Source organism: Muscardinus avellanarius (assembly GCF_963383645.1).
Source record: "Muscardinus avellanarius genome assembly, chromosome: 1".
Classification (NCBI taxonomy): Eukaryota; Metazoa; Chordata; class Mammalia; order Rodentia; family Gliridae; genus Muscardinus; species Muscardinus avellanarius.
In genome coordinates this window covers 58,673,320-58,817,498 of record NC_137786.1, presented here as the reverse complement: position 1 = coordinate 58,817,498, position 144,179 = coordinate 58,673,320, and the positions used below count along the sequence as shown (strand labels likewise).

The following is a 144,179-nucleotide window of genomic DNA, read 5'->3' as shown; positions in this document are numbered from 1 at the left end:
AAGAGAGCCATGGAGATTGGTAGAATCTCTGGTTTTTCAAAGGAGACAGAAAATTGGATCATTATGGAAAACTTCCCAATTTTAAAATGTTGTGAACAGGCCAGGGATGGTGTGGTACATGCCTATATTCCCAGTACTTTGGAGGCTGAGAGGAGGATTGCAGGTTCAAGGGTAGCCTCAGCAACTTAGCAAGACTCTCAGAAACCTAGAGAGACCCTGTTTCAAATTAAAAAAAAAAAATTAAAGGACTAGGGCATATAGCTCAGAGGTAGACTGCCTCTGGATTTTACCCCCAGTACCAGAAAATGTGGAAAATAAGTTTAAAATGAAACGCTGAAGATACACAAGGCAACAGTCTTGGTTCCTTAGCATTTTCTATGCTGCGTGCCCAAGTGACCCATGTATCTCTTTCTCTCCAAAATAAATCAACAAGATTAAGGAAAGTTGAAACACATCTGCATGACCTGGCTAACACTGGCCCCCACCAGCCACAGGGTCCGAGGGGCAGGAGCCAGTCCTTTTTTACACATGTCTTTAACTGACGTTCAACAACACTCTGGTTACAGGGAGGGCTGAGGAGTGTCCCCATGACCAAGACAGGAGACCTCGATTCTAAGAAGCTTCATGGGGCTTCTTATGGCTATGCCACAGGAAACCCAGGAAAAATAAGAAGTAGAATATCTGAACCCCTACAAGATCATTGTTGAACTTTTCTTTTGGTACTGGAGATGGAACCCAGGGACATCCTACTTTGGAGCTACTCCCCCAGCCCTATTTTTTATTCTTTATTTTGAAACAGGATTTCACTAAGTTGAGGAAGGCTTCACTAAGCAGCTGAGGCTGGCCACAAACCTGCAATCCTCCTGTCTCAGCCTCACAAGTACTAAGATTACAAGCATGTGTCACCACACCTGACTTGTTGGGCCTTTTGGATAAAATCATCAATAAGAGAGTGTAGGACACAGAAAAGAAGCCACTAAAGCCAGACCCACTTCCTCTATATGGCACTGGGCAAACTATCTCAAGCCCCAGGCTCCGCATCCATAAAGTGGGCATTCAAATACTTGCCCAGTGTGCTGACATACAGATAAAATGAACACAGAGCCTGGCACGTGGAGTAAACTCCATAAAAGGCAGCCATTTTACTTTCTTGGTAATCTCCAAGCCCTTACTGTTTAAGAGTTCATCCAAATATCTAACATAATTCTAAATTCTTTGTGTTTGTCTCCAGCAGCAGACACATGTCAACTATATATTTGTGACAAAGGTAACCAGTGCCATCTTCAGTCATAACTCGTTCTTCCTTCGGTCCTTTTACCAAGGATCTTGCGATTCCTGCTGCCCTCTGAAGTCTGCCCACCCGTCCACAGACCTTGAAGATGTCACAGTCTCCACACTTGCCCCTCAGCCCACCAGGAGGTGGAAAGGCCACAGTCTTTTCACATGGTTACCTGACATAGTTGCTCTTTGGGAGGAGATTGTGTTGTTCATCTTTTCATCCTCTGATGATTTGGAAATGTCTCACAAGAGGCCAAAATGGCCCAAGGCACTTTCTCCCAGGCTCTTTGTGCAGAGCCCCCTCTTGCCTCCAGCACCCGCTGTCCACTTGAAGATCACACAGTCCCTCCTGAGAAGATCACATTCCACAAAAGCAGCCTCAGCCATGGCGCACCATCTTCACGACATCTGTCTACATTCAACTCAAGCCACACACACAGGCGACTTCTGTCTCCGACCACTACTAAGGCCATGGAGAGGAGAAGCTGAGCAATGTATGGACTTCGCTTAAGCTCCCCGTATTGAGACAGTGACCAAGGGCTGCTTAGCAAATGACATTCCATCAGGGATTGACTGGTTTTTAATATTAGATTCTTTGAACCAGGAGTAGATTGGGCAGCAAGGATTATTTTTAAACAAAAAAAGATTTTATGCCAAAATGCAAAACAGGTGTTCTGGAGGACAGTAGACTTACCCTCAAAACTTTGGGACCTGCGCCCCTTTCCTTGAAAGGTTCGTGTAGTTTACCAGCTGCTCATCATTGCCTGTTTTTATTCCTTATCACCAAATTCCATTTCCTTCAGAGTAGTATTAGTATCATTATATATAATTGACTCATTTGCTTGGTTATTAATCTTTCATTGATCATCCCCAGTCAGTATGGAGGTTCCTCAAAATACTAAGAATGGCACTGCCATATGGCCCAGGTGCACCACTCCTCGATATTTGCCCAAAAGAACTAAAGTCACCATACTCTGAGACCTGCGTACCCATGTTTATAGTAACACAATTCACAGTAGCCAAATTATAGAACCAGCCTGGTATCTGTAAAGAGATGAATGGATAAAGAAAACATGGTCTATATACCCAATCTAGTTTTATTTGGTCATCAGGAAGAACAGTTATGTCACTTGCAGGAAAGTGGATGGAACTTGAGAGCATCATGTTAAGCAAAAGAAGCCAGACTCAGAAATCAAGGGTCACATTTCCTATCATGTGCGTAAGCCAGAGGGACAGAAGGAAAAAAAGGGAGGAAATAGAAGGGAGGCCTTTAGGGTGTCAGAAGGGGGTTAGGAGAGGGAGGAGGGTAGAGGAAGAAGAGGTACTAGGGAATGGAATTGATCAAAGTAATTATATGAATGTATATAAATATGCCACAATGAAGTCCACTGTTCTGTATAATTACTATTGACCATTTTTTTTTTTTAATGTTGATCTTCCTCCTGGAACTGTAAAGTCAATGAGGGCAAGGATTTGGTCTGACTAGGCCAGGGCCAGGTGCAAGCCCAGAACCTGCACGGGTTGAACAGTTCTGAACAAGATAGGCAGCAGGTCAGCCTTCTGGGCAGGCATGCCCCCATCCCCCTCCTCCCCTGACGTGCCAGGGCTGTGCTCTCCTCAACCAGCACCCCTCACCTGGTCACAGCATGGCAAGTGACAGATGCCCCATAGGCCTGTGGTCCATTCCGCAACTCCTCAGAGTCCCTTTGCACCTTCATTCCTGGTTTCCCTTCCACCCCAGGGAACAGGGAAGGCCTCCCTCCCTCTCCAACTCACTATATTCCCTGGAGGCGCACACCTGGGGTTCCACTGAGGGCAACACAAACCTGCCAAGAGCATCTTCTGGGAGGTTCCGTTTGGGTATTTTCTAAGATCTTAAACTTTTGGTCCCTCACTCCCAAGTTGTTGCTGGAGGGACTTGGTGTTGGGCTCTGCCCTTGGGCTCCTGTGTAAGCCCCCAGCAAGTCAGCTCCTGGGATGGCCTTACAGCTGTCACGAGGACTGGGTGTGACCAGAGCTACTGACGGTGGCAGTGAGTGACTCTGGACTGCTGGATGGTACCACACATGACGTAAGCCCTGGACTCTGCATGCAGCACAGCATCGGCTTGGTCGTAAGATCCAGGAAATGCCAATGTGGTGCCCCAGAATGAAATGGCCGCAATCTCCTTTCCTGGGGATCAGGCAGACTGAGCTGAAATGCGTGTTGCTAATACCCACTGATTGCATCTCAAGGACCATTTCCCTGAACTAAGCCCAGGCCTTGCTGTCAGAGACCTTATTCCTTTATAGCTACATCCACTGGGGAAATTTAGTTCTAAAATACATGGAATTAGAGAAATGAAAAAAAAAAACCTTTTACAATTGTAGAGAGAAGAGGTAGGGGATAATAACTTGATTTTTAGGATAGCATGGAGCTTCTCACTGAGCAGCAATCCTGAAGGAACGATGGTTTAGGGCTGCAAGGGGGTACACTCAATAGATTTTGACATCAGAACCCTACTTGTGTGCAGATGCCAGTGAGCGGCTACCAGAGGTGCCCTGACTCTGTGCTGGCACTAAACCTTACAGACATTGCTCATTTAGGCCAAGGAGAAGAAATTACTCTCCTATTTCCAGATGAAGAAACTAAGGCTTGTGAGTGGTTGAGCCTGAGCCCTATTCTTTAGTTCTATCAATTCTTCCTGCAACCATCTCTGTGCTTTTGAAAGAGTGTTGATGAGAAAGCCAGGGATGGCAACAGCTTGAAATCCTCCATCACTGCCACCCTGCCTTCCCCATCCCACCAGGTGGCCTTCTTCCTAGCCACCCTGGAAGGATGGTTCTCAAGGATACTGCTCTGCTCTGAAATAGAGCCAGTGGGAGCAGCAAGGAGAGAAAGGGACAGGTGGACAAAATCCTCAGGCTTCCCCTGCACCTATGCATGCTAACCCGGCACCCACATGCTGGCCTGGATTCAAAAAGTAACAGTACCCAGGGTTAGTCATCATGTGTTTACCACACCGAAAACACTGCACTTTTAAAAGTGCTCCTACAGAGAAAGCTCCATAGATAGGTCTGAATCTAATAGGTGCCTTTTAAATATAATCTGACATGAAGCTGGTCATGGTGGCACACACTGGTAATAAATGAACTCAGCATTTGGGAGGCTAAGACAGGAGGATCACTGTTTGCAGACAGCCTCAGCTACTTAGGGAGGCCCTTTGCAACTCAATGAGACCTTGTTTCAAATTAAAGAATAAAATATAGGGCTGGGGTGTAGCTCAGAGATGGAATTCCCCTGGGTTCCATCCTAAGTAACACACACACACACACACACACACACACACACACACACACCACATAAATGTAATCTAACATAGATTTTTTTTTCTGTTAGAGGCATACTAATATATACCTTTTCTTGCCAGGCATGGCGACGCACACTTGTAATCCCAGTACTTGGGAGGCTGAGAAAGGAGGATCGCAGGTTCACAGCCAGCCTCAGCTACTTAGTGAGGCTCTCCACAACTTAGTGAGACCCTGTTTCAAAATAAAGAATAAAAATTAGGGCTGGGGGTGTACCTCAGAGGTAGATGCCCCTGGGTTCAATCCCCAGTATCGCAAAAGTAAATAAATACCTTCTCTTTACTGAGGATATATTATGTGTCAGATACTTTACATAGATATTTCTCTTAACTAGTTATATCACGAATTATGTAGATTATGATCATATTTAATAGCTACTAATTTAATAGTTATACTTAGTGTCGTGTGTGTGTGTGTGTGTGTGTGTGTGTGTGTGTGTGTGTGTGTGTTACTGGAGATTGTGGTGTTCTACCACTGAGCTACATCCCCAGCCCCTTTTTAATTTTTTTATTTTGAAACAGGGTATTGCTAAATTATGTGTGCTAACCTCAAACCTGCAAACCTGCAATCCTGCTATTTCAGCATTTGGGAGCCTAACACAGGAGGATCGCTGTTTGCAGACAGCCTCAGCTACTTAGGGAGGCCCTTGGCAACCCAATGAGACCTTGTTTCAAGTACCTCCGAGGTACATGGATTATAGGGTTGCACCACCACACCAGGCTTTATTAGGGTCTTAATAGCTATGCAAACAGCCGGGCCTGATGGCACACACCTGCAATCCCAGTCAGGAGGCTGAGACAGGAGGCTAAAAGTTTGAGAGGAGGCTCAAAAGTTTGAGATGCCTCAGCAATTTAGTGGGGTACTCAACAACTTAATAAGACTCTGATCCGAACTAAAAAATAAAATAGGGCTGGGGATGTGGCTCAGAGGTAGAATGTTCCTGGATTCAATCCCCAGTATCACAAAAAATAGTTATGCATACTATAATAAAATATTTTATCTATTTTAATCACTGGCGAAGTTAATAATTTTATTCTTTTATAGCAATTAAAGTTTAGAGCAGGACCAGGCTCTATATAGATTAATATAGTCCTCCTAACAGTGCATGCTATTGTACCATTTTTGCAGATGAGAAAACTGAAGCCCAGAAATGATTCGTAACTTGCTCAGAGCCGCACAGTTTGTATATGGCAGTTCATTTTCAGAGTCCGGATTTGTGAATTTGACGCTGCTTCACATGCTTAACAATCCTGATGGTCGAACTCGTGAGAAAGCAAACAGTAAGAACACAACAATTACACAACTGTAAAAAGAAAAAGAGCAGCCGGGCGTGGTGGCGCACGCTTGGAATCCCCGCGCTTGGGAGGCAGAGACAGGAGGATCACGCAGGTTAGAAGCCAGCAGTGCTGGCTTAAGAGACCCTGGTTCCAAATAAAAATATAAAACAGGTCTGGGAATGTAACCCGAAGGTAGAAGGGTTTCCAGGAACCCCAGCACCACCAGAAAGAAAGAAAGAGAGAAAGAGAGAAAGAAAGAAAGAAAGAAAGAAAGGAAGGAAGGAAGGAAGGAAGGAAGGAAGGAAGGAAGGAAGGAAGGAAAAGGAAAAGAACAAAGGATTGGCAGATTTAGGCAAGAGTTGGCTCTGCAGTGTCAGAATCACATATAACTCACACGCTGTTGAGATCAAAATAAATCAATGTTTAATGTTACACATTATGAGGATTATGATTTTTTAAGATTAAGATAGAAATGCTTGAAACACTTTAAGCATTCCTAACTGTAATTTGTTGCGTCATCATTTATAAATCAACAAGAATAGTTTGTATTTGCTGGATATTTGTGCAGTTAATGGATGATCATCTAAAACTCACATGCAGATGAATCTTGGGAAAGAGGCCTAAATACTGTGTGTGTGTGTGTGTGTGTGTGTGTGTGTGTGTGTGTGTGTGTTACCATACAACAGCCTTCAAAGTTTGTTGATGGGAAATAGAACATTTGGGTGAAATACATAGATGTCCACTGTCACACAGTTTTAAGATTTGAGTAGACATAAGCAAAGCCCACATACTTTCTATTTACTACCTGCCTCTTTGAAAGAGTAGGATAAGAAGGGATTTCAGTTGTTTTCATAGAAAACCCTGAATTTATGTTAAAAAGCTATTTGTGAAAACTAGATAAATAGACTTAAGACTCATAAAGTATAATTAGTCTGCTATTCTTTGATCTATTCATTTTCTGTCCTCCATGAATCTTATATCCCCAGGATGTTCATAAATTATAGTGATTATCATTAAAAGGATTATCTATTTAACTGATTGCTCTCGGTGTGAAGTTCTATGAAGTCCTCTTTGAGCCTGAAATTCACATTCTGCACTATCTCTTGTAGTCTCTCATATACTTGTTTCTTTCTCCTTTTTTCTAAGTGGGTTATACTAAACTAAAACATAGAGCAAAAGAAGCCAAGTAGTTTTGTGGGAAGCATATCTTGAAATTGGCTGTTAACTTATTGTCTATTATTAGTGATAGAAATCATGATCCTTATCACAACGGTGACCAACAGGATATTTCTGGATACAGAGCAGGCAAGAAAGAAATGGGGCCAAATCGTAATTGGATCACACAGACAAGATGAAATGCCTATAAGCTGTGTTCCTTCCTTAAAATGCTTTATTAAAATTAAAAGACTCAAGCCCAGCATCGTGTCACATGCCTGTAACCCCCATACTTAGGATGCTGAAACAGGAGGATTACAGGTTCAAGGCCAGCCTCAGCAACCTAGCAAGACCCCGTTTCAAAATAATAAGGTCTAAGGGTGCAGTTCAGAGGTAGAACACCCCTGGGTTCAATCCCCGCTACCAAGAAAATTTTGAAAAGCACAATTGGGGACTTGGGAATATAGCTCAGTGGTAGAGTGCAAGAAACCTTGGGTTTTATTCCTGGCACCGCAAAAAGGGTAATTTGCTTTTCTTTTCCTTTAACTGTGCCTTGGAGGCAAGTTTCCACACTCTCAACCTTTTGCTTCAACTAGCTGACTGGCTAATCCTGAGGTCATTCAGGATAACTTCTCAAATGTCACGAGAGAGAGAGAGAAAGAGAGAGAAAGGGGGGGGGAGAATAATGACGTCTGTAAAGTCATTATTGTAAGATTCATTATTGTAAGAATGATCAGAACCAACCTGCCTGGAGCAAGGATCTGGCAGCCTGGCACCTCAACTCAAGGAATTAAAAGACCCACTGTGGGGAAGGCCTGTGTGTCCCTCAAATTGCCTCAGAGAAAAGGGGCTCAGACTATGACTTAAGAAATGCACTAAATTAGCATGGTGCGCACGCTTATAATCGCAGCATTTGGGAGGCTGAAACAGGAGGAACGTGGTTCACAGACAGCCTCAGCTACTTATTGAGGCCCTTTACAACTCAGTGAGACCCTGTTCAAAATAAATAAAAAAAGAGGGCAGGGCATGTAGCTCAGAGGTAGAATGCTCCTGGGTTCCATCCCCAGTACCACACACACACACACACACACACACACACACACACACACAGAAATGCACTAAAGTTGGATGTGCTAAGGTCATTTCCCTCTTCCTTTGCAAATGCTCTTCCTGCTTTCCAAGAAATCATACTAGTGTAGCACTAGCATTGACTGAATACTGCTAAGCCCTTTACCTACTTTACACAGCGACGCTGTGGAAGAACTGCAACCCTTCCTAGCTGAGAAAAAGGAGCTCTGGTTGTATTTTAGTCAGCATTTCTGTTTCTGTGACAAAAATACTTGACGAGAACAACTTAGAGGAGGAAAGGTTTATTTGGCTCATGGTTTTAGAGGTTCAGTCCATAGTTAACTGGCTCCAAGGCAGAAACACTATGGTAGCAGAATGTAGAAGAGGAAATATGCTCAGCACAGGGAGGCCAGAAGCAAAGACAGAGACAGAGAGGAGGGAAGCAGAGACGGGGAGTCTTCAAGGACACACCCCAGTGACTCACCTCCTCCAACCACACCCCACCTGTGAACCTAGCTGCACTGGGGACATGCTTTCTACCCATGTGCTTTATGGGTAACACTCCAGATCCAAACCATAACAGGATGGGACCACAAAGCCAGGAAAGCTGGCTCCAAAGCCCACTACCAAGGATATGGCTTCATCAGCAGGGCACCCAGCATCGTTACAGTGTCAGGTAGGATGGTGGAGGTAGGAAGGGTAAGGACTTGGGATACAAGGCCAAGGAAAAGGCCCCCAAGCTGTACCACATCCTCTGTCCTCTGGGCCTTGGGAAGTAAAGGCTTCCAGATGGGCCTTCAGAGCTGCCATCTGAGTCCTCAGAGACTTACCTGAAAAAGAAATGAGACTAAATTTGACTCTCCAAATTCCCTTTAGGCTACAGAAATCTGAGAAAGATCTACACGAGGTAGATTATAGAGTCTGTTTCTAAAGACAGACTTTAAGAGAAAATTGACAGTCCTCATTCTTGGGTGTTTAAACTGTTTCTATCAAACCAGGACTTCCTGCTATTACCCACTCAGTAAAATCCTCTTCTCTTTTCTCCTGTCCCTTTTCTTTATTTTCCTCTATAATTCTTCACTAACTTGACATTTTTAAATACTCTACCAGTTGTCTAAAACTTAGTCACACCACCCAATAATTCCTTGAGCCCTTTGATAAACAGACAATTAAATAGTTCTTGGCTTAGTAATAAGACTTATTATGTCATATTGAAAAAGAACTATTATTTTGGCACTTCTTGCCCCCACAAATTACATATTTTTCAAGTCTGCATTAAAACTTTTAAATTTTTTTCTAATAAACTAATTTTCAGAGCAATAAAAAACTATTTTGCTGACACTATTCCTGCAATTCTTTCGGTTTGTCCTTGTATGTATAGCATTTAGCTAAATGCTCCACGTGGACTCGTTTATAGAATGAGGAAGCTTTTAATGTGTCCCTTGCCAAAGACTCCTCTGAATCTCTTAGGGACAATGTGAATCTCGGGAAATTTCCCATTAGCCATGGACCATCACCACCCTAAAAATTTATTGTTTGTCTCTACATATGATTCTGTAAGTGAGAGAAGCATAATATAGTGTATTGGCATTAAACAGAATACTCCTGGATTCCGATTCAGGGGCATTCTATCTGTTTAATGGATAGAACACCATGGATTCAGCCCCAAAGCAACAATTCCACACTCCCCCCTGTAAATAAAGAGCCGTGTATATGGATGAGCATCGCAGCATTGTTGTTTGTTGTTTTTTATTGTTTTGTTTTGGTACTGGGAATTGAACCCAGGGGCGTTCTATCTCCCAGCTCTACCCCCATCCCTTTTAATATTTTGTTTTGATATAGGGTCTTGCTAGGTTGTAGAGTATTGCGACATTGCTAAGGCTGTCCTCGAACCTGCAATCCTCCTGTCTCAGGAGTACTACCACACCTGCCTTGCAACATTACTTTTCACAGAAAAACATTTTAGATGGCCAATAAATATGTGAAAAAATGTTCAACATCATTAGCAATCAGGGAAATGCATATCAAAAACAACATTGAAATCCCACCTAACTCCGGTTAGAATGGCCATCATCTAGAATACAGTAAGAGGGACTGGGATGCAGCTCAGTGGCAAAGCACCTGCCTTGCAGGTATAGTGATCTGGGTTCGATCTCCAGTTCCAAAAAAAAAAAAAAAAGACCAAAAAGAAAAAAAAGAATACAATAAGAAATTCTGGCAAGACTGACCTGATGGTGCATACCTGTAATCCCAGTACGTGGGAGACTGAGACAGGAGGATTGCAGGTTCACAGCCAGCCTTAGCTACTTAATGAGGCCCTCCACAACTTAGTGAGACCTTGTTTCAAAATAAAGAATAAAATAAATAAATAATAAAATAAAATAGGGCCAGAGCTAAAATAGCTAAAATAGGTAGCTCAGAGATAGAATGCCCCAGAGTTCAATCTCCAGTAACACACACACACACACACACACACACACACACACACACACACAATACTGGTGAGGATGTGGGAAAATAGGAACCCTTACACTGTTGGTGGATTTTAAATCAGTACAACCACTATGGAGATCGGTATGGAGATTTTTCAAAACACTAGGAATGGAACCACCATATGATCCAGTTATCTTACTCCTCGGTATCTTCCAAAAAGAATTGGAGTGTTGTAGTGATACATGCATATCCCTGTTTGTAGCAGCACAATTCACAATAGCCAAATTATGGAACCAACCTAGGTGTCTATCAACAGATGAATGGATAAAGAGAATGCAGTATATACACACAATGGAATTTTATTCAGCCATAGAAAGAACAAAATTATGGCATATGTAGAAAAATGGCTGTAATTTAAGAACATTTTGCTCAGAGAGATCAGCCAGTCTCCAAAAGTCAAAGGCTGTATGTTTTTTTTCTTTTGTGGCCACTAAAGAGAAACTAGGAAAGAAAAAGGACTTCAGATACAAGAGGAGAGAGTCCAGTAGAATAGTGGAAGGAGATGGGAAGAGGAGGAAGAGGAGGCTGAAGGAAGGAAACAGATCAAATACTGTTATGTTCATATATGAAGGTATCACTACCAACCTCACTAGCACGTATGGGGAGAGGAGGAGAGAGGAGGGTGGGACCTGGAGAGAAACACACCAAACGTATCATTTTGAATCTCACTGTGTTGTATAATTGCAGTGCATCAATTAAAGATTTAAAAATAGAAAACCATAGGCAAAACCTAAATGTCCATCCCTGTGGAAGTGTATGAATGTGAATAGTTCACATAAGAGTTAAGAGTAGTAATATGGTTAATGACAACAACTCACAATTCTGGAGCCGACGATAATGGACAGATTCTTATTTCAAGTCCACCCTCATAAGCAAGGTTGGCCATGCTTGAGGATGAGGAAATCGGTGGAAATGTCCAACGCCAACAGATATCAACAATTCAACCTGTGTCTTAGAGACGGACAACCAAGGACATCTTTACCAACAACAACAAATAACAGTTATCAAATACACCCTGATAACTCAGTTAATCCTTCTAACAATCCAACAAAGTAGACACTGTTAGAATTCACATTTCACAGGTAAACTAAGGCACAAAGAAGACAGGAAATATGCCCAAGGCCACACATCTAGTGATGCTGTGGCCGGAATTCAACCTAGGTGATTTGCCTCCAGATCCTATGATCTTAGCCAATGGAGAGATGCCAAATAAAGTAAGTGGGGGAAAGCAAAATGCAGAATTTTATATAAGACATCATTTGTAGAAACTTTTTAAGAGCACATGAAGATTACAATAATACTATGTATTGACTCTTAGTAGACAAATGCATTATATAAAAGGGTTTTTTTTTTTTTGGTACTGGAGAGTGAACCCAGGGGCATTCTACCTTCAAGCTACGCCCCTGCCCCAGTCATTTTTATTTTTTTATTTTGAAACAAGGTCTCACTAAGTTGCTGAGGCTGGCTTCAAACCTGCAATCTTCCTATCTTAGCCTTTCAAGTACTGAGATTATAGGTGTTCTCCACCACACCTGACATATAGAGAAGTATTTTTAAATAGACTGGAAGAAGCTATGTCTAACACCTGTGAAGTTTATTGAGGAGAGAAGGGAAAGGAGGTAATAAAAGAGAGGTAATTGTCTCTCTAATGTTTTGTCTCTTTGAAAAGGAAAGCTAGCCAGGCGTGGTGACACACCTGTAATCCCAATACTTAAGAGGCTGAGACAGGAGGATCGCCAGTGTGTGGCCAACCTCAGCTACTTAGTGAGGCCTTCTGCAACTTAATGAGGCTCTGTTTCAAAATAAAGAATAAAAGCCGGGCGTGGAGGTGCACGCTTGTAATCCCTGTGCTTCAGAGGCTGAGACAGGAGGATCGCACAGGTTCAAAGCCAGCCTCAGCTACTTAGTGAGGCTCTCAGAAACAGTGAGACCCTGTTTCCAAAGAAAATATTTTTAAAAAGAATAAAAAATAGGGCCAGAGGTATAGCTCAGAAGTAGAATGCCCCTGAGTTCAATTCTCAGTTCTGCAAAAGAGAAAGAGAAGAGAGCGAGAGAGAAGGAGAGAGAGAGAAGGAGAGAGAATATCTAACTGGGCATGGTGGTACATGCCTGTTGTCCTGGGTTTTGAAGAGGCTGAGGTGGGAGGAATCTTGAGCCCAGGAGTTTGATACCAAGATGGGCAACATAGCAAGACTCTATCTTAGAAAAAAAAAAGCTAAAAAATAAATATAAATTTCTAACATAGTTCTTATTGCTAGAAATATAGGTTCTCATTCAATTATTCCTTGGATCTTCTAATTTTTTTAATTTTGAGAAATAAAAATATGAATAAACAGAACACAAAATCTAGCTGCACTGTTTTAATAGCTAGGATCTTGAATGAGCTCTGATCTTAGTTTCAGGGTCCTAGTCTATAAAAGAGAAAAGCTAAGCACATTAATATCTATACCTTCTAGGGTTATTGCAAAAACTAAATCAGGTCATGTATGTAAAGTAGCTTCTTGATGCCATAGAAATCGTGACTATTGTTTTTGTTTGTTTGTTTTGTTTTTTCTGGTCTGGGGATGGAACTCAGGGGCATTCGACCTCTGAGCTATCCCCCCAGCCCTATTTTTTATTTTTTATTTTGAAACAGGGTCTCAGTAAGTTGCTCAGGGCCTCACTAAGTAGCTGAGGCTGGTCACGAACCATGATCCTCCAGTCTCAGCCTTTTGAATGCTGGGATTACAAGCGTGCACCACTACACCTGGCTGTGGTGTTAAGATGGAGCCAGCCTAGATCTACCTATGGAAACGTAATAGAGACAAAAGTGGACTTTGGTATTATGGGATTTATTTCTTGCAGTTTTGAAACATGAGAGGCACATTATAAAAGTGCTCTGGACTTTATCAGAAAAGAAGAAAGTCAACCTAAAAAAAGTGTCTTCTTTTTATAAATCTAAGAAAGAAATTAATATCCAACTGGCCAACCACTGCACAAATATGCAGAGTCATTGTCTTTTTGACCACTCAGCATCCAATGCCCTTCTTGTGCTTGGGAAATTCACCCTTGCAGAAGTCCAAAGGAAGGCAGGGGACCAGCTGCTTTCCTTGGAAGCCGCCAAGGCCAGGCGCTTGTTCTATGTGACAGCTGGCCTCTGGGCCACAGGCAGATGACCTGAGCAGGGCCAATGGGGCCTTCACTTTAGATCTAGAGTTTCAAAGAGGCAGGGCAGCCATAGCATCCAGGAGTAGGCGACTGCACCGACCTTGCCACGCACCCGCCCCAGATGCTCCAGAAGCAAGGCCTACGGCCACTCCAGCCAACCAGTGCCCCTGCCCATCATACAGGCTTGGTTTTCCTGGGTCTTGCCAGTTCTGGGAATGAGCCCATCTACTTGACTTTAATCACTTATAATCAAGAATCCTGATAGTACATTTGGGGGACCAGGGTTAGTAAAATACTGTCTACTTGAAACTTGCCTAGAGAGTTCTGTGTCTCATCACAAAATAGAGAGATAAGAAGGTAAAGTTTAATAAAAATATTAATTTTCTTTCTTTAGACATTTTACAGTGTATACATATATCATGTTGTACACCATAAATGTATATAATTTTTTAATTAAAATGAATGTGTGTGCACAGACACACACACATATATATTCAGTTTTGTGTGTGTGTTTGGTACTGGGGACTGAACCCAGGGACATTCTGCCTTTGAGCCACACCCCTAGTCCTTTTCACTTTTTGTTTTTAAAACAGGGTCTCACACCGGGTGTGGTGGCGCACACTTGTAATCCCTGCACTTGGGAGGCTGAGACAGGAGGATCACACAGGTTCGAAGCCAGCCTCAGCTACTTAGTGAGGCTCTCAGCAACTTAGTGAGACCCTGTTTCCAAATAAAGTATAAAATAGGTCTGGAAGTATAGCCCAGAGGTAGAAAGCCCCTGGGTTACACCCCCAGTACCACCAAAATAACAACAACAAAAAAAACAGGGTCTTGAAAGTTGCTAAGTGTCTCACCACGTTCCTAAGGGTGTCCTCAAACCTATGTTCCTCCTGTATTGTATTAGCCTCTCAAGTACTGGGGATTACAGGTGAGTGCCACCACAATTGGTTTAAATTATTATTTTATTATTATTTTTTAAAGCTGGGCATGTTGATGTACACTTGTAATCCCAGTACTTAGGAGGCTGAAACAGGATGATCTCAGGTTCACAGCTAGCCTTAGCTACATAGTGAGTCCCTCTGAAACTTTAGTGAGACCTTGTTTCAAAATAAAAATAAAATAGGCTGGAAGTGTAGCTCAGTGGTAGAATGGTCCCAGGCTCAAATCTCAGTATTGCAAAATATACATATACTGTTTTATTTATTTATTTATTTATTTGGTGGTACTGGGGTTCCTGGAAGCCCTACTACCCTCGGGCTACACTTCCCAGACCTATTTTTACATTTTTATTTGGAAACAGGGTCTCCTAAGCCTGTTTCGAACCTGCATGATCCTCTTGTCTCTGCCTCCCAAGCACAGGGATTACAAGCGTGCGCCACCACGCCCGGCCTACATATACTGTTTTAAAAGAACCCTGTTGGATATATCTTGGTATATATAATATCCTGTACTTCATGAGTGAGAGCTACTAGGATACCTGTTAAGGCTTTAGAATAAATAAAATCTTAGATTCAATTTTCATTTCTGCTACATATTGAAATAAGACCTTGAGCAAATTATTAAATACATTTGAGCCGTGGGTCCTCTATCTGTAACATGCTAGTCACCTCTGGCCAGGTGTGGTGATGCACGCTTGTAATCCCAGCATTCGAGAGGCTGAGACAAGAGGATCGGTGTTTGCGGACAGCCTCAGCTACTTAGTGAGGCCCTTTGCAACTCAGTGAGACCCTGTTTCAAAATAAAGAATAAAATTAGGGCTGGGAGTATAGCTTGGAGGTAGAATGTCCCTGGGTTCCATTCCTAGAACATAAAACAAAAATGCTAATCACCTCATAGAAATGTCATGAATTAAATGAACTAGTACATACAACAGTGGCAGGCTTGAAGAAAGAGCTCCTCTGTGGTTGCTGCAAAGATGGCAATACAGAAGATGGAGAAGAAAGAGAAGGAGAAGGAGGAGAGGACTGGATCTGTCTTTAAAGAACTGCAGGAGGAAGATTTTTAAAGCATAAAAACGTATACCATGAGGACTTTGCTTTTGGTCATGATACAGGTGCTACTATCAGACTGCACCTCCTGGGAACAACTAGAATGCTGGACAAAGGTGTTTCCAGACAGTGAGCATCAGGCAGCTCAGGCTGCGACTGTCGAGAGAAAATTGGCAAGGTGAGTCTTCTGATGAGACCCAGAACATGGAGGGGAGGCCAGGCCTGGGCTGCAGATGGGAGCTCAGAATACAGGAGGCTGAGGTACCTACAATCTGCGGGATGGAGTTCCTGAGAGGGGGAAGCTAGGAAGAGAAGGAACTCCAGAAATCTCCCTCAGAGGGCCCTCGAGTCTGAGTACTCTGAGTACACGGGGTAAAACTCGGTAAGGCCAGGGAAATACCAAACACTAGTGTAAAAAAAACTGAACAAATACAGAAGAAGAAGGGAAGTATTGTATGCTTTCACTTATGTGAAGCATCTAGAGTCGTCGAATTCAGAGAAATGGAAGAAGCATTTTGGTTACCAGGACCTAGAAGAGGGGGAAATGGGAAGTTGCTACTTAATGGGCACAGAGCTTCAGTTTTTCAAGATGAAAAAGCTTTGGGGATTGGTTACACAACAATGTGAATATACTTACCACTACTGAAATACTCACTTAAAATTATTAAGATGATATCCAGGCATGATGGTGCCCGCCAGTAATCCCCATACTTGGGAGGCTGAGACGGGAGGACTGTAGGTTTGAGACCAGATTGCAGTAACTTAACAAGATCTTGTTTCAAAATAAAAAATAAAAAGGGCTGGGGATGTGGCTCAGAAGTAGAATACCCCTGGGTTCAACCCCCAGTACCACACAGAAACAAAAAAAGAGTAAGATGGTACATTTTAATATTATCTGTATTTTATCACGACTTATTATTGAACAAATAGAAAAATTGGCACAAAATGAGAAATGTTTGTGTCTCAGCTCACTTAGTACAAAGACCTTACTGAAAACCCACTGTTATCAGGAAGATACCAAAAAGGCCACACTTGAGAAATAGGCTAAAACAGTCCCAGAATAACTGCAGACTCATCCCAATAATGCTTTAAAAACAAACCTCAAAATACAATACTGACAAACAACCAAATTAACTGCCTGCTGAACAAAACTCAATATTCTCTATAGAAATTTTTTAAAATCCAGACACCAATAAATCATTCACAATGCCTAGCATCCAATCAAAAATTATTAAACATGTAAAAAAAAAGGCAGAAAAATGTAATCCACAGGGGCAGGAAAACTCATTCAAAAAATAAGCCCAAAACATTTAAGTTCAACAAATATTTTGTGTGGGGGAGACTAGGGATTGAACCCAGAGGCATTCTACCTCTGAGCTATATCCCCAATCCTATTTTATTTTTATTTTCAAGCAGGATCTTGCTAGGTTGATGAGAGTCTCACATAGGCTGTCCTCAAACCTGTGATCCTCCTGCCTCAGCCTCCCAAGTACTGAGATTATAGGTGTGTACCACAACGCCTGGCTTAAACAGGACATTGTGGGGTTGTTGTTGTTTTCAGTACTGAGGATGGAACCCAGGGGCATTCTTCCTCTGAGCCACACCCCCAGCCCTATTTTTTATTCTTTATTTTGAAACAGGGTCTCACTGAGTTGCAAAGGCCCTCAGTAAGTAGCTGAGGCTGTCTCACCCTCCCAAACACAAGCATGCGCCACCACGCCCAGCTTAAACTGTACATTTTAAATAGTGTGAAAATATTAGAAGAAAAAAGCCAATAGGTCAAAAGAAACAAATTAGACTTTCCTATGATAAAAGTGACCCAGGTTCACTTTAGAGCCTTCAGAAACCTCCGATAAGCAACACTTCACGGTATGCCACTGCTCCTGTGCCCATGAACATTGCTCCAGCATCTTCTATGAGTAAATGTACATATATAATTTTTAGAGGAAAACAAGAGCATACTACATATACATATATAGATAGATATAGCTTCATAAACTTCTGTTTTCCACTTAATGTACACCAAATGTCTTTACATACACTTATGAATTATTTCAAACAATTACACATATAGTATTTTATTCTATGGGTGTACATATCTAATTGTGGAGTTTGTTCCCTTTCTCAAAATGGAAGGTGAAATAAAGACATTTTTACAAAAATGAAAGCTGAGAGAACTTGTTGCTAACACATTTACATACCAAAGAAACGTTAAAGAAAAGTCCTCTGGCTCAAAAAAAAATAGTACAGATCTCAGATCTACACAAAGAAATGAAGAACATCAGATGGTAAATAATTGTGTAAATATAAAAAACATTTTGTTATTTTACATTTCTTATAAAATAATTCCTTTTTATACTAAGGATTGAACCCTGGGGTATTCTACCTTGAACTACATCCCCAGCCATTCTTATTTATTTTATTTATTTATTTATTTATTTATTTATTTATTTATTTATTTCAGTACTGGGGTTTGAAGCCAGGAACATTCTACCTCAGAGCTGTCCCCACAACCCTATTTTTATTCTTTATTTTGAAACAGAGTCTCAGTAAGTTGGGGGGGGGGGGCTCACTAGGTAGCTGAGGCTGGCTATGAACCTGGTTCCACCTGTCTCAGCCTCTCAAGTACTGGGATTACAAGCATGCGCCACCACACCCGGCTATTTAATTATTTATTTTGAAATAAGTTCTCACTAGGTTATTGAGAGTCTAAGTTGCTGAGGCTGGCTTCAAACCTGTAATCCTCCTGTCTCAACCTCCCAAGTACCAAGATTACAGGCATGTGCCACCATGCCTGGCTGGTGATTCAGAATTTAAAGCAAATAATAACAATGTATTGTACGGAACTTATAACAAATGTAAAACTCTGATTATAATAATACAACAAATGGCAGAAAAAAATGGGAGCAAATTGTTACAAGGTGCTTGTATTATTCAGGAAGTGGTTTAATATTACTTGAAGAAAACTGTGGTAAGATACACATTGTAACCACAAAGTAAATAAGTCAAAAGCAACCTAGAGCAACTACTAAATAATTAAAACAAAAATATGAAATCAATACAACAATAAATAACACGATTCAATGCAATAACTAGTACTTAAAGGAAGGAAAGATCATTGTGAGATGCAGTGGTGCTTCAGTGTTCTCACCAACTGCTATTCCCAAAACAAAATTATCTACTAATGATCTGACTCTGGTCTGATTCTATGATCTCACTCTTCAACTCAAAATATGAAGGGAACCAAACTCATCTAAGGGAGCGCCTAAAGAAACTAGCACAGACAATCCAGAGGCGTCCAGAGAGAGAATGATGACAGCATCCTCATGTGTTTGTGGGTGGGGAGGGGCGGGTACTGGGATTGAGCCCAAGGATATTCTACCTCTGGATTACACTCCTAGCCCTTTTTATTTTTTGTTTTTAAACAGGATCTTGCTAAGCTCTGAAAGTCTCGCTAAGCTGCTGAGGCCGTCCTCAAACCTCTATGATCCTCCTGTCTCAGCCTCCCGAGTACTGGGATTACAGGCTTGCACCACCACACTTGGGTCCAGAGTATCCTCATTTTAAGCCCATGCCCTAACCAGAGAAGCTTGGGTCCTGAAGCATCAACACACCAATCACCTTCATTTCTATTTTAAAAACTCATAACCTGTGAACAGATATTTTTACATCCACTTTTTACTACAGTTTGACATGTCTACAACCACAGGAAACATGCTAACACTTTCAATATCAAAGGATCAATTTTTCTAAGTCTCAATTCCTCTTTTGCATTCATGTGTCCATAGAGATGAAGGCACGGTGGCTCGGGCTTGGGCGAGCTCTTCAGGGACATGCAGGTGTGGATGCCAAATGCACATCAGAGCCCCAGTGCCGGAACCAAGCCGGCCTTCTGAATCATCCATCCTGTGACGTGGATCCAGGCCCAGCGCTGGAGGGCGAGTCCTCATGCTCAGTGAAGTGCAGCCATGTCACCGCCTGCCTCTGGCAGCTAAGACTTTAAAAATGGTCCTTGAGCCTCAAACCACATGGGTTATTACCTTGCGTGCACAGTAGATTCCCTCGACAGGTTTGGACAAACTGTCTGACCTCCTAAACTTCTTGCATTAATCTATTAACTGTGTGTGGAGGGCATCTTTTGATTGAACCTGAGGCATTCTATTTCTGAGCAACACCCCTAGCCCTTTTTCATTTTCTGTTTGGAAACAGGGTCTCACTAGGTTGCTGACGTTGTCCTCAAACCTGTGATCCTCCTGTCTCAGGCTCCCAGGTACTAGCATTACAGGTATGCATCACCACACCCAGCTACCTAGAAATTATTGTATAATCACAGCTAACATAAAGAGTTTAGTATGTGTCCTGCATGGGTTGAAAGTGATTATATATAATAAGTATTTGAAATATATAATAAAAATATAATAAGATAGTTTCACTTAGTCCTTATAACAGATAAGTAAACTGGGACAAAGAATTTGAGTAACTTTCTCCTCAATTCTGATACTAGCAAATGACAGCTGGGAATTAATCCAAGATACACTCCACCTCTGAGTGTATATGTAGGGGGAAGTGCTGGGGATTAAACCCAAGGCGTTCTACCTCTGAGATACACCCTCAGCCCTACTTTATATTTTACTTTGAAAATTTCTGGGCATGGTGGTACATAACTATAATCCCAGAACTTGGGAGCATCACATGTTTGATGCCAGAGAGCAGCAACAGGGAGACCCTTGCAACTTAGTGAGATCCTGTTTTGAAATAAAAAATAAGAAGGGCTGGGTGGGAGTGTACCTCAGAGGTACAATGCCCCTGGGTTCAACCCCTAGTACCCAAAAGAATTTTTTAATAAAATAAGAGAAAATTCCTCCTCCAGTGCATTGCAAGTATAGAACATTATTGCAAAATTCTTACTAAAGCCTCCCTGGGCACTGTGTATCTCCCCTTATTTTGCTATTTCAACTTACAGACGACAGCCCTTCAGATCTTGCATGCGCCCGTCCCTCTTCCATAGCCCACTCTCTCTAAGATAAAGGACTACTTCCTTTAGGGTCCTCTTTGATCATCCTTTTCATACTTCCAGATCAGTGGTACCTAAACTAAGATGTGCAGATATGCCTTAGGACCATCTGAAAAAATCCAGGATGGAACCCAGGAATCTGCATTTCTGTACCCTCCCTCGGTACAGCTAAAGCCCAGTTATGAGGCCTCAGACCCACTCCCTGCATGCCATCCACTATCTTAATATTCTCCATAGAATTAGATTCAGTGGTTAGCCCAAAGGATAGGGATTATTTTGGCCCATGATTAGGACTTTTAAAAATTAATACAGCCGGGCATGGTGGCGCACGTTTGTAATCCCCGCACTTGGGAGGCTGAGACAGGAGGATTGCACAGGTTTGAAACCAGCCTCAGCTACTGAGTGAGGCTCTCAGCAACTTAGTGAGACCCTGTTTCCAAATAAAATATAAAATTGGTCTGGGAGCATAGCCCAGAGGTAGAAAGCCTCTGGGTTCCACCCCCAATACCACCAAAAAAAAAAAAAATTTTAATGCAGCCTAAAATGTGGATAGTGTGTGTGTGTGTGTGTGTGTGTGTGTGTGTGTGTGTGTGTGTGTGTTGTGCTTATCTGTGTATATGTGTTACTGGGGATTGAAACCAGGGACATTTTACCTCCAAGCAACACACCTACCCTGTTTTTTATTCTAAAAGAGAGTTTCATTTAGTTCCTGAGGCTGGCCTTGAACCTGCAACCCTCCTTTCTTAGCCTCCCAAGTATACTAGGATTACAAGCATACACCACCATGCCTGGCATGGTGTGTGTCTCATCACACCATTAACCCACAGCAATCTTGTTGATAACCAAAAGTCCAGGATCTTTTTATCCCATATTAACTACTATAATAAAGCTGGATTTTTCCTGTTCTATACATAAGCTCTTTAGTTTCCTGAATTTAGATGCAGGAATCTGTATTCATTACTCTTAGTTTCATCTTGTTGTTTTGAACACTTGGTTTAACCTCCCAAGGGTTTGAATTTTATTTCATCTTTTATTGGGAGGGGAACTGGGGCTCTGGAGTCAGACATAACATGGGTAAAATCAGATTTGTTTGAGACAAATAGCTCTAGTGGCTGTGTGGACGCCTCTGTAATTCGAGAGGCCGTCTCAATGCCTGATTCTATAAAATGCTCGTGCTATATATTAGTTGAACGAAGTAGTGAAATAATAGCTGGTGGCAGATTACCAGGAAGACTGATAGGAGGCTCTGCTACTGATCCAAGCAAGCAGAATGGCCTAAGTCGAGCCTCGTTCAGTGATGAAGGAGGAGGATTTAGGGAGCTTTCTGAGAGGCAGAACCAATAAGATGTACTGCGTAATTCAACGTCAGAGTGAGGAAGAGAGAAGAATCACAATGACAACCATGTTTCTGAACTGGACAATTAAGAGAAATGGTTGCCCAAAGCAGGACTAAATGCATACTGCATACCACCGTAGGTCAATTTGGTCAAAAGTAATTCCTGGATGGACCCTGAAAGCATTATGCTAAGATGAAATAAGCCAGACACAAAAAGACGAATCCTGTATGATTGTACTTATAGGAGGTGCCTACAATGGGCAAATCTGCGAAGCTAGAAAGAATAGTTGTTACCAGCAGCTGAGTGGGAGGGGGACTGTTTAATGGAAAGAGTTCCAGTTTGGGGGAATGAGAACGTTCTGGAGATCGAAGGTGATGGCTGCAGAACAATGGCAATCCTTCATGCCACGGAATCGTACACTCAAGAGCGGTTACAGTGGCAAGTTTTGTGTTCTGTTTACTTCAGCACACTAAAAAAAGAAAAAATAATAATCTGGAGTTATCAAGCCTCCATGTGCGTGACAACTGCTTCCTTTTTAAAAGTCAAGTCACGCTTGGTTGGAAATGAGAAGCCGACAGGAGTCCTTGGAGACCTAAGCCTGCGCTCAGCCCACTGAGAAGTTACAGCGGGCACCAGAGCAGAAAGAGATGACTCAGAGCGGTCCTGGGCAGGCACAGCGTCAGCTACTGTTACGGCCCGTTACGTAAAATACTTGTTTTTGCTTGTTTGTTTTTGCTCTGATCTTATTTCTGTCCATCACCATGGATAAATCTCATTAGAATCGTCTAGCTCTTGGTAACCACTTTCATCAGCCTGAAGTAAGGCAAGGAGAGAAATCAAAAGAAGGCAAACTTTTATCTGGGCTGTGAGCTATGCCTAGAAAATGTATATACAATCTAAAATGTAAGACTTCAGCTTCGCAAATGTGTCTGGATGGGAAGGGCTCCCCCCACACACCCCATTCTGAAATCAGCTCGTGGTGGAGCCTTTCCCTGTGAAGCAATTCTCAGCTTTGCACATGAGAGTCACTTCTGAAAGCCTTTTTAAAAAAAATCACTGACACCTGCGGCCCAGCCTGAAAAAGACTGGTTTATTTCACCTCAAGTCCAGCAGAGTCTCAAGAGTTTCCCTACTAAGAGTTCCTCTGGTGATTTTCAAGCACAGCCTGGGTATGAATCTCTGACCTTAGGAACACTTGCTGAGAAGTGAAGACCAATTTACTCCACTCGAATGGGGGAGAGAAATTTATAATAACTTAACAAATATATATATGTATATGTATGTATGTATATTATATATATATATATTATATTACGAAAGCAGAAATTTAACTTAGAATTCCAAAACTGTAGCACTAGGAGGAAATTTAGAGGTCATCTAGGGCAGTGATTCTCAGTGTGTGCTTCCCAAACCAGCAGCAGTAACTATAGCAACAGCTAGAAACATGTTAGAAATGCACATTCTGGGGCCCACTAAAGACCTATGAATCAAAAACTCTGGCCTAACGATTTGAAGAATTCAGGAGATCCTAATGAGATGTATCTATGAAGAAGCCTTCCGGGTCATTCTGGCCAGGCTTAAGTTAAAGATCCCTTGGTGGGTTTTTGTTGTTGTTATTGTTTTAGGGGTTTTTTTTGTTGTTGTTTTTGTGGTACTGGGCAGTGAGCCCAGGGGTATTCTACCTCTGAGATACACCCCCAGCCTGATTTTATTTTATTTTGAAATAAGATCTTGCTAGATTAATGAGAGCCTCACTACTTGCTGAGGCTGTCCTCAAACCTGCTATTCTCTGGTCTTGGTCTCCCAAATACTGGGATTATAAGCGTGCGCCACCATGCTTGGCTTGAGAATCCTTTTTTCAGAGCAGTTAACCCACCACTCTCCAAATAATCAGATTCAAGGTTTTTTCTTTCTTTTTTATAGTACTCAAGATTGAACCAGGGACATTCTACCTCTGAGCTACATCTCCAACCCTATTTTATTTTTTTTAATTTCAAAATGGAATCTCACTAAGTTGCAAAGGTCCTCACTAAGTTGCCAAGGCTGGCCATGAACTTGCAATCCTCCCATCTCAGCCTCTCAAGTACTTGGATTACAGGCATATGCCACCATGCCCAGCTTCAAGAATATTTTTTAACCTCCTTAGCTAAATAAGAGAACTACAGTAACATATGCATACCCATGTTCATCGCAGCACAATTTGTAATAGCCAAAAAATGGAACTAATCTAGGTCCCCATCAACAGATGAATAGATTGCAAAATTATGGGAAATACACACAATGGAATTCTATTCAGCCATAAAGAAGAACAAAATCATGTCATTCGCAAGAAGATGGAAAGACCTGGAGAACATTATGTTAAGTGAGATCAGCCAAGCACAGAAAGGGACATATATTTTCTCTAATATGCCCAAACTAGGGAGCACTGGGGATACCAGAGGTACTCTAGATAATGGAGGGGTAACCTCAGCAAAGCTAGAACAGAAGAATGTGAGAGGAAGAAGGCTGAGGTTGATTAACGGAGGAGCTACATCTGAATATGTGTAAAAGTATGAATATAGTATGGTTAACCTGGACGCTCATTGTTAAGAGGGGGGAAGGGAAACCAGAGGGGGACACAAAGCACAGTTTAAATGTATACCATTTTCAATAAAATAAAATAAAACAAAAGAAAAAATTTCAGACACATTTTTTTAAAAGAATATAATAAATCATTTAAAACTACAAAAAAATTAAACAAACCTTCTTAGCTGATTTTAATTAGGGTTGAAAACACTAATCCCAATAAGGAGGCTAGCCAAAGATGATGTAGCTCATAAATACCACCACCAGGACTGTCGCGTCCCTAAGGCTCCGTCCTGCAGAGCCCTGGGAAAGAACACACAAACGCCAAGTCTGTTGATGATGCTTCCTCTTTAATGCTTCCCCTCTTTAATGCTTCCCCTTCAATGCGCACAGCAGGCAAATATATATCAGTCTCATAACCCCTCCCTCATCACTCCACCAACCCCAAGCTTCCCACAGCTAGGGCATGCACATTTCTAACTCTCTCATAGGCGGGCTGGTGGTAGCACAAGGCGCTGCATCACTGATCATCCGTAAGGCACCCGATAGGGCTCACTGTGCAGGCTCAGGGCACCGCCAGCCTTGTGAGCCTCGTGACTTGGCAACATGCCTAGGCGCCATCTTGAGCCACCGCTCCATCCCGGTCTAGCCGAGTGGGCCCGACATCTCCCCCTTTTTGTTTTATTAAAATTAAGGCTCAGGATCGTGCCTGTCTTAGGTTGTCAACCCTCAAGGATCATTCTTACCTGTCTTTGGGAGAACAATAGCATGATTGTTTCCCTGTCTTAGGTTGATATGATCCCGGGGATGATTGTACCCGTCTTTGACTACTGATCCAGCATATTGAGCCATACGTGAGGAGATGAGCCAGCTTCAAGGGCAGCCAGAGCTTGCACCAGCATGTGCTGTTGTTGCACAGTTTGTTGTCGAATACGCCTGATATATCCAACCAGGACACAGCATACTACCACCAGCAAAAAATGCCCAGAATGCCACGCCACCCCAATCTCTTAAGAAGCCCACTGTCCTCTGTATCAGGTCCATCCATTGTTGTACTGAGGCAATCTCCACGTGGGTAGATTTGATCGCGACAATGGATACTCGAAGTTCTGTCATAGTCTGTTCAAATTTATGGCTCCAATTTCCCAGAAGCATTCTGCCTATCTGTCGGGATAGATTGCCTGCATGGGAAAAATTCTTTTTTTTTTTAATTTTATTTTATTGGTGCACTGTATTCATACATCATAGTGGGATACAAACTTTTGTAGACATACATGCACACATCGCCCAGTCAGCCCCCACCCGATCCCCACCCCATTCTCTCCCCATCCCTCCCTCCCATGCTTGGCTTAGTGGTTGACATCTAGTATTATAGCAATTTATCCAAAATTAAAAATGATAATCTCACATAACAGTTTCATTTGTCTGATACCAAGCTTTTGATGACTTAAAGATAACATTTCAATATTTCTTTTTGCTTTCTTTCTTACCAGAGAATATTTTTTTCTTTTTTTTAGGTGAAACTATCATATATTTATTTTTCAGAAAAAAATCTATCCTGATATGGAATATGGACTCTAGATACCCAAAACAATCTCGAAGCAAAAACAAAGCTAGAAGATGTATATTTTCTGATTTCAAACCATATAAAGCTACAATAATTGAAACAGTGTAGTACTGTTCTAAAGGCAGATATATAGACCATTGGAGTTAAATACAAGCCTAGAGCTAAATTCTTCCCTATATTGTCAAGTTATTTTTGACAAGGTTTCCACGAAGATTTGGTGGTGGAAATAATACTCTTTTAACTAAATATTGTTGAAAAATAATAATTACATGGAAAAGAATAAAATTGGACCCTTACCTAATCCCATATACAAGTATTAACTCAAAATAGATAAAAGACCTAAATATAAATCTTAAGACTATAAACTTTTAGGAGAAAATCTGGGTCATAACACCTCACAACATTGAAATTGGCAGTGATTTCTTGGATATGATTTCAATGTCACAGGCAACAGAAGAATATACAAACTCCCTAAAAAATAAAAGAAAATATTGTATATCCAAAGACAATGTAAACAGAGTTAAAAGTTACTAATAGAATTGGATAAAATATTTCCAAATGCTATATCTGAAGGTATATTAATATTCCAACTAGAAATCCTAAAAATTAACAACAATAAAGGCAAACAATACAATTTAGAGATAGGTAAAAGACTAACATAAATAATGAATCTCCACAGATAACCAATCTTAGTTGTCTGTTGGATGGAAACTCTTGTTTCTCTGGTTCTGGTGAGTGTTACCTATTTCTTCTTTGTAGTTAATCTCTTTGAGTATTTTCTCTAGCGCTGGTTTTGAAGACATAAATTCCTTCAGTTTCTGTTTGTCATGGAAGCTTCTTATTTCTCCATCTAATTTGATAGAAAGTTTTGCTGGATAGGAAATTTTTGGCTGGAAGTTGTTTTCTTTCAGAGTTTGGAATATGTTACTCCAAGCCCTTCTGGCTCTCATGACTTGGTTTGGGAAGTCTGGAGTGATTCTAATTGGTTTGCCTCTGAATGTCACTTGGCCCTTTGTTTTTGTTGCCTTTAAGATTCTCTGCTTGGCTTCCACATTGGTCATTTTGACAATTATATGGCGTGGGGATCCTCTTCTCCGATCCTGTCTAAAGGGAGTTCTATAAGTTTCCTGGATCTGTGTATCAACCTCTTGCTCTATATTTGGAAAATTTTCTGCTATTACTTCCTTGAAGAGATTGTTGATCCCTTTGGTATCACTTTCTTTTCCCTCCTCTATTCCAATTACTCTTAGGTTAGCTCTCTTAAGATGGGCCCATATTTCTTCAATGTCAGATTCCTGCTGTTGGATATCTTTTTCTAGATTAGAAACTATGCATTCATTTTTGGATTGCTCATCTTCTAAGAGCGAGATTCTGTTCTCCATGTGGTCTAATCGGTTGTTTGTGCTTTGAATTGAGGCCTTTACTTCATTAATTGCATCCTTTATCTCTTTTTGGCTCTCTCTGAGTTCTTTTCGAAGCACCTCTATTATTTCTACAGTTATTTTCCTGATTTGATCTTCTAGAAATCTCTGATTTTCTGTTTTATCAGGTTCTGATGTTGTGGGGTTGTGCACATTCATTACTTCAGTGTTATTCCTCTTTCCCATGATTTCGGAGGTTTGTGCCTTCTCTGGGTTCTTCCCTTGGGTCACTATGGCTTCACTTAAGGTGCTCTGGATCTCGAGTCTGTATTATCTCAGACCCTACTACTCCTTTACTGGGTTGTATCACAGAGTCTCCGACCCAGGGAGTCGATAGAGGCTGCTTTAAACTACGGGGGGTGCCAGGTTGCACGCTCTCCTATGGTGTGATATCTCTGCCACCACCACTCCCTCACTGGGTCAAGTCCCAGGAGGCACAATACTGGGATTTCTCCTCTGTGGCCCGCAATTTGACTCACTGTTCTTGAGTACGTAGATGTAGCTGTACTGGACTCGGTGAATTCACTGCTGCTGCCGCCGCCGGTGGCAATATGGCGCCTCTGCCACGCCCTCGGCCATGAGGCTGGCGTATTTTTTCTTCTCTGGTTTTGATTTCTACTCTGAATCCCTGCAGCGTGTGCTGAGCTCAGCCACTGGGAGCTTTAAATGCTGTCTGCGCCGAAAGATCCCGCCTGGCTGTTCCGCATCGGCTCACCTCGGCTTGCTGTAGCCGTCCGCTGAGTTCGCCGCTGCCGCCGGCAGTATGGCGCTGCTGCCGCGTCCTCGGGCGCGTGTGTCTCCTCTGTGGCCCTGAGCTCTGTTCTCAGTCCGCTTTCTCTCTGGAGCCTGGTGGTTTTTTTGTTTTTCTGGTGATGGTGTTTTCTGGCTATGAAAGGCGCTCTTTTTGTGGTAATGGAGATTGGTTGTTAGCGGGACTCTTAAGCCCCGCTTTTCTCCGTCGCCATCTTCCCGGGAGTCCCAGAAAAACTCTTATACTGCACAGAGGTTATGCATAATCCAGACAATTTTTGAATACATGGTACCATGGCCATCTATCCCAAGATGTCGACCTGTTCTTGTAATAGGTCCACTCTTTGATTTACCATCATTATGCCTGCTTTAAGCTGCCCATTTCTTTCACTCCTCCCTTAAAAAGAATCTTACAGAGAGCCTCTTTGACTTTCATAGTAGTAACCTTAGACCCCATGATAAGTCTTGCTTCGTCGCAATCCGCGAGCTTTCTACTTCGTCACTAAATCCTGCGAACCTACACAGCGCTGTCCCTTCGTCGCTTACCTGCGAACTTACCCCACGGCGTTCCCGGGTTTTGGCACCACTTGTCACATCCCTAAGGCTCCGTCCTGCAGAGCCCTGGGAAAGAACACACAAACGCCAAGTCTGTTGATGATGCTTCCTCTTTAATGCTTCCCCTCTTTAATGCTTCCCCTTCAATGCGCACAGCAGGCAAATATATATCAGTCTCATAACCCCTCCCTCATCACTCCACCAACCCCAAGCTTCCCACAGCTAGGGCATGCACATTACAACTCTCTCATAGGCGGGCTGGTGGTAGCACGAGGCGCTGCATCACTGATCATCCGTAGGGCGCCCGATAGGGCTCACTGCGCAGGCTCAGGGCACCGCCAGCCTTGTGAGCCTCGTGACTTGGCAACATGCCTAGGTGCCATCTTGAGCCACCGCCCCATCCCGGTCTAGCCGAGCGGGCCGCGACACAGGACAAGAAGCCTGGTTTTCCAAACTGAGCTCCCTTTCTGGCAAGCATCTCTAATCTCTTACTCGGAGATGCTAACTTCATCCTATATATACTTAAATTTTGATCCCTATGGAAGACCTCATTGTTCTTTCCTTATGGTGCTTAGTTCTAGGGACCTGATCCTATCGTTATCTCTTCTGTATTCTTTATGGTAGAAAGAGAAGGTTAGAAGACAAGCCACATTAAAATCAAGGCAGAGTAAGAAATTAAATTAAAATACCAGTAGATAAAAATAAAAATAGGAGCTTCCCAAATATCTGCAGACATTCATACTATAAATGCAAAGGGTTAACATTTCCAAAGGGATTGTGGGCCGTCTCTCTGCCATGCACACAAGACCTTCGCTGTGGCCTTAAAGCTATTCAGAGGTCACTTAAGGATGACTGAGAAGTCACTTAGTTCTAACTTCTGTCTCATGTCTGTCTTTAAATTATCCTCTGGAAATTTTTCAGGTGTTTTTAGCTAGAATTAAAATTAAAAGAAACCTGAGACCTTGCCCCGTGATATATTTCAGTGATCAAAACATTGCAATAAATCAAGTTTTCCTTGTGAACTTCAGCACTCAGTCCATCTTCACTGCGTGATGGTGGTAGAAGTCACAACCCTCCTCCTCTGGATGCTCCGTGGACTTGAGGACCAATGCCTCAGTTTACTCTTCTGTCTACACCATCTTTTTTCTTTTCCTTGTTTTTTATTTTGAGGTAAGATAGAAGAAATAAAAAGGTAGCTAGAAAGGAGACTAAAGGAAGGAAAAAGAAATACATTTTTTTTTGTCCTAGGGATGAAACCCAGGGGCATTCTACCTCCAAGCCACACCTCAGCCCTAAATTTTATTTTTACTTGGAAACAGAGTCTCACTAGGTTGATGAGTCTCACTACTTGCTGAGGCTGTCCTCACCTGCAAGATCCTCCTAGCTCAGCTCCCAAGTAGTGGGATTACAAACATACGCCACCACACCCAGCTGGAAATACAATTTTAATCTAAAAGCATTATGCTAAAATTCCACATACCTGTCCTCTCAGGCCTGTTCTGCAACCTACTTCTTCTCCCAGGCCTGTCAGTCCCAAATTTCTGGGAAATCTGTGAAGCTTAGAGTTACCATAAATTCACTCACTTAAGGAAATTATTCTGTTAATTAGTTTGTATAATAAATAGATTAAGCAAAGAGACATACAATATTTTAAAAAAGCTCTAACCTAGGGCACTTTCCAACATTATCTACTGATCAGATAATAGAAACCAGGTCAGCTTAAGGATCCTGAGAGGAAACAGATCACCGTAAACCCTCCAGTACCACCAGTCTGAAGTCATCTCTACCCCTCACCAGATTTACCTTAAGAGATGAGCCTGAGAACCCCCAGCACACCTCACTCTCTAGATAACCCACATTCTCTCTTGAATGTGTCTCTGCTTTCCTAAATAAATTGGTGTCCCAGACACATCTTTAAATTCATTTCTGTGGTATCTGTCAAGAACTCCACTAGTCCTGAACTCAAGTCCTTTTTCCAGGAACTCCTTGGATCTCCTCCAGTGACAGTTTCAGTGTCCTAGGGTTTCTTTCTGAGAAGGCTTCTTAAAAGGCAGACAGTAGACAGTAAACCTTTTGAAAATAAATAGAGGTTGATTGTCACCTTTGACTTGCAGAACATGCTATCAGTTAGGATCTGTGGCTACCACCATTGGAACCTGGCAATTAAATAAACAAATCCGAATGCTGGAAGGATATAAGATCTCGCACACAGGCTTGCAGATGCTCAGGGCAGTGTCAGGGCACCTACATCAAGAATGCATGAACAGCCCTTTGGTCCACTGTAACAATCTTCCATCGTTGCCCCTCAGCTCAAGAGTCAAACTGTTGGGGGAGCATCCACCTGGCCAACCCTGCATACGTGTCCAGCTCTCAGCTGAGGCCAAGCAATTTGCTTTGCTATCCCAAAGCCTGGTACACAGTAAGCCCTCCGTAAAGGGCTGTTCATTTGAACAAAATAAACTCTATAAACTCTAATAAAGTGGAGAACAGATGATCCCAGGAAGTTTCCACCCTGAGCCCCACTAATCCCTCTGGTAGGTGAGGCTGTATGGAATAAAAAGCTCTCTTTCCACTTCTAGGAATTTATCCTAAGAAAATAATCATATATATGTAGAGAAACCAGAAAGATATTCACTGCAGCATTATCTCTAATAGTGTAGTGGAAAATCAGGGGAAAAAAAAACAACTTGTGTCCAACAATAGAAGAGCAGTTAAATGACATCCATACAATTTAATATCATGTAACAAAAAATTATGGCAGAAGAAATATTAACTGAGCCAGGTGTGATGGTGCACGCTTGTAATCCCAGCATTTGGGAGGCTGAGACAGGAGGATCATGGTTTGCAAACAGCCTCAGGTACTTAGTGAGGCCCTTTGCAACTCAGTGAGACCTGTTTCAAAATAAAGAATTAAAAATAGGGCTGGGGCTGTTAGTTGGAGGTTCCATCCCCAGTACTGCAAAAAAAAAAAAAAAAGAGTAATATTAAATGACATGAAGACATACCAAAATATTTATAATACATTAAGTGAAAAATGAAGATCACAGAGTAAGAAAGAATATATCATTTTCACAAAGTAAAATTTTAAAGATAGAAAAGGTAGACTATAAGAAAATATTAGCCAGGCGTGGTGGCGCACGCTTTTAATCCCAGTACTTGGGAGGCTGAGACAGGAGGATTGCAGGTTCACAGCTAGCCTCAGCTACTTAGTGAGGCACTTCACAAACTTCTTTATTTTGACCCTATTTCAAAATAAAGAATAAAAAATAGGGGTGTAGCTCAGAGGTTGAATGCTTCTGGGTTCAATCCCTGCTACTGAAAAAAAGAAAAGAAAAGAAAATAGCAGCAACAGTTATCCCTGAGTAGTAGGATCACAAAGGTTTTTTCCACTTTATTTTCTTTACTTTGTCTTCCCAAATCTTCCATAAACAGCAATGTTAGATTTTTTTTTTTTTTTTTTTTTTTGTGGTACTGGAGTTCCTGGAAACCCTTCTACCTCCGGGCTACACTCCCAGACCTATTTTATATTTTTATTTGGAAACAGGGTCTCTTAGGCCAGCGCGGCTGGCTTCGAACCTGCTTGATCCTCCTGTCTCCGCCTCCCAAGCGCGGGGATTACAAGCGTGCGCCACCATGCCCAGCAATGTTAGATATTTAATTATAAATTTTTTTGTGATTGTGGTACTGGGAATGGAACTCTTCTATCTCCGGGCTACACTCCCAGACCTATTTGGAAACAGGGTCTCTTAAGCCAGAGAGGCTGGCTTCGAACCTGCTTGATCCTCCTGTCTCCGCCTCCCAAGCGCAGGGATTACAAGCGTGCGCCACCACGCCCAGCCAAAGCAAGTTATTTTTATTGTCTTATAGGAATGTGAATAATAGAGATGTGGTTGAAAGATGTTGAATCCATTTCCTACAGAAACTCTTATTAGTCTGAGTACTCCAAAACTCTACTTGTTTTTCTTCTAAGTTTACTTTTTACAATTAACACTTACTGAATTGTAAATTTTTTCCCCCTCTAGCTTATTTCTAACAAGTAGTTTGGGGCCTACTTTCTCGTCAGTAACTTCTCTACAAAATCACCACCTTCTAAGACCTTATTTGCCCTCAAAGACACGTCTTTCCTTAACCTCAGTGGTAGCACAAAGCTGCGTCTGGGTCAGCTTTGGGAAAGAGAGAGCTGTCAGACTGAACAGCTAAACTCAGAAATCTAACAGTGGGGCAGATAGCAAATATAATCATCTCTGCCTTACGGTAAACTCTGCCCCATGGGTCAATTAACTATCTCTCTAGAACGCTAACGTCTATTTAAGGATTACCATCATGCTGAAATCTACATTAAAAGTTACAAAGCAGGTATCCAGAATTATCAAAAGCAGACGAGCAGCCCAAGTACCAGGTCCATGATAACAGAGCAGCCTTGCTGTTCCCAGTCCACCCAGGGCAGTGCTGGTTCAAACCTGCTCCAGCAGAGCTCATTAGCGAGGCCCCTTTCAACTCTCAGAAGTGCCCACTATGGATGACAAACTCTATGATTCTCTTCATTACGGCCTGTCATCTACATTTGCCTGGAAAGGGAAAAGGTGGATAGAAATTTCATATGGCTCAAAGAACAACTTCATCCTTAGTATCCTCAGTCTAGATAGAAGGGAATTTGAGGCATGCTAGAGGAAAAACTAACTGATTTGGTGGAAAGGCTTTTGTCAAAATAATGCAAACTCATGTCATCAGTATTCCTTGTATTTGTCTTCTAACTTTTAAAAGAAATGTAATAAATGATACCAGTTCATCTTATTTAGATAAATTCTAATTTGAAAACCTATTTCTCAAAAGCTGAAAAACAGAAGTATTCTTGTCTCTTCATTATTTAAGTATTGAAAGGCATAGTTCTTAAATTTTATATAATTCGTGTAGTCTTGATTAAAATTCATAATAGTCAAGATATCAAAACAACTCTATTTTTGTAAAAAGTTGTTTATTATTGGATAAGCTATAAAAAATGCAATTTAAATGTGGTTTTAGTGACAGCTATACACTGCTAAAAGAGGAAGGCAAAAGCACTCCTAAAGCATCCAGGCCCTTGACTTGTTGATGGTTCTTACCAAAGGAATATGGCCTTTTATTTTTTCTTTATTTGTGGTACTAGAGATTGAACCCAAATACACCCTACCTCCGAGATACACTCCCAGACTCCCAGCCTTTAAAAAATTTTGTTTTGAAATAGGGTCTCTGTGTTGCTGAGAGTCTCCTAAGCTGCTGAGGCTTATGTCGAACCTGAGATTCTCTTCTCTCAGCCTCCTAAATCCTGGGATTACAGGCTTATGTCACTATTCGCAGCTTCACCTATTTTTTTTCTGTGTGTGTGTGTGTGTGTGTGTGTGTGTGTGTGTGTGTGTGTTACTGAGGATTGAACCCAGGGGCATTCTTCCTCTGAGATACACCCCTAGCCCTATTTTATTTTGAAACAGGGGTCTCACTAAGTTGCTGACAGTTTAGCCTAAATTGCTGAGGCTGGTCTTGAACCTGTATTCCTATAGTCTCAGCCTCCCAGATACTGGTGTTATGGGCATGTGCTATAATAGGGATTCAGCTATTCTTGATAAGGAAAACCACATTGTTTTCTGACATGAATGCAAATTTTAATTAAAATTTTAAAGTACTCATGTACTTTAAAATGTAGTTTTGCCGGGCGTGGTGGAGCACGCTTGTAATCCCCGCGCTTGGGAGGCAGAGACAGGAGGATTGCGCAGGTTCGAAGCCAGCCGCGCGCGCTGGCTTAGGAGACCCTGTTTCCAAATAAAAAATATAAAAAATAGGTCTGGGAGTATAGCCCGGAGGTAGAAGGGCTTCCAGGAACCCCAGTACTACAAAAAAAAAAAAAATGTAGTTTTTCTGACATCTTGGAACCTATGAAGGCCTCCTGAGAATAAGACTTCTAGAAGTAGAAATGTCTGGGAAGTTGAGGTGTAAGGCCATCCCTCCTGCCCCCAGCACTAAAGGGAACATACCATTCTTCTACTTCCGAGGTACACTCCTGGCCCTATTTTTTAGTCTTTTTAGTTTTTGAAAAAGGGTCTCACTGAGTTGTGAACAGCCTTACTAAGTAGCTGAGACTGAGAACCACTATCCTCTGGTCTCTACCTCCCGAATGCTGTGATTACAAGCGTGCACCATCACACACGGCTCCATACCACTCTTCTTAATTGAACTCAGGAGCATTCTACCTCTGAGTCTCCTTTTTGTTTTTTTGTGTTTTTTTTTGTCTTTATATTTTATTTTGAAACATGGTCTTTCTAGGTTGCCAAGAGCCTCACTCATTGCTGAGGCTGTCCTTGAAACTGCAATCCTCCTGTCTCAGCCTGCCAAACACTGGGATGAGGGGCATGTGCCATCACACCTGGCTTCTCAAAGTTGAAGATGTTTATGATCAAAATGAAACTAGATTCTATTTGGGCAAAGTATGTGCTTATGTATACAAAAAAAAAAAGAACAATTCAGTGACTCCTTCCTGAAAACAAAGTGAACAAAATCATAGTGATCTGAAAAAAGGTAATTGAAACAGTTAATTGGTTCAGTGCCAAGTTCCAAAGCCACCTCTCACTAAGGCCACTGGACACAGAATCCTTTTGATGCTGTACCCCTCAAAGATTTAAACTAATGAAAATAAGAACCAGGTGTGGTAGCACATGCTTGTGATCCCAGCGTTTGGGAGGCTGAGACAGGAGGATTGTGGTTTGTGGACAGTCTCAGCGAGGTCCTGTTTCAAAATAAAGAATAAAATATAGGGCTGGGGGGTGTAACTCAGAGGTACAATGCATCTGGATTCCACCCCCAGTACCACAAAATAAAAAAAATGAAAGAAAGAAATCAACATGTTCTTCTATAAGCACGAGTCCCACAGAATTATGATCTTCTATTTATATGCCCCCCCAAAACTAAACTGACTTCCTAATATACAAATGCGGCCTGAAATGAACATCATACACACATTTCTGAAATATTAATTTTATTAGGAAAACATTTGATAGCTGTATTAGGTCATATAACCAATCACTTAATTTTTAAAGTATGTGGTCTGAGAATATCAGTTACAATATGGACTTTTTATTATTCAAGAAATACTGAGCACCTACAAGGTGCCAGGCATTGAGGGCACAGGGTCAGCGGGAGGATCCTTACTCTCACAGAGCTTACATTCTAGCAGAAGGGCAGTATCAAAGAAATGCTGTGTCAACAGGATGAATTTGTGATGTAGGCAATAGGTGATGTTTACAAGAGCATACAATAGGGAAGCCAGCCCAGCCCAAGGCAGTCAGAACTCCTAAGGTGGTGGTGTTTAACTGAGAGAATCAAGAGCTTATGCTGAAAGGTAAGTGTTGAAGAAGGGGAGAGGGAGCCTGTGGATCCTGAGGCAAGAGGGACTGAGTAGGTCCAAAGAACTGGTGCTCTAGAATGGTGAGAGCTATTCTCCTCTGAGAGGAAGACTCAGGGATGAAGCTGAAAGATCATGGAGGGCATTGGCGGGTTGGTACGCCTATGAAAATCCACTGAAGGTTTTAAGGGAGAGAGCAGCATGACCAGATGCGTACTTCAGGATGGCCATTCTGGATCTAGAGGTGGACAGACTGGACTAGGTAAGACTGGATGTAGCAGACCACTTCTAAGGCCTGTGGTGGTAAAAGGGAATCATGAGGCCATTGAGGAGGCAAATCACAGGACCTGATGACTGTGACAACCAGTGTGGATATCCAGTGACCTGTTGGACATGTAGGTCTGGAGGTGGGTAGGGGGTGGGGAGAGACTGTGCTGGGAGTTGCCAGTATCAGAGTCATCTGCACTTATTTATTATTTATTTTTTTTATGGTACTGGGGGTGGGACCCAGAGGCTTTCTACCTCCAAGCTATACTCCCAGACCTATTTTATACTTTATTTGGAAACAGGGTCTAGCTAAGTTGCTGAGAGCCTCACTAAGTAGCTGAGGCTGGCTTCGAACCTGTGCAATCCTCCTATCTCAGCCTCCCAAGCGCAGGGATTACAAGCGTGTGCCACCACACCCAGGGAATCACCTGCTTTAGATGGAGCCTGAAGCCACGAGGGGTGGAAATGGCCAAGTAAGAATAAATCAAGCCATGAGAAACACATCCATTTAAGAATAGGAGCTGTACCAAGGACTGAGGGGAGGAGACAGAAGCTATCGTTTAATGGATAAAGTTTCAACTGAGGATGATAGACAAGCCTAGAGATAAAAGGTACTGATCATAATATGAAGGTAGTGCATATTATGAAGCGCTTAACTGTATGTACACTAAAAAATGGTTAAAATGGTAGACTTTATGCTATGTGTATCTTATATGATAAAAAAGAAGAGGCATCTGCGAGCTCTTCGAATCTTTTAAAAATAAGAATGTCTTTATGTATTACTAATGAAAATCAGGACAGATAATGGAAGTAGGGAAGGATCAATAGAGAAAAATAATTTCACAAAAGAAATTAAGGAAAGAATGGCTGCAGACATTAATAGAAAACCTAGAGTATTAAGTCATGGAAGCTAAGGACAGTTCAAAAGGAGTGGTCAACCGATCAGAATGCTACTAAATCACGTAAGATGGAAAAGAACCCACTGGTTTCTCCAACACAGAGAGCAATGGTGACCCTGAGAGAGCTGTTGACAATGGAAGTCAGAAAGGGGCAGAGCAAGAAGAGAATAGGTTAGGAGATAGAGCCCGGAGTGTAGACAACGAGGAGTTTGACTATTACAGGAAGGAGGTGGGACAATGGCTGAAGGAAAAAATACTAGATGTTTCTAAAAAATAAGCATATTAAGATGGGCGTGGTGGCGCACACTTGTAACCTCCACACTTGGGAGGTGGAGATAGGAGGATTGCGTAGGTTCGGGCTGGCTTAAGAGACCCTGTGACCCTGTTTCCAAATAAAAAATATAAAATAGGTCTGGGAGTATAGCCCAGAGGTAGAAGGTTTCCAGGAATTCCAGTACCACCACAAAAAAAAAAAAAGAAAAAAAAAAGAAAAGAAAAAAGAAAAAAAGAAAAGAAAAAAAAGGAAATCAGATCAGGAACTATTATTTGAGGAGGGCATAGGATGAACACTCCAACATATAGGCACAGGCAGTAACTTTCTCAACAACTCAACAAGACCTTCAAAGCGCAGGAAATTAAAGTAAGAATTAACAAGTGGGATGGTATCAAACTAGAAAGTTTCTTGTCATCAAAGGAAACTACCAAGAACCTAAAAAGGAAGCCTACAGAATGGTAGATCTTTACCAGCCACCACTCTGATAGGGGGCTAATATCCAGAATATACAAAAAGCTCAAAAGAATCTACACTAGCAAATCAAATAACCCAATCAAGAAATGGGCAACTGAACTGAATAGATGCTTCACAAAAGAAGAGATACAAATGGCCAAAAGATACATGAAAAGATGTTCAACATCATTAGCCATCAGGGAGATGCAAATTAAAACTACACTGAGATTCCATCTAACCCCAATCTGAGTGGCAAACACAAAGAAGTCAAATAACAACAAATGCTGGCAAGGATGTGGGGACAGAAGAACTCTTTTACACTGTTGGTGGGAGTGCAGAGTATTTCAGCCACTATAGAGATCAGTGTGGAGATTCCTTAGAAAACTAGGAATAGATCCACCATATGATCTGGCTATACCACTCCTGGGCATTTGTTCAAAGGGGTTGAAATCAGATACAGTAATATATGCATACCCATGTTCATAGTGGCACAATTCATAATAGCCAAAATATGGAACCAACCTAGGTCTCCATCAACAGATGAATGGATTGCAAAATTATGGGAAATACACACAATGGAATTCTACTCAGCTATAAAGAAGAAAATCATGTCATTTGCAAGAAGATGGAAATACCTGGAGAACATTATGTTAAGTTAGATCAGCCAAGCACAAAAAGAGAAGGGACATATGTTTTCTCTAATATGCCCAAACTAGGGAGCACTGGGGATACCAGAGGGACTCCAGATAATGGAGGGGAAACCTCAGCAAAGCTAGAATGGAAGGAGAGGAGAGGAAGAAGGCTGAGGTTAATATATGGAGGAGCTACATTCGAATATGTGTAAAAGTATGAATGTAGCATGGTCAACCTGGACACTCATTGTTGGGAGGGGGGAGGAGAAGTGAGGGGAGGAGAAAGCAGGCACCAAGCACAGTCTGAATGATGCCATTTTAATATGTTCCACATAAAAATAAAAAATAAAAAATATCATCAAGCAGAATCAACAAAACAATCATTTCAATGGAAATACAACTTTATATTACTCATCAGGATAATACTGGAATTACAGATTAAACAATTTCTCATACTGTGAAAGGATTGTTGTAATTAGTTTCTTCATTTCATGGGTGATAAAATCAAGCCACAAAAATTTCTCTAAGAAAATTTAAAAGGAATCGATGCTTATCAAATAAATATATTCATTGATTTTTTAAGGTAGAAAAGTACAATGCATTGTGTTCAGAGAACAAATCTCTGTAACAACCAGATGTTAAAAAAAAATCTAAAAATTTAAGGCTGCTACGTGTGCTCATTTTTGGTACATGTCCAATGGAACACATTTTATATTCTGGTTACATCCTCAAGATGCCAAAGTCAGTCTTCTGGATGGGGGCGTTGAGGGCTGCACTAATGCTGAGACCCAGGACCAGTCTGGTGTCCACTGGATCGATAATCCCATCATCCCATAACCTGTCAGAAGAACAAAATATAGGTTATTATGAATTTACCACCAGACTCCATCTATACACACTATGCCCAGAAATGCCATGGAGGATTGTATTAAAATATATGAGTCGATTGATTAGCATCTGTGTATTAGGACCTCAGAACAGAAACCACTTTCAAGGCAGGGGAAAAGGAAAGAAAGATAACATGACTTTGCCTCAGGCCATCATGGAATGTCTGACTGACTTTAGGAGCTATTTACTAAAAGAATCCCAAAGTGATCAATTCCTGCTTTAAAAACATTTTTACTTATTCCAGGAAAAACTTTCTTGCCCCTTTTCTGTCTACACAATTGTGCAAATCAAGTGGGTGTGTTTTTGCCATTAATATGGAGAGCAACATAAACAAGAATGTCAAACCAGTATCTTTACTGAAAAAAGATATACCCCAAACTCCCCCAAACTCTTAAATGACTAGAAACATTACTGAGTAGGTTAATATATTTTAATAATAAAGACTTCTGAGTTAGTTCTTTATTTTTGCTATAATAGGAAAAATAATAACCATAAACTCTGTGTGTGTGTGTGTGTGTGTGTGTGTGTGTGTGTGTGTGTGTGTGTGTGTTACTGGGTATAGAACCCAGGGGCATTCTACCTCCAAGCCATACCCGAGTCCTTTTTATATTTTATTGTGTGTGTGTGTGTGTGTGTGTGTGTGTGTGTGTGTGTGTGTGTTAATAGAGGTTGAACCCAGGGACATTCTAACTTCAAGCTATACCTCCAGTCCTGTTTGGTTGCAAATGGCCTCACTAAATTGCTGAGGCTGGCTGTGAACCCTCAATTCTCCTGTCTCAGCCTCACAAGTACTGGGATTACAAGCATGCATCACCACAACTGGCTTTTATTTTTAATTTTGAAACATGGTTTTGCAAGGTTGCCGAGAGTCTCCCTAAGTTGCTGAGGTTGTTCCTGAGCTGTAATTATTCTGTCTTAGACTCCCAAGTACTGGGATTATATCATGCACTACTCACACCTGGTTTATAAACTACTTTCAGAAGAAATTTAGCCAGGCATGGTAGCACTTGTAATCTCAGCACTTGAGAGGCTGAGACAGGAAGGATGCATATTCAAGGCCAGCCTCAGCAACCTTGTGAGGCTCATACAACTTAGTAAGACCCTGTTTCCAAATTAAAAAAAAAAAAAAAATAGGGCTGGGGGTATAGCATGGAGGTAGAATGCCTCTGGCTTCCATCCCCAGTACCACAAAAACAAAACAAAAAAATGAGTGAAAAATACTCCTTTTCCAAGGTTATTAGTAGGTAGCAATTTTGCTTTCTTTAAACAAACTGCCTTCAGTATCTGGATATCACATCAATTATTAAACCATTCTTAAACTGACAGACAGGAATCAAATTTTTGCTCATAAAACATTTATAATAGGGACCCTGAAGTACCAAAGGCCAGTAAAAAGAAAGCTACCCTTATAATTTGTCATCAGGTGAATTGATTACACTCCCCTCTGAAGTCTGCAGCCATGGAATCCCACAAGCAAGATGATAGAGGAGCTGGTTGAAGAATGTCCAGTAAAGATTGCTCCAGGTAAGAAGTTTAGTCAAATGCTTGATAAAGCTTGACTGCAAAAACAGCTGAGCAGAAGTAAACTGGCAAGCTACATTTGTAACTTAAAAGGATTAAGAAAACTATTGGAGGGGCTGGGGATGTAGCTCAGTGATAGTGTACAAGGCCCTGGGTTCAATCCCCAGCACCACAAAAACAAAAACAAAAACACTTGGAAGTTTCAATTAGGAAGAATAACTGAGCTCTCTGAAAAGATAGATCTAGCCATACTCAGGCCTAAGCAAGCCAGGGAATTATGGTTAAACTAAGACCTACTAAAGCCAAGGATAAACCAGGTATGGTGACACAAGCCTGTAATCCCAGCTCTTGAGAGACTGAGACAGGAGGCTCATAGATTGAGTCCATCCTGAGCAATTTAACAAGAAAGACCTTGTTTCAAAATAAAAAATAAAATGGCCGTGAGATCTAGCTCAGAGATTAAAATGCCCCTGGGTTCAATACCTAGCATCACAAAGAATAAAAATAAAAACCAAGAATGGCATCATAATTCAGGTTGAAAGTCTTTTCATCTTTCAGAGAAAGTTGCTATTTCTGCTCCACCACCTGTATGAACAAAGGGTTAAGCCGCTACAAATGGACACAGAAATCTTTATGTCTTTTAACATTTATTTCCAAAGAATACTCTATCTGGGCCATTCGCTCTCTTCCCTTGGATATAATCCATTAAAAAAATAATGTTAGTATGAAAATAGTAAAGGATGCAATCTTCCCTTTAACATAGCTTAGCCAGGGCTGAAAAACAAGTTCATGGCTCACACAAGATACTCTGTTTTTCAAAGTTTAATATTTCAACTGTCTCTAAGCATTTCAGTTTTAAAAAAATATATTACTGAGCTTACAATATATGCTTGATATGTTATCTTACTCTTACATGGTTTACTATTGCTTGCTCTACACTACATGCTACGATATAATTTTGCATGATGGTAAAATGAAGAACATATTTGTTTCTCAAATCAAAGACTATAAAATAATTAAATGAACGAATGACTTGCCAAAACAAACCTATTAATCTGTTTGTTAAAATATATATGGAGAGCCGGACGTGGTGGCGCACGCTTGTAATCCCAGCATTTGGGAGGCTGAGGCAGGAAGAATGTGGTTCAAGGACAGCCTCAGCTACCTAGTGAGGCCCTTTGTGACTCAGTGAGACCCTGTTTCAAAATAAAGAATAAAAGCCGGGCATGGTAATGCACGCTTGTAATCCCTGCACTTGGGAGGCTGAGACAGGAAGATCACACAGGTTTGAAGCCAGCCTCAGCTACTTAGTGAGGCTCTCAGCAACTTAGTGAGACCCTGTTTCCAAATAAAACATAAAATAGTTCTGGGAGTATAGCCCGGAGGTAGAAAGCACCTGGGTTCCACCTTCAGTACCACCAAAAAAAGAAAAAAAAAGAATAAAAATAGGGCTGGGGGTATACCTCAGAGATGAAATGCCCTTGGGTTCCATTATTAGTACCGGGAAAAAAGTGTGTGTGTGTGTGTGTGTGTGTGTGTGTGTGTGTGTGTGTGTGTGTGTGTGTGTGTAGGGGGGGGGAGGGAGGGAGGGAGGGGGAGGGAGAGAGCACGAGCGCTGAGCACAGTGGCACATGATTATAATCCCAATACTTGGGAGGATCTCAGGTTTGTGGCCAACCTCAGCAAATTAGCAAGGCCTGCTGCCACTTAGTGAGACCCTATTTCAAACTTTAAAAAAAGAATAAAATAAGTCCAGGGTATAACTCAAAAGTAGAATGCCCCTGGGTTTCATGCCCAGTAACACACGCACATGCATACACACACAAAATAAATATGTATTAAAATCCCAATACTATTATTGCATTCATACTCCCCATGAAAATTAGAATGTTCACTCTTTGTGCCCCAGTGCTAACAGCACTGCCAGCCAGAAAGGATGCATCTAAATGACTGAAATGGATTCCAACTTTTGATTTTCTTTTCTCTCTTCTCTCCAGTAAATGGCATAAATCACAGCATAACCTAATTTTAAAAGACACAAATACACTTTCTTTTTTCCATCTGCCCAAGGGATGAAAGAAGGGCATGAAGCTTAGATTAGTCTTCAGAATACAGAACATTAAAGTGGTTGAAAAAGGGCCTGAAAGCCCACGCCAGCAGGTCTCCAGCTGGGACAGGCAGGGATAATTTATTACCTCATTAACTGGCACACAAAACAAACGACCAGCAGCTGCAGTGGTGTGTGAGGCAATTACCTGGCGCTGACACGTGGACCCTGCTGTGACTAATCACCTTCTGAGTGTACAAGCACACTTGTTAACAAGTGCCGATAGGTGTTCAAACAATCTCATGCTTGAAATGGGGGGGGGGGGCAAAACAATCAGATTCAGGGGAATAATGGGAATCTATGTTTGTAAACAAAAACTAGAATCAATCCTCAAAGTGACAGCGCCAAGATGTAACCATTATTCCCAGATCCTAGCATGGCCGCTACTGATCCTCCCCAATCCCTGGATACCCCAACGAGGGGAGAGGTGGGAGGTGCACAGTCAGACTGCTGAGGATGTATGTGCAGCACAGGGGAGCCTGAGAGAAGGGGCAGAGGTTCAGCATAAAAAACCAACAGTACGCCGGGCGTGGCGGCGCACGCTTGTAATCCCTGCGCTTGGGAGGCTGAGACAGGAGGATCCCACAGGTTCGAAGCCAGCCTCAGCTACTTAGTGAGGCTCTCAGCAACTTAGTGAGACCCTGTTTCCAAATAAAGTATAAAACAGGTCTGGCAGTATAGCCCGGAGGAAAAAAGCCCCTGTGCTCCACCCTCAGTACCACCAACAGAAGAAAGAAAGAAACAAACAAACAAACAATAGTACAAAACTGGGTTTGTCCAGATGATATTTTTTGGTTCCTGTGAGGGCTGACCATCTAACCTGTGCACGTCTCTGAACATGGCTGCCTTGGCTGCCAGGAGGAGAAGGCACCCCGCAGGAAGGCAGGTATTCTTTGGCTCTCACCTTGCACTGGAATAGTAAGGGTTCCCTTCCTCTTCAAACCTCTGAATGATGGGCTCTTTCAAAGCTGCTTCATCGGCACTGGAGAACTGAAAACAAGGGACCATGAATAAGTCATCTTCACTGGAAGAACCATCTCCAATATGAGCTCAAAGAAAAATAACATTACAACCAACATTTGCACGGTGTTACCCAGATTATGAGCGATGTTTTAACATACATGATCTCACCTGAAACACCAAGTATCGAGCTAGTGCGCCATTAATTAGATCTCCCTGATCAGAAGCAACATCCTGAGGCCATTTAGTGTAAAGTCAAAAACCAAGGCAAAACTTGTCATCACTGTATTCCAGCAAGGCAAGGTAATCGATGTGAGTTGTACAGTATAACAGAAGAAATATATTACAGTTTGCAGCCTCAATGAGGTAGAGAGGCATAATATTTTCATTCAAAACTAACCATTTTTGAGTTGAGCATGATGGCTTATGCCTGTAATCCTAGTGCTTGGGAGGCTGAGACAGGAGGGGCGCAGGTTCCAGGCCAGCCTCAGTAACCTAGTGCAACCTCAGCAACTTAGCCAGACCCTGTCTCAGAAATAAAAATGGGCTGGGGGTAGAACACCCCTGGGCTCAACTGCCAGAATTAAAAAAGGAAGAAAGGAAAGAAGAAAGGTGTGGTTTTTTTTTTTGAAGATTTAAATGAGTTTATTACAAAGATAGATTATTACAAAGATAGAAATAAAGAATACAGTTACAGCCCCATACTATCCAGGGATAGTATGAGGGAGAAAGGGTTTACTTTTTTTTTAAGTCTGGGGATTGAACCTAGGGCCTCACACATGGTAGGCAAACACTATACCACCAGTAGTCCAAGCCAAAATTTAAAAACTTTAAAGCTTTGAATAATCAGTCAGTTTCCCAGAGAGCTGAGATATATTTTTCCCTCATGAGAAATGTAATGGCTTTCCTATTAGTATTACTAGGATGAAGTAATAATCAATTCAATAATAATAAGTAATAATCAATTCAGATGTACAAATCGTCAAACGGGCTTTTTTCTTTTTTCTGAAATACTAGGGATGGAACCTAGGGGGCATTCTACCTCTGAGTTACACCTCCAGCCCTATTTTTTATTCTTTATGTTTGAAACAGGGCCTCACTAAGTTACAGAGTGCCTCACTAAGTAGGTGAGGCTGGCCTCAAACTTATAATCCTCCTGTCTCAGCCTCCCAAGTAGTGGGATTACAAGTGTAAACCACCACGTCCAGCTCCTAAAAGGGCTTATTTTAAAATCTTGAAAAATATTTTCAACTTAAAAAACGTATTTTTTTTTAAGTGGGCATGGTGCTGCATGCCTGTGATCCCAGTACTTGGGAGGCTGAAACAGGAGGATCTCAGGTTTGCTGCCAGCCTCAGCAACTTAGGCCCTCTACAACTCAGTGAGACCCTGTTTCCAAATAAAAATAAAATAGAACTGGGCATGTGGCTCAGAGGTAGATGTCCCTGGGTTCGATCCTCCATATCATAAAACAAAACAAAATTCTACACCAGAAACAATGACTATTTCAAATAAATTCTAATGCCTTAATATCATCTATATGTCAAAACTTTGGAGGGAGGTTGGGGTGGTGGCACACGCCAACCCCCGTACTTGGAAGACTAATCCCCGTACTTGGGAGACTGACACAGGAAGATTGCAGGTTTGTGGCCAGCCTCAGCTACTTAGTGAGGCCCTCCACAACTTAGTGAGACCCTGTTTCAAAAGAAAGAACGAAGCCAGGCGTGGTGGTGCACACTTGTAATCCCAGCATTCAGGAGGCTGAGACAGGAGGCCTGCGTTTCACAGAGAGCCTCAGCTACTGAGTGAGGCCCTTTTCAACTCTCTGAGACCCTGTTTCAAAATAAAAAATAAAAGGGCTGGAGGTGTAGCTTGAAGGTAGAATGCCCCTGGGTTCCATCCCCAGTAACACACACACACACACACAAAAAGAATGAAAAATAGGGCTGGGGGTGTAGCTCAGAAATAGAATGCCCCTGGGTTCAATTCCCAGGACTGCAAAAAATGAAAATAAAAATTTAAAAAATTTTGGAGGGAAAACCGCTAATATCATTTATAGGACAAAAATTTAGAGGGAGAACCACTAATATAGTTAATTTTCCTTTCATATATAAAAAGGGATTAATTCAAATATCTGTATATCAATTAATCAGAGAACAACTATTTAATAAGAGATTACTATGTGAGGCTTCACAGAGTTTAGGAATCGTCTTTAAAGTTCCAGACAGAATTTCATATGCCCTTGCCAAGCGTGGTGGTGCACGCTTGTAATCTCAGTGCTTAGGAGGCTGAGACAGGAGGATCATACAGGTTCGAAGCCAGCCTCAGCTACTGAGTGAGGCTCTCAGCAACTTAGTGAGACTCTGTTTCCAAATAACAATATAAAATAGGTAGGGAGTGTAGCCCGTTGGTAGAAATCCCCTAGGTTCCATCTCCAGTACAAAAATAAAAAAGAATTTCATATACCCAACTCCACTACCAGCATCCCCCAGGCCCCCACCCCACCTCACCCCACCCCCTCTGCACACACAAAGCAAAGCCATCCTTTTCCTTTGATATTAGTTGGCAGTGGAATGAATCTAAAGCCTCCGTTTGAGTCTGCAGCATTCCCACTGCTGGGCAAAGGAGGCCTGACTGAACGCAGGAACCACCTTGCTGGTTTTTTATTAACCCAGCTCCACAAACCAAGTGGTAGACCAAATGGTCCTGAAGGGCAAGATGGAGCCTCAGCAGGCAGGCCTCCATGAGACGTGTTCTGCTGAGCCAACAGTGCTCCTCAGGAATACACAGCAAGCATTTTAAGGCTTTGCACAAAACAGTTAAAAGTTATAACTAATAAAAACCAATGCAGAATTTCAGAAGAATCTCCAACAAAGACACAAACAAAAGAATCCATTATCAAAGCAGCTCCTGGCCGCCTTGCATCTCATCGAGTTTCCAGTGCCCCTTCCATTTTTCTTTACTTACACCTTCATAGAATACTAATCTTATTCAACTCTCAGTCGACGGCCGAGCCCTCCCACTCAAGGCATTCTTAACAACAATCTGAAAGTAAAATGAGGAAAACAGAATTCTGCTGCTTTCCATCATAAAATCACAGCAGTAAATCAGATTTACTTAAGTCTTGCTAACTGCAAGTGACTAAGAATCAAATATCGCTATGCCTCGGGCACCTTAGGAGGTTTCTGAAAGATTTGGAGTGACCAGAGGTACCACAAATGAAATGGCGTGCGTGTGTGCGTGCGTGTGTGCGTGCGTGTGTGTGCGTGCGTGTGTGCGTGTGTGTGTGTGCGTGTGCGTGTGTGCGTGCGTGTGTGCGTGCGTGCGTGTGTGCGTGCGTGCGTGCGTGTGTGCGTGTGTGTGTGCGTGTGTGTGTGCGTGCGTGTGTGTGTGTGTGCGTGTGTGTTACTGGGAATCGAATCCTGGGGTATCATTCTACCTGTCAACTATACCCCCCAGCCCTTTTTAGTTTTTATTCTGAAACTGAGTCTTGCGAAGTTGCCGTGGCTGGCCTCAAACCTGCAATCCTCCTGTCTCAGGCTCCCACATACTGGGATTATAGATAGGTATGCACCACCATGCATGGCTGAAATGGCCTTTTTTGTGGTACTGGGGATGGGACCCAGGGGCACCGTACCTCCAAGTGACACCCCCAGCCCTATTTTTTAGTCTTTTTAATCTTTGAAACAGGGTCTCATTGAGTTGCGGAGGGCCTCACTAAGTAGCTGAGGCTGTCCGCAAACTGAGATCCTCCGGCCTCTGCCTCCCGAATGCTGGGATTACAAGCGTGCGCCACCACGCCTGGCTGAAATGGAATTTTAATAAGTAATTTTAATAAGTAAAAGATATAAGTAAAAATGTAAGCTTTAATTGCTGAAACAACTTCTGGTCAGCATTTCCTAAACTCTCCCCATAAACGCAGAGAGATTCTGGGTGCTCTGCTCCCGGCCCCAGAGTGTTTACTGGTGGAAGCCATCCCCAGGTGGCCAGGTGGAGGAGATCTGCCACTTACCTGTTTCCCCTCCCGGGCTTTCTGGTCCTTTGCTATGGTAGCTAACACATTGGCCGCCTGTTCTCCTCCCATCACTGAGATCCGAGCATTTGGCCACATGTAGAGAAATCTTGGGCTTGGAGGGGAAAAAAAGAGAACGATTAAGTTAATTCAAAGTAGAATACAGAGATTTTCAGAGGCCACGTTGGCCTTTTAAATAAGTGGTCCTTATTTCCAGCTGCATATTTATAATCATCTGGGGGAATTTTAAAAAAATGCCTGGAGCACACTGAGAACCTGTCTCCAGAGATGGGGTCTGCATGTGGAGGTGACTTTTAAGTTCTCCAGGTGATTCATTCTGAGTGTTGATGTACTCATAATATCCTGTTATTATCTGTGGACATCTCCTGCTTCCACTCTTGACACTGGCTAGTCTGTGTTTATAGTTTCAGGGAGGGATTATCGAGTTTGTTAACCTTTTCAGACGACTCTGGGCCTCCTCTGTACGCTCCTTATTATGCCTGAGGTGCTGACCTTCCTGAGCTGGGTGCTCAGCTTGCTGATTTCCTCAGCCTTGCTTGTCTTCCCAGTATGCACATTTAAGGATGTAAACCTTCCTCAAAGCAAGAACTTAGCTGTATTGCAAAGGTTTAATCTGTAGTATTTTCATTATCAGCCATTTCAAATATTTCCCCGTTTCCACTGTAGATTTTTTCCAAATACTACCTAGATTTTCCAAATACTACCCAGCATTAGGTTTCATTTCACCCTTCTAGATGATACAAATCAGAGTATAATTTATCAATATTTGCAAATGCTGCCGGGCATGGTGGCACACACTTATAATCCCCGTGGTTGGGAGGCGGAGACAGGAGGATCCTGCAGGTTCTTAAGCCTCACTGGCTTAAGAGACCCTGTTTCCGAATAAACATATAAAATAGGTCTGGGAATGTAGCCCGGAGGTAGAAGGGTTCCGTCCCCAGTACCACCAAAACAACAACAACAAAAAAAAGATTTGCGAATGCCATTCTTTATCTGAAACCTGAAATAAAATGACCACTTCTTATAGATCTTGAAGCCTGTTGCTTTCAGACAAAACCATGACAACCACCTACCTATATGCTCTGCCACACATCCCGTAGTTTCCAGCCCCATACGAGCCCCCGATGATGACAGTTATCTTGGGCACGTTGGCGCAGGCTACAGCAGCCACCATCTTGGCTCCATCTTTGGCAATTCCTTCAGCTTCATAGTCTCTACCAACCATGAATCCTGGGAGAGAGAACAGAGGCGGAGCATTAATGTGCGGAAGGCAAGTCCACCCAGGTTCTGGAAGGACTTCTTGGTTCAGACTACTTTTACAACAAGCCTCTCACCCTAACGAACAGTCATTTGTAAAACATGCCCCCTAAAAGCATGCTTTAAATAGTAAATAAAGTTTTTTCTCATCACTTCGAAAATGTCCTTTAAACAGCTCATTTGGGCACACATAGGGTCCAAACAACAAAAGGAAGCCATCTGCCTTCTAGAAATGACCTGACAGCAGAGGCTTGATGGTGAGAGACTGTGATGCAGCCAGCTAAGGAGAAAACCCTGTGGCTGGCCAAACCGCAAGGGCCTCCACACGCACTGACCTGGTTTGAAGGAAACACTGTTTCTTCCGCAGCACAGCTTAAAACTTTGATGGAATGAAGATTAATGTTTCATGAAGATGCTAGGAGTCCCTGCCAGTAACTCAATAGCAAGGTTAAAAAATGTTTATGTGCTGGGCGTGATGGTACACACCTGTGATCCCAGTATTCAGCAGGCTGAGACAGGAGGATCGCAGGCTTAAGGCCCACCTCAGCAACTTAGTGAGACCCTGATTCAAAAATAAAAATAAAAAGGGTTGAAGGTATAGCTCAAAGGTAGAATGCCTCTGGGTTTAATCCCTCGTACCAAAAAAAAAAAAAAAAAAAAAAAGTTTCTCACTGTAATTATAGGATCTTTCTACTTCAAGCCCCAGCTCTGCTGAAACTGCTCTGCACGCCCCTGTGCCTTCCAGGACTTGGGCTGCTCCCTCTCCACCTTAGACACACCAAGTCACAGCCAGACGTGGTAGTACAGGCTTCCAGTAGTTAGGAGGCTGAAACAGGACGATCACAGGTTGAAGGACAGCCTCAGCAAATAGTCAGACTCATCAACCCAGTGAGACCTTGTTTCAAAATAAAAATAAAATAGGGCTGGGGGTAGAGCTAGAATGCTCCTAAGTTCAATCCTCAGAAACAAAAAAAAAAAAAGAAAAAAGAAAAACACACCAAGTCCGGCTTCATTTGTCTCCTTCCCTAACCCAGTCTCCAGTGAAGGCATTTCTTCCATACACACACACACACACACACACACACACACACACACTCTTTGCCTAACGGAGAGGAACCATTCCTACTCTCCTCATCTCTGGCATCGGATCATCCGACTCAATTCAACCAGTTCTGATGGGGCGCCTGTACCTGCTGCCGTTACTATAGGAACAAGAGCAAGCCCTCGCCTTCACCGGGCACTCTTCCTCCAGCTACCCCTCTCAGCTGGCTCCAGAGCGGCCTGAGGCATTCAGCTTGTGCTTCTACTATGAGTAAATCCCCACTCCCTGTCAGGAGCCCAACTGCTTCTCAGGAAGTCCTGCCTGGCCCAGCAACTAAGCGTGTGTGTGAGCGATACTGGGGCTTGAACCCAGGGGTGTTCTACCTCTGAGCGTCACCTCCAGCCCTATCTTATTTTTATTTTGAAACAGGGTCTGGCTAAGTTTCTGAAGGTCTCACTAAGTCACCCAGGCTGGCCTTGAACCTGCGACCCTTCTGCCTCAGCCTCTCATGTACTGGGATTACAAGTGTGTGCCACTGTGCTCTACTCCAACAACTAATTAAGAGCCTCTCCCCCCTCTGAACCTGAGGTAACCATGTATGTTTAGAAGGATGAGGAAGAAACAGGTTTTCTGCTAATGAGCATGCCTGCGTATCTGTGTCCTCTATGCCAGATACAGGGGAACATACAAAGAAGCAGAGCAGAGAGTCACAGGATTCTAGGAAGAAGAACTCCAGGGCCATGAGAGACCTTAAGCGTCATTCTGTCCACGGTGTGAGGATCATCCGTGCAGCATGGAGTCCGGGAGGCGGCCAGCTCGCGTCAGTCATACCCCCCTTGGCGTTGAGTGTAAATCCCCAGACCTTGTCTCAGGGTGTGTATGTACAAAATGTTGCTTCAGCTAGAATTAACTGTGCAGTAAAATCTCAATCACACGTATGGGGAGGGGAGCAGAGGTAACTACACCAAGTGCTCTGTGTGTGCGTGTGTTTCTATCACTGTGAATCTCACTAAGATGTATAATTACAACGCACCAATAAAAGTACAAAATAAAGAGCTTTATAATTTCTATGGGAGAAAATGGTAAAGGGGTGACCACAGCATGTGCTTGAAATTCTTTAGGGGAAACAAAGTCTTGGAAAAGAGATAACGGGTCGGATAACCCTCTCTGGCAATGATCAGATGGGGGACAGCCTGCTGCTCTCTCAGTAAGTGATGTGCAGTGCCATTAAATGTTTATGACGACCAGGTGTGGTGGTGCGTGCCTGTAATCCCAGCACTTTGGAGGCTGAGACAGGAAGATCACAGGCTTGTGGCCAGCCTGATCAACTCAGCAAGACCATATTTTAAAATAAAATAAAAAATAGGGCTGGGGGTAATAGCTCAGAGGTAAAATGGCCCTGTGTTTAATCCCCAGTATGGCCGGGTGTGGTGGCTCATGCTTGTAATCCCCGCTTGGGAGGCGGAGACAGGAGGATCGCGCTGGTTCGAAGCCAGCCGCGCACGCTGGATTAGGAGATCCTGTTTCTAAATAAAAATATAAAATAGGTCTGGGAGTGTAGCCCGGAGGTAGAAGGGCTTCCAGGAACCCCAGTACCACCAAAAAAAAATAATAATAATAAAAAATAATCCCCAGTACCAAAAAAAAAATGATTACGATATACAAAACAGAGTGAATACTTCATTTGGAGAAACATGGATAATCTCTTTAAAATGCTTAACATTCAGGAAGGAAGTGTTCATCCTTAAGGAGACTCTAGAAAATGCATGTCCAATAAAACTTGCTGCACTAAAACATGAGCCACATGGGTGATGCAGCCCTAGAATAAATATCACCAAACTGATTAGGCTATTTTCTCACCAGTGATGTTCTGGAGAAACAGCAGAGGAGTATTTCTTTGGCAGCATAACTGGATGAAGTGAGCACCCTATAAGCAAACAGCATCAAAACCTTTTATTAAAAGAGAAATTAGCTCCCAAACCATCATGTATCCTACAAAAAACATACTCTGGGTCAAAGACGAGAAAGAAGACCCTTTGTTTGGCTAGTGTGACCCTCTCAGCTGTGACAATAATTGCTGCCTCATTATCAATCGGACAAATGAGGGTTTGAAGAGCACTGGTTTGCAGGACCGCCTCTGTGGTCACAGCAAGTGCTGTGTCGTGGATGAGGTTCATCACAAACGATCAAGCAGCAAGTGCAACTTCAGGAACAGGAAAGAAAGAACTGCTGTCAAAGAGATCTGCTAAGCTTTGCCATAAAATAAATCTCTATTTCCCCACTTTTAAAAAAAGAAAATATAGATCCTTCTAGGGTATCCAGGACACCATTTACATCTTGATAACCATTTGAAGTTTTTTCATGTGTCGAGATTATAGTAATTTATAGCTTTCTTATCAACATGTCTTAAGAAGTAAATGGGATTTTTTTTTATGATACTGGGGTTCCTGGAAGCCCTTCTACCTCTGGGCTACACTCCCAGACCTATTTTATACTTTTTTTTATTTTTGGAGACAGGGTCTCTTAAGCCAGAACAGCTGGCTTCGAACCTGCGCGATCCTCCTGTCTCCGCCTCCCAAGCGCGGGGATTACAAGCGTGCGCCACCACGCCCAGCCAGTAAATGGGATTTTTCAATTAGGTGAGTGATAAGAGAACTTCTAACCTTCAGTTTAGGAAATTATTTAAATTCAAAAAGCTAACTATTCTTCCCCTGTCTTCTAAAGATCCTGTGAGCAGGGAACACGTGGAAACCATCTGCTTTGTGCTTCATCTGTTTACAGATGTCGTTACCGCTGTGTGAAATGCCTTGGCAGGTACAGAACTGCACAGTAACTGCTCAGCCACAATATGACCATGTCTATAGAACGAGGAAACTGCAGAGACCTTTGGGGCTTACTTCAACAAATGAAATGTCAAACTGGGGCCAAACATAACCTCTCCTGAGCTTATTTGTGCTAAGCCGACAGATGAAACCAAGTGGTTTATCTGGTCTCAGTCTGATATTTCCTCTACTGAAATAAGGATGTTCTAGAGTCATTAGAAGTCACTACTTAAGAAATATTTAATACTTTGAAAATACTCTATAATAATAAGAGAAAGTAAGCAGCTGGGCATGGTGGCACACAATTGTAATCCCAGTAGTTGGGAGGCTGAGACAGGAGGATTGCAGGTTTGAGGACAACCTCAGCACGTACTGAGACTCTCATCAACCTAGTAAGACCCTGTTTCAAAGTAAAAATAAAATCAAGCTCAGGGTGTAGCTCAGAGGTAGAATGATGCTGGGTTCAACCCCCAGTACAAGAAAAAGGAAAGAAGGGAGGAAAGGAAGGAGGAAGGAAGGGAAGGAAGGAAGGAAAGAATTCCTCTCTCTATATATAAGGCAGTATTATCAATTTTCTCCCCTTGGTAGTACTAAGAATGGAGCCCGAGGGCCTTCTACCTCTGGGCTACACTTTCACACCTATTTTATTTTTTATTTGGAAACAGGGTCTTGCTAAATTGCTCAGGCTGGCTTTGAACTTGTAATCATTCTGTCTCAAGCTTCCAAATACTGGGTTTACAAGCACGCACCACCACATCTGGCTATGAATTTTTTTTAAGAAAAACTAAAGAAGCTGGGCATGGTGGTGCACGCTTGTAATCCCTGTGCTTGGGAGGCGGAGACAGGAGGATTGTGCAGGTTCGAAGCCAGCCGCACTGGCTTAAGAGACCCTGTTTCCAAATAAAAAAAATATAAAAATAGGACTGGGAGTGTAGCCCGGAGGTAGAAGGGTTTCTAGAAATCCCAGTACCACCAAAAAAAAAAAAAAAAAGAAAGAAAGAAAGAAAAAGAAAGAAAGAAAAAGAAAAAGAAAAACTAAAGAAACACAAAAAACTGTTATTAAAGGTTTTTCTTTTTGTTGTTTTTGTTTTGTGGTACTGAGGATTGAATCCAGAGGACACCCTACCTCCAAGCTTTATCTCTAGCCCTACTTTATTTTTATTTTGAAACAGGGTCTCACTAAGTTGCAGAGTGCCTCACTAAGTAGCTGAGGCTGGCTGCGAACCTGCGATCCTCCTGTCTCAGCCTCCCAAGTACTGCGATTACAAGTGTGCACCATCATCACAATGCCCTGCTTTTCCTACGACAGTTTATCAAAATACATGAGTTACATTTACCCAAGGTGAGGAAAATCTGAGGCAAAGATGGATGAAATTCAATACTAAGCCAAAAGGTATTCAAGAACCAGAATATTTTAAAACCAGAACACCAATAACTAGAACCTACATCTTCCCATTTCCAAAAACTGAAAATAGAACAAAGTTCAACTGATGATGGGAAAGAAATGAATAAATAGCTCCCATCTCAGAAGCCAGAATAGGACAGCTGAGTCCCTCCGGCACATGAAGCCCTGGCGAAGGAGCCCCTTTCAGAACAAGTCTTCTCAACCTTCTTAGAATGGTCCTCTAAAAATTATAATTTAAGTATGTTGTAGGAATTTTTCTAAATCAAGTGTATTTGGTTTGTTTTATATCCTGTGGCTAGTCTATCACATCACATTAATGTAAACCACCATAAAAACTTTCAAACACCAACATGCATGCAGAAGCATAAACATGCAGTGTTCTGTCAGCCAAGGTAGCTGGTTAAACATTAAAAAGCTTTTATGCAATCCACTTTATGTCATTATTTGACCTTCAAAGTTAATTTTGCTAAATTAAAACAGAAAATCTTGAAGCACTGTTAACGGTACTTGCCTTTTTTGCAGATTCAGAAAATAGAACTCCATTGTTTCCGATGATGCCTACTGGGTATCCAAATATTCGAGCAAATCCTCAAAAGAAAATTCAGAAGAATTTGTGGTTTCCAGAGGGCTTTCAATTCACAACAGAGGCATCGTTACACATTTCTTAATTACAGATCAATAAAATATAAGAGATTTTTTGTATAGTATAAAAAATGTCATGTCACAGTAATTTACACCTATGGTATTACAGTCTGGTTTTGTTTTTTGCTTCTCACAAGGGTCATGTTACATGTAAAGTTATCTGTTTGTCAGTGGTTGGCTTGGTTAAGTGATTGAAAGTGTCATCATCTCTTCATTCTTTTAACAAGTATCTGAGTGCCTAGTATGTACCAGACATTAGGGATATTCTGAAATATAACAACGGCACAGATAGAACCATTTAAAAGTCAACATTCAGAGCTATCAGCTATTCAGAGCTTGACCAAAAATGTCTGTGGTAACAAGGCTCTTAAAATAAGAAGGTATGTTTGTGAGTGTACATCATGTACATTAGGGATTTTTCCTCTTCCTTCTCCCAACCCCCTCTGTTAGGTCGCCTTATTTGCTCATCTATGGTTTCTCCTTCCTCGTCTAGAGTTCCTCCTATGACCCTTTTTCTCCCTAGCTTCTGCGTATCAGGGAGAACATCCAATTTTTCACTTTTTGTGACTGGGGAAGGGCTAAATGAGTGATGTGTACATGTATGCCTTTACCATCCTGTACTCCATTAAAATGTATGACTATAACGCACCAATAAAATTTTTTAAAAAAGAAAAAGGTAAACTCAGGGAAGCAATTTTTAAAAGAAAATAAATTTAAAAAACACAAGAACAGTCAAGTCTGGAGGTAAACCAAGTTTAAAGCAAGAAATCCAGTTAAGCTTAAAAGAATGATTCACTCTACTTTAGTTTCTCTGTATCTATCTACTTTCCACAAGCATCATTTATCTATCACCCCCACTTCTACTAATATTCCAAACACCACACACACAAATGTACCCAAGAAACAAGGGAAGAGAAAGAGGAAGAGAGATAAAGCAATTGTTATTTGGTGAGGCAGGTACTTTAGGTAATTTCAGAGTCGGTTAATTATTCTGCAAACCAGAAGAATGTGACCGGGGAGAGCTTCCCCACAGGGATTTTCAATAAGCCAAGGATGTGATGAACTCCAAGCATTTAACAGGGTGGAAGTCTTCAGGACAGCATCTTGCAAGTGAGGAATGTGCCAGGTTCCTGAGAGGTGAATCCACTGGTCAGAACAGGTGTCAAATACTTGGAGCCCAAGGATCCAAATGCTGTGCTGGGTAAAGTGGGTCAAAGTCCACTTGCTTACAAAGGTCCCTGCCTCTTCAAGCTCCAGCTGCACAGGCTCCGGGACCCGACACAAAGCAGATGCTCCAAATATCACAGAAGAAAAATCAACAGGTAAGAGAGTGTCGACATGTTAATAAGTCGAAATGCTGGCTTTTTAAAGATTGGGCACCAAGTATAGTTTAAATGTATACCATTTTATTGAACACTTATGTTTAATAAAAATTTGTTTAAAAAAACACTTCTCTGAGGAATATAATGCAATTGCAAAGTTAAATTTCTAAAATACATCTTTAAATCTCTTCATGTTTGTTTTCAGAGGAAGTTCCTTGATTTATATATGTTTCAGTTTGAAATTTAACCTCCAAAAATATTAATAATACTAATAATGATGCCAATTAAATTAATTTGTAAATGCCCTTGTAAAAATTAATTATATCCTATGTGTTACAAGAACCAAATACAGATTTTTTTTACTATTTTTCAAAATATAAAAAAATAATAAATCCCCCCAAGAAAAATTAAAAAAATAAAGATGTGGGGTTTTTCTTTACTCCCACTTTATCTTGACTTCTTTGAATTGTCACGTTTATTTAATGTGCTACAGCGGAATACTGATTTGAGGGCCACCTAGATTTCTCTTTGTCTTTCAGGCCTAAAATTTAGCCCAAAGCTCATGCTACACATCCTAAATGGCAACACCACTTACAAAAGCCATTCAGAGATGGGTAAGCTTCTACGAGGGTCTAGGCATCTACTCTTAGCCCTGTCCCACTCAGGAAGAGAGGGGAATGTAGCACATGCTTCACCGGTAAAATGCTGCCCTGCGGACACGCGACCCTGCTGACTACACAGGCACCAGCCACCCTTAGCCCTGCCTGGGGATCTCTAGACACAGACAGACCTGCAAGTAGGCCCACGCCCCCTTTATACTGAGGGCGCCATGCAGGGAGGACTTTCACCAACTGCTTGGTCCAAACTGGACTTCCAAACAGTAAGGTAAAATGTCCAAGAAACGACTGGAGCCTCCATCTGGCAAGTGCTGGGGCAGGAGGATACCCTGAAGAACTTCCAGAGACCCGTGAGCCTCTGAGAACTCTGTCTCTCCTCTCTCCCTCTATGAATCCCACCCTCCCCTTCCCCTCTTTTGCTTTTCTCTCCTCTTCCTTTCCCACAACCATATGTGAAGTCCAGTACAGACAAGAAGAAATTGAGGAAACTAGAAGTGTCCCTGGCATTCTAGGGGGCAAAGATGCCATGAGTCTTTTAGCAAGTTCCAGGCAAATACATAAAAGATGACAAGGACAGCCCATCTATCTTTAGAGGAAGCAAAAAAGCTTTGACGTGTTTTAAACTGCTACACAAGAAGGGTCACATCCTGCACTATTTGCTGACAAATCCTATCTATATATCAAACAAAAAGCTCTTAATCACTTAAACACCTAAATACAAAAACATAAATCCCACTCCCAGCATGAACCCTTCTCCCGCTCACAAATCAAGCCAGGAGAAAGCGCTGAGATTTACCTTAAGTCTCAATGCATATTTGCAATTGGACATTTTGCAGTGAGTTCTTTTTTTACCTCCCTGCTCCGACGTTATCATCAAAATAACTACTATATTTTCAAGCTTTTTAAGACCAAGATTCACAAAGTTTGTTCTGCTATTTATACAAGACAGATTACCAGTCTAGCAGCATCTGTTTGAAATATTTTTCTTCAAAGGTCTACAAACTTGATACCTTAGACAGAAAAAAAAAACTTTTTTTTTTTTTTTTTTTTTTTTTTTACCAAGTATTGAACCCAGGGGCATTCTACCTCTGAGCTACACCTCTAGCTCTTTTTTTTTTTTTTTTTTTAATGTTGAAACAGGTCTTGCTAAGTTGCTAAGGCTGGCCCTGAACCTGTGATCTTCCTGTTTCAGCTTCCCAAGTACTGGGATTCCAGGGTGAGCCACTTTGCCTGGCAAAAATTCACTTCTATTAATATTATTTTGCTTTTCCAGATATGGCACAGTGTCCTGCATTCTCCCCCTAGCATTCACATGAATCAGCTTAAGACCTGCACAGAGGCTGTAAGGCTTAACTCACTCTGCATTCTTCTGGGAAGCCAAACATCACGTAAAACTTCCCAGTTGGACTGGAAACTAAAGAACAACGGAAACAATGCTGAAATTTTCAAAAATAATTCTAGTTACCCAGAGAAACAAAAAGAACTACAAATACTTCCTGCTGATTTTACTATAAGAACTTTTTGATATAATGTCATGGTCACCACTAAGGAAGGGTTCATCCCCCAGCATCACGTCATCAACATTTTAAACTCTGGATCCATGAAGCCATTTAACTACAAATAATTTTTACAGAACAGCTCCCTTTGAAAACTGACTCATACATTTGTAGTGCTCTAAAATCAAAGCTCTTGCCAAATGTATCAAAGCCTGAGACAAGAAGCCACTTATTTTCAAAACAGTAGAAAATGTTCATATCTTCAACTCTTTTATACCTGTAACTAATGTGTCTCCATATAAGGCTTTGAACTCATGGAATCTGCTTCCGTCCACAATCCTAGCAATGACCTAAAAGAAAAAACAAGAGTGTCCCTGAGAATTTATGTCACAAAAGAATTTTTGCATTAAAGTTATTTATAAGGAAAACAATTCAGTGATGTTGTCACTTTCACAAAATTTCACCCTACACAGAAAATCTCATAAGAATTTCACCTGACATGTGTGGTGAATGTGCTGAAGACATTCCGGGCTCTGATTTTACACTGCATTATAACAGGGCACTGTGCTGCACACAAGAGAAGCTGCAGAGACTCTGGGGACTGGTGGCAAGGCTTAGAGCTCCAGGGACTATTCATATACCCCTGCAGGGATTCTGGAGTTCAAACAGAAATCAAGGCACAGACAGGGCCTGGAGTCAGAGGACATCAGCTCCATCTAAAGGTACCATATGTGACCTGGGTGTTCCAGAATAAGTCATTTAACCAATCAGAGCCTGTTTTCACTACATGAAGACGTGCATTTGTATTTGTTTTGTTCACTCTGGATCCCTGGTGCCTGAAACAACACAGACACAGAACGCGGACTCAAGAAACGCTGCTGAATAAATGAAGAAGTAGTTGGCTTAAAAAAAAAAAAAAAAGACAAATCTCCAGCCAGCCAGAAACTTGACTGAGATAAAGGGGTTTTCAAGCACATCATATTGAAAGTGCCACGTTTTTCTGTGCCTGTGATTAATTAAAAATCAAACTAAAAGCCAGGTGTGATGGGGCACGCTTGTAATCCCAGTACTAGAAGCTGAGACAGGAGTATCGCGCAGGTTTGAAGCCAGCCTCAGCTACTTAGTGAGACCCTCCACAACTTAGTGAGATCCTATTTGCAGTCCTCTGGAAGAGTAACCCAGAGGTAGGAAGCCCCTGGGTTCCATCCCCAGTACCACAAAAAAAAAGTCAAACTAAAAAGAGAATTCTAAAATTTATATTAACTAAGTCAGTTGCTAAAGTGAAGTACCAGTTGAAGCTCTATCAAATCCAAGATTTCAGATCCTACATCAATGACAGGGTATCGCTTAAGTAAGTAATTGTACACACATTTATACACTAGAACATTACATTCATCAATTCATTCAAAAAATATATAATGAGTGCCCACTACATTGCCAGGCACTATTAAAGGTTAGGATCTAACCACAGAACATATTTCATCAAAAACTTTAAAAGATTAGAAATTTTTATAATCTAAACTGAAAGAAAGCAAAAATATTTTTATTTTTTATTGGTACACTGTATTCATACATCATAATAGTATAAAGAAAATACTTTTGTAGACATACATGCACACATCGCCCAGTTAGCCCCTACCCAATCCCCACCCCATTCCTATCCATCCCTCCTTCCCATGCTTGGCTTAGTGGTTGACATCTAGTTTTATAGCAATTTATCCAATATTAATGATGATAATCTCACATAACAGTTTCATTTGTCTGATACCAAGCTTTTGATGACTTAAAGATAACATTTCAATATTTCCTTTTGCTTTCTTTCTTACCAGAGAATATTTTTTCTTTTTTCTTTTTTTGGTGAAACTACCATACATTAATTTATTTATTTTTCAGAAAAAATCTATCCTGATATGGAATATGGACTCTAGATACCCAAAACAATCTCGAAGAAGAATAAAGGTAGAAGATGTATATTTTCTGATTTCAAACCATATAAAGCTACAATAATTGAAACAGTATAGTACTGTTCTAAAGGCAGATATATAAACCATTGGAGTTAAATAAAAGCCTAGAGCTAAATTCTTCCCTATATTGTCAAGTTATTTTTGACAAGGTTTCCACGAACATTTGGTGGAGGAAATAATAATCTTTTAACTAAATATTGTTGAAAAATAATAATTACATGGAAAAGAATAAAATCGGACCCTTACCTAACACATATACAAATATTAACTCAAAATAGATAAAAGACCTAAATATAAATCTTAAGACTATAAACTTTTAGAAGAAAATCTGGGTCTTAAAACCTCACAACATTGAAATTGGCAGTGATTTCTTGGATATGATTTCAATGTCACAGGCAACAGAAGAGTATACAAACTCCCTAAAAAATAAAATATTGTATATCCAAAGACAATGTAAACAGAGTTAAAAGTTACTGATAGAATGGGATAAAATATTTCCAAATGCTATATCTGAAGGTATATTAATATTCCAACTAGATATCCTAAAAATTAACAATAAAAGCAAACAATACAATTTAGAGATAGGTAAAAGACTAACATAAATAATGAATCTCCACAGATAACTAATCTTATTTGTCTGTTGGATGGAAACTCTTGTTTCTCTGATTCTGGTGAGTGTTACCTATTTCTTCTTTGTAGTTAATCTCTTTGAGTATTTTCTCTAGCGCTGGTTTTGAAGACATAAATTCCTTCAGTTTCTGTTTGTCATGGAAGCTTCTTATTTCTCCATCTAATTTGATAGAAAGTTTTGCTGGATAGGAAATTTTTGGCTGGAAGTTGTTTTCTTTCAGAGTTTGGAATATGTTACTCCAAGCCCTTCTGGCTCACATGACTTGGTTTGGGAAGTCTGGAGTGATTCTAATTGGTTTGCCTCTGAATGTCACTTGGCCCTTTGTTTTTGTTGCCTTTAAGATTCTCTGCTTGGCTTCCACATTGATCATTTTGACAATTATGTGGCGTGGGGATCCTCTTCTCCAATCCTCTCTAACGGGAGTTCTATAAGTTTCCTGGATCTGTGTATCGACCTCTTGCTCTATTTCTGGAAAATTTTCTGCTATTACTTCCTTGAGATTGTTGATCCCTTTGGTTTCACCTTCTTTTCCCTCCTCTATTTCAATTATTCTTAGGTTAGCTCTCTTAAAATGGGCCCATATTTCTTCAATGTCAGATTCCTGCTGTCGGATATTTTTTTCTAGATTAGAAACTATGCGTTCATTTTTGGATTGCTCATGTTCTAAGAGCGAGATTCTATTCTCCATGTGGTCTAATCGGTTGTTTGTGCTTTGAATTGAGGCCTTTACTTCATTAATTGCATCCTTTATCTCTTTTTGGCTCTCTCTGAATTCTTTTCGAAGCACTTCTATTATTTCTAAAGTTATTTTCCTGATTTGATCTTCTAGAAATCTCTGATTTTCTGTTTTATCGGGTTCTGATGTTGTGGGATTGTGGGCATTCATTGCTCCATTGTTATTCCTCTTTCCCATGATTTCGGGAGTTTGTGCCTTCTCTGGGTTCTTCCCTTGGGTCACTACGACTTCACTTAAGGTGCTCTGGATCTCGAGTCTGTAGTATCTCAGACCCCACTACTCCTTTACTGGGTTGTATCGCAGAGTCTCAGACCCAGGGAGTCAATCGAGGCTGCTTTAGACTATGGGGGGTGCCAGGTTGCGCGTTCTCCTATCGTGTGATATCTCTGCCACCGCCACTCCCCCACTGGGTCAAGTCCCTGGGAGTCAGTACTCGGATTTCTCCTCTGGGGCCCGCAATTTGACTCACTGTTGTTGAATACGCAGATGGAGCTGTAGTGGACTTGGTGAATTCACTGCTGCCGCCGCTGCCACTGGTGGCAATATGGCACCGCTGCCACGCCCTCGGCCATGAGGCTGGCATATTTCTTCTCTGTTTTTGAACTCCGCTCTGAGTCCCTGCAGCGTGTGCTGAGCCCAGCCACTGGGAGCTTTAGATGCTCCCTGCGCCGAAAAATCTGCCGAATCCCACCGGGCTCTTCTGCAGCGGCTCACCTCGGCTCACTGTCCGGGCTCTTCCGCAGCGGCTCGCCTCGGCTCTCTGTCCGGGCTCTTCCGCAGCGGCTCGCCTCGGCTCTCTGTCCGGGCTCTTCCGCAGCGGCTCGCCTCGGCTTGCTGTCTGCCGCTCCTCTCTGGAACCTGGTGGGCTGTTGAATGCATTGGTCTGGTGCCGTAGCCGTCCGGTGAGCTCGCCGCTGCGGCCGGCAGTAAGGCACTGCTGCCGCGTCCTTGGCCATGAGGCCGGCGTATCTCCTCTGTGGCTCTGAGCTCTGTTATGAGATCCCCTCCTCTCTGGGGCTGGTGATTTTTTTGTTTCTCTGGTGATGGTGTTTTCTGGCTATGAAAGGCGCTGATTTTGTGGTAATAGAGATTGGTTGTTTTCTCGGTCGCCATCTTCTACTTATAATATCTAATATATTGCAAACACTATAAAAGTAGTTGCTATACTAAATTATTTAGGGAATAATGACTCCCAAAAGTCTGTAGATGTTCAATAGAGATGCAGTGTGTGTGTGTGTGTGTATGTGTGTGTGTGTGTGTGTGTGTGTGTGTGTGTGTTATTGGGGATTGAATCCAGGTCACTATACCTCCAAGCTATACTACCATCCCTTTTTATTCTTTGTTTTTGAAACAGTCTCACTAGGTTGCTGAGAATCTCACTAACTTGCTAAGGCTGGACTCGAACCTTCAACTGTTCTGTCTCAGACTCCTAAGTGATGGAATTACAGGCATACAACACCATATCCTGCTCTAGAGATGCAAGGTTTTTTTTGTTTTTTTGTTTTGTTTTGTGGGTTTGGGGATGGAACCCAGAGGCATTTGACCTCAAACCAGGTCTTACTGAGTTGCAGAGGGCCTCACTAAGTAGCTGAGGCTGCCTGCGAACCGTGATCCTCTGGTCTCAGCCTCCCAAATACTGGGGTTACAAGCATGTGCCACCACACCCAGCCCAGAGATGCAAGTTTTAAAAAATATTTCCATCTGTGACTAGTTGAATCCAAGGATGCAGAATCCATGGATATGAGAAGCCAACTGTATATACATGTTAAGTAAAAACAATAAATATTAGCTATTTTCTATGGGTAGTGGAATTACAAGCAATATTTTTTCTTCTTTTCAACATCTTACAACTAGTACATAATATGGGTTTTTGTTTCGTTTTGATTTGATTTGTTCTGTTGTACTAGGGATTGAATACAAAGGCATTCTACCTCCAAGCTACACCCCTAGCCCAATTTTATTTCTTATTTGGAAACAAGGTCTCACTAGGTTGCTGAGAGTCTTGCAAAGTTGCCAAGGCTGGCTTTGAACCTGTGGTCCTCCTGTCTGTCTCAGCCTCCCAAATACTGGAATTACAAGCATGCGCCACTATGCTCAACATAGTTTTATCAAGAAGAAAAAGTAACTTAAAATATTAAAGCTTCTAGTATTGGTTCTGATATTGAGATAATTTCCTAATTTAAAAATTATACTGCCAGCTAGGGATATTGAACAAAATAAAAGCCTACGTGCTCTAATGCAAACACTAAAGCTTATCAATCTAGATTACAGAAGACTATTTAGATGACCTGTAACCATAGCAACGTCTTCAGCTCTAATCAGGTCTGTTCTTCACTAATGTCATGTTGATCTAAAAGGGTATGTTTTCCTCTCAACCACTTACTGACATTTCATCCATTTCCCAAAATATGAACACTGAAAAAAGAAGGTTGAAAACTGTCACACTGTCCCAAATAGTTCCTAATGTCTACAGGAATATGCAGTCCTATCAACAAACCACTCTTTGTTGTTGAGTGTGCAATGAAAACTTCCCAATCCTTAAGAGATTCTCCTCCCTCTCTGAGCATTTCCTATGCACCAGTGTTACCAACATTATGGAAAGACATCTTCCCTGTGTGTGTCCCTACTCCTCACTGATACATGTCAGCAGCTATGTCCGAACACACCGTAACAAAACTTTCGCTTTGAAAATGGGTACACACCCTCACAAAGACTGACCATGCGGTTTACAGCTCACAGTTCCATTTTCACATACCTCTCGGACATCAAAGTTCCTCTTAAGGTTGGCACCAACTATTCCGTACAATTCATCAGCAGGAAATAAAGGCTCTTCAGGAGGTTCAGTGGTAACCTGCAGAAATTTAGAACGGTGCTCACTTGTTCAAAGACACGATTCAGGTGATATAAACCAAAATGTTTTTTTCAGAAAATGAAAGATAAAAAAACGTATCCTACTCACATCCAATTTCTTCTGATAATTTAGATTCCTCACAACCTTTCTAGTCAGGTGAAGGGCATGATGATCGTCCAGAGCATAGTGGTCGGTGACTCCAGATTTCCTACAGAGTAAAGAAAATTGAAACAATCAGAACAGGGAAGAGGGAAGGAACTGAGTATCTTTACCCCAAATACCCTCTCTTATCTAAGGTTGATGGCACTTTTACTTCCAAAACAGCATAATAAATGTCATCTTATTTGATTCTCATAATGTCCCTGGCAAAAGAGCATTATCCCAGCCGGGCATGGTGGCACAAACACACCTATAATTCCAGGACTCGGGAGGCTGAGACAAGGAGGATCACAGGTTGGAGGACAGCCTCAGCAAGTGGTGAGGTGCCCATCAACCTAGTGAGGCCCTGTTTCCAATAAGAAATAGAATTGGGCTAAGGGTATAGCTCAAAGGTAGAATGTCTCTGGGTTCAATCCCCAGTACCAAACACACACACACAAAAAAACATTATCCTTATTTTAGAAATAGGAAAAACTGAGGCACATATAGGTTGAGCACCTTGCCCTAGGACCACAAGCAGCTGCACTAGAACCCATGCCTTCTATTTCTCAGCCTTGACTTTCTGCTGGACCAAGGGCAGTGCTGGCTAGGGTTCCTGTTAAGTGCTCAGCCCATGCACCTAGAACAGAACTGTTTATGATGGCCAACCACAGAGGGTGGGTGCACTTTCACAACAGATAATAGTAGCACCAAGTGTTTGTGCCTAACTGAGCTTCTAATAAGGATGTCCATGACCGTCTCTCATTTCTGAGAGACAGATGAACCCCCTTCTTACCAAATTACACCCAGAAGTAATCTATATGGGTAACAAACAAAAAGGTCTGAACACATCAGTCCTCAGATGATGGGTGAAAATGAGAATTGATAAAATGGTTCCATGGTAAGAGAATTTCCAGTGCAGTAGATGAGGCACAGGCTGGCTCTGGTTCTGTCCCATTTAGATGCCTCGTTTGGCTCGTTTTATGAGTAAGTACTAAGCTGGTGGATTAAGTTTTGATGTCTTATCTAAGGAAACTACCTGACTCTTGGGAGATAGTCTTAGGGTTGGTTCTCACAACAGCTCCTGCCATCTTTACCTTTGGATTGGGTGTTCCTAAATAAGAGCAGAGACTGTATTCCCTCTTTTCTATAACCTTTCAAGACCTGTAAATGGTAGACCCTTCAATTCCTTTAATATATTTTACAACTGACAGTCAGGCATGGTGGCGCATGCTTGTAATCCCAGCAATCTGGAGGCTGAGACAGGAGGATCTTGGTTCACGGACAGCCTCAGCTACTTAGTGAGGCCCTCTGCAACTCAGTGAGTCCCTATTTCAAAATAAAGAATAAAAAATAGGGCTGAGGGTGTACATCAGAGGTAGAATGCCCTTGGGTTCCATCCCCAGTATCACAAAAAAAAAAAAAAAAAAAGGACTGGGATTACAAGCATGTGCCACCACACCCAGCTATAAATATGTTATTTATAATGACAAAGAGAACCAAAAGCAATTTGTGACTAGCAAATTTTATTACATTCCTTTCTTAAAAAGTTACCATCTAATCATTTTCTCATGGTCTTAAAACAGGTTATTATGAATAAGAGCAAATAATACCAATAGAGTGCTTGGTATATGCTAAAAACTGCTCTATAAGTTAGTTAATATTCCAATCTTTATCTTACGCATGAGTAAATGAGGCTCAAGGAGATTCGTTTGTCTAAATCACAGTGTAATGAATGAGGCAAATAGGAGATTAATTTCAAGTTGGGCATGGTGGCACATGCTTGTAACCCCAGTACTTGGGAGGCTGAGACAGGAGGGTTGCAGGTTCGCGGCCAGCCCCGGCTCCTTAGTGAGGCTTTCCACAACTTAGTGAGACCCTGTTTCAAATAAAGAATAAAAATAGGGCTAGGGATGTAGCTTGGAGGAAGAAGGTCCCTGGGTTCCATCCCCAGGACCGTATTAAAAAAAAAAAAAGACAAATTCCAGAATTTATACCTCTAATTTAATATACTGCTGCCACAGCATCTTCATGCAGATCTTGAGAAAGCTCGATCAGGGGATCTGCAATGGCTTCGAACCTGCGCGAGCCTCCTGTTTCTGCCTCCCAAGCGCAGGGATTACAAGCGTGCGCCGCCACGCCTGGCTAGCTTTACTTTTTTTAAAGTCAAAATTTTATAAAAATTGATGCTCGTCAGATACTATCTTCCTCCTCATCCACTGGTGAAGCACTTACAATCAACAGAAGTCCACTGTCCCGCGCCTCTGTGTTGCCCTTTTCTATTTCTAGCCCCTTTCTCTCCAGACTGAAATATCCAGCCAGGCAGTGGCCTGCGGTCTCCCTGTCAGGGTCAGCGAGTGGCCAGTGCACAGTAACGCTGTATCTCCGCTCACCGCTGGGCCGGCCTGCTCACATTCAGGCAGCACCAGCCTCTGAGCTTTTCTCGGACGTGTCACCTCTGCTCCCGTCACCCCTTTCCTCTTTGGGACTTTAGTTGTACAAATTGGAAGCATGTCAGCATATTTACTTTGTAAAATTTTTTGTAGTTATTAATTCATTTACTTTTTTTTTTTTGGCGGTACTGGGGATGGAACCCAGGGGCATTCTACCTCTGAGCTACTCCCCCAGCCCTATTGTTTATTCTTTATTTTGAAACAGGGTCTCACTGCGTTGCAAAGGGCCTCACTGAGTAGCTGAGGCTGTCCACGAACAGCGATCCTCCTGTCTCAGCCTCCTGAATGCTGGGATTACAAGCGTGTGCCACCGTGCCTGGCCTTCATTTACTTTTCTAATCTGCCAAACTAAATTATAAGTTATTTAGGGCAGGGAGTAGGTCTAAAATATTTCTGTGTTATTCCTAACGCTTAATACAATCCATCAGGCAAAAATAAGTGCTCAATGTGAAAGGGATGAATGAAAAGCTGAGGCCAAGGTCCCGCACCAGCCACTCAAAGGCACGGCAGGCACTTACGAGGAAAGCAGCGGTCTGCTGTGCCATCCCCCTTTCTCACCTGGGCTCCTCCCGCAGCCACCTGCCTCCTGGACTTGTGCATGGCAGAGCAAAGGGGGCCGACTGCAATGTCAAGCCGCAGAACTCAGCAACTAGGCTATTTGCCAGTTGCAACACGGTGTTGAGCCTCTGCTCTCTATCCACATTCTCACTAGGTGAGCTCACCTCATCCCACAGTTTTAAACTCCCAAATAAAAATCTCCAGCCCTGATCTGGAATCTAGATGCATATAGCTAACTGCCTGCTCAGCAATCTCCACCTGGATGTCTCATAAGCATCACTAACTTCTCAGGTCTAAAAGGAATGCCTGGAGCCAGCGTGGGGGCACATGCCTGTAATCCCAGTACTTGGGAGGCTGGGACAGGAGGATCGCAGGTTGGAGGACAGCCTCAGCACATAGGGAGGCTTTCATTAACCTAGTGAGACCTTGTTTCAAAACAAAAATAAAAGCTAGGCTTGGGGGTACACACTGGTAATCCGAGTAATTGAGAGTCTGAGACAGGAGGATTGCAGGTTCAAAGGCAGCCTCAGCAACTTAATGAAGCTATCAGCAACTTAGCAAGACCATATTTCTAAATTAAAAAAAGAAATAGGTCTGCGGGTGTAGTCCAGTGGTAGAAGACCCCTGGGTTCTATTTCTAATACCACAAAAAATAAAAATAAAAGGAAAAGAAGGTAAGGAGGAAAAGAGGGGAAGAAAGAGGGAAAGGGGGAAAGGAGGAGGGGAAGGGGAGGGGAGGAGCAGGAGGGGAGGAGAGGGGCAAAGGGAAGGCAGGCAGACAGGCAGTCAGGCTAAGGGTGCAGCTAAGAGGCAGAATGCCCTTGGGCTCAATTCCCAATAGTGCATGCACGGTGTGTCTGTGTGTATGCACGCTAGCACGCACGCGCACACACACACACACACACACACACACACACACACACTCCCTGCCCCAGCCCCTAATCTAATGTTTCTCCAACTGTCCTCATCACCTCATTTTCCTGTATCCCTTGCAGAAAGTCCATCACCAAGTCCCTCAATTCCACCTGTAACAGCACCTGGTACATAACCAGTGCTCAAGAGGTAGTTTTTAAATACATAAGACTCAGTGAGACCCTGTTTCAAAAAATAAAAAGACGAAAAAATAGGACTGGGGGTGTAGCTCAGAGGCAAAATGCCCCCAGATTCCATCCCCGGTACCATAAAAAGAGAAAGAAAGAAAGAAAAAGAAACCTGTCTCTCTAACTGGTCCTGGCTCCAATACAAAAGCTCATGCTCTGGCTTGGAAATGCAATGCTACAGTCTGAAAATTTGATCACAGAGCAGAGGACTGGAAATGAATAAACTGGTTCAGCCCAGCAAGCTTAGCACTGAGAAAAAATAATGCAAAACTCCTTTTAAACAAATAAAAATGACAATCAAAGCTAAAAAGAAACCACCATTCCTGTTTCACCTGCAGTGAAGATCAGCACCTCCAAGATCCTCAGCGGACACCTCCTCACCAGTGGCTGCTTTAACCTTCAAGGATAAAAACCAAGAGTGAGAATGGTCCACTGGAGACACAAGCTGCTTTCCTAACAAGTGCATCTCCTAACCCGACCTCCACACCTACCCTCATTCTCCCACAGAACTAAAGAACACTGTGTGTTCTCAATCCATCCCCTAGCAAACCAAGAGAATGTCATCTCTAGTTTGCAGATGAAAAGTCTGAACCCAGCCTCACCAACAGCATGCCCACAGCCCCAGTGCCGGTGGTGGAGCCCGACGTGAGCTCAGGCATCCAACCTGAAAGCTCAATTCCTCCCCTACACCTTGCCTTTTCGACACACGTGGTACAGCCCTTGAGTCTGTCACACTCCTCCCACCCCTAGGACCCCTCACCTCTCCTCTCGCCTACCTTGGGAGTTCTCCCTCAGTCTACAAGACCCACCTCCAATCACCTAATCATGCAGCTGCCCCTGACCCACCCACCCACCATGACACCACACGGTATTAACAGAGTGATGCTCGCACATCAAAGGTTGCCAGACTCTGTCATCTATCTACTCTGTAATGTGAATTCCTTAGGGGCAAGAACTGTGACTTATTCCTCTTCAAATACTTGATAACTATGCTGAAAAATTCCCGTTACCATCACCAATTCTGTGTTACACCTTTAAAGTAAAAGAAAAAAAAATCTCCAAGATTACCTAAATCTAAGCCTCAGCAGATGTGACCAAAGAGAAAGAAACAGAAAACTCAAGTAATAAATCAAGAATGACTCAATTAAGCCTGAGAAACTGCAACAAGAAAAAGAAAGAAAAATAATTTAATGCTAAATGTCAACCTGACCCTTAGGAATAGTTTACTGATTCCTACTTCTTTGGGCTGATTAATTTGTTTCTTCTTCACACAGAAAAGTCTTTTTAGTTGAATAATGAGCATTAATCTAAAATGCAGCATAGAAATGACTTATTATCCTCTACATCAAAAGTTCTAAATAAAATATCTCTCCACTAAGGGAAGTGATTAAAAATTTCACCTCCAATTATTCCACCCCCAGAAATCATTTATTGCTTCTTTTCTTTCCAAAAATTTCAGTGTAGAACAGCATTCAGTCTTGACAATAATTAATTATAAGACGTGTCTGGATATTTAAAGTTGTAAAAAGAAATAAACAACAGATATATTTATTTTTAGGAAGCTGACTAATATATCAACCTAAGAAAATGAGGATTTGTCATCAGTTAATAATTATTGAACACCCACGACATGTTTGATACTGTGATAGGTGCACAGATGATAAAAGTTAAAAAAAAATTTAAAACAGCTCCTTCTACTAAGTAACAAATTCAGAAGAAGATGGTGGAAGAACGAAAAACTCCTTCAAAAATGTCTTACTATTCAATTGTTTTCAACCCCTCAAAGCTACTCAGTGCCACTCTATGTGTGAAACTGCTAAGCCTTTCCCAAACTTGCTGTAAATAAGTGTCAGAACTAAGTGGATGTCAGAATTAAGTGGATGGGCTGCTGCTTTTTTTTTCTTCTCACCCCTAACCAGAGGCTTCCAAAGGGCCTGCTGCTAGAGGTCTAGCTTTAGAGAACTTTGGGCCTCTCTGGCTATTGAGTTACTTCTTTCTGATGCACAAATCTGAATCCATGGAACAGACACTTTATTTCAGTGTGATAATACTGTCTATATTCCCAATAGATGTTTTCCGATTTTCTTTTCTTCTTTTTTTTCCTCCTTGGTACTGAGGATCATACCCAGGACATTCTATTAGCTCCAAGCTACACTCCCGGACCTATTTTATTTTTTAATTGGAAACAGGGTCTCTCTAAATTGCTGTGGCTGGCTTCAAACCTGTGATCCTCCTCTTTCAGCCTCCCCCTCCCAAGTACTAAGATTACAGGTGTGCGCCATCAAACCCAGCTCTCTTGACTCATTTTCAAATGAAAAATAAGAACTACTCATGAAAGTGTGTACACTTTACTATATAAAAGTCAATTTTAAGTGCACTTTCCTCTCTAACCACTGACAGCTATCACATAGAATATGAGAAATGTTAAAGAATAAAACACTGCAGGCTTTTTTGTTGTTGTTGTTTTTAGTGGTACTGGGGTTCCTGGAAGCCCTTCTACCTCCAGGCTACACTCCCAGACCTATTTTATATTTTTGAAACAGGGTCTCTTACGCCAGCGTGGCTGGCTTCGAACCTGCGCGATCCTCCTGTCTCCGCCTCCCAAGCGCGGGGATTACAAGCGTGCGCCACCACGCCCGGCTAACACTGCAGGCTTTTTTAATAAAGCCTTGAGGCTTTTATCATATTTAATACAGCAGGTCTTCAGTGTTACCTTATCTTTAATAAGTTATTAAAAATTAATACATTCACTTGGGAAATAAACCTATTTTACATCAAAGCATGAACTCTTTTTAACATGCTCTTTTATTAAGTATGTCAAAACCACATACAGTCCTTTGACAGACTTTTGAAGTAACAGACTTACTTTTTTTTTTTTTTTTTGGTGGTACTGGGGTTCCTGGAAGCCCTTCTACCTCCGGGCTACACTCCCAGACCTATTTTTACATTTTTATTTGGAAACAGGGTCTCCTAAGCCTGCGCGTGCGGCTGGCTTCGAACCTGCGCGATCCTCCTGTCTCCACCTTCCAAGCGCGGGGATTACAAGCGTGCACCACCACGTCCAGCTCAACAGACTTACTTTTTGAAATATACTTCAAATACCATAAAATTCACTTTATTTATTTATTTATTTATTTATTTATTTATTTATTTAGTGGTCCTAGAGGGTGGAAGCCAGGGGCATTTGACCTCCAAGCTACACCCCCTGCCCTATTTTTTATTCTTTATTTTGAAACTGGGTCTCACTAAGTTGCAATGGGCATTACTAAGTAGCTGAGGCTGTCCGCGAACCGCAATCCTCCAGTCTCAGCCTCCCAAATGCTGGGATTACAAGCGTGCGCCACCACACCCGGCCTCCCTCAGCCCTATTTTATAATTTATTTGGAAACAGAGTCTCACTAAGTTGCTGAGAGCCTCACTAAGTAGCAGAGGCTGGCTTCAAACCTGCACAATCCTCCTGTCTCAGCCTCCCAAGTGCTGGGATTACAAGCGTGCGCCACCACACCCGGCAAAATTCACCATTTTGAAGCATACAATCCAGTGGCTTCTTGTACATTCTACGCAACCATCACCACTATCAAATTCCAGAACATTTCATCGCTTTCAGAAGAAGCCCCGTATTCATCAGCAGTCACTCCCCACCCAGCCCTCCTCCCAGTCCCTGGCAACCACTAATCTACCTTCTGTCTCTATGAGTCTGACTACCTCAAATATCTCACAGAAGTGCTGTCACATAATATTTGTCCCTTTGTATCTGGCATAATGCTTTTCCCCCACAAGCATGTCAGAACGTCATTCTTTCTTAAACCTGAATAACATTCCATGGTTTTGTATACTACCGTTTTATAACTTCCTTGATCACTTCCTTCTTTTTACCTATTTTCTTGAGTTTTCTTAAATAATGGGATATCTTGTGGTGAAAGGCCCCATTTAGAAGAAAAATCACAAGCCCTAACAGCCAGCTAATAGTTAAAAAGAAAAAGTGTATATTACTGCAGCTTGCAGCTTAAGAAGCATAGCTTAAGAATGAGAAATATGTAATAAGCCCGCCCTGTTCCAGGAACGTACCTAGCATCTTATCTATACTGACCGGGTCAGCGCGCGTTCTGTGCCGGGAACCTGCTCACTACACCTAGTGTTTTATCTAACAAAATGTACTTTTTCAAATGATTTAGTAATATTTTGTAAACACATGTAACTCGGCCCAAACCCCCCTAACTGATGGTCTTTTCCCTATAAATATCCACACTTTCAGGTGCTCGGGGTCGAACTCCTTTACGAGTCGGCCCCAGTGCACTGGCTCCTTAATAAACTCTTGCCTTTTGCTTTTGCATCAAGGGTTAAAATTTCTCGTGTGTTCTTGCTGTCGTCGCTTATCCCGAGGCTGATTGAGGGTCTCCCCTCTGCAGGGGTCTTACAGTGGTAAGGTGCAGTCATCACCTGTGTCTTTAATTCCTTTGAAGTCTGGGATTGTGATGTCCAGTTTCTCTGGCAGGGAGTGAGGAGGGAGGAGTGAGATGGGCGCGGGGGGGGAGCACAGCAGGCAATGTGTGCCTGTCTGAATGTATCACTTCGAATCTCACTATGATGTGTAATTCCAATGCACCAAAAAAGATTTTTTTAAAAAAAGGAAAATGGGTGGTGGCTGAGGTGGTGGAGGTGGCAAAAATAGGGAGTCAGTGTTTGATGCGTTTCAATTAGGGAAGATGAAAAAGCTCTGGAGATGGGTAGTGGTGATGGTTGCCCAATAATATATTCACTATACTAGCCAGGCATGGTGGCACACACCTGTAACCCCAGTACTTGGGAGGCTGAGAAAGGAAACCTGCAAGTTTACAGCTAGCCTCGGCAACTTAGCGCGACTTAGCAACCTAGCGAGAGCCTGTTCAAGAGAAAAGCTAAAATAGGGCTGATGGTATGGCTCAGAGGGAGAGCACCCCTGGGTTCTATCCTCAGTACCACTTATGCTATAGAGTTGTATACTTAAAATCATTAAAACGATAAATTTTATATTATATATACTTACCATAATATTTTTTTTTTGGTGGTACTGGGGTTCCTGGAAGCCCTTCTACCTCCGGGCTACACTCCCAGACCTATTTTATATTTTTGAAACAGGGTCTCTTACGCCAGCGCGGCTGGCTTCGAACCTGCGCGATCCTCCTGTCTCTGCCTCTCAAGCGCGGGGATTACAAGCGTGTGCCACCATGCCCGGCTCTTTACCATAATATTTTTAAAACCATCAAAAACAGTCAAGATGACATATTTTAGGTTATGTACATTTAATCCAAACCAATCAGTCAAGATTATATTCTTAGGCCGGGTGTGGTGGCGCACACTTGTAATCCCAGCATTAGAGAGGCAGACACCTGAGGACTGCAGTTCGTGGACAGCCTCAGCTACTTATCGAGGCCATGCGCAACTTAGTGAAACCATTTCAACAATAAAAAGACTAAAACATAGGGCTAAAAGTGTATCTCAGAGGTACAATGCCCCTGGGTTCTGTCCCCAGTAACACACACACACACACACACACACACACACACACACACCCCTACACACAGATTATATACTTACCAGCGGGGGTCCTGCCAAGAAAATGGTACCCTGCTTGCGAACGATGATGTTCTCATCAGCCATTGCAGGCACGTAAGCGCCTCCTGCAGTGCAGGAGCCCATGACCACAGCGATCTAGAGTGGAGGAGCAAAGGACCCATGAGATGCGACTTGAGTGCTGAATCATACAGTGGGTGCATAGTCTCACAAGCGTCACAGTGACCAGGGGACACTACCAGCTGATGCCCAGGCTTTGTTTTAAAAATGGAGTCCTTGGAATATTTGGAAGAGTGTCCAGACATTTTGTACCAAAACACTTTGAAAGGTTTACGTCACACTTCTCAAAATAGATAGGCAATGTCCTCGTCAGAAAGAAGACTGGCTGCAAAGAAGCTCACAAGACACCTAACTTAGCCACACTGCATCCAAAAGTTAGCTTTTAAACTTAATAATGACAGTAAGTCCTCTAAATAGTCACCACTCACCTGAACACTGAAATAATTCTTCAAATAAATGTTATTAATATTTTGTGTTCCTCCCAAATATATTTTCTAAATATAAAATGAATGTTAACATAACAGTTAAAATTTTTGTTCAAAAGCCAAACATGCTGGTGTGGGCCTATAATCCCAGCTATGAGGGAGGCTGAGATGGGTAGATCACCCTTCCAGGAGTTTGGGGCCAGTCTAGGTGTCATAGCAAGACTCTGTGTCAAAAAATAAACATGCCAGGCAGTGGCCCATGCCTGTAACCCCAGACACTTGGGAGGCTGAGATAGTAAGATCACAAGTTTGAGGCCGGCCTGGACAACTTATCAAGATCTGGCTCAAAATAAAAGCACACTTAAGGCCGGGTGTGGTGGCGCACGCTTGTAATCCCCGCGCTTGGGAGGCTGAGACAGGAGGATCGCACAGGTTCAAAGCCAGCCTCAGCTACTGAGTAGGGCTCTCAGCAACATAGTGAAACCCTGTTTCCAAATAAAGTAAATCTTAAAAAAAATAAAATAAAATAAATAAATAAATAAATAAAAGCACACTTATATTCTATCCCCAGTACTTGGAGGGAAAAAAAATTGCTCACAAGAAAGTCATTGTTCTATGTTGAAGCTAGAAGGTATGTTCAATGTTGAAGCTGGGAGATGTACCAAAGGATTTCACAATACTATTTTCTCTAGTCTTATGGGTTTATAATATTCCATTTAAAACAAAGTAAAGAAAGCGAGTGTGGTGGCACCTGCTTGTAATCCTAATACTCGGGAGGCTGAGACAGGAGAATCACAGGTCCGAGGACAGCTTGAGCAACTTAGCGATGCCCTCTGCAAACTTAGTGAGACCCTGTTTCAAAATAAAAGAATAAAATGCCGGGCGTGGTGGCGCACGCTTGTAATCCCCGCACTTGGGAGGCGGAGACGGAGGATCGCACAGGTTCAAAGCCTAAATTAATTAAATTTAAAAAATAAAATGGGTTGGTGGGGTCAATCCCCAATACCACACACACAAAAAATGGTGGCTACAAGATTTACTTGTTCACATATCACAGAGGTGTTTATCACTTACTGTTTTGCTTATCAGTCACTCAGACGTTTGTTTTTTGTTTTGTTTTGTTTTGTTTTTTGGTGGTATTGGGGTTCCTGGAAGCCCTTCTACCTCCGGGCTACACTCCCAGACCTATTTTATATTTTTGAAACATGGTCTCTTACGCCAGCATGGCTGGCTTCGAACCTGCGCGATCCTCCTGTCTCCACCTCCCAAGCGCGGGGGTTGCAAGCGTGCGCCACCACGCCCGGCATCAGACGTTTGTTTTAAATATCTCTATTAGTACAAAAACTCCTGCTCATGCGCACAAGCAAACATCCAAGCAAAAAGATGCAAATAACCAACTTGTCCATCAATACCTTTTAAGTGGATACATGTGGACAAATACATTTTTAAGTGAATAAGAAAGTTCTTCAAATTCTGAGGCAAAAATAAAATGAAATGTCAACACAATGTCTCTGGGTGCCTGGCACATGAATATTTTGTTCTATCTTCCTCTGTACTTTCTGAATGTCTAAAATATGGGCTTTTTTTTAATATGTAGGGGGCAAAGGCCATGATTTCACCTCACCACCCTGTTCTCTGAACTAAGACATCGGGTTCAGCTCAGACTATTTCAGTACCTGCCACCCCATGCGCCCAAAATAACCCAGGCACTTAGAAAAGAATCATAACGATGTAAAAATCCAAAAGGGTGCAGCATTTAACAATAAGACCTAAAATGAAGAACTAAACAGGCATAGTGGAGTGCCAGGAAAACAACTAGAGAACAAAAGGAGAGGAAAGAATAGCAACTGTCAGCAAGTATTCAAAGACCAGGACGGGGGCGGGAGGTGAGGACAGAGCAGGCAGGAGGGAGCTTTTGTCAAAATGCCGTCACACCATCTGCTGTGGAATCAGTGTTCCTGCTCCCCAAATTCAAGTGTTGAGGCCTAATCCCCAATGCAATGCTACCTGGAGCCTTTGGAGATAAGTAGGTTTAGAGGAGGTCATCAGGGAAGAGCCCCATGATAGGACTAATGCCACTGTAAGAAGAGGAGACAGAAATCTGGCTGTGTCCCCCCAGCAAGGACACAGCCAGGAAGAGGCCCTTGCTGAGACTCCAGCCTCCTCTGAAGACTCCAGCCTCCAGAGTCATGAGAAATACAAGCCACCTGGCCTGCGACTGTGTGGTGTAGCAGCCCACACTGACAAAGACACTGTCGTGTTGAGGGGCTTTACTACTACCAGCTTAGCTGAAAAGTCTCATAAGTCAAGAGCTGACAACTTATAAGCACATCTCCTTCAGGAGCATCTCCCATAATGCTAAGGCACCTCAGGGAGCATTTTCTCCACACTTCCCCTACAACAAAGAAATCAACAACCTATTTCTCTGACACCAGCAACCACTTGCTTAGAGAAAGACAGGAGACTGTGGTAGGCAGACCTCTAAAATGCGCCCCCCATGATCCTAAGTCTTGGTATTCACGTCCTGTGCAGTCTCTCCTCTGGAGTGAGTGGTGGGTCCAGCGATCTGCTTTTTCCAATGGAATATGGCAGGCAGTGGGATGTCACTTCTGGGACTAGATTATTCCCACTGTCTTCTACCTTTGCTGGCTCTCTTGTTTTCTCACTTTCTTGCTTTGATCATCCCAGGTAACATGTGAGTTTCCCTCTGGAGAGGCCCTTTGGCAAAGGGCCGCCTCTGGACAACAGCTTTTAAGGAATGAGAGAGAACTGAATTCAACCAACCGACCAGGACCGAGCAAGAAAGCAGATTCCTCCTAGTCATGCCCTGAGATGCTGCAGCCACGTGAGGCCCAGAGGTGAGCCTGGAAACCAACCCACAGAAACTATAAGATAACAACTGTGGCCAGACGTGGTGGCACATGCTTGTAATCCCTGCACTTGGGAGGCAGAGACAAGAGGATCGCGCAGGTTTGAAGCCAGTAGCGCTGGCCATAGAGACCCTGTTTCCAAATAAAACAGTATAAAAATAGGTCTGGGAGTGTAACCTGGAGGTAGAAGGGTTTCCAGGAACCCCAGTACCACCAAAAAAAAAAAAAAAAAGATAACAAGTGTGTGCTGTTCTACATTTCTAAATTGGAAAATAATCTGTTCTTCAGGGATAGATAACTAATACAGAGATCAAAAGCCATCGAACTTGGGCTGGCATATACCTCAGTGGTGAAATGTTTGCCTAGCATGAGTAAAAATAAAAAATAAAAAAATCTATTCCTGAGTACAAAGTAACTCTAGCTCTTTTTCTTGATAGGAAAAAAAAATCTATCTTAAGCAGCTATAATTTAAGCACATCTGACTTTGGAAGTACAATCATGTGTCACTAACAATAGGGATACATTCTGAGAAATACATTGCTAGTAAATTTGGTCTCTGCATGAACATCATAGAATGTTCGTACACAAACTAAAATGGCTACAATGCCACAAGGGAATATACTCTTGGGACCACGTTGGTATGTGCAGTTCATCACTGGACAAAATGTCATCATGCCGTGAATGACTAAAATTTTTCATTGTTGCTCTTTAAAGAACCTAGTAACTATTCATCTTTTCCAGAGAAGAGAGATAGATCAAAGTAGAACTCACCATCCCACAGTGATGAAAAACCAAGGACAAGACGTGAGTAAATCTTGAAAGCATTAAGTGAAAAAATCCAGCCACAAAAGAACAATTTACTCTATGATCCCATATTTACAAAATGTTCTGAACAGGCAGATCACAGAGACAAAGAAGATTAGTGGTTGCCTAGAGGGACTGAGTAGAAATGGAAAGTGACTGCTAATGGGGAGATGAAAATATTCTAAACTTAATCCAACTCTGTAATATTCTAATAACAACTGAATTTTAACATGTTAAATGGATTGATCCTCTGATATCAAAGCTTTCATAATTTAAAAAAAGCAAGAGCTAGAGTAACTAAGTACACAGAAATCAAAACTCTCAAATAATTTTACCAATAAGAAATAAAGGCAAACCTGGTGTGGTGGCACACACTTTTAATCCCAGTACTTGGGAGACTGAAATAGGAGGATCACAGGTTCTTGACCAGCCTCAGATACTTAGTGAGGCCCTCCACAACTTAGTGAGACCCTGTTTCAAAATAAAGTATAAAAAATAGGGCAGAGATGTAGTTTGGAGGTAGAATGCCCCAGGTTCTATCTCAGTACCACACATACAAAAAAAAAAAGAATTAAAAAAAGGGGGGTGTAGCTGGGAAGCAGCTTCCTTTCCACAAAGGAAAGAAGGAAGGCAATTCTAGTCATGAGTATTTAATAAGCAAAAAATGTTGTTATTCAAGCAAATGCTGATAACAAAAATAAAAATTAAATAAGAGAACACAAATTAAACGAGAGGTCACAACAGTGACCATTCACTATCATACGGTCTCGTCATTTAATTCTGAGTCACTCACCACAAAAGAGGATAGAATGGAGATGTACAAGAGGAGTTCTGCCACTGGGTCTGTTTCTTTGTGCACTGACAACTTCTAAGGACCCCAAACATTCACTTGTGGTACAACAAAGATTTTACATGAGGCCATACTGTACAAAGCTCCCTGGACAAAGGATCTGGAGCCCCAGAAAGAAAAGCCCGCTGCATTCTCCACTAAGAAGAATTACAAAGATGTAATCTGAGTGACCATAAGCTTTCTGATCACACTCAGAGGTAGAGGCTTGGCTGGTGTCAGAGGTGTAACACAGGTATTACAGCAGGAGAAACAACACGTCACACACAGGGAGGGGCCCTCATGTGCATCAGGGCAGAAGTGAACACCCGAGACCCGCGGAGAAGCTCCCATCCACCCAGTCACCAGCGCAGGGGACCTGCTCCGTGAAGAGACAAGTTACCAGATCCCTCTTACAGGGTGAAGAGGCCCATGGTGACTCTAAGACTTGAATTGTGAGCGAGAAAGCAGAAGGCGGCTAAGAGTGACATGTAACTGACAGGATCAATCCTTATCGCTACCATGAGCAAAATTTCTACTTAAAAGAAAATGAGATGCTACAAAACAAACGCAATTATCTGGGAAAAATTTAAACAAAATTTCATTGCCCTCCAGGTCTTGGCTAAGCAAATAAGAGACTGGTTCTCATCTGCACGAAAAACAAGTTAAATATCGCAGATTAGCAGGATGCCCTGCGGACAGGGTCATGACAGAGAGTCAAGAGGTTTTATACCTGATTCTGAAAAGCTGTGTGAACTCTGGACCTCCATTCTCCCACTGCAAAACTGTAGATGACGATCTAGCACAAGGAATACTAAGAGAGATGTAACAGAGAGGGGGAAAGCTCCAACCGCTTGACCAAAAAGCCATTGAAAAAAAAGTGTGGAAAGCAGATACTTCCTGTATCGCATTCTTTTTCTACCTCCATCTAAAAAGCCACCATTACAAATAAAAGCCACAAAGCCAGGCATGGTGGCGCACTCTTATAATCCCCGCGCTTGGGAGGCAGAGACAGGAGGATCACATAGGTTCAAAGTCAGCCTCACTGGCTTAAGAGACCCTGTTTCCAAATAAAAAAATATAAAATATAGGTCTGGGAGTGTAGCCCGGAGGTAGAAAGGTTTTCAGGAACCACAGTACCACCAAAAATAAAAAATAAAAATAAATTAAAAATAAATAAAAGCCACAAAATACACATTTTAATTCAATAGCTGTCCAGACTTTAAGAACACTACCAACAACACTGACTCATTAACACTGGTCTGTAGTGCTCACGCTTCTCTATGCCAACTGGATAGGCTGGAAATGTACACAGAGCGCCAAAGGTCCATCTGACCCAGAACGTTTTTATCAGTTTTTTATCAAATTTATTAGACAATGATACATTTTTCAATGTAACCAATACACTGATTTTGCCTCTAACAAGTTAAAATACATTTTTAAGAAAAATTTTTATAGTTCTAGGGAGTGAACCTGGGGCCTTGCACTTGCTAGGCAAATGCTCTACGGAGCCAGAGTTCAAGCCCTTTTTTAATATTACTTTGAAACAGGGTCTCACCAAGTTGCAGAGGCTAGCCTTGCAATCCTCCTGCCTTAGCCTCCCAAGTGTCTGGGACTATAGGTATCCATCTCCATACCTGGCTTATAATGCCTTTTTTTTTTTTTTTTTTGGTACTCAGGGTAGAACCCAGGACATTCTACCTCTGAGCTACACCCTCAGCCCTATTTTTTAGGGTCTCACTGGGTTGCAAAGGGTCTCACTAAGTAGCTGAGGCTGTTCACAAATCGCGATCCTCCTGTTTCAGCCTCCCAAATGCTGGGAATACAAGTGTGCGCCACTACACCAGCTTGCATTTTTTTTTTCTTTTTTGGTGGTACTGGGGTTTCTGGAAACCCTCCTACCTCCAGGCTACACTCCCAGACCCACTTTTATATTTTTTTATTTGGAAACAGAGTCTCTTAAGCCAGTGAGGCTGGCTTCAAACCTGCGCCATCCTCCTGTCTCCGACTCCCAAGCGCGGGGATTACAAGCGTGTGCCACCACACCCGGCCCAGCTTGCATTTTTAAAATAGTGAGATCAGAGGGAAGGTAAGAGGGAAGGAAAAACCCCTGAGAATTTTAAGTACAAAATAATAAGTATAAGTACAAGAATAATTTAAGTCCAAAAACAATAGAAAATAGGCAGAATTACAAAGTAAACAAAAAAACAGCTGGATGCAGTGGTACACACCTGTAATCCTAGCCACTCAGGAGGCTGGGGCAGCAGGATATAGTTGCCTCGGCAACTTAGTGAAATCCTGCCTCAAAATAAAAATTTTAAAAAGAACCCAGGGGAGTGGCGGAGGGGATGAAGGGAGGGGGAGGGGGAGGGAGAATTCATGAAAGAAAACACCTCCACTGCTGTTGTGTACATATGTGAAATTACCACTGCCAATATCAATGTCATGTGGGGAACAGGAAGGAGCGGGGAGGGAGTCAGTGGGAGAGGGGGAGAAGCCCAGCAAGTGCCGTGTGCATGTGTGTGCCCACCACTCTGAACTACGTTATGATGTGAGACTGCAATGCACCGATAAAAGTATGTATTTTAAAAAGGGGCTGAGGGCCCCTGGGTTCTGGCCCCAGTACCTCAAAAATAAACAAAGTGAAAACCCTGATAAGCTGCAATTAAACTCCACTAGATAAACAAGGCCTATTTCAGAAGAGAGGAACTGTTGGCAAAAGCATAAGCACCTTGCTGCCGATGCAGTCGGGCTGACAGTAGAGCAGGGAAAAGAACTGCTACACCGGAGCCAAGATCGAGCTACGGCAGGCTGGACTAACACCAAGTTATAAAAGCTATTAGTAGGCCGGGCGTGGTGGCGCACGCTTGTAATCCCCGCGCTTGGGAGGCAGAGACAGGAGGATCGCGCAGGTTCGAAGCTAGCCCCGCGCGCTGGCTTAGGAGACCCTGTTTCCAAATAAAAATGCAAAAATAGGTCTGGGAGTGTAGCCCGGAGGTAGAAGGGCTTCCAGGAACCCCAGTACCACCAAAAAAAAAAAAAAAAAAAAAAAAAAAAAAAAGCTAATAGTAACGTGAGACCGCAGGCAAACAAACACGAAGACCCCGCTTCTGAAGGCGACCACACGAAGACCCCGCTTCTGAAGGCGACCACACATCTGATGCTTAGAAATCCAGCAACATGGAAACCGCGACTGGAAAACAAATGCGGCTCCTCCAGAAGATGAGGAGGGCGTCAGGCGGTGGCGTGAAGCAGGCGCGGAGGAGAGACCTGCGGACCTGAGACTCAGAGAGGCCAGCACCAGCACGCCTACGGCAGAGCGGGCTCCTGAGACCTCGGTGCAGGAAGGAGCGAGCGAGGAGACAGTAGGAGAGCCTATGGTAACGTTTCTCCTTGAGAGCAAAAATTAATTGTTGAACCCAGAAGATCTGTAGAAACCTGCTCACATTTTTATAGCTGGGAAGATACAGGAAACAACAAATAGGACTGCAAAAGACATTCCCTTAGAAATAAGTAGATAGAGCCGGGCGTGGTGGCGCACGCTTGTAATCCCAGCATTCGGGAGGCTGAGACTGGAGGATTGCGGTTCACGGACAGCCTCAGCTACTTAGTGAGGCCCTCCACAACTTAGTGAGACCCTGTTTCAAATAAAGAATAATAATTTTTTTAAAAAAAGGGCAGGGGTGTAGCTTGGAGGTCAATGCCCCTGGGTTCCATCCTCCTGACCCGCAAAAAATAAGAAAGAAGTAGATAGATGGATTTACACGAGACAGGGTTAATAAGAGTAAATAAAAACCAACCTTGGGGAGGATAGTAAAATGAAACCTGAGTAAGGAAGCTGATGGTCACTGCTGAAATGCATATATAGCATAATTAAGAGTTATGTCTTAGTCTGTTTTAGGTTGCTACAACATAAAAGTTGAGGCTGGGTATGTTATACAGAAAAGTGGTTTATTTGGCTCCAGTTTTGAAGGTTGGAAGTCCAAGATTAGGCCTTCCCATCTGTTTGGGCTCCAGTGAGCATCTTCTAACCACATTATGGCATGGCACATGACAGCACAGCAGAGGCGCAGAGGAGAGGGAGCGATGCTCAAGGTGAGACAGTAAGCAAGAGACAGTCCAGGCTCACGCTCTTGTCACAACCGGCTCTCACGGAATAACCCGCTCCAAAAGACCAGGGCAGTGCTACCGTGACCTCATCACCTCGCAAAGGCCCACCACCTCAGCACTGTTAACTGGGGACCAAGGTCCAAGCACATAAATCTTTGTGGAACAAACCACATCAAAACCATATTATTTTTTTAAGTACTGATTTAAGCCGGGCGTGGTGGCGCACGCTTGTAATCCCAGCATTTGGGAGGCTGAGACCAGAGGATTGCGGTTCGTAGACAGCCTCAGCTACTTAGTGAGGCCCTCTGCAACTTAGTGAGACCCTGTTTCAAAATAAAGAATAAGCCAGGCGTGGTGGCACATGCTTGTAATCCCCACGCTTGGGAGGCAGAGACAGGAGGATTGCGCAGGTTCAAAGCCAGCCGCGCAGCATGCGCGCTGGCTTAAGAGACCCTGTTTACAAATAAAAATGTAAAAATAGGTCTGAGAGTGTAGCCCGGAGGTAGAAAGGCTTCCAGAAACCCCAGTACCACCAATAAGAAAGAAAGAAAGAAAGAAAGAAAGAAAGAAAGAAAGAAAGAAAGAAAGAAAGAAAGAATAAAAAATAGGAATAGGCCAGGGAGTGTAGCTCAGAGGTCCATTGTCCCTGGGTTCCATCCCCAGACCCGCAAAAATAAAAAGAACAGATAAAAATTTAAAAAATTAAAAATTAAAAAAATAGGGCTGGGGGTGAAATGCCCCTGGGTTCCATTACCAGTACCAAAAAACAGTATTGATTTATAAAATAAAGTATTAAATTTTTTATCAGTATATAAGCCAAAGTTAAATAAATAGAAAAACAAACATTAAAATATAAGAAACAGAACCACTAGATATGGTGGATACCACTTGAATGGCTGTAAAAAGATTCATCATTTTTGTGTGTGTGTGGTATTAGGGATGGAACCCAGGGGCATTCTACCTACAAGTTACACCCCTAGCCCTATTTTTTATTCTTTATTTTGAAATAGAGTCTCACTGAGTTGCAAAGGGCCTCACTAAGTAGCTGAGGCTGGCCACGAACCATGATCCTCCTGTCTCAGTCTCCTGAATGCTGAGATTACAAGCATGCACCACCATACCTGACTCATCTTTTAATAAATATGAAGCAAGCACCATCTCAGGGAAATGTGTGAGGCTATAAAAATTAATCTGATATTATCCTTTGTGTGTGTATGCATTGGGGATGGAACCCAGGGTTCTACCTCTGAGCTATCACCCATCCTCTTTGTATTTTTTTTTAAAAACTGGGTCTAAGTTGCTAAGGGTCTTGCTAAATTGCTAAAGTTGGCCTCAACCTGCAATCCTCCTGACTCAGCCTTTCAAGTATTAGAATTACAGGTGTATGCCACCATGCCCAGCACTTTACCATTTATTTTTTAATCAACATAATTTTTGAGATTTATTTATGTTGATAGATGCAATTTTAGGCCATTGATCTTAACAGTTAGAAACTATTAGTACTCTCCTAAGTCAATTAATTTTGTGTAGGGGTGAGGAAGTACTGGATATTGAATCCATGGGTACCCTACCACTGAGTTATACCCCCAGCCCTTTTTATTTTAAAACAGGGTCTAAGTTGCCCAGGCTGAGTTCAAGCTTGTTATCCTCCTATCTCGGCCTCCCAGATAACTAGGATTACAGGTGTGTGTCACCACACATGACTCATTTACATTATTCTTCAATTTTCACTCTAATAAACAATGCTATCATGAACTTATCTTGCATAAGTTACCTATAACTTATACATATCCCAAAGCTTCCCTACACTAGTTTTTCTAAGATAGTCCTAAAAAGAAATTGCTGGGCCCTCTTTCTTTTTAAAAGTCTGTTTTCCTTAGGTTAAATAACCTTTTTGCAATATCGGCCTCCCAGATAACTAGGATTACAGGTGTGTGTCACCACACATGACTCATTTACATTATTCTTCAATTTTCACTCTAATAAACAATGCTATCATGAACTTATCTTGCATAAGTTACCTATAACTTATACATATCCCAAAGCTTCCTTACACTAGTTTTTCTAAGATAGTCCTAAAAAGAAATTGCTGGGCCCTCTTTCTTTTTAAAAGTCTGTTTTCCTTAGGTTAAATAACCTTTTTGCAATATAGGACTATGCCCATAATGAACGAAAGGTTCTAACTGAAGACCACCTCAAGATACTTTCAGTAAGAAAAGATTACATTCTGTCCTAAAATCTGTTGTATTTTTAGGTCACCCTGGAGTACGTAATGAGCAAAAACGCTTAGAGTAGCCAGGCGTGGTGGTGCACGCTTGTAATTCCCGCGCTTGGGAGGCGGAAACAGGAGGATCACGCAGGTTCGAAGTCAGCCACGTGCGCTGGCTTAGGAGACCCTGTTTCTAAATAAAAATATAAAATAGGTCTGGGAGTGTAGCCCAGAGGTAGAAGGGCTTCCAGGAACCCCAGTATCACCAAAAAAAAAAAAAAAAACCACTTAGAGTAAAAAGTGATGCATCTCATTAGTGAGAAATTACCTGTGTAATATTTTTAGAAGACATAATCGCCTGATTATAGAATATGCGGCCAAAGTGGTCTCGATCTGGAAACGCATCCGCTTGTCGAGGCAAGTTGGCCCCTCCTGAATCCACTGAACAAAGAAAATGAAATAAGTACATCTGTGAACACAACGTGCTACCCACCTGGAGATCCGCATCAATGACTCTACTGGTTCATAATCACATGCCCCCAAAACCCTCCCAGACTTCCTAAAGCCTCAGTCTTCTTAGCCACAAAATAAAGATAACAATAGTAGCTATCAAACATAGCTGTTCTCAGGATGAATGAAATAATGTAAAGCACTTTATTCAACACCTACTCCGAGTGCACAGAGCAAATATTTTAAAAACTAGCTAGTACTATCCCTGTTACTATTGCCTACAACTATTAAGTCTCTTATTGTTATTTAATGTATTATATCTTGTCTCCAATTCATTATGAGCTTGCTGAGGACAAAGACAACGTCACACTCTCACTGTGTCCCCCACAGTATCTGGAGCAGCACCTGCATGCAGCTGGGCCTCAGTTCTACATGGGTAAAGCGGTTCATTCTGCGAATCAACCAGGTGAATTCACTCTCCCAGAAAAAGAAAAAAAATCTCTACGTCAGCACCTGTTCAAATGGCTGCGCAAGTAAACAACACAGCTTGGATTTTATTGGACTAAACCAATATCCAGGAAATGCCAAGTATAAACTGTTCTGCTTTTGGTGCCTCTTGAAATACTCTGTGACTTAAATGTATTTAATCTCAAATATAAATTTTCCTTTAGTGGAAATTAAATATACTTTATAGCTGCTCAGATTTTATAATACTCCAGCATTTAATACAGTACCTGGCACCCAGAAATCCACAAACATAAGCTATTTTCTTAACGGTTTGAATCTATAATGGTGAACAGCAAACCAAAACATACAGAAGAAAAATAATCCAAACTTGCACAGAGAAAAACCTGCGTGCACCAAAATATGAGCGCAGGTTACTCCTCAATGACACCGTCCCGGGTAGTGCTTGTTACTTTTTCTCAAACCAGGGTTTTTATCAATTTTCTTTCTAAGTATGGATTTTCTTTCTAATTATGAAAGAATTTGAAGCACACATTGATAATGTCATATATACAGCTTTCCACAGTCCTGCCTTCTTTTTACCACCTAAAAAATTTATGCTACCACTCCTGCAACTTGCCCAGGTAGATGCAGGTGAGCCTGTTCTGCATGGCAATTTCTTGTGCCCGAAGGTGTTTTTTCACAGTCACTGGGTAGTAGCTCCCTCCCTTGACAGTGGCGTCATTAGCAACAATCATGCATTCCACTCTGAAAGGCAGAAATTTTATTGGGAAGAGAATGAGTTCTCCAAAATTTAAGGCTAATTATGGCTCATTATAAGACACTCCACGATAACCTTCAACTTCCAGTACATATCCCCAATAACACTCAGTAGACAATCTTATTATGTAAAAGCAAGCTTAATCATGGTTCGTATGTTCACTTACACAGTATAAACTTTAAAAGTTTACAAACACATACTTGACTTTTTATTAGTAGTAAAAAAAAAAAAAAAAAAAAAAAAAAAACTAACAACCTAGACCACAGTTCATAATGGTTCTTCAAATGAAAGGGAACTAACAGGACAATGCCAAAAGTAATAATATTCCAGCTTCAAGTGTTAAGAACTCCTTCATAATAAATCTTCAAAGTTTCCTTTTAGGAAGATAAGTTACAAAAATGAAAACTGATCTGCCAAGAGTGCTAACATGTATTTTCTATGGTTCTTCAATGTTTCACCATATCTTGTCTTTTCTTTTTCATACTGGGGATTGAACCTAAAGGCACTCTACCTCCAACCTATGCCCACATTTTATTTATTTGGAAACAAAGCTTCATTAGGTTTCTCAGAGCCTCCTCAGCTCATTGCTGAGGCTGGCTATGAACTTGTGATCCTCCTGTCTCAGCCTCCCAAGTACTGGGATTACAAGTATGTACCATCACGCCTGGCCAGCATATGCTTTTCTAAAAAAACTAAATGAAGTCTAAATTATAGCACTTATCTTGTTTGAAAACACAATGATGTCTCCCAAGTACTGGGATTACAAGTGTGTGTCACCATGCCTGGCTATAAACCTCTCTTTACTTCGTAAATAGCTTGTTTCAGATATTTTGTTATAGCAACATGAAGTTAACTAATATACACCTAGTATTTTTACTATACCTGCATTTTTCTTGTGTGTGTGTGTGTGCACGTGTGTGTGTACATGTGTGTGTGTGTGTGTGTGTGTGTGTGTGTGTGGTGCTGGAGACTGAACCCAGGGGCATTCTATCTTCAAGCTACACCCTAGCCCTATTTTACTATTTTTTATTCCCAATTTTGAAACAGGGTCTCACTAAGTTGCAGAGGGCCTCACTAAGTAGCTAAGGCTGGCCGAAAATCCAGATCCTCCTGTCTCAGCCTCCCAAGTACTGAGATTACAAGTGTGTACCACCAGCCCGGCTTTTCTTTTTTGTTTTTTAATGGTTAATGAGATTGAACCCTGGGCCATTATACCTCAGAGCTACACTCCCAGCCCTATTTTATTTTATTTTATTTTATTTTTTGGAAACAGGATCTCAATAAGCTGCTAAGGGCCTTACCAAGTTGCTGAGGCTAACTCTAAACCTGTAATCCTCCTGTCTAAGCCTCCCAAGTACTAGGATTACAGGCATAAGCCACCATGCCTATCTCTATACCTGCATCTTTTTACCATGACCCATCCATGAGGTAGATGTGGAGTTTTCCACTTGTGGCATAGAAAATATTATACAAAATTACCTTCAGGCTATGTATCTAAGATGTAATACATATGAAACATAAGTGAACCTCATGTTTTTAGACTAGAGTAAAATCTCAAGAATATTGCATTAAGTATATGCAAATATTCCAAAATCTGGGGAAAAATCTGAAATCTGAAATGCTTCTGCTCCCATGCATTTTAGATTAGAAATGCTCAATCTGTAATGAATTATTAGTACAGTCACGAACCACATAGCACTTTTTCAGTTAATGACAGACCACATATACCACAGTGGTCCCAGAGGATTACGCTGACTAGTGACCTCACAGCCATCTATGTAAGCACATTCTATAATATTCATAGTGCTTTTGAGTACCACATGACTGTATATGCATAGGGGGAAAAGTGGAAGAACACGTCCCAAGATGTTAGTAGTCATTAGAAGTGGAGACTGAGCTGGTGGTAGCGCACGCTTGTAATCCCAGCATTTGGGAGGCTGAAACTGGAGGATCACAGTTTGCAGACAGCCTCAGCTACTTAGTGAGGCCCTCTGCAACTCAGGGAGACCCTGTTTCAAAATAAAGAATAAGAATAGGGCAGGGGGTGTAGCTTGGAGGTCAAATGCCCCTGGGTCCCATCCCCAGTACCGCAAAAAAACTGGAGGCTGACAAAGGGCAATTGTTCTACTTAATTATGTCTTTCCATAATATAGGAATTTAGTTTAACTCTGCATAAAGTTCATCTTTTTTGTTTTTTTTTTTTGTTGTTGTTGTTGTTGTGTTTTGTTTTTTGTGGCACTGGGGATTGAACCCAGGGCATTCTACCTCCAATCTACATCTCTAGCCCTACTTTATTTTTATTTTGAAACAAGGTCTCACTAGGTTGATGAAAGTCTCACTATTTATTGATGCTGTCCTTGAACCTGCCATCCTCCCGTCTCAGCCTCCCAAGTACTAGAATTACAAGTGTGTACTACCATGCCTGGCTCATCTTTTAAAAAAAAAAAAAGTTTAAGTGTCCCACAAGATGCTGAGGAAAAAAATGTCTCCATACTGCATGAACACTAAGCAGAGCCATGGTGAAAGCTAGAAGTAAAGAACGGAGACTAAATCAAGGACAAAGCAACAATGGCAAGTGCCTATATCTGCACCTCCCATGAAGGCACAGATGCTACGGGAAGGTGGAGGAATACCTACTCTATACCAACATCTGTGTGAAGGTCAACTGTGCCAGGCTGTCAGACCGTCTAAGAGCAAGGCCAAGTTACTGACTCTCCAGTCTTGCATCCGTATCTGCAGAATCGTGATAACTATTAGTACCCCCTATAACAAAGCTGTAGTGAGGGCCAAAAGAGGCAACCAACGGAAGGTATTTACTGTAGTGCCTGGCACAGTGCCTAGGTGGTAAATGTGATGTCATTCATAAAAATACATACAAATAGGCCAGGCATGGTGGCACACACCTGTAATCCCAGTACTTGGGAGGCCGGGACAGTATGATTGCAGATTTGTGGCTAGCCTCAGCAACTAAGTGAGGCCTTTCACAACTTAGTGAGATCTTGTTTCAAAACAAAAAATAAAAAAGAGCTGGGGGTGTAGCTTAGAAGTAGAACAACCCTGGGTTCAATCCCCAAAACCACAAAAAAGTACAAGTAAATATAACATTAAGCAGTCTAGATTCTCTAAGTCTACAGTGGTTCACAAACTTGAGCATTCAAGAACCTGCAGGGCTAGGCCAGGCCTGGTGGCACACGCTTGTAATCCAGTATTTGGGAGACTGAGACAGGAGAATCGTGCAGGTTCGAAGCCAGCCTCATCTCCTTAGAGAGGCTCTCACCAACTTAATGAGATCCTGTTTCCAAATAAAAATATAAAACAGGACTTGGAGTGTAGCCCAGAGGTAGAAGGCCCCTGGGCTCCATCTCCAGAGCCACAAAAAAAAAAAAAAAAAAAAAAAAAAATCCCGGCAGGGCTAAATGCAGAGTACAGGGCCCCACCCAAGCATTTCAGATTTAGTAGTTCCAGGGATGGCCTGTGAATCTGCTTTTCTAGAACTCTCCCAGGTTCCTCAAACGCTGGGTGGGGGTCAGACCTAGAGAACTACTCCTCTAACACAACAGCTTTCACCCATGAGGTGCAAGATCCTCAGGATCCTTCCGAGATCACATGCCCTGAGACAGGAGGGTCACAGGTTCCAAGTCAGCCTCAGCTACTTAGTAAGGCTCTCAGCCACTTACAGAGACTGTTTCCAAATAAAAAATAAGAATAAGAGCCAGGCATGGTGGCGCACGCTTATCATCCCAGCATTTGGGAGGCTGAAACGGAAGGATCCGGTTTGTGAACAGCCTCAGCTACTCAGTGAGGCCCTTTGCAACTCAGTGAGACCTTGTTCTAAAATAAAGAATAAAAATTAGGGCTGGGGGTGTAGCTTGAAGGTAGAATACCGCTGGGTTCCATCCCCAGTGCTGCAAAAAATTCAATAAAATAAAAAATAAATAAATAAAAATAAAATAGGGCTGGGGGTAGAGCTTGGAGGTAGAAGGCCCCTGAGTTCCACTCCTAGTAACACACACACACACACACACACACACACACACACACACATCACATCACATCACATCACATCACATGTTAAGCCCACACCTGGAGATTCTGATTAAGTGGGAGGGCTGGACTGAATCGCAGGGAACTTCACTGGGGGTTTTTCCCCTTCACTTTCTGTTTCTGAAATTCCACAAATGACTCTAATACAGGTCTGAATAGGATACTCAGGTATTAAGTAATACAAACAGTGCAAAATTTTCATGCTAACATGAGACATGAATGCTGGATGCCTACACCTCATCAGTCTTTTTTCTGATCTCATTATTGAGCAGAACACTCACCCTGATACTCTTCCAATGCCTGTAATAATGCCACCTGCAGGGACTTCCTCACTGCCATATAACTGGTAACCCGCCAGCTGAGAAAATTCCAGAAATGGAGACCTGGAAGGAGGAGAGGATATGGTTGAAATTAATTTCACTAAACATGTATAAATAAATATATATAATATATACACATATACGTATATATACACACATAAACGTGTATATATATTAAATACAAATAGGCCGGGCATGGTGGCACATGCTTGTAATCCCCGTGCCTGGGAGGCTGAGACAGGAGGATCGCACAGGTTCAAAGCCAGCCTCAGCTACTTAGTGAGGCTCTCAGCAACTTAGTGAGACCCTGTTTTCAAATAAAGTATAAAATAGGTCTGAGAGTATAGCCTGGAGGTAAAGCCCCTGGGTTTCATCCCCAGTACCACAAAAAATAAATAAATATATGTATGTATGTATGTATGTATGTATGTATGTATGTATATGTATATGTATATGTACATACATACATATATTTATTTTTAAGCATCTACACATAAAAGAAAATATTTTTTTCAATGGAAAAATGTTTCACATATGCATGTTATATGCCCACAAAAGAGATGGGCATATTGGTGCATGTCTGTGCTCTGAAGGCTAAGGTAGGAGGAAGTCAAGTTTGAGGCCAGCCTTGGCAACTTAGCAAGACCCTATCCCAAAATAAAAAGGACTAGGATGTAGCTAAGTGGTAGAACAGTCCTGAGTTCAATTCTCAGTAACTCAATAGAAAAAATAAATACATATAAATTAAAATATACATAGAGACTATGAAAAATGAAATCTAATGTGAATTTCTTCCTGATTTATACGGTATATCCACACAAATAGAACAGCAGGTAATTTTTTTTATGTGGCGTTAGAGTTCGAACCCAGGGCCTTGCTCATGATAAGCATATATTCTATCATTGTACTACGTCCTCAGCCTGGTATTTATTTTTAAAGCATTATATAAATGTGTTCATTTGTATAGAAAAAGAATAATAGGTAACATTTACAAAGCAGTAACCATGTGCTAGGCTCTCTTCTAAGGGCTTCAAAAACACTAATTTTACCATATAACGCATATCCTGTGAGGATCCCTGTTCACTGATGAAACTAAAACACAAAGATCAGGTCACTTGTCTAAGGTCACACTACTAGTTTTCTTTGGGGTTTTTTGTTTTGTTTTGTTATTTGGAAGGGACTATGGGACTTAATCCCAGGGCTATTCTGCCTCTGAGCTACACTCCTAGCCCTTTTCTGTGTGTGTGTGTGGTACTGGGGGTGGAACCCAGGGGCTTTCTACCTCTGGGCTATACTCCCAGACCTATTTTATACTATTTTCAGAAACAGGGTCTCACTAAGTTGCTGAGAGCCTCACTAAGTAGCTGAGGCTGGCTTCGAACTTGTGCGATCCTCCTGTCTCAGTCTCCCAAGTGCGGGGATTACAAGCGTGAGCCACCAGGCCCGGCACTCCTAGCCCTTTTTATTTCTTATTTTGAAAGAAGCATTTACTAAGTTGCTGAGGCTGGCCATGAATCTTCAATCCTCCTGTCTCAGACTCCCAAGTACTGGAATTCCAGCTGTAAGCCACCATGCCTGGTGAGCTTGGGTTTTAATAAGCAATCTGACCTAGGGATCAGACTCTTAGTTTTCACTGTGCTGTTCCACCTCACACTTATTACTCAAGATACCTTAAGTAGAAAGGAGACTCTAAAACTCCACATTCATATGATTCCATTTTTTAATAAAAATGTAAGTGTATGACGCATACATATACACATAGCTAGAAGGATATACTGGTCTTAACAGTGCTTGTCTTTGGGTTTGATATATGGGGGGGGGTCATAAGAAAATAAACTTTCAAGCCAGATGCATCCTACATCCAATCCTCCCGGAAACCCTGTTGGGTTGGCTCTACCTGTACAATATATCTAGAGCCTGACACACCACTTCCCCACCATCTGCCTCTTCCAAGTCCCCATCATGCCTCCCTCGAGCCAGTGCAACAGCCCTCTAACTGGTCACAGTGCTTCCAGCAGCCAGAATATAGCACTTTTTTTTTTTTTTTTTTTTTGGTGGCACTAGGGATTAAACTCGTAGAGTATTCTACCTCCGAACTACATCCTAGCCCTACTTTATTTTTTATTGTGAGGCAGAGTCTTGCTAAGTTGCTGAGGGTGTCACTAAATTGCTGAGGCTAGCCTCAAACCTGCAATTCTCCTGCCTTCGCCTCCCAAGTACTGGGATCACAGGCCACAATAGTAACTCTTTTAAAATATAGTCATATAGTCATATGTCACCTAACAACAGGGATCTGATCAGGAAAGGGGCACTGTTGGGCGATTTTGTTGTTTTACAAATAACATATAGACTGTACAAACACAAACTAAGGTATCTCTAGGTGACAGAATCTTATGGGATCCCCATCATAAACATCAACATACAGCACATGACTGTATAAATCAAACAGATCACAGTCTCCCATTTAAAACCTTATAATAAGCCGCACATGGTGATGTACACTTGTAATCCCCGCGCTCGGGAGGCCGAGACGGGAGGATCGCGCAGGTTTGAAGCCAGCCTCAGCTGCTTAGTGAGGCTCTCAGCAACTTAGTGAGACCCGGTTTCCAAATAAAATATAATATAAACGAGGGTTCCACCCTCAGTACAAAAAAAAAAAAAAAAAAAAAAAAAACAACTTATAGTAGCTCCCTATTTCCCTCAGGGTAAGAACCAAAACTTTTCCAACAGCCCACAGGGCCTTCTGGAATGTGACTGCAGCTCCCCTCCACTTGCTCTGCTCCAACCACAATGCCTTCCTGGCCACAGCTCAGTGACCCGCATACCCAGGCACCCCTGCCTCAGGACTTTTGCACTGGCTCTTTCTTCTAACCGCACATACCTCCCCCAGATATTCACAGGGCTCTGTCTCTCCACCGTCAAATCCTTGCTCAAATGTGAACTTCTCAATGAGGCCTACCCTCCCCACCCCATTTAAAACTGCAACCTGCCCATCATCGGCCTGCCCCCTTCCCTGGTCTACCTTTTCTTTTTCCCATGACACCTGTCACCTCCTAGCATGGGATACAATTTAAAATGTTTCTTGTATACCAGAGGGATTCCAGATAATGGAGGGGAAATTTTAGCAAAACCAGAATGGAAGGATAGGAGAGGAAGAAAGCTGAGATTGTTCAATGCAGGAGTTATAGCCGAATATGTGTAATAGTATAAATATAACATGGTTAACCCGGATACTCTTTATTGAGAGGGGGGAAGGGAAATAGGGGGGAGAGGGCATGAAAGACAATCTAAATGTATACGATTTTCAGTATGTTCAACTTATAAATAAAATAAAATATGGGAAAAAAAATGTTTCTTGTTTATTTTCTCTCTTCCCCTGCTAAGGGGAAAGATCACTGTCTACTTTGTTCACTGATGTATCACCTGGAACAGTAATGGACTCTCAATAAACATTTTGCAGCTATTTACAAAATGGCCTAATGAAGTGCCTTGGGATGGAGACCACTCTGAGTCAGCATCAGGTAGGTACCGACCCTGGGTCTATAAGGGTGTCGATTCTTTCTCTGGGCAACAGTTTTCCTCTGGCCGTGTGCAGGGCGCGGGCTTTCTCGCTACCTCCTGTGAGGATAAAGACATGATTAGGTTAGCTCAGTCTCCATTTAATCTAAGACCAGAAAAACATATAATGCTCAACCCAAAACGTGCTTTTTGTGTACGGTTGCCAACTTAAAAATAAAAGATCCAAACAGCATACTTGAAGAATGTAATACTCAAATTCTCAGTGCCCCTTATGGATGGTTTCTGTGTGTGTGTGTGTGTGTGTGTGTGTGTGTGTGTGTGTGTGTGTGTGTGTGTGTGTGGTACTGGGCTTGGAACCCAGGGGCTTTTCTACCTCCAGGCTATACTCTCAGCCTTATTTTTACATTTTATTTGGAAACAGGGTCTCACTAAGTTGTGAAAGCCTCACTAAGTAGCTGTGACTGGCTTCAAACCTGTGCGATCCTCCTGTCTCAGCCTCCCAAATGCAGGGATTACAAGTGTGTGCCACCACACCCGGCTCCCCCTTATGGTTTCTAATAGTGCTTTATTATTATTTTTATTAGTGCATTATATTCATACATCATAATAAGGTAAAAAAAAAACTTGTGTGTACATACATGTATACATCGCCCAGTTAGCCCCTACCCAATCCCTACCCCATTCCCTCCCCAGCCTTCCTTCCCATGCTTGGCTTAGTGGGTGACTTCGATATGTTTAAGTACATTGTGTGCTTTAGAGAATTTCCTTCTTCCCCCTCCCATCCCCTTATTTAGGATGTCTTGTTTGCTCCTCTATAGGATTTTAATAGGGCTTTTTTTTATTAGTTATTATTGTTGAATTTTTTTGAAAGGTTGGGAAGGTCTTTCATTTTTCTTTTAAAATAAAGAGGTAATTTTTTTTTTCGCAGTACTAAGAATTGGACCCAGGGACATTCTACCTCCGAGATATACCCTCAGCCCTATTTTTTATTCTTTATTTTGAAACAGGGTTGCATTAAGTTGCAGAACCTGTGATCCTCCTGTCTCAGCCTGCCAAGTACTGGGATTACAAGCATGTGCCACCATACTCAGCCTTTGACTACTTTTCTAATTTAAAAAAAAAAAATTTTAAAGTTCAAGCATCCCATGAGAAATGGCTAACTTTTCAGATCATTTTCTCAACTTACCAGCTACCAATTTTCTGAAGTAAATAAAGAAACTGGGTTTTGCTTTTTTAAGGGAAAAAAAAAATCAAGCTAAAAAAAAAAAAAATGAGCCCAGTGTGGTGGTACACACTTGTAAACCCAGTATTTGGGAGGCTGAAACAGGAAATCAGAGGTTTGAGGCCAGCCTCAGCCACTTAGTGAGGCCCTCTGTAACTTAGTGAGACCTTGTTTCAAAATAGAGAATAAAAAGTAGGGCTAGCCGTGTAATGCCCTGAGTTCCATCCCCAGTACCTTAAAAAAATCAAATCAATCTACCCCTGGTCCTAGAGTATATCATACATGTTTCAAAATCACTAATAATTACCTAAAGAAATGACACAATATTTGCTCTGTGACTTACACAGTACAAACACTGCCTCACTGCCACTAAATTTATTAAATACCTACCACACGCAGCTAGCACTGTACTCATGCTGTATAAAATGTGAAAATTCCTCTCTTTGTTTGGACCAAGTAAAATTATAACTGAGAAATTACTAGCCAGTGTGGTGGCACACACTTGTAATCCCAGTACTTGGGAGACTGAGACAGGACAATCACAGTTTGAGGACAGGTTCAGGTACTTAGTGAGGCCCTTCACAACTAGTGAGACCTTCTTTCAAAATAAAGAATAAGAAATTGGGCTGGAGGTGTATCTCAGATGTAGAATGTCCTTGGGTTCAATCCCTAGTACCACAAAAATATAAATAAGTAAAATAAAATAAAATTAGGCTGGGAGTGTACTTTGGAGATAGAATGCCTCTGAATTCAATCCCCAGTACCAAAAATCTTTAAAAACTACAAAAACCTTATCTTTAAGACATTAAGCCCCCTGCTTCAACCACCAAAACCATTTGTTTTTTAATATTAATAAAGCTGTTACCCAGCATAAAAACAAAGCACTTCTGAATTTTTCAAAACACTTATAAGCCCTCTAATGACCTTGAGTTAATAAAAATGCTTAGTCCTGGCTATAATGAATAAAACCTCAGGATAATCCTCTTCCCACCTACACAAGTGGCTACGTCTCTGCTCATACAACCCTACATGTTCCAACAGGGACAGGAAGGGAGATCAAAGACAGGAGAGCTTGAAAAGAAACCTGGGACATGGCGGCGGCCAGCCAGTGAGAGAGGGAGGACAAAAAGAGGGCAAGAGTCAGCCAGGGTTGTCAATCTTTTCATTTATTACAATTTCTCTCTAATGAAAAGCTTCCAGGGTTACTTACAAATAACCAGAAACACCTGCTCCCTCCTCCTTCCATTATTTAGGAAATTGCATGAATTTAAGTCAGGATGTCTAAATTCTACAGTAATAGGAGATAAAAAGGAGGAAAATGGGTACTATTTCCTAACTTGTAATCAATGCAATCATTGCTAAGCCCGCCTGCAACTACTCACTGGACAAAATCATAGAAGAAAATGCCCAGAGCTAGGTGCACCAAATCCCCTAAGCTACAGAACACACAAACAGACATGCACACACATTCTGCTGTTAAATTGTTATGAGGCTGCCCTGAGGGCTTCAAAAATGTATATTTAGGGCTGGCGATGTAGGGCGGTGGATCACTTGACTTGCAAGTGTGCTTAATTCCCAGCACCACCCCAAAATTTAAAGTTATGTTTGGAGAGATTATGTATGGGTTTTTTCTTTTCTTCTTGCTACTTTTCTCTATGTTTTCAAATTTTTTATAAGCATTTATTACTGTAAAATATATGTGTGTATTCACAGATGGGGGCCCACGCCTATAATTTTAGTACTTGGGAAGCTGAGACTAGAGAATCACAGATTCAAGGCCAGCCCTAGCAACTTAGCAAGACCCTGTTTCAAAACAAAAAGTAAGGACAGGGATGGTGGTACAAACTTGTGATCCCAGTATTTGGGAGGCTGAGACAGGAGGACTGCAGGTTCACAGCCAGCCTCAACAACTTAGTGAGGTCCTACACAACTTAATGAGACCATTTCAAAATAAAGAATAAAAAATAGGACTGGGGGTGTATCTCAGAGGTAGAATGCCCCTCAGTTCAATCTCCAGTACCATAAATAAATATAAATAAATAAAGTTCAGAGGTGGAACACCCTTGGGTCCAATCCCCAATACCATATGTAAATGTGTGTGTATGTCCCTTTCATGGTACAATCCTAGGCAAACTGCTAAGTCCAAGGTTGTCCTTTCTCCCTCTTCCTGCCTCGTGTCCTTAGGGCCTCTGTTCAGCACTGTCCCAGGCAACCAGCCTTCCCGCAGAGTACATCAGAACCCACCATCTTCAATAGGTGACACAACTCTTGACCCTTCCCTGATTCAAACTCACCTGTCTTAACATCCTGGGGCAGTAACCAATTCATCAAATCAAACCATGAAAATGTTCTTAACTCTGAAGTTACTGCTCCCAACAAAACATGTTTTCATTTCAATGCAAGAGTTTTGGTTCTTTTTCTGAAGACATTGTCTTAACCTAAATGGCTTCAAGAGTATATATAATTCCAATTATCCTTTTTTTTTTTGGGGGGGGGGCTGGGAACCCAGGAGCATTCTCTGCACTCACACTCCCAGCCCTATTTTTTATTTTTATTTTGAAACAGCATCTTGTTAGGTTGATGACAGCCTCACTACTTGCTGAGAATGTCCTTGGACCTGTGATCCTCCTTTCTCAGCCTCCCAAGTACTGGATTAGAGGTGTATACCACCATACCCAGCTCCAATCATCCTTCTGAGAAGCCTACCAGCAAGATATTTTGCTCAAATCATACTCAAAGAGACAAAATCCACAGCACATTTTAACACCATTTTCCCACTGTAGGACAGGGATTCAAGAGCTACCTGGTCAAAAAGAAATGGCAAGTGTTCACTGCCCCATTTTCCTATGTGACCCTCCAATTCCCTCCTAGATAGGGGAACCTGAGCCAGTATAACTGACACCCATTGCTTCTCAATGCTTGCTTTCCTTCCTCTTTTTCCTGAAGAACACCGCCACCACCAGGAAGTTTGGGGAGCTACTGGCCACAGTATGCTAAAGCCCTTGAGCAGCTTGGGTCCAGGTGGCACAATATAACCCCCCACTCCCAGACACAGTGATTGGGCCAAGAGTGAACATGTGACCTAAGGTGGACCAACCAGAAATTCCCAAATTGGTGATGAAAGGATATCTATTTCTTCCTTCATACAGTAAATGGAAAGGATATCATCCCTGGCCCACCAGCAACCCCAGTCCCCACGTCATGGAGAAGCCCAAGGTCTAGCCCGGCATGTTGGCACACCTTGTAATCTCAGTACCTGGGAGGCTGAGACAGGAGGAGCGCAGGTTCACGGCCAGCCTCAGCTACTTCCTGAAGCCTTCCACGACTTAGTGAGACCCTGTTTCAAAAATAAAGAATAAAAGAGGGCTTGGGGTGCTCAGGGGCAGAATGCCCCTGGGTTCAATCCCCAGTACTGCAAAAAAAAAAAAAAAAAAAGAAAAAGAAAAAGAAAAAAAGAAAAAGAATGAGGTCCACAGTATGCAGATCCTGAGGTGAGAGGGTGAAGCAAAGACAGGCCCAGGGTTCCGGCAATGCTGCCTCCTCGCTGGCTAGAAAAACCAATATGTGGCACTTTCCAGCCTAAACGTGTTTGATTCAGATTTCCATGACTTGAAACCAAAGAAATCAAATAATGTCCAGTTTCAAAATACTATTATGAACTTTTCTGAAATGGTACTTTATTTGAAAAATAAATAAATAAACTGTGGTACCAAGGCTTGAACTCAGAGGCGTTCTACCTCTGAGCTGCACCACAAACCCAGGGATTTAAAGCCAATCTCCCACAGATATAAAGGGTTGACTGTAAAAGGAAAAAAAAAATCTAAATGCATACCAACAGAAGCATAGTTCTAAGAGACAAAAACTTAGTATTACTAGTTCTCCCTAAAACCAGTAACTGTGAAAGTACATCCTAATTAAAAGCATAAGCCGGCATGGTGATAACATGCCTGCCATCCCTGTACTTGGGAAGCTGAGACAGGAGGATCGCAGGTTCGAAGACAGCTTCAGCTAGTACTGAGATGCTCATCAACCTAGCAAGACCCTGTTTCAAAATAAGAAATAAAATCAGGCTGGGGATGCAGCTCGGAAGTAGAATGCCTCTGGGTTCAATCCCCAGTGGCGCACACAGCACACACATCATCATCATCATCAGAAGACGCAGAGGCTCAAGAGCAGGTGCCCTGTTTACCGAGTCTCACGCACTGCACCCGCTCTTGGAGTTGATCCACCAAGGCTTTCATCTGCTCATAGTTCTCCTACAAGAGAAACAGAGGAGGGGATCAGGAATATGAGAAAGCAACCGTCTTTTTACAGAATAAGGATCAAGAAGCGCTTCAACCTGTGATGACCCCCTTCCTTCCACAGGAATTTTCCAGATTAACACAGTATGTGTTGATATTAACGACAAGAGGCCAGGGAAGCCAAGAATTCCTACTGTTATTAAATCCAGGAGATGAGATGCCTTCTAGTCCCATATAGAAAATGCAGAAATCAGCAACTTGACAAGACCCTCAGCAATTTACTGAGACCCTGTTTTGAAATAAAAAATAAAATAGGGCCGAGGGTATAGCTCAGAGGCAGAACTTCCCTGGTTCAATCCCCAGTCTCCCTCTCCCTCTCCCTCCCTCCCTCCCTCCCCCTCTTTCTCTCTCTCCCTCCCTCCCTCCCTCCCTCCCTCCCTCTCTCTCTCACACACACACACACACACACACACACACACACACACACACACACACACACGAAAAATAAAAACGTGCAAAAACTGCCTGAGTTCTGAACTGTCTCTGATGAAAGGAAGCTCGGCACCAGAGCGTGTGTTCAACCAGTCACCAAGAGGTGGCACTACGGCAGCGCGCAGGATTACATGGAATGTGTGAAGGAAGCAGAGCTGCCTTTCAGAACCTCTGAATCAAGGGCCTCTGGGTGGCAACCACCCCCATTAAGCAAGGACTGTGCCCTGATCTTTGTCATCTGAGAGTCTAGCAGAGGGTCAGGACAAGCTTTGCAAGAGAGACTTCCTTGAGCAGCACAAACCCAAGTGGCAGAGAGGGCTTTGGGAGGCAGTCAGCAGCTGCCTCCAGGTCTGTCACGACCTTCTCTTTAGGGCTCTCCCCTGCGGCCACCATGCTGTCCCTCAGCGATAGGCCACGGCTCTGACCCATCACCCCCTGCGCCACCAGGTGAGAGAAAGAGCTGATGGGTATAAAGTTGCTAAGGGTAAAGGGAAGCTGGTCTACTTCTCTGCATCCCGAAATGAATACTCTTGGTTTCTGTTTTGTGCTTAGGGTCATTCTTGTCATTGCTACTTTTACTCCAGGGCTAAGAACCCGCCTCCCTAAGCGTCTACATGGATATAGCTCAGTGGTAAGGAACTTGCACAGCATATGTGAGGCCTTGGGTGCCATTACCCATCACTGCAAAGAAAAAAAGAGGTCTAAGTATTTCCCAAACCTAGATATTAAAGATTCCTAACTAAAACTTCTGAAATTAAATCAGTAGATGGAGCTGGGGAGCACAACTGTACTCTCTCCTCTTCAATCCTGGGTAGCTCAACAGTATTAGAAAAGGAAAAGGCCGAGTTGCACTAGGGCGGATTACAGAATCGGGTTTCGCTAACGGTTTCGATTCCCCTATGGTTTGCTGTCATTATTGTTAACTTTCTTCAGACAAAATAAAAATAACAATGGACCTCAATGATGATCCTAATATGGGTGAAGGTGTTTTCTTCATGTCCCCCACCCTGAATTACTTTGAAGACAATCCTAGACATAACACTTCATCTATAAACATTTCTATATCTCCCCCAAAATAAGGTCCGTTATCATAGATCAACATATGTTAATATCATCAAATATCCAATGAGTGAACACTTTTTTCCAACTTTCAGATAGATTTGGGTTTTTCTAGTTTAATTAAATAGGGTCCTATGTAGTAAGGTCCATACAGCTACAACTGGCCTATGCGTTTAAGTCTCTTCAAAAACAGACATCCTCCCAGCCCCTTTTTCTCAAAATGTTCTGTTTGTCCTATTTATGTTTCCCACAGCACTGAACGCATCCCCACTGTGTAGGTCTGAGAGCTGATAAGATCCTCGTGTACCTCTGCCTGTTTTCATTGTTTTCCCTCCATCTCAACATGTGGCTGACCTCCTCTACCTTCATTCTATCTCCTGGTCTCCTGCTGTCTTTGCAAGTCACAGGCACAGAAGTTCAGAGCTGATGAAAAGCGGTTCACACACATACAGAACAACAAGCACCCTCTGTTCCAACATACAATCCCTGCCACCAACAAGGCTGCCCAACTTAGAACAGCGCCAATCAGAGGGCAGCGACTCATACTCAAGATCTTTACCCCAGCTAAACCAGCCTCCCGATTAAGAAATAAGGCAAACTGTCCCTCACAGCCAAGGTGGGAGGAGTGAGAGGAGAGTGGGCAGAACGTACCACTCCTCCAGTGAGGAAAGTGGAGCAGAGAGAAACGGGCCTGTGGCCAGGACCCCGGGACGCAGAGCCTCGCTGTGGCTCTCATCCTCGGCATGCCTTTAGCGTTTGTTCTCCCTTTTATGTGTGTCTGCATCAACGTTTACCACCTGAAGCTGGAGGTCCTTAAGAAGTACACATCCACCCTTCTTCACACTATTTATTAAATGAAGAAACGGGGCATAGTGGTGCACACCTATAATCCCAGTACTTGGAGACTGAGACAGGAGGATCACAGGTTTGAGGCCAGCCTCAGGAACTTAGTGAGGCCCTCCACAACTTAATGAGTTTGTTTCCAATTAAAAAATAAGCCGGGTATGGTGGTGCATGCTTGTAATCCCAGCATTCTGGAGGCAGAGACTGGAGGACTGAGGTTTGTGGACAATCTCAGCTACTTAGTGAAGTCCTCTGCAACTCAGTGAGACCCCGTTTCAAAAATTTTTAAAAAAGACTAAAACAATAGGGATGGGGGTGTAGCTCAGTGGTAGAATGCCCCTGGGTTCCATCCTTGGTACCGTGAAATAAATAAATAATAAATAAATAAAAAAAATTGGAGCTGGGCATGGTGGTGCATGCTTCTAATCCCAGCATTTAGGAGGCTGAGACAGGAAGATCAAGGTTTGTGAACACCCTCAACTACTTAGTGAGGCCCTTTGCAACTCAGTGAGACCCTATTTCCAAATAAAGAATAAAAAATAGTGCTGGGGGTGTAGCTCGGAGATAGAATGCCCCTGGGTTCCATCCCCAGTACCACACACAAGAAAAATTTTTTAATAAAATAGGATCCAAGTATGGTGGCCCATACTTGTAATCCCAGTACTCGGGAGGCTGAGACAGGAGGATTGCAGGTTCGCAGCCAACCTCTGCTACTTGGTAATGCCCTCCACAATTTAGCGAGACCCTATTTCAAACTAAAGAATAAAAAAGAGGGCTGGGGGTGTGTGGCTTGGAGGTAGAATGCCCCTGGGTTCCATCCCCAGTACCACAAAAATAAAATAAATAAAATAGGAAGATAGGCTGGGGGTATACCTCAGAGGTAGAATGCCCTCAGATTCAATCTCCATTCCATAAATAAATAGAGCAAGCAGATACTGTTGGCTATTTATCCAAAGCCATTCTTCCCAAATTCCTTAATAGCCACATCTCAATTCTATTCAAAGTGACAACATGTCCACTGGTTAAAGTAACACATCCCTGACTTTGTTTGTAGATCATGTAGCCATGTGACTTAATTCTAACCAATAAAACATAGATAGAAGTTATTTGGTCTGACTTCTAGCAATGCTCCTTAAAAAAAGAAAAGCAGGGGTTGGGGATGTGGCTCAGTGATAGAGTGCTTGCCTGGCATGCATAAGGCCAGGGTTCAATCCCACACACTGCAAAAAAGAAATAAAAGCAGGGTGCTTACTCACCCTTCCTACTTTGGAACTCAAACAGAGTTTGAGCAGCCCTCTTGGGCCAAGAGGTAGACAATATTACTTGTTCAAAATTCTTTCCTCCGCCGGGCGTGGTGGCGCACACTTGTAATCCCCACGCATGGGAGGCTGAGACAGGAGGATCGCACAGGTTCGAAGCCAGCCTCAGTTACTTAGTGAGGCTCTCAGCAACTTAGTGAGACCCTGTTTCCAAACAAAATATAAAATGGGTCTGGGAGTATAGCCCGGAAGTAGAAAGCCTCTGGGTTCCACCCCCAGTACCACCAAAAAAAAAAAATTCTTTCCTCCTCCTCTCCTTTCCAAGACTCACTGACAGGAGATCAGGCCTCCCACCCTGCAGTCTTTGATTGTGCCGTGTTCTTGCTTTGGCCAGTACACTGTGGGTAAAGTTATTGTACCAGTTCCAAGCACAGGCTTTAAACGGGACCAAGTGTTTCCAGACTCTCCTTGCACGGCTTTGCCCTCCAGTATGAGAGGCACAGCCCCCTGGAGAGCCCCCGCCCCTTCAGTTTGACTCCTAGAATAAGAGACAGGGAGAGTCGGGCGTACACTTGTAATCCCAGCATTTGAGAGGCTGAGACCGAAGGAGCCTTCGTGGACAGCATCAGCTACTTAGTGAGGCCTTCCACAGCTTAGTGAGACCCTATTTCAAAATAAAGAATAAAACAATCAGGCTGGGGATATAGCTCAGAGGTAGAATGCCTCTGGGTTCCATCCCCAGCAATATGAGAGAGACAGACAGACAGACAGACAAGGAGAGCAGAGCTGTCACTGCCTCAAGCATAACTACTGCAAATTCAGGAGCAAGAGGCAAATATTTGTTCTTCTGGACCTTGAGATATGGAGACTGTTTGGAATACAACATTTCTGAAGCAAAAGCCAGCTGATACAGGTCATTCAATTACCTTGAAGAGAAAAAAACAACAGCAACAGCTATTTTTGAGCTGGGTGTGGTGGCACAAGCTTGCAACCCCAGCATTTGGGAGGCTGAGACAGTAGGATCATGGTTCACAGCCAGCTTCAGCTACTTAGTGAGGCCCTTTGCAACTCAGTGAGACCCTGTTTCAAAATAAAGAATAAAAAATAGAGTTAGGGGTGTAGCTTAGAGGTAGAATGCCCCTGGGTTCCATCCCCATTACTGAAAAAAAAAAAAAAAACAGCTATTTGTTGCTGTGTTGTTGATGTTGTTAGGTATATAAACTATTAACAGACAAGGCTACAGACTTATTTCTTCTTGGACACAACCACAGTCTGGCCATGGTGGCCAATGATCTTTGTGTGCTGGCCTTGAACATGAAGAAGCGTCAGAGACCCGTAGACACAACTCTGGATCTTTGTTGCTTCAGACCTTCACAGAGCTTGTCAAGGCCACTGGCCAAGACCTTGCTAGGGTTTACACCATTTGCCTGCTCTGTCTACCCAAGAACCAGTCTGCGTCTTATACCAGTGTGGATTTTCCATAATGTGATTATGATGTGGTTAGCACCCACTTTCCTCAGTCCCCTGGATATACATTTAACCCACACCCCTCACAGCTGAGCAGCAAAGGCTGTCCTCCACCACCCTCTGATGCTGTGCCGAGTCCTCGAAAATATGCTGGGACTTCGCAGGGACTACTAGAGCAGGGTAATGCAAGCCTGCGGTGGAAGCAAAGTTAATGTTTCCTGAGGGCACATTATATTTCTGAGAAGCCATTAGCTGTTCTTGATCAACACGCTATACAGCCTTCCCAGCATGATTAGGGATACAGTTAACATTTTAGCATATTGCCCCCCAGTTTTTTTCCCCATGCAAATATGCTATAAGTTAGTTTTTAATAAACATGAAATGCTAGGTCAGTGCTTTTCTACCATACTACAGCTACCTCCCTGTTCTAATTATTGGTGCAAAGACTAGATGAGAGCTTAATGCAATTTTACATGGAAAAAAATTATAGTCTCAGGATCATACTAACCCCTACCTAAAAAACACAATCAAACAGCTCAAGTCCAGGCATGATGACACCTGCCTATAACTCCAGTACTTGGAAGATTGAGACAGGAGGATCACAGATTCAAGGCCAGCCTCAGCAACCAAGCAAGACCTTATTTCAAAATAAAAAATAGCCGGGCGTGGTGGCACACGCTTGTAATCCCGGCATTTGGGAGGCGGAGACAGGAGGATCGCGCTGGTTCGAAGCCAGCCGCGCTGGCTTAAGAGACCCTGTTTCCAAATAAAAAAATATGAAATAGGTCTGGGAGTGTAGCCCGGAGGTAGAAGGGCTTCCAGGAACCCCAGTACCACCAAAATAAAAAATAGATAGCTGGGCGTGGTGGCGCACACTTGTAATCCCTGTGCTTGGGAGGCTGAGACAGGAGGATCACACAGGTTCGAAGCCAGCCTCAGCTACTGAGTGAGGCTCTCAGCAACTTAGTGAGACCCTGTTTCCAAATAAAATATAAAATGGGTCTGGGAGTATAGCCCGGAGGTAGAAAGCCTCTGGGTTCCACCCCCAGTACCACCAAAACAAAAAAAAAAAAAAAAAAAAAATAGATAAATAAAAATAAAAATAAACAGGACTATTACAATGCACCAATAAATATAAATAAATAGGACTGAGAGTGTAGCTTGAAGGAAGAATGCCCCTGGGTTCAATCCCTAAACCAAAAATAAAAAAAAAGAAAGACAACAACCTGGGTGTGGTAGTGTACACCTGTAATCTCGGTAGTTTGGAGGCTGAGACAGGAGGACTGTAAGTTCAAGGACAGCCTCTGAAATGTAGTGAGACTCTCAGCAACCTAGTGAGACTCTGTTTTAAAATAAAACAAGTTAAGTAAATAGGGTATAGCTTGGAGGTAGAATGCCCCTGGGTTAAATCCCAGGAAGGAAGGAAGGAAGGAAGGAAGGAAGGAAGGAAGGAAGGAGGGGAAGGGGAAGGGGAAAGGGAAGGGAAAGGAAAGGAAAGGAAAGGAAGGGAAGGAAGGAAGAAAGGAAAGAAATACACAAGGGAAAATAAAAGGGAATCAAAACATGTCACTGCAGAAAACCAACAAACCAACTAAACACAAAGGAAACTATACATAAGAGAGGCAATAAGAGACAAAATAAAAGTCTAAGACAGGGGCTGAGGACGCAGCTCAGTGGTAAAGTACTTGCAAAGTCCTAGGTTTGATCTCTGCACCTTTTTTTTTTTTTTTTGAAACTGGGGATGGACAGGGTCTAAGTTGCTGCAGCTGGACTAGAACCCAAGACCCTCCAGTCTCAGCATCCCTAGTACTGGGATTACAGGCATGTACCACCATGCCTGCCCAGCTAAACAATACATTAAACAACCAGTGGGTCCAAGGAGAAAAAGTGGGCTGAGCTTTGCCCCCTCAGGCTGGGGACTCTGTGCAAGGCTCAGCCCACCAGATATTCATTACAGGAGACACTGGCTAGAATTCACCTGCACAGCAGTCATTTGCTAACCAACCTAATTCTCAGGACAGGCCTCACTGGGCAGACCTGGAAGCCAGGTGACTTGAGTTCAACATTCAGCCTCCCCACTTACTGGTACTGCAGTGCGTGGCAAAGCTTAACCTCCCTCCCAGGACCTCAGCTGTGTCACCTGCAAAATAACAACAGTACCTACCTAGTAAGTACTTACCTAGTAAGCCACCACAGAGGACATACTCAATTTGAGCTGAGCCACTAACACCTTTCCATCCAGTCCCTTCAATCACAGGAGCCACCCGAGTAAGGCTACATGCAAAGCATTATAAAACAACAATGAAGCAGGGCATGGTGGCCCACACTTGTAATCCCAGTGCTTGGGGGGCTGAGACAGGAGGATCGCACAGGTTTGAAGCCAGCCTCAGCTACTTAGTGAGGCTCTCAACAACTTAGTGAGACCTTGCTTCCAAATAAAGTATAAAATAGGTCTGGGAGTGTAGCCTAGAGGTAGAAAGCCTCTGGGCTCCACCCCCAGCACTACAATACATACATACATACATACATACATACATACATACATACATACAACAGTGAAGACTTCTAAGGCAGTCTGCCTGGCTTCAAACTCAGGCTCTGGCACTTAATAACTGTGTTATCTCAGACAAATTATTTGCCTCCTCTATACCTCGGTTTTGCCATTTATAAGATACCAAGAGTACCTACTGCAAGAACTGTTATGATGAATCACATAAGCGAATCCATATTAGATCTTCAGAAATATAGTTGGCGGACGGGTGTGGTGGCCCACCCTTGTAAACCCAGTACTTGGGAGGCTGAGCCAGGAGGATCAGAGGTTCAAGGGCTGTCTCAGCAAATAGTCTGACTCTCATCAACCTAGTGAGACCCTGTTTCCAAATAAAAAAATAAAATAGTGCTGGAAATGCAACTTAGAGGTAGAATGCCCCTGGGTTCAATCCCTAGTACCACCTTAAAAGAAAAGAAAAGAAGAGAAGAGAAAAGAAAAGAAAAAGGGCTGAGAGTATAGCTAGGAGGTAGAATGTCCTTGGTTCAATACCCAGTACCAAAAATAAATAAATAAGTCAAAATGAAAAATGGAGTTACTCTGCCAGACATGGTGGCACCTGCTTATAATCCTAGTACTTGGGAGGCTGAGACAGGAGGATTGCAGGTTCGAGGACAGTCTTAGCAAGTAGTGAGACCTCCTCAACCTAGTGATACCCTGTTTCAAATTAAAAAGAAAAAAAAAGCCGGGCATGGTGGCGCACACTTGTAATCCCAGCATTCGGGAGGCTGAAACGGGAGGATCGCAGTTCACAGACAGCCTCAGCTACAAAGTGAGGTCCTCTGCAACTCAGTGAGAACCTGTTTCAAAATAAAGAATAAAGCCGGGCATGGTGGCGCACGCTTGTAATCCCGGCACTTGGGAGGTTGAAACAGGAGGATCACGCAGGTTCAAAGCCAGCCTCAGCTGGCTTAAGAGATCCTGTTTCCAAATAAATATAAAATAGGTCTGGGAGTGTAGCCCAGAGGTAGAAGGCCCCTGGGTTCCATCCCCAGTACCACCAAAAAATAAAAAATTAAAAAATTAAAAAAAATAGGGCTGGGGTATAACTCAGAAGTAGAATACCCCTGAGCTCCATCCCAGTACCAAAAAAAAAAAAAAAAAAAAAAAAGAGGAGTCATTCACACTAAAGGTGCAGTCACCAAAATCAAAGAATATTGTTATATCTGACTTTCAGGAGAAAATGTTATTTCCTAAAGAAGCCAGCTTCAATGGGCATATGATAATGAAGATCCCCCTACTTTAACCCCCCAAAAATGTTCTGTCTCCTTGTCCTTGTCTTACAAATAAAGTAACTTTGAGATAACCAACCTATTTTTTGTCCTCTTTTTTTGCTACCTTCTGATTTTTTCTCTCTATAAAACCAACCTCAAGTCAGGCAAGGTGGCCCACGCTTGTAATCCCAGCATTGGGGAGGCTGAGGCAGGAGGATCAGGGTTCTCTGCCAGCCTCAGCTACTTAGTGAGGCCCTTTGCAACTCAGTGAGACCCTGTTTCAAAATAAAGAATAAAAAATAGGGCTGGGAGTGTAGCTGGGAGGCAGAATGCCCTGGGTTCCATCCCCAGTACCACAAAAAATAAAAAATAAAACCAACCTCCTTTGCTTAGTCCACCAGAACACTTATTCTGTTTTATGGCAGGAAGTGTTTTCTGATTCTTGAATCACAAAGTCAATTAAGATGCTTTAACTAAAGTGTTGCAATTTTGTCCTTTGACATATCACAGCAGTTGACTCAAAGTCACCAACACAAAATGTGAGAAAGGAGTTAACATTTGCTGTTGTGAGCTACTGAGGGCTTTTTAAATTATTATTATTATTATTATTATTATTATTATTATTATTGTGTGTGTATGTGTGTGTGTAGGGTTTTTAAAATTATTATTATGTGTGTGTGTGTGTGTGTTACTGGGGATGGAACCCAGGGGCATTCAACCTCCGAGCTACACCCCTAGCCCTATTTTTTATTCTTTATTTTGAAACAGGGTTTCACTGGGTTGCAAAGGGCTTCACTAAGTAGCTCAAGCTGTCTGTGAACTGTGATCCTCCTGTCTCAGCCTCCCAAATGCTGGGATTACAAGCATGTACCACCTGGCTTTTTTTTTTTTTTTTTAAACAGGGCCTTACTAAGTTGCAGAGGGCCTCACTAAGTAACTGAAGCTGTCCACAAACCAAGATCCTCCTGTCTCAGCCTCCCAAATACTGGGATTACATGCACCCACCACCATGCCTGGCTTACTGAGAATTTTGGACTGTCACAAAGAACAACCTAGTAAACGATGATTCAAACAAAACCCATCACTGCATATCATCTCTCATCTGCCAAACTCATTCCTGGTTCTATAAGCCTTCTTTAGATTAATGACTTTATCATCTACCTAAATATCCTGCCCAGTTAGAAAGTCCAATATCACCATGACAAAAAAAAAAATTTTTTTTGTAGTACTGGGGATGGAACCCAGAGGCATTCTATCTCCAAGCTACACCCACAGTCCTAGTTTTTTATTCTTTTTTATTTTGAAACAAGGTCTCACTGAGTTGCAAGGGGCCTAAGTTGCTGTCTCAGCCTCCCAAATGCTGGCATTACAAGTGTGGGCCACCAAGCCCAGCACAAGATAAAATTTAAATGTAACTTTTTGCATGCAAGGTTCTATTTCTCTATCTGGTCCCATAATTAACCTAGTCTTCAAATATTATTTAATGAAATGATTGCCCTAGCCATCCATGACTTCCAAGACTTCACAGCCGTTATACTTTTTTTCTTTTCTTTTCTTTTGGTGGTCCTGGGGGTGGAACCCAGAGGCTTTCTACCTCCAGGCTATACTCCCAGACCTTTTTTATATTTTATTTGGAAACAGGGTCTCACTAAGTTGCTGAAAGCCTCACTAAGTAGCTGAGGCTGGCTTCGAACCCATGCAATCCTCCTGTCTCAGCCTCACAAGCACAGGTATTACAAGCGTGTGCCACCACGCCCGGCTTATACTTATTTATTTATTTATTTATTTTGAGATAGGGTCTTACTGTGTTGCTCAGCTGGTCTCAAATTTCTGGGCTCAAGTGATTCTTCTACCTCAGCCTCCTGAGTGCTGGAAATACAGGCATGTGCAACCACACCCAGCTTATACACTTCAATAACCTATGTGTAAGTACCTATGTTCTTCTAACTGTTTCGGTTGATAGTCTCATCTTCATTCTCATCCTGAACCTGGCCAGCTCTTTCCCAGCCCACATCCACCTCACCAGTTACTTCCTACCTGTAGCTTTCTGTGACCACTTTTTCAAGCTTTAGATGCCACTTGGTACTTGCTTTCTTGTCTACCTTCCTACAAAGTTATGAGTTCTGTTTCTATATATTTATACCAAATACCTAAAAATAGCACCTAAAGCAAAATAACCACTTTATGTTTCTGAATTAAACATTCTCCCCAGACAAATAAATGTGTGTGTGTTATTTGTACCATTTAGATGTTATCTGTACAGACTTAGAAAACATGGGACAGATTGCAATTTTCCAACTCTGATATTTCTCAAGCTATGAATTGTTTCTTTGACCTTGTGAACGCTCCCAATTCCAAGAAAAGCCATTAACAGATGTAGGATGAGTATTTTCTACTAATACAACTATTAAACTTAAGTCTGGTACGCACAGCCCAGTGTGAGCTGTGCTAGGCCACAGCTGGCTGTACTATTCCCCTAAGGACGCTGTTAACCGTGCAAACACCAGGACCTCACCGTAGAAGCAGAAGATGCAGAGAGGAGCTCGGGAGCTGTACATTCAAGAAGCTTCCCAGGTAACGATGCTAAGGCAGGTTTTGAGAACCGCTGATTGCAAAGCCACAAAGTACAATGCCAGTCCTCAAGGTGAACTAAAATGTATTTACTAGGAAGGGCTTTCTTCAAACTTCACAGTACCCAGTCTGGCGCTCTACAGAAAAGAACGGCCGCTGTTAAAGTGCACCCGCCCTCCACCCGCGGCCTCGTCCCGTCGTCCAGCACCGCCCAGGCGCTGCGGCAGCCCACCTGGTAGACCGCAGAGCCCGAGTCCAGCGGAGTGCCCAGCGTGGCCACAGAGTCGCCGTGATAGCCACGCCGCCCAGAGGCGGCGGCGCGGGCGCAGGGCCGCAGAGCTAACCTCAAGACGGCCCACATGGCGGCGGTGGCCGCGGCAGGGAGCAGAGCGAGGGTGGCCGCCCCGCCGAGCAGGTTCTCTCCGGCGCTGCTCCGGGGCCTGGGCTGCGGCTCAGCGGAGGCTTGTCAGGTTCCCCGGCCAGCCCCAGCACGTGCCTGCGCGGGCCGCCTCCCATTGGTCGGCGTCGCGCGCCACACCTCCCAAACCAGCCAATAAGAGACCGGGAGCAGCCCCGCGAGGCCCGGTCCTATCGCGAGCCCGGAAGCCCTGGTGCCGGTGGTAACCAGTCCACAGCGCGCTAAATAGAAAGCCCGGCCCGGTGACAGACACCTTAATCCCTTTACCTGGGAGGGTGAGACTCCAAGATTGCAGGTTCGGGGCCAGCCTCGCAACTTACTGAGACCCTGTTTCCAAATAAAGTATAAAATAGGTCTGGGGATATAGCCCGGAGGTAGAAAAGCCCTTCGGTTCCATCCCTAGTTAACACACACACACACACACACACACCACCACCACCACCACCACCACCACCACCACCACCACCACACTAAATACATGCATAAAAACACCATACAGATTGCCTTGAATTTAGTTTATTGTAAGGCTACCATCTACAATTGGATACTTAGTTGGGGGAGGAGCAGAATAAAAGGTGAGAAATACAAGAAGGGTAGAGATAGGGCTTATCTACTTCTTGGAATTAAACTTGGTTTCAGATTTCAAGGTGCTTATAAAAAGTAATACAAAAGCCAGGTGTGGTGGCGCACGCTTGTAATCCCCGCTTGTAATCCCCGCGCTTGGGAGGCAGAGACAGAAGGATCATGGCCAGCCTCAGCAATTTAGTGAGGCGCTCTGCAAACTCAGTGAGGCCCGGTTTCAAAATAAAGAATAAAAAATAGAGCAGGGGCTGTAGCTCGGAGGTCGAATGACCCTGGGTTCCATCCCCAGACCTCCTCTCCCAAAAAATTAATACAAAGCCGGGAATGGTGACGCATGCCTGTAATACCAGTACTTAGTAGGCTGATCTCAGGTCAACAGGTTCTCGGCCAGCCTTAGCTAATTAGTGAGGCCCTCTGCAACCTAGTAAAACCCTGTTTCAAAAATAAAGAATAAGCCGGGAGTGGTGGCACACGCTTGTAATCCCTGTGCTTGGGAGGCAAAGACAGGAGGATCATGGCCAGCCTCAGCAATTTAGTGAGGCTCTCTGCAACTTAATGAGATCCTACTTCAAAATAAAAAAATAAAACAGGACTGAGGGTATATCTCAGAGTAAAATGTCCCTGCTTTCCATTCCTAGTAAAAATAAAATAATAATAGCAGTAGTAGTAGTAATAATAAAATGGCCACTTGGTAAGTGCTGGATTGTATAGACAGACATCAAAGAAATAAAATGCATAAAGGAAAGGACAGTAGCTGAGCAAAACTGTTACTAAATCCCTGTACATGCCTCAATTTTGCAGATCAAATAATTGTGACAAGCCTTTGGGAAAAAGGAAAAGAAACTTACTGATTTGGTAGCAAATCAGAGAAACCAGTGAACTTAAAAGTTCAGCAACATGCCCTGGATTCCCTGCCCACCCCCAACAAAGGAATCAAGACCCTTTTTAGAGTTAGCTCTTAGCCAGGCATGGTGGCACACGCTTGTAATCCCAGCATTTAAGAGGCTGAGACAGGAGAATCAAGGTTCTGTGGACAGCCTCAGCTACTTTGTTAGGCCCTTTGCAATTCTGTTTCAAAATACAGAATAAAGAAATAGGGCTGGGGGTATAGCTCAGATGTGGAATGGCCCTGGGTTCCATCCCCAGTACTGGGGGAAAAAAAAAAAAAAGTTAGCTCTTAGCCAGATGTGTTGGTGCACGCTAATAATCCCAGTACTTGGAAGGCTGAGACAGAAGGATAGTGGCCAGCCTCAGCTAATTAGTGAGGCCCTCCACAACTTGGTAAGACCCAGTTTCACAATAAAGAATAAAAAATAGGGCTGGGGGTATAGCTCAAAGGTAGAAATTTAGGTTCAATCCCCAGTACTGGGAAAAAAAAAAAAAAAAAAAAAAAAAAAAGCTCTTCAGGGTCATGCTGGTGTCTGGTGTCTTACCAGAAGAAATGTAACTTGTAACTTAAGTCTTCTTTGAGTCACTTCTTATTCAGATCCACAGGGCAGGGTCATGCTAGTGGATTTATCAAAAGGGGCACTATACACCAGGCATGGTGGCACACACTTATAATCCCAGTACTTGGGAGGCTGAGACAGGAGCATTGCACAGGTTCAAAGCCATACTCAGCTACTTAGTGAGGCTCTCAGCAACTTAGTGAAGCCCTGTTTCTAAATAAAAATATAAAATAGGTCTGGGAGTGTAGCCCAGAGGCAGAAAGCCCCTGGGTTCCATCCCTGGTGCCACCAAAATAAAAAGGAAATTTTAAAAAAGGGGCACAACTCATGTTTAAGTCTTCTTTGACTCTATGCTTACTCGGATCCACAGGTGCAGATCTCCTACCATCAGCAGATGAATTAGAACATGGTATTTGTTAAAAGGGGGTGAAGGAGCCGGGCGTGGTGGCGCACATTTGTAATCCCAGTACTTGTGAGGCTGAGACAGGAGGATCTCAGGTTTGAAGCCAGCCTCAGCATCTTAGTGAGACTCTCAGCAACTTAGTGAGACCCTGTTTCCAAATAAAATATATCTAGGTCTGGAGGTGTAGCATTGAAGTAGAAGGCCCCTGGGTTCCACCCCCAGAACCACAAAAAAGAGTGGGCGGGGGTAAAGGGAGAGGACAAAGAGGGTATGAACAGGCCGTCTGAGAGCTGCCAGGGTCACAAGCAGGGGCACTGACTATGCCTGAGCCTGAAACACAGCCAGGCTTAGGACAAATGGAGAAGAGTTGTCTGGGGCAGGCACTAGGGCGGAAGCTGAACTGGAAAGGCTTGCAGCATGTGCGCCTCCTGTGGTCAACAGACAAACAGCAGGTAAAAACTGTGGTTTCAAATAAGCCAAGGTAAATTAAACTAAATTAATTAAAATTAAATAGGGCCGGGCGTGGCGGCGCACGCTTGTAATCCCCGCGCTTAGGAGGTGGAGACAGGAAGATCACGCAGGTTCGAAGCCAAGCTGCGCTGGCTTAAGAGACCCTGTTTCCAAAAAAATAAAAAATAAAAAGTGTAAAATAGGTCTGGAGCATAGCCCGGAGGTAAAAGGGCTTCCAGGAACCCCAGTAACCCGCGCACACGCGCGCGCGCACACACACACACACACACACACACACACACACACACACACACACACACACACACAGGCAGCAGAGTTACCAGGGCCTGGGAAAATAATGGTTAAAGGTTATAGCATTTCAGTTAGATAGGATGGTTACTATAGTAATAAGGTGTTGTATTCATTCATTCATTCATTCATTCATTTTTGTGGCATTGGGGATTGAATCCAGAGGCATTCTACCTCTGAGCTATATCCCTAGCCCTATTTTTGGAAGTAGAGCACTCCTGGATTCAATTACCCAATACCTCCCAACTCCTCCAAGAAAAAGAAAAGAAAATCACTATAAACTGTTCTTGCTATAAAGAGTAAGGTAATGTACATGTTAATTAGATATGATTTCATTTATTTATTTGTTTATTTATTTGTGATACTAGGGATTTAACCCAGGAATATTCTACCTCCAAGCTACTACCCCAGGATTATTTTTTATCTTTTTATTCTTTACTTTTGAAACGATATAAGGTGCAGCTTCACTAATTAGCTGAGGCTGGGCTGTGAACCTGTAATCCTCCTGTCTCAAGCAGCCTCCCAAGTAATGGGATTACAAGCATATGCCACCACGCCTAGCTGATACAGACATTTTTATCCCAAAAATATTAACAGTGGTACATGCCTCTAATCCCAGTACTTGGGAGGCTGAGACAAGAGGATCACTAATTGCCAGCCTCAGCAATTAGTGAGACTCTTTCCCAAATAAAAAATAAGCTGGGTATGGTGGCACACACTTGTAATCCCAGTACTTGTAAGGCTGAGCCAGGAGGATCACAAGTTTGAGGCCAGCCTCAGCAAGTACTGAGACTTTCAGCAGCCTAATAAGACCCTGTTTCAAAATAAAATCCCCATCAACACACGCACGCACGCACGCACGCACGCACGCACGCACGCACGAAATAAAAAAGCAGCTCTTCACATGTCTAAACATGGAGGAAAGTCTATTTTTTAATCTTGCAAGATGAAGAAAAATTCCTATTTAACAAGTATATAAGAGTAAAACATTATTCACTCAGTTATACTTTAAGTAAAGATAAAAGTAAACATAGGGCCAGGCGTGGTGGCACACGCTTGTAATCCCAGCATTCGGGAGGCTGAGACTGGAGGATCACGGTTCGCAGACAGCCTCAGCTACTTAGTGAGGCCCTCTGCAACTCACTGAGACCCAGTTTCAAAATAAAGAATAAAATATAGGGCAGGGGGTGAAGCTCGGAGGTCGAATGCCCCTGGGTTCCATCCCCAGACCCGTAAAAAAAAAAAAAAAAATCTTATATGGACACCATAGAAATGATATAAAATAACTTTTATTTACATAATTTATATCTATAGAACATAGCTGCTTTCTTTAGAACAAGAAAATTTACAAATGACAGGTATTGCTTTTTGTCAAAGACTTCTTCAAGCAAGATAGTATACATGGTCACCTCTATTTAAAATTATGTGGTGGTAAACAGTGGACATGAATATGTTTATCTGTGCCTCAATCATTTACCAACAATTAGGCTTGGAAACCATCATGTTAGTCACTTGCTAAGACACAAATGTTGGGGAGGAAAAGTCTAAGAAAAGATGAAGACCTTTAATCACATCTCCTTTAAGATGTATAAAATAAATTATTTGCAACATCGTTACATCAGATTTAACACAAATCTTTCCATTTTGTAAGGTAAGTACACTGATTCAATTTCTCTTTTTCCAAGATTAGTTTTAAGGATGTAACAGGAAAATTTGTTGACTTGATTCTCTATACAATGAATACCCCATATTCATTATATAGTAAGAAATTATAGTTTCCATAATATTGGTTCATTGTAGATGTACAAGAGACAGATGTTAACAAAGTTTAAAAATAAATATTATACACAGATATAAATAGTAGTTCAGTCATGACAACCTAACCCAAACTAACGCTAATTAAGAGAAAAACATTTCAGAATATGTTTTTTGTTTGTTTCTTTGAGATAGAGTCTTTCTATGTTGCCCAGGATGGACTCAAATTTGCCATCCACCTGCCTTAGCCTCCCAAACAGCTGGGATTATAGACATGTGCCACTGCGCCTGGCAGAATATGAGATTTTCAAATTACAAAAAGAGGTTAGTAAAACAGCAATGTGATTCACTATCATGATTTTTGTGACATTAATCACATGAAATAAATAAATGCATCCTTCTAGAGAAATTTCACTCCAATCTATAAATCCTTTTCATGACAAAAAGGTTAAACTATAAATCGCACTGTAAGGCAATGAATAAGAAGAGTTCTAATAGTTTCAAATAAATTAGCCGAGCCATTATCCTTTTCACTTAGGAACCTGAAAAGTAGCCACCATTCTTTCAATTTACAAACACTAAAATTATCTAGACTTTAAAATATTTTCTCAGTTGAAATACTGATGATTTTATAATGCAATCAACATTAATTTTGACGTAGAGGCACAACTCATAATTTCCATGACAAATAATTCATACAGACATTAGCACCTTAAGGTAAGAAAACTACTGTCTAATGTAAGGGTCAAGTGAAAAGCACAGTCCAGCATACCCTTTGTTCAAGGACTATCTGTAGCGGCTTCCGTGTGAAGTGGCAAAGCTAAGGAGTTGCCACAGAAACTCATTTGGCCTGCAAACCCCTAAAACATATTTTGCAGAAAAAGTTTACAGTTCCTGAGCTAATGTACCGTCAATCTAGGAGGTTTTTCAAATGAAATCAGAAAAAAATTTGTTTGAGAAGTTTAATTTGAACCAGGTAAGATCTGCTCAGGTGTATTTTATTTGTGTGCTGTGTGTGTGTGTGTGTGAGAGAGAGAGAGAGAGATATCAAATCTTAAAATGAAAAACAAAACAAATTCATACTGATAATTGCTAACTTCAGATAGTCTTATTATCTTATTTTCTATTTTTAACATCACAATTATGTTCTGTGCTTAAATGCCTAAGTGTTCCTTGGGCAGAATTTAATGGGGGAAAAATTATCAAGATATCGATTTCTTAAAAAAGGAGTGTGTATAAAGAAGACTGAGTTTTGTGTGAGAATCTGTCTAATAAGTGAGTTTAAGGGATTTTTCTCCCCACGAAAATCCTGAGATTACCCAAGAAATAAGAAAAACAAAAAAATTCACAGTTCAAAGTCAATATACTAAACTATAAGGAAAAAAGTTATCAAAACATATACACTATCCAAACATTTTTAGTTATATCACTTTAAATAGCTTTAAAATTAAAGAGGAAAAGGAGACAAACATAAATTTGTTAATGCCTTCTTTACCCACAATCTGAGAGGTGAAAATAATTAAAACTGAGTATCCTTTTAAATAAAAAATTTAAAAATAAATAAGCTCTTTGATATGCTGTTTTTATAAATAGCAAATTTAAATACTAGTTCTTCAATTAGGACTGTTACATCACCATGAATTAGAAAAATACATATTTTTGAGTCAGACAAATAGTTGATAATAAAAAAATGTTTAACTTTACCAAACTCATGTGGAGTTTCCCAATTTCCTTTCATATACTTAAGAGGCAACTGAAGGCCTTCATCCTTCCCCCAAAACAAAACAAAACCATCCCAAAAACAACAACAACAACAAAAAAAAACCCTTTTACTGAATGTTAAATATAGTCAACTTTCAAATATGTCGGCACTGTGATTTATACAGACATTTATCTACAACATCCCCAAATGTCCATGTGTGGGAAGCACAGGAAGAGTCAAAATGTAAACAAGAGCTGTTATTTCTGCCTGAGAAGGCAGTCTGGATTGCTTGGCATTTCCAAAATTCTGCATCAATTAGAATAAAAGGAACCTCAGCAATGTTTTCCACTGATTATAAGAGCTTCAAATCAAGTTCATTAAATGTTCAAAATTGACCTTAAAAATAATGGACAGTGATGTTTTTGTTCTAAATACTGCTTGTTGATATAAATGACTCTGGAAATTCTAGGCTTTAAAAAGAGAAAAGACAAAAAAAAATAAATAAACCATAAGATTGTTTCATTCTGTTTCTTCAACCTCAATAAAGATGTCATTGAAAAAATATTCAGATACTGTGGTTGGCTCCTGACGTTCAGGTGCCCGCTTTTGGCTCCTTTTCTTACATTCTTCTTTCAGTGAGGGCTGATCACAAGAAACCTAGACAGGGAATAAGAACAAAAATGTAACACAACTTTATATACTATCAGTGAGGGCTGGGGTATAGCTCAGTGGCAGAGGACTTGCCTGGCATGGACAGGCCCCCCGTTTAGATACCCAGTACTGGGGAGGGGGTACGTGGGAAGGATGACAAAATAATCCTAAATACAATAGGAGTTTTAAGACTAAGGTAACGTTAGTAACATTAGTTATAACAATAAAATTAAAAGCAACCTAAATATACAATACTAGAAATGATTATGCAAATTATAGCATAACCATTATCGATTACACTACCCTAATTCCCATAAAAATTGTAATAATATAGAAAAATATAACATTGTTAAATCAGTTATTAAAGCACTTTAATTGCTGACATAAGAGCAGGAAGATCCATAAAACAGAATAGCAACCAAATCAGACTTTAGCACACTTACAATTGGCACATTAGCACTTGCAAATCTATAAAAAATTAAAGCAACATGGTATTGGCCAGGAAACGATGTATGTGCCAATGAAATAGAACACTAGAAATAATCTCAACATATAAGGAATGTCAGTATCTAAGAAAGTTATACTTCAAAAATCAAATGAAAAAATTAGATAAATCAATAAATGGTATTTAACAACTGTATAATTATCGCAGGAGGAAAATGCAGTCAGATGCCTCAGCAAAATATATATGTATATATTTAAACTATGTATGTATGTATGTATGTATGTATGTATGTATGTGTGTGTGTACTGGGGTCTGAACCCAGGGGGCGTTCTACCTCCTAATTATACTCCCAACCCTATGTTTTTATGCTTTATTTTGAAACAGGGCCTCACAGGTAGCTGAGGCTGGCTGCAAACCTGTGATCCTCCTGTTTCAGCCTCCCAAGTACTAGGATTACAAACATGCCTGACTACAATAAATTCTAATTAATCAAAAAGACTTACATATAAAAGCATTAAAATCATCACTAGAAAACCTTTCTATAATATGCCACACTTTTATAATCCTGGATTAGAAGAGGAACAGTACTTTTTAAAAATGATCTAAAAGTCAGAAATTATAAAGAAAAAAGTTGATAAATTCATCTATACAAAAAGTGTCCGCAAGCCGGGCGTGGTGGCGCACGCTTATAATCCCAGCATTCAGGAGGCTGAGAGAGGAGGATCGCGGTTCGCGGACAGCCTCAGCTACGTAGTGAGGCCCTCTGCAACTTAGTGCAACCCTGTTTCAAAATAAAGAATAAAAAGTAGGGCAGAACGTGTAGCTCAGAGGTGAATGCCCCTGGGTTCCATCACCAGACCTGCCCCCCCCCCAAAAAAAGTGTCTGCAAAGGAAAAAGCAGAAAAAAAAAAATCAAAAGGCAAATGATACATGTAAAAAAAAGATGAAGCTTATATCACAAAGACTTTAAAAAATATAGTAAAAAACTATGTCAGTATGAAAAAGAGAAGTAATCTTGTATCTTAAAAAAGTTTAAAAAATACATTTAAAAAAAGATCAAATAATATAAACAGACAAGTCATGAGCCACATATGATAGCACACACCTGTAATCCTTGATACTCTGGAAGCTGAGGCAGAAGGATTGCAAATTTGAGGCCAGCCGGGGCAACTTAATGAGACCCTGTCTCCATATGAAATAAAAAGGGTCGGGCGTTAGTAGTACATGCTTGTAATCCCAGCATTTGGGAGGCTGAAACTGGCCAGCCTCAGCTACTTAGTGAGGCTCTTTGCAACTCAGAGAGACCTTGTTTCAAAATAAAGAATAAAAAATAGGGCTGGCCTGGGGGTGTAGCTCAGAGGTAAAATGCCCCTGGGTTCCATCCCCAGTACCGCCAAAATAGATAGATAGATAGATAGATAGATAGACAGACAGACAGACAGACAGACAGATAAAGGGGCTGGTGTCACTCAGCACAGTGCTTGCCTGCCTTGTGCAAGGTCTAGCACCAAAGAGTGTGTGTGTGGGGGGGGGGGGGGGAGTAGAAACTAATATAACCACAATGGAAAAGAACTAGGCAATACCTATCAAAAGAATAATCATGGCCGGGCGTGGTGGTGCACGCTTGTAATCCCCGTGCTTGGGAGGTGGAGACAGGAGGATCACGCAGGTTCAAAGCCAGCCGCACTGGCTTAAGAGACCCTGTTTCCAAATAAAAAGTATTTTAAAAAATAGGTCTGAGGTATTGCTTGGAGTTAGAATGCCCCTGGGTTCAATCTCCAGTACCGGGGGCGCTCTTTACTGTTTTGCAAAGGTCTCTAATACTTACTGTTAAGTATATTTAAAAAGAAAAAAAAAGCAAGCAAAATAGACTGGGTTGTGCTGGTACATGCCTGTAATTTCAGCTATTTGGGAGACTAAGGCAGGAGGATTGCCAAGTTCAAGGCCAGAATAAGACTGTTTCGAAATAAAAAATAAAAAGAGGCAGAGATGCAGCTCAGTGGTAAAGCACCCCTAGGTTGAATCCAAAGAAAAGGATGTTTATTGGAAATATTATTCAAAATAAATAAAAGCAATTTTAGAATAAATAATTGAGATTCTTGCCTCATACTATATATCAAAGTCAGTAACCATGAATGAAGTCCAAAAAAAATTTATTTTTGCAGTACTGGGTATTGAACCCAGAGTGCTTTACCACTGAGCTACACTCCCAGCCCATTTGTTCTAAGAAAGGGCCTTGCTGTGTTGCCCAGGCTGGTCTCAAACTTATGATCCCCTTTCCTCAGCCTCCCAAGTAGCTTGGATTACAGGCACCAGCCAAACAGTAAAAATTTTAAAACTGATTAATGAAAATTTTATATATCTGGAAAAAAATCTTCTTAATAAGCTATATGCACAAGCAAAAACAGAATAAACAAGAATAAGATATTCTAGTAAATGTACAGTAAAAACCAAGTTACTCATACCCAAGAAAATACAAATTAAACCAATGAAATGACATTTTCACCTCCCCATTATATTTAATGAAAAAAATGAATTTATTTTATTCATGTATAATGATGGCAAGTCTAATTACTGCCATACTACCAGTAATTCTAACAACCATTCTATAAAATAATTTAGCAATGAATATCAAGAATGACAGATAGAGGTTCTTAAGATTTTTCTACCCTAGTACTTGACATTAGACAGATTCAGGATGCATAAAAATGCATGAATAAACAAATTCTAGTTTAATGGTTCCTTGCATTCCTGTGGGCATTAGGACATGTCTCCGAAAGCAAAGAAAGGCAAACATTGCTTCATTTTGCTTCCATAAATCAGAAGAGCCTTTGGATTAAAAGAATGGCAATTCTGCTAGTTAAATCATTCTGTGCTAAACTACCTATAATTTCATAATCCAAGACTTTATCTTTTGTAGGATGGAGGCCTTGATAGAGAGAACACTGGTAAGAGTTGCTCTGAAATAACTTGTGATAGTAAATGAAAACAAAATCATCATGTCTGTTATCTAACCCGTTTTATATAAATAATAAAATATGGTAGTTATCAATACCTGAGTTGCTGAACTACCAATATTCTCAGATTGAGTAACACTTGGAGTTGGAAGCTGATCTGAGGACTCCTGATTTTTTTTCTGGCTTTCGTTAAGTGCGTGAGCTTTTTTCAAATTCCTTCTTGATGTAGGTATAAGAGGTTTGAGGCGCTTCTTACTATGGGCTGGAGTAGATTCATCAGTCTCCAAATTACTCTTTGAACATAATAAAGATAAAAATCCCAAGGGTCGTCGGCCAGGTCTAGAAATGCAAATTAAAGATATTTAAGAGTATCCAGGAAAACATAAATATCATCTTTTCCATTAATGCTAGAATGGCACACTCTCCTAAGTACTGATATCACTATTCCATGATGTGTAGCTGTGACAGGGACAAGGCTTATTCTAGAGCAGAGCTTCTCAACCTTAAAAGTACACAAAAATCACCTGGGAATGTTACTAACATGAAACTGTGACTGACAGTGGTAGCGGTGCGGCCTGCATCCTGCATTTTAACAGTTCTCAAAGGGTATCTATGTTGCTGGTCCCAAGACCACACAGAGTAGCAAGGCTCTGGAGCAGCAGCAGTCAACAAACGAGGGTCCACAGGCCAAAAGCAGCGCCCCGAATGATCATGTAAATTCGTTTACTGAAACAGACACCACCTACATCTATTCATGGTTGCTTTGTGTTTTAACTGTAGAGCTAAAGAACTGCAACAGAAGCCATGTGGCCCACACCGTCTAAGAAATGTCCTGTATGATATTTCACAAGAAAGGTTTGCTGCCCTCTGTTCTACAACATGGATTCACGACTCGTTTTAGTCCAAACCCCCACGCGGCTTCCTTCCTTCCTTCATTCTATTTTCAGTGCATCCTAAGGCTAGAGAAGATATGGCTGAGCTTTACTGTCTATAATTTAGATAACTCAAACAATAGATTTATTACATAAGCCTTCTTAAGACACGCATGTCCTTTCCCCTTAACAGAGGTTAGAGCATGTTATATCCCACCATGCAATGCTTTTTAATGCTGCTTAAAAAAAAAAAAAAAAAAAAAGGTCCATTATTGCTGAGAACACAAAAGACACACTTCATGAAAAAAATAATGTGGAAGAGGTTGGCTTAAATTCCATAATTACCTCTTTTTTTCTCTTCTTGCAGTACTGAGGGTTGGACCCAGGGGCATTCTACTTCCAAGCTACACCTCCATCCCTACTATTGTTTTATTCTCAAAGAGGGCCTCTCTAAGTTGTGGCTTCACGATTAACAGGTGTGGTGGCTCATACTTGTATTCCCAGTACTTGGGAGGCTGAGACAAGAGAATCGCATGTTTCCAGCCAGCCTCAGCAACTTAGTGAGGCCCTCCACAACTTAAAGAGATCCTCTTTCAAGCCGGGTGTGGTGGCGCACGCTTGTAATCCCTGCGCTTGGGAGGCAGAGACAGGAGGATTGCGCAGGTTCGAAGCCAGCCGCGCGCGCTGGCTTAGGAGACCCTGTTTCCAAATAAAAATGTAAAAATAGGTCTGGGAGTGTAGCCCAGAAGTAGAAGGGCTTCCAGGAACCCTAGTACCACCAAAAAAAAAAAAAGAGATCCTCTTTCAAAATAAAACAAAGACAAGGATAAGGGTGTAACTTGGAGGTAGAGTGCCCCTGGGTCCAACCCTCAATAACTGTAAGGAGAAAAAAAAAAAGGTAACTGTGGAATTTAAGCCAACCTCTCCCATATTATTTTTCTCATGAAGTGTGTCTTTTTCTGTTCTCAGTGGTTTGCCTCTCTGATATGCCACAAGGGAAGAAAACAACACATTACTTGGGAATTCAACAGTCCAACCTCCAGCAGGACCTCGACCACCAGTTCCACGCCTCATGTCATCTACATGTGTATTAATAGCTACTCTAGGACAAAACTTGTAACGATCAAATCCCCAGACACCTGAAAAGAAAGTACACAGTATGTTCTATATATTTTCTATGTAAAACAGTCAAACTTTCAGTCCTTAAAGTTAAGCTCTCATCCCGTGGACTGCTTATTTATCTGGGACATTCCTATGTTTCCTTTGCTTAACTGTCTTCTCTAGACATTACCTATGAAGGACCTCCCTACTGGATTTCACCTTTACATGCATGCTGTGTCTGTTCCATAGAAGTTATACTTCTTCAGAGGGGGTGAAGAGATATTTATTAAAGACTTTCTCATGATACCTGGACAGTGGTGGTTTTGAAGATGATGCTCCGCTACCCATCTGTTCAGATTTGGAAGCAGTGTCTATTCCTTTCTCTTTATCAGACACAACCATCTCATCTTGAGGCATATTCATTTCTACACATGTATCTTTTATTTTATCAGGAGATCCAGGTCCTATATTCTGAGAAGTTGGTTCGAGCTGCTCTTTTTGAGGTTCTGGAGTTGTATGTGTGCTTCCTGAGGCAGATGGAATACCTTGTCCTGTGTAAGACTCCCCTTCAAAATTAAAAAATTAAGAGCAAATGGGTAACCACATATATTGAAATTAATACTACAAATTAACTTAATATTTTAAGAAAAAAAACCATGGTGTTCTAAACAAACCTAGCTTATAAGAGAAGGCTAAATTATAATTGAAGATACTTGGATTATTAAGAATGGCTAAAAGCTATGGCAACAACTTCTGCAAAGAGTCATTGTCACCATACAGAACAAACAGTCTTGCCTCCATATTTTGACCTAGAAAATCCTTTCCCCAAAATACATCCTGAACTATCAAAATAAGAGAGTGATCACTTTCTAAAACTCTAAGGCTCCTTAAATGGTGGAAGCTAAACCAACCCAAAATAGAGGTGGTAACTCTTGGGCCTCGTGGAAAAATAAAATCCACAGACTCTTAAAACATTCAAATTTAGCTATCTCTTTCCCAGACTGGTATGATGATGCATGCCTATAATCCTAGTACTTGGAAGGCTGAGACAAGAGGATCACAGCCTCAGCAACTTAGTGAGACTCTATGCAACTCTGTGAGATCCTGATTCCAAATAAAAAATAAAATAGGGCTGGGGGTGTAGCTCAAAGGTAGAAAGCCCCTGGGTTCATTCCCCAGTACCACACATAAAAAAGAGTTCTCTTTTCCTAAGTAAACAGTAGACAAAAGCCAAGGTAGCAACTAATTAGGACAAAACAATGAGAAAATTCTTGTTAAATCAAAAAACTCTTTTCTTTTTAGATAGCTATTTCTAAATTTTTGTTCTCTGTGAGAATGTCATAGTTCCATGAAGATACAATGTAACTACTAAGTATATATACTTTAAAAAATGGCATATTAACACATCATTAATATTTCAAAATCTGTTATGACTTGTTTAATGCTTTTATTGGAGAGAAGATACATGGAAGAAACCTTACAACATTTCTAGAAGCTAGAAATTACAACATATTACAGTTTCACAGTTATAGTTGGGGCAACTTAGATTGCCCCTTCAATTATTATTGTAGGTGTCTTTAAAGAAACAACCAAAGCTGGGTATGGTAGCGTATGCCTTACATAACCCCAGTACTTGGGAGGCTGAGATAGAAGGATCACTTATACTACCTTTACACCCCACTTTCTAGTTCCTGAAATGTAGCTACTGTGATTTTACTTTGTAGCCATAAAATTTCCCATTAATTTCAGTATGAAAGGAGCTTCTTTGGGTTACACCTATGTGCCAAATGCTAGGTACTGGCAGTAATAAAGAACTATAGATAATAAAAGTAATATTCTTCAAGAAAACTGAGAGACTCTGCTTCAAGCTCAAAATGTATCCGAAATAATCAGGGTAGCTGGGCATAGTGGTGCACGCTTGTAATCCCAGCATTCGGGAGGCTGAGACAGAGGATCTGGGTTTGCGGCTAGCCTCAGCTACTTAGTGAGGCCCTCTGCAACTCAGTGAGAATCTGCTTCAAAATAAAGAATGAAAACTAGGGCTGGGGGTGTAGCTTGAAGGTAGAATGCCCCTGGGCTCCATCCCCAGTACTGAGAGAGAGAAAAAAAAAGAAAGAAAGAAATAGGGTACTCAGCAAAGTGCAATCATTTTAGAATTTATTTCACTTACCAGCTTCCTCAAAAACATTTAATTCCTTTGAACATACCTGTTTTTAAAAAAAATTCAAAAAAGTTAGAAATACATATATCAGGTAAAATTTAAATTACCTCCCTCCATTATTTTCTTTCTGTAAAGAAAGCATGCGTCACCAGGTATGGTGGTGCAAGCCTAGATCCCCAGTACTTGGGAGGCTAAGACAGAAAGGAACACAGGTTACAGGACAGCCTCGGTAACTTAGCAAGACCCTACTCAAAGTATAAAACAAAAGGGCTAAGGGCATAGCTCAGCGGTAGAATGCCCCTGGGTTCATTCCCTAATTTAAAAAAAAAAAAATGTATTTTCCAGAAAGTTCTGAAATCAGCCACATCTTTTAGAAATTCCACTGAATATTTCTGAAAAACACATTGCTGCTCTAGCAGAGTAGAAAAGTGAGAGCTTCCAAATGCCTTTTACCTCAAGCATAAGCAACTTTTTATGGTGTGCAATGCTAGGAATCGAACCTATGGCACATTTAACATTAAGCAGCTGCTCTACCACTGAGCTACAGTAAACATCCCATCCCCAAAATAAAACAGTATAAGTGGCAAATTAATAGACTACACCATGATTAAGTACTTTGTCTCAGGAAAGCAAAATGATTCAACATTAGAAACCTAATTACAACTAAACAGTCCTGAGGAAAGAAATAGGCCTTCTTACAGTATTATTCATTCACCACTCCCGGCTTGTTTACTACACCAAGCCTGGCTTAATTTTTTGATAAAAAAATAAAAAATAAAAAACTCTTGTACTTTTTTAAGTATAAACATAAAAAAAGGTAAACAGCCAGATGTGGTGGCACATGCTTGTAATCCCAGCATTTGGGAGGCTGAAACAGGAGGACCTCAGTTCAGCCCCTTTGCAACTCAGTGAGACCCTGTTACAAAATAAAGAATAAAGTAAGCCTGGTAGTATAGCTCAGAGGTAGAATGCTCCTGGGTTCCAACTCCAGTACAGCAAAAATAAATAAATAAATAAATCTCTTCATGAAGCCAGGCAAGATAGTGCATACCTGTAATCCTGAAAATTTGGAGACTGGACAGAGATTAGAGGTTTGAGGCCTGTCTCAGCAAATTAGTGAGGCCCTTGGCAACTCAATGAGATTCTATTATAAAATAAAAATAAAATAGGGCTGGGAGTGTAGCTTAGAGGTAGAATGGCCTTGTTCAATCCTCAGATTAAAAAAAAAAAAAATCTGGAGCTGAGCATGGTGGTGCATGCTTGTAATCTCAGCATTTGGGAGGCTGAGACTTGAGGATTGTGGTTCACAGACAGCCTCAGCTATTTAGTGAGGCCCTCTGCAACTTAGTGAGACCCTGTTTCAAAATAATAATAATTTTTTTAAAAATGGGGCAAGGGGTGTAGCTCAGAGGTCAAATGCCCCTGGGTTCCATCCCCAATAAATCCTCATGAGAAACCCCCAAAAGAGATAAATGACAAACTGGAAAATATTTCTATAAAACATAACTGTTCTATATAAAGTCACTTTATAGAGAAAGAAATAGAAATGGCCTTTTTCCCCCCCCTGGTACTGGAGATTGAAGTCAGGGGCATTCTATCTCCAAGACTTTTTTTTTTTACACTTTTTTTTTTGAAACAAGGTCTCACTAATATTGGAATTACAAGCATGTACCACCACCTCTGTCTCACAAATATTTCTTAAGCATATAAAAAGTTCAATTTACCCAGAACAAGACATTAAGCTATTTTCCATTACTTTTTACCTATCAGATATATGATAGGTACATTTTCTCTGTATCTACTATCATCAAAGAACTATAGTTCTTCAACTTGATAATTCAGATGTTGAATTAATTTTTCCATTGTGTATCTACAAATTACGAATGATATTAAGAACAAAATCAAGAGGGCACTGGGACACCTATAACACAGTGACTACTGATATAGAATTTACATGGTCAGCTTTCCTAAAGTGGTGATAACTGAGCTACAAAAATTTATAAGGTTTTACAAGGGAGTGTTTCATATAGGGAAGAGCAAATGAAATACCTTGGGCCATGAAGGATTACAATGCATTCAAAAATTGAAAGATGGCCAATGTGGCTAGAAGTGAGATGAAGACTAGCACAAAATGAGACTAGAGACAGAAATGGATCAGATCATTAGAGGGGCTTAAGAGGCTCTGGTTTTATTCTTAAGAGCAATGAAAAACTTTACATGTTATAATGACGCTTTTATTTTATACATCAGAAAACTCACTCAGAGAAGTGAAGCATCTTGTCTATAGTCCCACAGCTGTTGGATGGGATAGCCAAGATCCACATCTACGTGACGTGTTAGGCCTTATTTTCAGACACATCTCACGAACTGACAGTAAGTTTTCTGATTAATGTCCATCAATTTTTACTTCAAACTGGTTGAAAACAATAATCTCAAACTGGCCTTGCCTGGATTATTTATGATGAAAAGTATCAGAACTATCTTTATTTATCTATAAAGGTTTAAAAATTCAGAAGAGCCAGGTATGGTGGTACATGCCTGTAATACCCGCGCTTAGGAGGCGGAGACAGGAGGATCTTGCTGGCTTAAGAGACCCTGTTTCCAAATAAAAAATATAAAATAGGTCTGGGAGTGTAGCCCAGAGGTAGAAGAAGGGTTTCCAGGAACACCAGTACCACCAAAAAAAAAAAAAAAAAAAAAAATTCAAACAGTAATAGATCTGTTGCAATATGTCCATTTCACTTGTTTAATGCTTCTGTCTTACCTCAGAGGTATATTTTTGACAATCATCTCTTGAAGGGCATGAACGTTTTTTAGCAGGAACAACATGGATGCTTTCATCAAGCCTGTAATGAAATCTCTTCCTAGGTATAAGATCCAAGTTAGCAGAAGACTTTTCAGAAGAATCATCTCTTTCAGAATTAGATAAACACATAGCATCTTGACCAACTGAAATTGCTGGTAAATTCTTACTGCATAGAAAATAAATACATATAAAACCAGTGAATAGAAGTTATTTAATGAGGTTAAAGGCTGAACTACTCCAATGAAAGTTCCAATGAAAGGAAAAATTCCAAACTAGTAAATTCATAGTCATGGATATAAAAATGCTGGTTTTAAGCTGTGCTCACAACTCAATAAATTACATAGTACGGAATTAAATCTGAAGTATATAGTGTTCATCTTGTCTGTAAAGTTAAACTTTCATGTAAAGATGTCCCTCCCTAGCTGGGCATGGTGGCACACGCTTGTAATCCCAGTATTTGGGAGGCTAAGACATGAGGATCACCAGCCTCAGGGTACTTGTGAGACCCAGTTTCAAAATGAAGAATAAAAAAACCGGGCTGGGGGTAGAGCTGAGGAAGAATGCCCCTGGGTTCAATCCCCAGTACCACCTACAGACAGACAGACAGACAGACACACACACACACAAACACACACACACACACACACACACACACGACCCTCCCTAAAATAAAAGGCTTCAATACTTGATAGACAAGTGTTTTAACCAAGGGCAGTCAAATAGTTAATAATTCTACACTAAAGAATAAGATCATCAAGAATATATAAAAATTGTTGGGAGGCTGAGACAGGTAGATTACGAGTTTGAGAACAGCCTAAGCAATATAGTGAGACTCTCAGCAACCTAGTGAGACCTTGTTTCAAAACAAAACCAAAAAATTTTACTAAATTTTTACTAAACAGGCTGAGGGTAATAGCGTTGAGGTAGAATATCCCTGGGTTCAATTCTCAGTACCATTAAAATTGAGCCAAGTACAGTGGAGCACACCTATAATCCCAGCTACCCAGGAAGCTGAGGCAAGATCACAAGTTTGAGACAAACCTAAGCAAATTAGCGTGACCCTACCTCAGAAAAAAGAGGATGTATTCAGTGGGAAAATGATGGCTTAAACTAGGCATGATGGCGCAGGCTTGTAATCCCAGCATTTGGGAGCCTGAGACTGGAGGATCACAGTTAGTGGACAGCCTCAGCTACTTAGTGAGGCCTTCCTTAACTTAGGCAGAGGGTGTAGCTTGGAGGTTGAATGCCCCTGGGTTCCAACCCCAGACCCACAAAAAAAAAAAAAAAAAGAAAGAAAAATGATGGCTTAGCATGTGCAAGGTCCTGGGTTAAATCTCCAGTAGCATAAGTAGACTAATAAATAAAGGTTGCTTCTCTATATTATTTTTCTGTAATATATACATAATCAATGTATAACCACATTTATAACTGATGTCATGTTATGATCCAGATTAAAAGATTTTAGCTCTCAATATCAAACAAATTTCAAAGAAAGTTACTATATTATCACGGGGGGGGGGGGGGGGAGGAGGACACAGGGGTTGTACCCAGAACATTCTATCACTAAGCCCTTTCCATTTTTCGTTTTAAGACAGAGCCTCACTAATTTGCCCAGCTGGCCTTGAATCTGTGATCCTCTTGCCTCAGCCTTCCAAGTACTAGAATTACAGGAATATAACACCAGGCCTGGCATTTTGTACACTTAAATGTCATGCTTATCAAATATAAAATCAACTAAATTACCTTTCTTCCGTTAAGTTACCAAATAATTCTTAAGTATGATCTCCACAATTACAAAATATGAATGATTTGTTCAATCAATATCACTTCATTCACAAAACACCTTTACTCTTGAAAAAAAGTTTAATTCATTCATTACCTTATGTCATCTCTTTCTTCAGTGTTCCCAGATTTGATCAATATGGGTGCTGGCAGTAAAGGGTTTGGCATTAACTGGGCAGTGGCATCCGTAAATTCTTCTGCTGCATTGGTTGGGATTTCCACCAGAGTTAAGATGAATGCTTGTTCATCCTCTCCATCTTGATGTATATTACCAAACAGATTCACTATTAAAGTTTAAAAGTTAGGCACAAAAAGTTAAAATCATTGTTTATTTAATCTTTAAAAAGAAAGTCTTATGACAACTATCACCAAGACAATAAAGCTAAATTATACTCCTAGCCCCCAAAAAGCAATTTTATAAAGTACACAGATGATAAACTGTGGAAAGGATTTATAATTCTGAATTAATAAAATGTATACATAAAATACTTCAAGTTTATTTCTTGTTTAAGGCTGTCAAAGATGAAAAATGATTTGGTGGTTTTCTCCATTTAAATGAAAAACCATACTATTAGATTCTATGGAACTTCACTGAAGCAGAGTATCATACCTGTAAGGTCCTGAGGATTGACTACATTCTCTTGTTGAACCTCTGGAATACTAGTTGGTGTACACTGTCATAAAAAATAAAGTGAGGTTTTAAAAAGTTTCCCTCGCAATTGGATACACAGTAAAGAGTTTCACAATTCAGTGGCTTATAAAATATTTCAATGTCTTCAAGACTTTTAGCTATGCTAAGAAACTTCTGATTAATTAAACATAAGTACAAAGAATCCTGCTTAACTGTTACATATATGCATTTCATGAAATGATTTTTGAAATGACAGGACAGGGAAATACAAACAACCTTCTCTCACTCCCACGATACCTGCGCTGCCCCATGAGCAGGGGGCACAAGAATGGAGGAAGACTGCTGTCCTCGCATTGAGTGTAGGCCCCTCTGATCTGTTTTCCACGAAGCTAACATTGTTTTCTCTAAAATGCAATCCTAACTATAATTCTCTAATGCTTAAAATCTGCAACTAATAATGTTGATAACTGATTCAGGAAAAATTCACTAATGGATAATAAAACTATTGGGTGACAGATTGCTGGGTCTCATTGGACAAATTACTTATTAATACAAAATGGAAAAGATGTATTTGTGTGTGTGTGTGTGTGTGTGTGTGTGTGTGTGTGTGTGACTGGAGATGGAACCCAGGGGCTTTCTACCTCCAGGCTACATCCCCAGACCTATTTTATATTTTATTTGGAAACAGGGTCTAAGTTCCTGAGAACCTCAACAAGGAGCTGAGGCTGGCTTCAAACCTGCGCTATCCTCCTGTGTGATGGAGAAATCTGGCAGTTATCATTCCAGCCAAGTTAGTATCAGCAATAACAGGAAAAAATGACATGTAATATAAAGGAGGAACACAACATTACCAATGTAGCAATCTTGCCCCCAAACAGAATTCATTAATGGGGGGGAGGGGATCACTGACACAGGAGGATCACAGGTTTGAGGCCAGCCTCATCAACTTAGCAAGACCCTGTTTAAAAATCTAAAAATATTAGATTTTTAATCTGCGCGTGGTGGCGCAGGCCTGAAATCCCAGTACTTGGGAGGCTGAGACAGGAAGATCACAGCTTCAAGGCCACCTTCAGCAATTTAGTGAGGGCCTCTGCAACCCAGTGAGACCCTGTTTCCAAATAATAAATAAAATAGTGCTGGGAGTGTATCTCAGAGGTAGAATGCTCCTGAATTTCATCCCTAGTACCACCAAAAAAAAAAAAAAGTGAACTTGATAAGAGACAAAAATAATTATTCTAGATTAAAGGAGAATAAGAAGAAACAACAACTAAATGCAATGTAACACACTTGGTCCCAAGTCTAAAATAAACAAAAAGGCAAAAATGGATATATATGACTGGGACAATGGGAGAAGCCTCAATGGGGACTACATAATTAAATAAGATTGAATCAATTTTAAGTAGTATGGTAATACTAAGTGTGTGAAAGGTAGTCACTTCTCTGTATGAGAATATCCTTATTAAATAGTGTTTCCAGGTGAAAGCTCATGTTGGCAATTTACTATCAGAAAGTTCAGTTGAGCTGGGCATGGTGGCACATGCCTGTAATCCTAGTACTTGGGAGTACAGAAGGATCACAGGTCTGAGGACAGATTCAGCAAGGAGTGAGACTCTCATCAGCCTAGCCACACTCTGTTTCAAAATAAAAATAAAATAAAGCTGGGAGTATAGTTTAGAGGTAAAATGCCTCAAGGCTCAATTCCCAGTATCACAACACACAAATAAAAATGGTTCAATTGTTAAAAGTATCTACAGAGCTGGGCTTGGAGGCATATTTGTAATCCCAGTACTTGGGAGGCTGAGACAGCATTGCAGGTTTGAGGATAAGTGTTAGCAATGTAGTAAGTGATGTTCTCAGTAACCTATCAAGATCCTGTTTCAAAACAAAAAAAAATTAAAGGGCTAGTGAAGTTCAGAGGTAGACTGCCCCTGGGTTCAATCTCCAGTACCATTAAAAAAAAAAAGTATCAATAGAGATGGAGAGCAAAACAGAAAACAAGTAAGGCAAAATGTTAACAATTAATGAATATATTTATTTTAAGGTTTGAAATTTTTTTTGCATGTGTGGTACTGGGGATTGATGAAAAAGCTCACTGATTACATGAATCTGTATTTATTTTACAAAAACTTACAGAACTAAGAGGGGTGAAGCATACTGTATGTAAATTATACTTCAAATTTTCAAATGGGAAAAAAAAATCTCCTACCCCTTGGCATCATCTATAGTCTCTTACCTCTGACACAGGAAGTGCGAGCACACTGTGTTCTTTAGAGTCCTTTGGCAAAAGGGTCTCTTCGTAAGAACTCTCACCTAGATCCCCCTCTACACCAAGTGTGCAGGGCTCTGTCTTGGAGGAAACAACCGGAGCAAGTGACAGCATCTGAATTCCAGCAGATCTCCCTTCCCCATCTTCATTACTGAAAGAGTTTTAGTATGTTACTTGAAATCAGGCAAAAGGCCATAGAATTATTCTTAAGAGATCAGTTTATCAGAGATCATCTAATTTAACAGTAAACTTTTAAAATACATTTAATGCAATACAACTCACTTTCAATCAAATTCTTACAACTACAGCTAAAATAGAATATAAACTGAATTCCAAAATAACTTCCCCCTCTTACCTTACTGTTAGGTTTGCTTCTTGTGAAATACTGGTCCCTGTGATATCATGTAAACATGCCAATTTATTCTGCTCCTTACTCTCTGCTATTGTAACTGGACAAGGGTTTTCCTCTTCCAATTCAATTGCTTTAGGAGAACTTTTCTCAGTTTCTTAAAAAACAAAACAAACAAAAACCCCCACATTTAAGATACAGCTCAAAACAATACAAATACGGCCGGGCGTGGCGGCACACTTGGGAGGCAGAGACAGGAGGATCACGCAGGTTCAAAGCCAGCCGGGCTGGCTTAAGAGACCCTGTTTCAAAAAAAAAAAAAAAAAAAAAAAAGTATAAAATAGGTCTGGGAGTGTAGCCCGGAGATAGAAGGGTTTCCAGGAACCCCAGTACCACCACCAAAAAAAAAAAAAAAAAAAAAAAATACAACTTTCAAAGTAGAAACACTTTATATCTTCCTTTATTTGTGTGTGTGGTACTGAGGGTGGAACATACTCCCAGACCTATTTTATACTTTATTTGGAAACAGGGTCTCACTAAGTTGCTGAGAGCCTCACGAACTAGCTGAGGCTAGCTTTGAACCTGTGCGATCCTCCTGTCTCTGCCTCCCAAGTGCTGGGTTTACAAGCGTGTGCCATGGCTAAAACACTTTATATCTTTTTATTTCTGTTTAAAACTTTGTTTTCATTTTAATCTGAGTTAGTAACAAATATACAAAATTGGAGCCAAGCCTGGTAGCTCACGTTTGTAATCCCAGCATTTGGGAGGCTGAGACTGGAGGATCACGGTTTTCGGACAGCCTCAGCTACTTAGCAAGGCCTTTCGCAACTCAGTTTAGACCCTGTTTCAAAAATAAAGACTAAAAAAACAGGGCTGGGAGTGTAGCTCAGAGGTAGAATGCCCCTGAGTCCCATGCTAGTACCAGGGGGAAAAAAAAAGTCTTTCACATTTTCATATGAAGCACATTCCCTCTTAAAAGACAGATGACTACCTATATAATGACTCCTCCAAAATTCTCTTAATCCAACAATCAGCATATTCATATGGCAGAAGAATGGTTCTGGTCAATAATTTTTTTTTTGGGGGGGGGCAGTACTGGGGATTGTGCACAGGGGCATTCTACCTCCCAGCCACACTCCTAGCCCTATTTTTTTTTATTTTTTATTTTTTATTTATTTTTTTTTTTTTTGGTGGTGGTACTGGGAGTGGAACCCAGGGGCCTTCTACCTCCAGGCCACACTCCTAGCCCTATTTTTTTTTTTTTTTTTTTTTTTTTTTTTTGGTGGTACTGGGAGTGGAACCCAGGGGCCTTCTACCTCCAGGCTACACTCCCACACCTATTTTACATTTTTCATTTGGAAACAGGGTCTCTTAAGCCATCGAACCTGCACAATCCTCTTATCTCTGCCTCTCAAGCACGGAGATTACAAACGCGCACCAGCATCCCTGGCCTATTTTTTTTTTTTTTTTTTGAAACAGGGTCTCACTAAGATGCAGAGGGTCTCACTAAGTAAGTGAGGCTGGCTGCAAACCTGCAATCCTTCTGTTTCAGCCTCCCAAGTACTGGGATTACAAGCACGTGCCACCACACCCAGATCGGTCAATAAGATTTTTTAAAGTAAAATAAACAATAAATAATAAAATCTGAGCCAGGTGTGCTGGTACACGCCTACAATCATAGTATTTGGGAGGCAGAGACAGGAAGATCTTGGGTTCAAGGCTAGCCTCAGAAACTTACTGAGACCTTGTTACAAAATAAGAAATAAAACTGGGCATGGTGGCACACGCTTGTAATCTCAGCATTTGGAAAGATGAGAGAGGAGAGTAACAGTTCACAGACAGCCTGAGCTACTTAGTGAGACCCTTTGTAACTCAATGAGACCCTGTTTCAAAATAAAGAATAAAAAATAGGGCTGGGGGTGTAGCTCAGAGGTAGAATGTCCCTGGGTTCCATCTTCAGTACAAGAAAGAAAGGAAGGAAGGAAGGAAAGAAGGGAGGAAGGGAGGGAGGGAGGGAGGGAGGGAGGGAGGGAGGGAGGGAGGGAGGGAAGGAGAGAGAAAGGGAGGGAGGGAGGGAAAGGAAGGAGAAGGGAAGAGAAGGAGGAGCAGGAGGAAGAAGAAGAGAAATTTTAAAAAAATCAGGCTGGGAGTAGAATGCCCCTTGGTTATTTTGTATTGTATGTATTTCATTCCTGGTTCCTACAGCAATTGTTCTCACTTGGTGGTAACAGTAGTAGAATAATTTAAAATAGTACTATAAGCCAGATGTGGTGGCACAGGCTTGTAATTCTAATACTTGGGAGGCTGAGACAGGAGAATAACAGGTTCTTGGCCAGCCTCAGCTACTTAATGAGACTCTGCAACTTTATGGACTCTGTTTCAAAATAAAGAATAAAAAATACAGCTGGGGGGGGGGGGTGTAGGTCAGCAATTGAATGCCCCTCAGTTCAATTCCCAGTACTACAAAAAAATTTAAAAAAAAAAGAGCAATTTTAGCCAGGAGACTGAAAGACCTTCTGGATACTACAAGACAGTGCAATAATAGATTAACTGACAGCATATGACCACCATGCCACAGGCATTGACTGTTATATGAAAGGAAATTTCAGAAACCAGGAATCTCAAAATAAGGGAAAAAATAATTTAGCCATCTAAAGCCTCTAAGGATGGGTTAAATATACTCTAGATATGCTGCTGCTTACACTCCTTTTCCATCCCACGGAGTTAATATGTCTTTGGCAAGAATGGAATATGGGAAAGGAAGTGGAACTACTGACCATCAAGTACACCACAATATACAGAAGTCATAAAAAAACACATGAGCCAGGCGTGACGGTGCATGTTTGTAATACCAGCACTAGGGAAGCTGAGACAGGATCGCAGTTCATGGCTAGTCTCAGCTACTTAGTGAGGCCCTTTGCAACTTACTGAGACCGTTTCAAAATAAAGAATGTCCCTGGGCTCCATCCCCAGTACCACACACTATATAATGACTGCAGGTGTGGTTGCACATGCTTGTAGTCCTAATACTTGTGAGGCTGAGACAGGAGGATCAGAGGTTCAAGGACAGCCTCAGCAAGTAGTGAGACTCTCATCAATCTAGTGAGACCTTATTTCCAAATAAGAAATAAAAACAGTCTGGGAGTGTAACTCAGAAGTAGAATGCCCCTGGGTCCCATTCCCAGTACAAAAAAAAGAGAGAGATAAAAAAGAAAGAAAGAGAGCCAGGTGTAGTGGCGCACGCTTGTAATCCCAGCATTCAGGAGGCTGAGACCTGGAGGATCACGGTTTGCGGACAGCCTCAGCTACTTAGTGAGGCCCTCTGCAATTCAGTGAGACCCGGTCTCAAAATAAAGAATAAAAAAGAGGGCAGGGGGTGTAGCTTGGAGGTCAAATACCCCTGGGTTCCATCCCCAGACCTGTAAATAAATAAATAAATAAATAAACAAACAAATAAACAAATAAATAAAAGAAAAAGAAAGAGAGGGAGGGAGGGAGGAAGGAAGGAAGGAAATCAGGTATGATGTGATCAGATAGAAAGATATTTTTTTAGCCAGGCATGGTGGCACATACCCAGTACTTGGGAGGCTGAGACAGGAGGATCACTGGTTCACAGTCAGCCTCAGCAACTTATTGAGGCCCTCTGCAACGTAATGAGACCCTGTTTTTGTGTTTATTTGGTGTGTGTGTGTGTGTGTGTGTGTGTGTGTGTGTGTGTGTGGCACTAGGAACTGAATCCACGAACATTCTATCTCTGAGCTACATCCTCAGTCCTATTTGTTTTTATTTTAAAATGGAGTCTTGCTAGGTTGCTGAGCCTGTCTTTGAAGCTGCAATCCTACTGTTTCAACCTCCCAAGTACTAGAATTACAGGCGTGCACCACCACAACTGGCTTACTGAGATCATTTAAAAAAATAAAATAAGCTGGGTGTGGTGGCACACACATGCCTGTAATCCCAGTATGTGAGAGGCCAAGATAGGAGACCAGCCTCAGTAACATAATGAAACTCTCAGCAACCTAGAGAGATCCTGTTTCAAAACAAACAAACAAAAGGCAGGAGGTGTAGCTCAGAGGTGAATAGCTCTGGGTTCAATCCCTTAAAAAAAAAAAAAAAAAAAAAAAAACAGAAAAAAAATTTAAATATATTAAGCTTGGCCGGGCATGGTGGCGCACACTTATAATTCCCACGCTTGTGAGTTGGAGACAGGAGGATCCTGCAGGTTCGAAGCCAGCAAGTTGGCTTAAGAGACCCTGTTTCCAAATAAAAATAAAGTATAAAATAGGTCTGAAAGTGTAGCCAGGAGGTAGAAGGGCTCCCAGGAAACGCAGTACCACCAAAAAATATATATATATATGTATAAATCTTGAAAAACAAAGGTGCTAACACATAATAAACTTTTTTGGGTTTTGGTACTGTGAATAGAATCCAGGGCCTTGTGCATGCTAAGCATGTACTTTACCACTGATCCATACCTACAGCCCAATAAATCTTAGTAATAAAGGAAGAAATAGCCCAATTTAAAAATAAGAAGCCAGGCATGGTGGCACCCACTAGTAATCCCAGCATTTGGGAGGCTGAGACAGGAGGATTGCAGGTTCGAAGCCAACCTCAGCTACTTAATGAGGCCACCTCAATAATGAGGCAACTCAGTAAGACCTTGTTTTAAAATAAAGAATAAAAATAGAGCTGGGGGTGTAGCTCAGAGGTAGAATGCCCCTGGGTTCCATCCTCAGGTACTGCAAAAAAAAAAAAAAAAAAAAAAAAAAAAAAAGCATAGATCTGAACATTTTGGTAAAGAAATTAAGCACATGAAAAGATATACTTAATAAGCACTGGGAGTGTACTAAGTGGTAGAGTATCCCTAACATGCATGAGACCCTGGATTCAATGCCCTAGCACCATGCACACACACAAAAAAAATATATAATATCACAAGTCATAAAAACACCTCTAGGTTCAATCCTTAGGAGCACACACACAAAAAAATGTTTGCTTGAGCGTTCATGTATATACAGACACACAAATCAATCAGGCAAATATAGCAAAGTGGTACGAATTACTGAAACTAGCTGGAGAATTTATGAGGTTTTTGTATTTCATTTTACTTTTCTGCATGCTTGAACCTTTTTGTTTTACTACTGGGGATTGAACCCAGAGGAACTCTACCTTCAAGCTACACCCTCAGCCCTTCTTATTTTACTTTATTTTTTATTTTATTAGGTTGTTAAAGATAGCCTCAAACCTATAATCTTCCTGTCTCTCTTTACAAGCACTAGTATTATGGGAATGGCTTGTGTGCAACTTTTTTTTTTTTTTTAACGGTATTGGGGATGAAACCCAGGGGCATTCTACCTCTGATCTCCACTCCCAGCCCTAATTTTTAGTCTTTTTTACTTTTGAAACAGGGTCTCACTGAGTTACGAAGGGCCTCACTAAGTGGCTGAGGCTGCCCACAGCGGCGATCCTCTTAGTTCCACTTCCCAAATGCTGGGATTACAAAAGCATGCGCCACCACGCCCGGCTGTGTGAAACTTTATAGAAAGTTAAAATAATTTTAACCAGTATTCTTTGAAATGCGAATTAATTTATGTATCAACAAATTTTGTAACTTATAAAAGAACAGAAACAATTACCTCTTTGAATTTCCATTTCCTCCCCTTTGGTTACACAAAAATTAGCAACTTTCCTATGAGCACCGAGCCTGTTGGACCCTAAAATCCTCTCAAGGTTTGGCTTTGGCTTGACAAATCTACTTCTCATTCTCAAAGTATTGGTCACTTTAGAAGTTGTATTCCTAAAAGAAAAAAACAAAGGTTGTATTCCTAACATATAGAGAGGTAAGATAGTTTTATAAATTATGTAAGAATTATCTTTTTCCCTCTCTTGATGCATTCTATCACAAATGCAATTAAGGAGACCCTATGAAGTACCACATTGTATGTATGAGTTCATTTCTTAATGCTATATATATAAATTACAATATATATATAAATTACAATAAATTTAATAAATAGCATGAAAAGAAAATCTAACCCATAAAACAGACTACATTTACATAAATTATTTCATTAAAGGTTTAAAGAAATACAACACATGGTACTATAATTTTAATATGCAAACCATTAAACTATTAAAATCTAAATCTATTTCTAATTTAATGAACACTGCTACAAGTATTAATGAAAGCTACTGACTATGGCTTAATTTTATTAACTGAACCTGATTGATGTAGCGTTCTCCTTTACTTCCTCCATTAAACCAACTTCTTCTCTAGTACTTTGTTCCTCTGATACAATCTTGTTCTCTTCAAACGATACAAGAGATGTACCAATAGCAGGTGAAGAAAGCTCTTGACATTCATGAACAATTTTGTGATCTATATTATGTGAACTAACAAGATGGACTTCATCCTTCGAATGAGCATCAGGAAATGTACAGACTCCTATAATAAAAAAAAAAAAAGGAATTAAATTGACCCAATACAGCTGAGCGTGGTGGCGCACGCTTGTAATCCCAGCATTCAGGAGGCTGAAACCGGATGATCGCGGTTCACGGACAGCATCAGCTACTTAGAAGGCCCTCTGCAACTTAATGAGACCCTGTTTCAAAAATAAAAAATAAAAAATAGGGCAGAGGGTGTAGCTCGGAGGTCAAATGCCCCTGGGTTCCACCCCCAAACCCGCAAAATAAATAAATAAATTAATTAATTGACCCAATACAGATGTATACCCAAATTAAATTTTCACCACTGAGTAACTGTAAAATTCTATAGGATTATTAAAGTTTCCTCTCTTGGGATCCAAGTTTAAAATGATCCTATATTTCATGTTAGGGATTTTACCTGTAATGAGCTTCATAATTATTATGATCAAAATTTTGTTATTTTCAGTAACCATATAATCACAGATAGATTTCAAGATAGTGCTGCTTGCTTGCTTGCTTGCTTTCTTTCTTTCTTTCTTTCTTTCTTTCTTTCTTTCTTTCTTTCTTCTCTTTTCTTCTTTTTTGTGGTACTAAGGATTGAACCCAGGGGCATTCTACCTCTGAACTATACCCCCAACCCTATTTTTTTATTCTTTATTTTGAAACAGGGTCTCACTAAGTTGCTAAGGTTGGCTGTGAACCTATGATTCTCCTGTTTCAGCCTCCCCAAGTACTGGGATTTCAAGTGTGTGCCACCACGTCCAGCTTGTTTTTTATTTTCAGAGTCTCACTAAATTGTTTAGGCTGGTCTCAAATATTACAGGTATGCTACACCTTGCATGGCTAATTTATGAATTTTTAAAACTGGGACAGGAGGATTGCAGTTCGTAGTCAGCCTCGGATACTTAATGAGACCCTCTGCAACTCAGTGAGACCCTGTTTCAAAATGAAGAATAAAAATAGGGCTGGGGGATGTAGCTTGGAGGTAGAATGCCCCTGGGTTCCATCCCCAGTACCATTAAAAACAAAATAAACAAACAAAATAGAACTTGTATTCGCTGTAATACTTTGCCATTGAAAAAGAAGCCCCATATGGAACACAATCAGATACCTTTCTTGTAAATACATGATTATGAGCTCCAGAGTGTAACAACTAAATGAATGACAAGTCAGTCATTATCAGTCAAAATAACTACCAGAAATACTATTAGCATAGATAGCTGTTTATTTAATGTCGCTAAAGATAATCAGTGGAAAAGACCACCACAACTTCTAAATTCAGTCTATAACATTAAAAATCTAAGCCGGGGTAGGTTGGGGCATGCCTGTAATCCCAATACTTGGGTGGCTATAACAGGAGCATCACAAGTTCAAAGCCAACCTCAGCAACTAAGCGAAGACCTAAGTAACTTGAGTCTGAAGTCCATGTGTTCTGTTTTCTTGTTTTTCTTTTTTTTCTTTTTTTTTTTTTTGCACTGAGGATTGAACCCAGGGGCTTCCTACCTCTGAGCTATACCTCCAGCCCTATTTTCTTTGTTATTCTGAAGAATGGTATTGCTAAGTTGCTGAGGCTGTCTCATACCTCCAATACTCCTGTCTCAGTCTCCCAAGTATTGGAGTTACAGGTGTGCACCATGACGCCCAGCCCAGAGCTAGTTATTTCTGAAAGATCCGAGGGAGAATCACCCCATGCTTTGCTTCTACCTTCTGATGGGTATTGACAGTGCTTGTCATTCTTGGCTTGACAAGGCATAACTCCACTGCCATGTGGCACTCTCCCTGTGTAGATTCCTGTCTTTGCTGCCTTCTTATTTTAAGGACAAGAGTCACTGAATTAGACTCAACCCTAATCCAGCATGACCCAGTTTCCAAGTAAAATATTACAAGGGTTGATGGTATAACTCAGAGGTAAAATGCCCCTGGGTTAAACTCAA

The 144,179-nt window shown here is 41.7% G+C and overlaps 2 protein-coding genes across 3 annotated transcripts in view; both read right to left on the bottom strand.

The window, feature by feature from the left end:
• Positions 1-39,579: 39,579 nt before the first annotated feature.
• Positions 39,580-113,092, bottom strand: MCCC2 (methylcrotonyl-CoA carboxylase subunit 2; the record flags this gene model as incomplete). Of its 2 annotated transcripts, XM_080710177.1 has the most annotated exons (17): positions 39,580-39,697; positions 44,280-44,365; positions 48,346-48,460; positions 49,440-49,596; positions 52,526-52,592; positions 55,404-55,480; positions 59,247-59,319; positions 65,056-65,151; positions 65,260-65,359; positions 69,733-69,797; positions 74,978-75,091; positions 86,586-86,698; positions 87,792-87,919; positions 92,258-92,359; positions 95,830-95,914; positions 101,227-101,293; positions 112,964-113,092. In XM_080710177.1, the coding sequence occupies 17 exons, from the start codon at positions 113,090-113,092 to the stop codon at positions 39,580-39,582; spliced, it is 1,692 nt and encodes a 563-aa protein (XP_080566303.1). The 2 variants fall into 2 exon arrangements, with proteins under 2 accessions (XP_080566303.1, XP_080566304.1); XM_080710178.1 differs by lacking the exon at positions 74,978-75,091.
• Positions 113,093-120,317: 7,225 nt separating this feature from the next.
• Positions 120,318-144,179, bottom strand: part of BDP1 (BDP1 general transcription factor IIIB subunit) — a gene marked incomplete at both ends in the record, with an annotated part of 101,120 nt that continues 77,258 nt past the window's right edge. The window contains 11 exons of the mRNA XM_080704273.1: positions 120,318-120,455; positions 123,950-124,190; positions 126,132-126,390; positions 127,995-128,031; positions 130,750-130,957; positions 132,671-132,857; positions 133,184-133,247; positions 135,438-135,621; positions 135,826-135,976; positions 141,456-141,616; positions 142,042-142,264. Of these exons, the coding sequence (XP_080560399.1) occupies positions 120,318-120,455; positions 123,950-124,190; positions 126,132-126,390; positions 127,995-128,031; positions 130,750-130,957; positions 132,671-132,857; positions 133,184-133,247; positions 135,438-135,621; positions 135,826-135,976; positions 141,456-141,616; positions 142,042-142,264 (1,853 nt within the window). The remainder of the gene's footprint in view (positions 120,456-123,949; positions 124,191-126,131; positions 126,391-127,994; positions 128,032-130,749; positions 130,958-132,670; positions 132,858-133,183; positions 133,248-135,437; positions 135,622-135,825; positions 135,977-141,455; positions 141,617-142,041; positions 142,265-144,179) is intronic.